Source organism: Meriones unguiculatus, chromosome 6 (assembly GCF_030254825.1).
Source record: "Meriones unguiculatus strain TT.TT164.6M chromosome 6, Bangor_MerUng_6.1, whole genome shotgun sequence".
Lineage (NCBI taxonomy): Eukaryota > Metazoa > Chordata > Mammalia > Rodentia > Muridae > Meriones > Meriones unguiculatus.
Genome location: NC_083354.1, coordinates 116926573 through 117045898, shown reverse-complemented (window position 1 = coordinate 117045898; position 119326 = coordinate 116926573). Strand labels below are relative to the sequence as shown.

At 42.6% G+C, this 119326-nt stretch overlaps 1 protein-coding gene, 1 long non-coding RNA gene, 1 other non-coding gene and 1 pseudogene across 4 annotated transcripts; 1 reads left to right on the top strand and 3 right to left on the bottom strand.

Moving 5' to 3' along the window:
- Positions 1-9474: 9474 nt before the first annotated feature.
- Positions 9475-113633, bottom strand: Rgs20 (regulator of G protein signaling 20). 2 transcript variants are annotated; one of them, XM_060385919.1, is made up of 6 exons: positions 113451-113633; positions 83751-84059; positions 26457-26605; positions 19336-19419; positions 12783-13017; positions 9475-10416 (listed from the first exon to the last, which is right to left on the bottom strand). In XM_060385919.1, the coding sequence occupies exons 1-6, from the start codon at positions 113616-113618 to the stop codon at positions 10228-10230; spliced, it is 1134 nt and encodes a 377-aa protein (XP_060241902.1). In that variant the 5' UTR covers positions 113619-113633; the 3' UTR covers positions 9475-10227. The 2 variants fall into 2 exon arrangements, with proteins under 2 accessions (XP_060241902.1, XP_060241901.1); XM_060385918.1 differs by lacking the exons at positions 83751-84059; positions 113451-113633 and adding an exon at positions 82240-82516 and having other exon boundaries at positions 9483-10416.
- LOC110564477 (keratinocyte-associated protein 2-like) lies at positions 31354-31683 on the bottom strand (annotated as a pseudogene).
- LOC132654755 (uncharacterized) lies at positions 82636-104920 on the top strand. The gene is made up of 3 exons (XR_009592470.1): positions 82636-82752; positions 94526-94619; positions 100456-104920. It is a non-coding gene; the product is annotated as an uncharacterized LOC132654755 (long non-coding RNA).
- On the bottom strand, positions 90629-90735 carry LOC132655041 (U6 spliceosomal RNA). Its single transcript, XR_009592623.1, has one exon. It is a non-coding gene; the product is annotated as a U6 spliceosomal RNA (small nuclear RNA).
- Positions 113634-119326: the final 5693 nt, after the last annotated feature.

Genomic DNA, 119326 nt, shown 5'->3' with positions numbered 1-119326 from the left:
TGCAAATAACCCTCGTGCAAAGAAAAAGTAACAGCTGTGAGTGACCTTCTTGCCTCTCAGAGTGCTGGTGAACATGGATTTATAAAATTTGCTAGGCCATGAAAGAAATTCTCAAACATCCGAATCTGTATATAATTTACAAATGAAAAATATTTGAAGTATTAACAAAACACCAGATGTGATGACTCATGCCTTCAATCCCAGCATAATCCCAACACCAATCGGTCATAGTTTAAGACCAGTCTGGTCTACACAGCAAGTTCCAAGCCTCCAAAGGCTATGGAGAGAAAGCCTGCTTCAGAGAGAGGGAGAGGGAAGATGGGGATAAAAGAGGAAAACTCAAAGTGTGATTTGGGGATTTTAATTCCAAAATAAAAACTGATTAAAGAGTTGTCACTTGAGAAGTGTTTTGCTTTTCCTTCAAGACAGTGTCTCACTCTTAGCTCTGGCTGTCCTGGAACTCACTATCTAATCCAGGCTGGTCTCAAACTCAGAAGGTCTGCCCATCTCTGTCTCCCAAGTGCTGGGTTTAAAGGTATGTGCCATTATTCCTGGCTTCATTTTGAGAAGTTTTAATCAAATATCCTCTGCCTTCTACCCTCATTTAGCTAAGGAAAACCAGTCATTTGAAAGGAATTGAGATGCATGCTTTTAATCCCAGCGTTTAAGAGGTAGAGGCAGCAGGTCAGGTATTCATTCATTTGTTACATGAGTCTAAAGCGAACCTGGGCTACATGAGACCCTGTCTCTGAAAAAGGCTAAAGACACTTCCCACTTAGAAATGTGATGGGCTAATCAGTGGTAGGGAACTAACAATTGAACACTAGATATAAAAGTACCACCCACATTGGAAATTGTCTTTGAAAGTACTACCTCAGAGAGCTATCAATAAGTTCCTAGATAGTAATGAGAGAATAATTAATGTATGCTAACCAGAGCTTTGAAAGAAATCTCAAGACTGTCCAATTACCAGTAGCTGCAGCTTTTTAAAGATGAACAGATTTGTTTTCTGTATCTTTTGCAGCTAGGAGAATGCCTGGTCACATAGTAGGAGCTCCTAGAATTATTTTATTAGTCAACATGGTGCAGCAGTATTATTTCCAAGTTTTGGGGTTTTTCCAAATCACCTCTGTACTGGTGTCCAACTACTGGACAAAATGAAAGCACAGGAAGTTGCCTTGAATGAGTCACCTGGTTTGGTGACCTCTAAGAGAAGTATGTAAGTGATAGAGTCTGGTAAAATTAGCCTGTATTTATTCCTTAACTAGATACTTGAAACTACTTTTTTTTTTTTTAAATTATGTGAATGCATGGACTGGACCTAGCCTTCCTGCACATATGTAGCAGATGTACAACATGTTCTTAATGTGGGTCCTCTGACCATTGGAGCGGAGCTGTCTCAGACTCTGTTGCCTGCCTTTGGATCCCTTTCCCTAGGTGGGCAGCCTTGTTTGGCCTCAGTGGGAGAAGATGCATTTAGTCCTGTGTGACTTGATATGCTAGAGTGGATTGGTACCCCTTGGGAGCCTACCTTTCTCTGGGAAGAAAGAAAAGGTGTGGGGAACGGATGTGAGGTTGAGACTGGGAGGAGAGAAAGGTGGGGGCTGGGATTGGACTGTAGAGTGATTAAATAAGGAAAAGGAAAAAAATATTCCTGAAATTGAAATTTACAGCAATTATGTAATAAAAGGAATTTGTTGACATGTTCCTATGTGTGTATGTGCACATTTGTAAATACACATGGAGCCAGAGGTCAACCTTAAGTACTGTTCCTAAGGCCATTTTTATTTTTCACATAGAATGTCTCACTGGCCTGGTGCTTACTGATTTAGCAATCTTGCTGGCCAGCAAACCTTAGGTATTCTCCTGTCTTCCTTTTTGGCACTGGGATTCCAAGCACACACCCACACCTACCTTTTTTGTTTGTTTTTTAACATGGGCTCTGGAGATTAAACTCAAAGCCCTTACGTTTACTTTACTAAGTGAGTTGTCACCCCAGTCTAGTAAGAGGTTTTAAATTTTACATTATTTAGGTGTTTTTTTTTTTTCTTTTAATACAAAGGAGTTTTGTGGGTTTTTTAATTTTATTTTTTTCTTATCAGTTACATTTTATTAACTCTGTATCCCAGCCGTGTCCCACTCCCTCATTCCCTCCCAGTCCCTCCCTCCCTCCCTCCCTCATCTCCAACGTGCCCCTTTCCAAGTCCACTGATAGGGGGGACCTCCTCCCCATTCATCTGATCCTGTTTTATCAGGTATCTTCAGGACTGGCTGCAAAGCCCTCCTCTGTGGCCTAACAGGACTGCTCCTCCCTTGCGGGGTAGGGAGGCCAAAGAACCAGTCATTGAGTTCCTGTTAGTAATAGTCCTTGTTCCCCTCACTTTGGGAAACCAATTGGTTACTGATACGGAAAGGATAGGAGCTCCACAAGGACCAAATATATCTGGGCACAGGGTCTTTTCTGAGACTGACATTCAACCAAGGACCATGTATGGATATAACCTAGAACCTCTGCTCAGATGTAGCCTGTGGTAGCTCAATACAAAGGAGTTTTATATCCTTTTGTTTTTGTGACCCTTGCCTCTTAAAAAATATTTTTGGAGATAGTCTCACTATTTGTGTATTATTAGTTTCTCTGTTCCTGTGATAAAACACTAGAACCAAAACAAACTATGGAAGATTTTATTTTGTTTCAGAAGGAGAGTCCTTAGATGGCAGGGGAGTATGGCATTCAGTGGCGGGAACAGGAGGTTATTCCATCACAAGCTTGAAGCTGGAAGAGCCAACTGTGACTGGGGCAAGGGTGTAAACTCTCCAACGCTGCCCCCAGTGCCATACTTCTAGCAAGCTGCACTACCACCCAAAACAATGCCAAGTGTTAAAATACCTGAGCATATAGGGAATGTTTCTCATGAAAACCATCTGGCCAGGCTGGAACTCAATAAATAGTTCAGGTTGTCCTCAGACTCAAAAATACCTGCCTGGGCCTTCCAAGTACTGGAATTAAAAATGTGTACCACCATGCCTAGTGCATCCACCCCCATTTTGAAAAAAAAAATCTGAAACCTGTTTTGGAAGAATTTTTTTTTAACCAAACTCAGTGTGTTCTACATTAAACTTCATAGCTTGATGAAATGTTTATGATTCCAATGAAAACTGTTTTATGTAAACCAGTACCATTTTAAGATCTTATGGTTTAATTGCAGCACCTGGGAGGCAGAAGCAGATGGATCTCTGTGATGAGTTCTAGGCCAGGCTTGTCTACAGAGCAAGTCAAGGACAACCAAGGATACCCAGAGAAATCCTGTCTCGAAAAACAAAACAAAAATGTTTAAGATCTTGTGAAATATATTTAATAGATACCAAAATGCCATTTTAATAGTTTTTTAAAATTAATAGTACTTAACGTTTGTAAGAGTGCATTTATCAGGGCTTTTAATACATCCTCAAGATATTCTCACAACACGTTTTAAATTAGGCATATAAAAAATTTAGCAATAAAGGCTTATGTGAAATGTGAAAACTGGCTACAAGTTTTGTTATCAGTTATTTTGGAGAATTCTGGGGGAATTAAGTTTGTCTCAGGTCATAGACACATTGATAATTACATGAAAATTTTTATGAACACATGGTACATCAAAGTAAATCATCTGTTGAAGGAGGAGATAAGGTTAACTACTGAGGCATCTATAAAGATATCTTTTACTGTCTCTCAGCCTCTTTGAGTTTTCAATTCTGTAACAGTCATGTCTGAAGATGAGCCATTCATTTTCTTGGAACAGAGACATCACCTTTGATAGGCATCTGGATCCTTAGATATCAGAGATGACAATGGGAGAGCAAGGAATACTGTTCATGTGCTTTGTGGCCTGGGTCTTTGTTTTTGAAGCAGGCCTGGCTTTTTTGATCTCAGTTTTATCAGAGATTCCCTTGGATAGGCCTGGCCAATACTGCCTACAAGGACAAGTGTAATCATCTGAATCCCTTCTCATTTTTCTTGTTTCTTTTCATTTCCCTTCACTCTAAAAAATCAATGTCTCACAGCTGAGTCTGTGGGGTTTGGGATTCCATCTGTACCTGCTGAAGTTCTGTAGATGTTGAGGGCTGTCCGGCTGATGAAATGGTGGCCACAAAATGTTTTCCTTTGGGAGGTGAGGGATCCAGGTTGGTAAATCTGAAAGCTTCAGCCTGTTGAAAAATAAGGTGGGATTTTCTTTCCTTCTTTTAGTATCTATCTGATCTTGTCATGAACATGTTTAATGCAAGTTTCATTCCTGTGATGAGCCTGTCATTATTACGTCTTATATCCCTTCTGGTGTGTGGGTCTCAGGCAGTGGGTTTTTGGTCTAGAAGAATTTAACACCTCCCTGGCAAATAGCCATTAATTATTTTAAGATTTATTTATTTATTTATATGGGAGATTTGCCTGCATGTACAATACATTTGCATACTAGAAGAGAGCATTGGATCCCGTGAAACTCTAATTATAGATGGTTGTGAGCCACAATGTGGATGTTGGGAATTGAACTCAAGACCTCTGAAAGAGCAGCCAGTGCTCTTAACCACTGAGCCATCTCTCTGTCGCCCTAGCCAGTAAGCTTTTAAGCAAATAGTTTATTTATCTGTTATTTATTCTGCTCAGAATTAAACAGAACCCCTCTGTTTCCTCCCAGGGGTTATAGCAAGTAGAACCCAGTGCAAATGGTACTGTGTAAAATCATAAGCCAAAGTTAAGGTCTGAAAGCCACATGTAAGTTAAGATGTATTTTCAGCAAAGCTCTTTTCCTTCTTTCTTCCTTGCATTGTTGAATGTCCATGATTGAAAAAGGGACATGAACTCTTTCCATGTACTTCTGCTAAAGTGGAGCATTGAGGGAATAGTGGTGGACATATGACAGAAGTTCCATTTATTGTATGTCCCATAAGTCTGAGTACCCTTTTTTTCTGGTAACTTGGGTAAGTAAGGAGAGGGGTGGAACTCTGTAGAGTCAGGGAAGGTATATTTGAGACCCACTGTCCAGTATTTTCCATTTGGAAAGGAGGATTTGGAAACAAATGGGGCTCATCAAAGATACCAGATGTGTCCTCTTGTGGTTTTTCAGAGTTCCTTATCCCAGAAGAGGGTCATGAAGGCTTGAATATAAGGCACTTCAGACTATTTTCCTTGATTAAAAACACACACACAAAAAAAAAAATAGGTAGGGCTACAGGATGGTGTGGTAATTTAAACTTCCCCATCACCTGGCTCATATTTAGGCCATTTGGGTCTTATTCTTTAGATTCTCAGGATCCATTCCCTTTTTTTATTTTTATTTTTTCTATCAATATAAGCATTTTGCCTCCATGATTGTCTGTGCACCATATGTGTGTCTAGTACCCATGAGGACAGAAGAGGGTGACAGGTCCCCTGGAACTGGAGTTACAGATGGTTGTTAGCTATCATGTGAGTGCTGGGAATTGAGCCTGAGTCCTCTGCAAAAGCAGCTAGTGTTCTTAACTGCTGAGCCACCTTGTCAGCCACAAGGTTCCTTTCTTGAGGATGTGTGACAGTAAGTGGTACAAGTGTTTTTATAACATTTATAAGGAGAAAGAAATAACAGCCTTTAGAATGAAGGGTGCAACCCTCTCACCCATTTGTAGAGTTCTCAAGTTGATCTGCAGCATTGTAGCCAGTAGGCTGCCCATCCTCTAGTGAGCCTTCATATGGCCACAAGACATACAAATACAAATTCTGGTTTGATCACCTTTCTCACCATTGTTTGAACCCATTGTTTGCCTTTTCTCTCTTCCAGAACTGTCAGGTAATATGATGGACACTCTTGTTTTGAGTGTCTATGATGTTATTTATTTGCTCAGCCTCTTTTCTAAGCAGCACAGGGTGGAGGCTGAAAGTCAAGGTGATGTGAACTTTTGCCCTGTCTGCTTTATGGAAGGATTCTGTCTTTTCTGAGCATGCCTTAAAGAGTGTCTATGCTGGCTGGGCATGGTGGCACATACCTGTAATCCCAGTACTTGGGGAGGCAGGGGCAGATGGATCTCTGTGAGTTCAAGGCCAGCCTGGTCTACAAAGGGACAAAACGAGTATAGGACCCACAGCTAAACAGAAAAACCCTGTCTTGGAAAAAAAAAGTGTTCATGCTGTTAAGCCAAAATCATTTTCCAACCCTCTACTATGTCCTAACACAAAGATGTGTGTCTAGTGCCTTTTTCTACAGTGTATATTTCACTGCAGATTAGAAACAATGGTGATGCTAATGTGTTTAAACCTTCTTTGTAAACTTGAAAAGGATTCTTGTAAGCTACAGGAAATCCACCTGAATTCACTTCTCAGGTCAAATGGACCCCAGATCAGTATTGCCAAACAACAACCTTAGTCTCCCACGTATTTCTTATTTCAGAGGGTGAAATCCCCCTTCCCGAGTTTTGGGATTCTTCTTCCCCAGCTACTAAAGCCATGGGTCCAAAAGTTTCTGCCCATATATATGTTCCAATATCCTTTCAAGTCCAGGTGTTTCCTACATCCAAGACAGCACCAAAGCAGCTACCCATACATTCTCCAGTCTAACCTTGCAGACTGTGTCACCTGGACCTACATTTTCCTTCCTAGCCACAGATATTCTCACATCCTGGAAAGCAGTAAAACAGGCAGCTCTCTGGACTTTGTGTCACTAGCATACAACATGAGAATTTTTCCTGCGCTGCAAATCTGTCTAAACAATTGTCGAGCTATATTTTAGGTAATTGGACTGGAGAATTCGATACTACGATGGAGCAGCTGAGAGTGGCCATTATCACAGTAAATTCTACCGGAGTGGACGCAGGACTAGCCACAGGATTATCAACATGGATTGCTGCAGCCATGAATCATCTGAAGGAATGGGCGGGCATGGGAGTGTTAGCAGGCCTTCTGGTGTCGGTCTCCTTGGTTTGCCTGTGGTATATATGCAAGATTAGAGTCTCACAACAGTGTGATGCAGCCATGATCATTCAGGCCTTTATAGCCATTGAAGCAGGACATTCTCCCCAAGCATGGTTGGATACCATAAAAAGCTAAAATGCTACGCTCAGGATGCGAGGCTAAGCACTGCACTCAGGGTCAGCCGCTTTGGACCCAGAGAAGAGCATGTCTGATTGCATGCGGGTTGATGCCCCAGGTCCCGCCTCTGAGAAAAAGGTATCAGACGGGTCTGATGCTCTTTGGGTGGATGACACCTAAATGAACATCTGTACAAAGTCCCAATTTATTTCTAATATCAGAGATCAGACCTCTACTCTTGCCTGATGCGTCTAAAACAAAAAGGGGGAACTGTAGAGAGCTGCAGAATGCTATGCCTTAAAGATGGAGCTGGTTTCCGCCTTCCACCTTCCCGATGGTGAGTGCTCTCTGTCACGAACAACTCCACATTTGGCTAAGGCCGAGGATCTGGCTTGCTTCCATGTATGTGGACCTATCTGCATTGCCCCCGTGGCACGCCTGGGTTGGCTACCCAGAGGCTATTTAAGCTGTGGGCTGGCTTTCCCCGGGGTCCGAGGATTGTTCAATGTTCCTGAATAAACTGCATTGAAAAAAAAAAAAAAAAAACAGGCAGCTCTCACAGGACTTTGCCGGCAGCTCCCCACACCCCCCTTCTCTTAGGGTCACCAAAGATGTCATTGCCCTCAAGTCAGCAGGAAGCAACCTTTCTGAATATCCTCATTCCTACCTCCCCGCCACTTCCTAAGTTTGCCATTGTTTTTTAATTAAACAAAAAGGGAGCAATGTTAGTGTACAGGTGGAACCACTGGCTGCTCTTCAGGGTCCTGGCAAGCTCTGAAGTCATCTGCTGCCACTGCCACACCAGGTGGGCTGCCAGGTGTGTGCCTGATAAAAGGACGCCAACTAGCTTCTTATTCTCTGTGTGAGTGTCTCTGTCTCTCAGTATCTTTTTTCTCTCTGTCATGGGCGCCCCCCTTCCCACAATAAACCTCCTTTATACCAGATCTGTTGTGGTGGCATTAATTATTATTATAACACTCAAAAGGGTGTGCCCTCTTAGAACAGTCAGAGCACCCTCCTAAGTGAGTATGAATGGGGGGATGAGGTGGGAACAGCAGGCAACTGCTGTGAAAGCCTAGTGAGGGAGGAGTGCCAACTGTGCTAATGGACACAGGTTTGTTCAGACATGGGAAATGGAGCAAAACTACAGTGTGGGAAGAATCCACGCAAGGAGGATGATGTGGGACAGTGGATAAAGCTTAGATAGGTCAACTTTGGCTTAACCCTAGGAAATGCTGCTTTCCGTCTGCTTGAAACATCTATCCTATGTCATATCTGCACTCCTCTCTTCCTTCTTACCTATATCAAGGCAAATCCTTCCAAGCCTTTTATGCTACTCACCTCTCAGCCCATCCACACAAAAGCTTGTCAGTAGTCTTCATGCTTTACCTCCCCAGGGATTCCCAAATGTCTGTGAGCTGAAAAATGCCTAAGAATCCCTCCAGCCTAGAATCTGTATTGTAATTGTTAATGCAGAGTCCGTCCCTCCTCCAGGCTTCAAACTCAAAATCTGCTCCAGCCTCCTGTGTGCTAGGATTGCAGATATGTGCCACCACACTCAGCTCCAAGCCTAGACTCTTGACTACACAGGTCCTTCTGTACAAATGATCTCTTCTAGTGCCCTTTATATGCCATACAGTAACCTCATACTTCACATGTCCTTAACCATATGCATTTGGAGTCACTCAAATAGCTTCTTCATCGGTAGTAACTTGTCAATAACAAGTACACACTCTTGTTCTATAGGGTTAAATTCTGGTGGAACTTCTGCCAAAATCTTTATATAACTTTCAAAATACTTTGATCTGGATTTGCTCCTTTCTAAGACTTACAACAATGCATTGTAGGTGCCATTGCATGTCCCATTGGAGAATCACAGTTACAACCTCTGTTCAGTGAGAATAATGGCTGGATGAAATGGGATCAGAAGGGTATGCAAGGGATTGTCACTATGAAAAGTACAAGATAGTACAATATTCTCTGAGATGGTCTGTAGATATTCATGGCTTCATAGACAGTGAAAGGGGTAAGGGAAAATCTTCATGAAAATTTAAAGGTGAGATGCCTTCTTGAGAATGAGGGAGACAGAGTTCTATTTGAAGTTCGGCTGGGTAATGAAGGCACTCAGGCTGTTGGAAGATCAGGCAAAGGGGAGACCAAGACTCTTGTATGAGGGTTGATCTGGTGTGGTCTTTGTAGATTAAATGGCTAACCTGCTCTTGAAATTGTCCAGTTTGTTATATTTCCTATTGATCGCAGACAAGGGATTCTTTAGGTCTACAATACTACTTTTACCTGTAAACTATGAAGTCATTCTATTTGCTGTGATTAAAAAAAAAAAAATCCTGGGATCTAAAGACAGAACACTCATCTGGGAAGTGATATATTGCATGCATCCTTACATGATCCATGTTCCCCAGTAATTCTGCATGAAATAATACAAGATTGAGAGAAAACTCATGTTTTATTTTTCAGAGTGAAAATAACCACATTTCTTTCAATAAAAATTCAAATATGCCTATTTGAGGATTTGTGACTATGACAAACTATACACTTCAATTCATTCTTCATGGTGATAGATTTTGATAATATCTTCACTCTTTGACTGAAGAATCATTTAAGCATTGCTTCCCTTAGCAAACACTTGAGAGTGACCCACCAAGAGCATGGTGTATCCTATCAACCACAATAGATGTGCACACACACACACACACACACACACACACACGGTGGGCTACCATTTTTACCATAGTCACATCTTCATGAAATGTGACCCAGTCCTGGCATGGTCCTAAGTGAAGTATTCAAACTGAAGGAAGAGATAGTTGAGAAAGACTTGAATGTCTTTTCTTTGGAGGGTAATACGGTACTGAAGTCATGCAAAACAAAGTGTTTCCATTTGCTCTTTGTGTGTCTATGCTGCAGGCAGAACAGAGGCTAGTACATGCCCTGCCCTTAAGAACATGCTACTGTTACTGTAAATGTGAGTGCTATCTTTCTAAGGCAGTCATACACCTTTTCTCTGACAGTTTCCACTGTGAATCTACAGCTCTCTGGGGAGGAAGAATCTGTTATCACAACAGTCCACGAATGACTCTAGCACAAGACATCCTATCTCTAAATTCCCTGTGCTAGATGTAGTCCATGAATTATGTTCTTGTTTTGTTAATAATAAATAGATTTGAAGCCACCTATGCTTCTACTGCTTTCTCAGCTAAGGACTTCAGCAAATCCTTATAGACTGCGGAGTTCATAAACCGGGGATAGGAGTCTCTGTGCATTAGGGTGTAAATCTGCAGCTGAGCGTCATCGAATATGTGTTGGGATGGATCCACCATGTTTCTGTTGATGACCTCTCGCACTCGGGAGTCCAAGCTGACCTGTGGAGAGATGGATGGAGCAGCTGTCACTTGTGTTTGTAAATCCATCCAAACTTCCAGAACTGTTTTATCTTTCAAAAGAGCCCAGACCAAAAGTCTGAACTGATGAGAGAGAGAGACTAACAGGTGAATGAACAGGAACTCTGGAACTTCCCCTGTGTCCCCTGGATGGCCTGTGAAGCAGAAGGCTGGCCCAATGGCCCAGAGCACCCTGAAGGTCATATTGAGGGGTTGGCATTGTATTTCTCACAGGTTGTGAGGAGTGCTGGCTCTTTATAAAACTGCACACTGCTCTGCTTTTTAAAAAATGATTGTAGGATGGTCTTTGAAGATAAACCCAGACATCCCTGCTAATGAAGGTGAAAACATGGGTGCTGTAGGCTCTTGCCCTGCTAGAAACTGGGTGTAGGGTTCTGATGCCAGTCCAGGTCAACAAGAAGGTCTCTGTAAAGTGAAGTGCTCAAATCACAGGGCCTGAGAGTCAGTGCCATCCAGGGGTCATGGCTGTATCTACAGTAAGTGTGCATTCCTATTAATGAACTTTTATTGTTGAAAATGAAATGATGGTTATTTTTAGGCTTGTTTGTTTATAAGCATTTCTATTAGTAACAAAGTGCTTGAAAACTAGCAAGCTCTTTCAATGGAACCATCCATTCTCCCAATTTAGTGCCTTATGTATCTCTCATTTTCTTTCTCTTTCTAGCAAGCCACTCTTCCTTCTCCCTCTATTTCTCTCTTTCCCGCTCCTCTCTCCCCTTCTTTCTGAAAAGTTTCACTATATAACCTTGAACTCAGTGTCCCATGTGCTCAGACTGCAGGCATGCACCACCAACTGTCCCACTTCTTTAACACATTTGTCTACTTCCTTCCCCTCTGCCGTGTCCCGTGTTGCTGGATGTGCGTCATATAGCCTTCTAACTGGCCTTTTGGAGTCTTCCCACTACCTCTCCCAACACATTCTGTGACTTGGGTTCTTTCTAAAGTGCAGACTTTATCCACACACTCGACTGTGCCTGGTCCTGGTTTGTCGACTCTCTCAGGATGAAGGGAGAGTGTACCAGTCCCTAAGTTATGCTTTTGAGCCCACGATCATTTGCTCCCTGTAATTTCCAGCTCCATTTCACTCTTCAACTCAAAAGGTGTCTGAACCACTTGGGATTTAAAGAAGGAAGGAGCTAGGATTGGTCTTGTTTTGTTTCTTCTTTCTGGGACAGCCTGTTCCTCTGCTCTGCCTGATGAAGTCCGCTAGAAGATCCTCATCAGAAGCCAGGACACTGTCCAGTGGGGAGTCTGCCATAGGGCCAAAATGGCAGTTTTCACTGTAGAAACCTTAAAAATTGCTAGTTCTCCACAAGGCACACACAGAACCTCATTTTGTATTACTCTGCCATGAAGAATCTCGCTTTTCTAAGTCTGCTGCTACCCACCACAGCTCTGATAATTTGCTGGCTCCCTGCACTGTAGGAGCACCAGCTCCGGCCATGCTCACTGCTCATGTACCACACTTCCCCTTTGGCTTCTCTAGTCCTAGCCCCAGGATGTTCTCATTTCCATGTGCTTCTGGTAACTTCCTTTTCATTATCCTTCGCCCATGCTCTCTTTATGACTTACTCTACTATCCCGCATTGAGTATCACACCAGGGACTCTCATGGGTCCTCCATGAGGTCCTTGACCTCAGAAGAGAAACTGCTTTATTAACCATGAGTCTTAGCAGGAGACACAGCAGGAGAGAACAATGATTGTGAAATTGGTGATACAAGGTACCCAAATTAAAAAAACAACCTAACTTACAGGACTGCAGGCAGATTTGAAGAAGCAAATGCTAAGAGGTGGGAACCTGCTTACTCTCACTTCTTATGCATCTTCTGTGATATTAAGAAGACACCATGGGGAAAACCTTCAAAGTTCCAGTTCTCCATCAGCAATGCTGTGACTAGAAAGACACCTGAGGGAAAAAACTTTACTCAAAATAGTGGGATAATTTTATTTAAACAAGTGTTTATAGGGCGCTGTGCCCTATAAAGTTATTCAGCATGAGGGCAGCCCTGGATTTATCCTTAGAAACACAAAACTGAAGAGCAGAGCAAAGCAAAGGAAACCCAGTATCAGTGTGAGAGTGCCTGGACTCCACTGTGAAAAATCTGTGTGAATTATTGATGCCTTTTCTAGGAAAAAAAATAAAATAAAACCTGAAAAAAAAAATGCTTCCTACTTTTTTAGGCTCTGCTGGATCTGGATGCCATTGAGTGGGCAGGACCCATGACTAGGCTTTGGAATATCCCTACCTGTGCAAGCAGCATGTGACCAAACACAGGCCCAGGCAATTTAGCAGTGGCTCTAATGAGACATTTTTGCAGACACTCACCTCCTTAGGCGAGAGAATGGAAATGTAGTCTTCATATATTATCCTTGCTTTCTCCTCAATAGTGCTTTTATTAGCTTCCCTTTTCAGTTCTTCACAGGCCATCCAGAAAAGCATGTTTTCTTCACTGAATTCTGTTCGAAGGAATTCCCGGAATGCATTTCTTCCAGCTGGAGTGACCATTAGGTTGTCAAATGACTGGGCCCAGGCGCAGACTTCTTCCAGGGTGGGTGCGGGGCTGAGCCATGGTCAAAAGAAAGGGACAAGAGGAAGATGTTACTGGTGGGTGAACGCAGCTTTTCTTACATAGCTTTCAACCTCTGATATAAAATAAACAAATGTTTGGCCCCTTTAAGAAGGGGGAGCACCATTCTCCTTTCCTTAAGATTTGAGGGCCTCTGAAAGACTCTACCCAGCAGGATAACAAAGCAGATGCTGAGACCTATAGCCAAACTTTGGGCAAAGTGCAGGGAATCTTATGAAAGAAGGGGAGATAGTAAGACCTGGAGAGGACAGGAGCTCCACAAGGAGAGCAACAAAACCAAAAAATCTGGCCTCAGGGTTATTTTCTGAGACTGATAGTCCAACCAAGGACCATGAATAGAGATAACCTAGAACCCCTGCACAGATGTAGCCCATGGCAGCTCAGTATCCAAGTGGGATACTAGTAATGGGAACAGGGACTGTTTCTGAAATGAACTCAGTGGCTGGCTCTTTGATCACCTCCCCCTTAGCAGGAGTAGCCTTGCCAGGCCACAGAGGACAATGTAGCCAGTCCTGATGAGACCTGATAGGCTAGGGTCAGATGGAAGGGGAGGAGGACCTCCCCTATCAATGTACTGGGGAAGGGGCATGGGAGGAGAGGACAGAGGGAGAGCAGAATTGGTAGGGAAGGAGAAAGGGGGTTACAGTTGGGATACAAAGTGAATAAACTGTAATTAATAAAAACTAAATAAAAAATATTTTTGGCATTATAAAACTAATAAAAACTAATTACAAAAACAACAGGATGGATGTCTGCAAATGGCGTTGTTGCAAATGGCTGTGCTGGGATTAAAGACATGTGCCACCACACCCAGCACACTGTAACTTTTTGACCAACCTTATGGCCATAGTTTCTGGGCACATCTAACAATACTTTTAAATTACAGAAAGGAAGAAAAATTGTGCAACTGTCTGACCCCAAACTTCTCTCAATTATCCCTGACAGAACTTCACACTGGCCCAACAGAACATGAATGGGCAATGTCCACAAAATATTCATTAAGATACATGTAACATTTGGGAAGAAAAAATAACATACATGAAATAAATCCAAGTTATGAGGGTTGGCTACAGAATGATCAGCTAGGAATATGCCCTTGACCTGAAGAGCCAGAAAATCATTCACTAAGGGAGGGCACTCATCCTGAGAGAGCGGCTGGACTTGACTTTGGCCTTACAATCTTTGAGTTTATTTGAAGCCTAATTAACAGTGATTATTCCATATTTGACTGTTTCCCTGAAGAATATATTCTGTGGCTTTAAACGACGTTTGTAAAACGTCAAATCCATTGTCTTCCTACTTGCTATTCCCACTTCATTTGGTCTTTGAGACTTAGCCATAGTGTTCTGTGAATAGGACTGGAATCTCACTTTCTGTTTTTGCACAGATTTTGAAGTCACTGGTAATGGCAGCCTCTTCAATATCATAAAGATGAGGAGGTTTTGTGGATACAATATTGATTCTGGATACAATGTTACTGGTTGAATTATGTCACCCAAAGGCAGTCCAAATGCCCCAAATCTCGGAATATAACCTTATTTAGAAATAGTTTGCTGGGCTGGAGCTGGTTTAGGGGTTAAGAGCACTGGCTTCTCTCCCAGGTAGATCTGGGTTTTATTTCCAGTATGGACATGGTGGTCTATAAACATCCATAATTCCAAGGGGATCCAACACTTGCTCCAGCCTGCTGTGATGCAGGCAAAACATCTACCTATACATCTAAAAATAAATCACTAAGAAAAAACAAATGGGTTTTTGCACACTTGACCATGCTAAGATAAGGTCACTAGTTGAGTCTTAATCTGGAATGAAACAGAAAACCTTATTAACAGAGGAAATTTGGTACAGACATGAACATAGGAAGAAGCTCTGAAGACACAGAGAATATGGCCATATGACTATATGGCCAGGGCTGGAGAGATGGCTCAGCAGTTAAGAGCACTGGCTGCTTTTCCAAAAGGACCCCAGGTTCAATTCAGTTCAGAAGACCTTGGTTCAATTCCCAGCACCCACATGGCAGCTCACATATGTCCAGTTCCAGGGGATCTAACAGCCTCACACACACATAAAAGCAGGCAGAATATCAATGTACATAAAACAAGAAAAAAATCGTTAAAAAAGAATATGGCCATATGACCAGAGCAATATGTGTACAAGCCAATGGACACCAGACGTGCAGGCAGCTGCCCACTGCCAGAGGAAATGAGAGGAGTCTCCTCCAGGACCTCAAGAAGCAGCACAAAGAAATCCTGGCCCTGGTGACACTCCAGATCTTGGATTTCTGGTCTTGAAACTATGATATAAAAGATTTTCTGGTGTTTTAAGCTACCCAGGTTTGGGTACTTTTTAATGGCGAATTAATTTAGAAAGTTATTAGTTGCTCATACAGTTTAACAGTTGGGAAATATTTTTTGTATGTCTAAATTTGGGACCCCTTTGGTATGCCCACATTCCTGTGCTATATGTTAATATTTCCCTCTGTGTGCATAAGTTGGACTTAGCTTGCTAATGATTAGTTTCTTTTAACTATTAAGATCTTGCCAGGTGAAGTGGTGCACACCTTTTATCTCAGCTGTTAGTGTACAGGCAGCCTACTTCTTGGTTGCCTAGTAACCTATGAGGCCATCACGTGTCGCCCACCAGGTGTGTGGCAGGCTCAGTTCAGCTGTGCATGCACAGGCTACAAAAGGACCAACCCGCCACTTTATATCTCTCTTACTCTCCGCTCTTACCCTCCTCTCCTGCTATTTCCACCTCGCTTTCTTTCCTGGGGGCCCCAACCATGTCTCTCTCTTTTACCTCTCCAGCTCCACCCAATAAATCTCTTTCATATAGCATCTGTTGTGTGTGTGGCATCATTTAAAAATAAACACTAACACTGTCTCTTTCTCTCTGGTCTCCCTCTCCAAGCTGCTTAACCATCTTGCCTGTAAGTTGCAGCAGGTCAGGGCGGTGTAGGATCAGGGACTGCAACCACATACACCTGCTCCTGCCAACAAGCTGCTCTGAATCATGCCTCTGATCTAACCGCTTCTGAGGCATGTGCAGATCATTTGTCTGTGAATTTGATCCCAAACTGTAGATCGAGTTAGATTCCTCCATGTGGCTCCAGCTCTCTGCCTGCCTATCACATGGACCGCATGCCTCCCGCTCCCCACTTCCCCTGGCTTCCCAGCTCCAGCCTGAACTAGTCAGTTGTGCTTCTTCATGGACCCAGGTTTTATTACAAAAACCGGGCCCCATTCAAAGGCCAGAAATTGGCACACCTGATTTCCAACTTCTCACTGCCACAGACACATGATCCCCAAATATTTTATATGTGAACTTGCTTTGCTCTGCTCTAGGCTCACAAAATCCCTTATCCTTAAGGCTCTACTTCCCAACTCTTAAAAAAAATCTTTTATCTCTGATTTCTTTGCGTTCTGCTCTCAAAAGAAAACAAAAACATCTTAAGGTTATATTGTAAAATCTTATCTGAGGATTTATGTAATTTGCTCACTGGGTATATCTACAAATCTATATCATCTACAGCAATAGTTGACTTCAAATTTATAACAAAAGGACTCTGGCTTAGCACTGTGAGCACCTAGACCAAAAGGCAGACATTTTTGTCACTTCGTGATTTATTAATTGTACGTGACTTAGCACAAAGCCATCAAGTGCTCTGTGACAAGTGCCTCACTTCCCTATGCAGTATTCACAACTACCCTTGACTGGCTTAGCTACAGCAAACTATTGTAGAGGTGACCTTCATTCACATTGTATTAAGGTGTGTCTCTGTGCATTCAAAATTGTTAATTGCTAAACTGGCAGTGAGCTTAATGCTCACAGATTCTAGTATTGCCACTGCTATTGAGGAATCTCCTGTCTCAATGTTGTGCAAAAATTACTCCTCAATTATCTCTATCTTGGTTAGTAAAGAGGCTGAAGAGTTTAGCTTTGAGGAGGACAGTAGGCAGGATTTCTGTTCCCGGTCAGTGTGTGTGTGGAGATGTCCCAGATAGAGAGGAGGGGAGAGAGAGAGAGAGAGAGGAAGAGAAGAAGAGGAGGAAGATCATCATGCAATGACGAAGGAGGTCACCATGGAGGGGTCATCATGGGGACAAGGATGGAACTGAGGTGCCAGGGCGAGACTGGCACATGGCTGGGAAGTAGGCCAGGCTAGCACAGTCAGGTTAGAATAGATTAGAATCTGACCAGTCATGGTGCCCTAGGCTTGTTAATAAGTGTAACAAGTCCCTGTCTCATTATCTGGAAGCTAGAGCAAGCCTAGAACAAGAACCTTAATTCCAACAAACTATTGTCATCCCTGCTTTACACACACACACACACACACACACACACACACACACACACACACACACGGAGGCAGAATGTGGCCGTTATTAAGCCAAGGCTGAAGGTTGAGATACAACTTTCTGTGCCCCGTCCTAATTCTTGGAAGCTGCGGTACAGAATATAGTGTCCCGGGGTCTGTGAGACGCCTGCTGCTTCCCACAACCTGACACACGGGGGAAGTGGGCCAGGGGTGTCGCTGTATCTCCCAGACTTGGAAAACCTGGGCAGATATATGTAAGGTATAGATGAAAGGAAATTTCCAGAACCTTGATGAGCTATTCTATCTGCAAAAATAAATATAAACCTATTTGATGTCAGGTTCGGTAGTGCATGCCTGTAATCCCAGCACTCTGGGAGGCAGAGGCGGGTGGCTCCCTGTGAGTTTGAGGCCCGCCTGGTCTACAAAAGTGAGTCCAGGACAGCCAAGGCTACACAGAGAAACCCTGTCTCGAAAAACAAGACAAAACAAACAAAAATGTAAAACAAAACAAAACAAACAAACAAACCTATTTAACAATGCTACTAAGATATTTGTCTAATGTCTGCAGTGATAAAGGCATAATATTGAGAACAGGGATAAAGGTGCTGGAGAGCTGACTGAGCATTTAGTGGCACTGGCTGCTCTCGCAGAACACTAGAGATTGACTCCAAGGACCCACATGGTGGCTTCACAGCTTTCTGTAACTCCAGTCCAAGGACACAACACCCATCTCTGGGGTCCACAAACACCAGGCGTGTACCTGGTGTACATACATATATGCAAGTAAAACACTCATTTACATAAAATAAATACTTAAAAAAGACCAAAGTGAAGAATAGATGTAAAAATAGTTACAGGAAGGTAAATCAATAGGAGATTTGATAAGAGAAATAAAAAGAGTCAAGGGAAGAAATGTAAAAAGGAAAGCAATACAAAACTGATGTGGTTGGTGCCCACCAGAACTCAGTGCTCAGAAAAAGGAGGAGGAGGAGGAGGAGGAGGAGGAGGAGGAGGAGGAGGAGGAGGGCTGTAAGATCCATCCAGCCTGGGCCTCCAAGCTCACTCCTGCATCAAATACCCCCAAAATTAAACATTAAAAATTGAAACAAAATTAAAAGCAAAACATTACAATTATCAATTTTTTTTTCTTCAAAGTATTTAGATTTTCAGCAGCAGATTGGTGGTGGTTTCCACTGAAACCACTCTTCTTCAAGGAGGAGGGAGGCTCGAAAGACCCAGGAATTAAATGAAACACCGCATCCAGAATGCAGAAGCGTGGGATATCCACAAGGCACTGTCGTGCCTGTTTGGCAGGGGACTCTTAGACCCCCCAATGCCTGTGAGCTGTGCGAAGAGCTCCAGAAGCGCTGCCTTTGTGAGCTGTCACATGTTGAGCATGCCTTTGGAGATGCATCTACCTTGGAGTCACCCGTGTAAATGACCCTTTGTCTATTTTTTGAGTGACCCCAATACACTCACTGGTTTGTTAAGCTCTTTCTCTGATATGTCATCAGTGCCCAGTCTGACGTGAGTAGACTTTAGTTCCAGGAAAAGTCACGCAACAATACTGCAGCCATTTAGAATTAATTTGGAATTCTAATGGAATCCTAATTCCATTAGAATGGAAGTCTTCAATTTTCCTGAAGACCAAATACAATGCATCGCTATGGTTTTTACTTTTAAAAACGTATTATACAAAAATAAAATTATATCATTATGGGTTGTCAGGAGGGATCAACTTCGACTTCTGAGTCAGCATTGGAACCAAAAGAGTGGGTTGACTTTTTCCCCGTTATGAAATGAATTAGAAGGAATTCTTCAGGAGACGCTCAAAGCCGCACGGAGATCTGGTGTTACTAAATGGTGGTTGTGGAAAAATGCCCACGTTTTGTTTAAACTTACAGGGCAAAAAGCAAAAGGGAGACACTGGCATCTCCAGCAGTACTGCGAGTGAGTAAAATTCAAGAGTTCACCTTTCTTCCCACGCCGGGATGTCTGATCTGAGTTCGTGGGGGGCTCTTTGGGGTCCCTGGTCTTCTTGGCCCCTGACAGCGAGGCTGTAAGAGAGAAGACAGCTGACATGTCTGAAGGAACATAATTTCTAAAATAATTTTAAAGACAACTTCAGATACTCAAGTAGAATTCCTTAAAAAAAGACGTGACCCTGATTATTATTTTTAAGAAAGTAAGAGTAGCTGGAGAGATGGCTGAGTGGTTAAAACACTTTTGGTAGAGAACTCAGGATCAGTTTCCAGCACTCACTTGGTGGTTTATTTATGTTCTGGGAGATTAGATATCTTCTTCTTGGGCCTTTGGGGATACCAGTAACACACGTCATACAACAACATATATGCAGGCAGGACACACACATGAAAATATATATTTTTTCCGAGACAGTGTTTCTCTGTGTAGCCTTGGCTGTCCTAGATTCACTCTGTAGACCAGGCTGGCCTCAAATTCACAGAGAACCACCAGCCTCTGCCTCCGGAGTACTGGGATTACAGCAGTGTGCCACTGTGCCTAGCTAAATAAAGACATCTTAAAAAGCAAAACAAGCCAGGTGTTATGACACATACCTTTGTTTTTTATTTTATATTTTTAAATTTTATTTTATTTATGTATTTATTTATTACAATTTATTCACTTTGTATCTCCGCTGCAGCCTCCTCTCTCATCTCCTCCCAGTCTCACCCAGCCTTCCTCTTCTCCCCCTATGCCCTTTCCCTAGTCCCCTGATAGGGGAGGACTTCCTCCCCTTCTATCTGACCCTACCTTATCAGGTCTCATCAAGCCTGGCTGCATCATCTTCCTCTGTGGCCTGGCAAGGCTGTACCGCCCAGGGGGAGGTGATTAAGGAGTCAGCCACTGAGTTTATGTCAGAGACAGCCCCTGATCCCCTTACTAGGAAACCTACTTGGAAACTGAGCAGCCAATGGGCTTCCTTTGAACAGGGGTGTCTAGGTCCTCTCCATGCATGGTCCTTAGTTGGAGTATCAGTCTCTGCAGACTACCCTAGGCCCAGGTTGTTTGTTTTCTTTTTTTGGCTCTATTGGTCTCCTTGTGGAGGTTCTGACCCCCTCCAGGTTTTTCTATCTCCCTCTTCTTCCATAAGGATTCCTGCACTCTGCCCAAAGTTTGGTTATGAGTCTCAGCATCTCCTGGTGGGGATACCCTGGTGGGTAAAGTCTTTCAGAGGTCCTCTGTGAAAGGTTCCTTTCCTGTTCCTTGTCTACTTCCGATGTCTATCCTGTTTGCCCTTCTGAATGAGGATTGATCATCTTCCCTAGGGTCCTCCTTGTTGTTTAGCTTCTTTAGGACTATACATTTTAGTATGTTTATCCTATATTATATGTCTAATATCCACTTATAAGTGAGTATATACCATGTGTGTCTTTCTGCTTCTGGGATACCTTACTCAGGATGATCTTTTCTAGTTCCCACCATTTGCCTGCAAATTTCATGATTTCTTTGTTTTAATTGCTGAGTAGTATTCCATTGTGTACATGTACCACAATTTCTGTATCCATTCCTCTGTTGATGGACATCTGGGTTGTTTACAGATTCTGGCTATTATGAATAAAGTTGCTACAAACATGTTTGAGCAAATATCCTTGTTGAATGGTGGGGCATCTTTTGGGTATATGCCTAGAAATGGTATAGCTGGATCCTGAAGTAGTACTATTCCTAATTTTCTGAGGAAGCAGCAGATTGAGTTCCAAAGGAGATCAAAGAGATACAAATCAGAAAGGAAGATACATGCCCTTATAATCCCAGCATTTGGAAGGCAGAGCATTTGGGAGGCATAGAGGCATGTCTATCTTTATGAGTTCCAGATCAGCCAGGGATACATAGTGAGACTCTGTCTCAAAATGAAAACAAAGAGAAAGAAAATCAGTTGTTTTTACTGAGGTGGGCGTAAGGTGGGTGGTGAGATGGCTTAGAGGGTGAAAGGTTCCCCTGTCAAAATGCTCTATATTCAGCATCATGAAGCCGGTGATCCACACCTAACATCTGAGGAACTCCCAATCTGTTTTCCTGGGCAGCTTCACCAGTGCAAGCTCCTTCTGGAATGTCGGAGGGGGTCTCAAGTCTCGGATCCTTTCTCAGCAGTTGTTAGCTCGGTGGGTGTGAAATGTCACTGATTTTTGATTTGCATTTTGTTAATGAGCCTCTTCCTATGCATTAGCTGTCACACATTTTCTCTGAAGACCTGTGTTTTTCTGTTCCTTGATACTTAAATATCACTTTATTTTTTTACTTTTGAGATGTATGGCTTTATATATCGTAAAATTTTTATTTGTATGTGCACGGGTGTTTTACCTGCATTTGTGTCTGTGCACCACATGCAAGCGTGCTTGGTGTCTGCAGAGGGCAGAAGAGGGCATTGGATGGATCCCTTGGAACTGGTTCTGCAGGTGCTTGTGAGCCACTACGTGAGCCCATGCGTGCTGCAAGAGCAGCCAGTGCTCTTAGCTGCAGTGGCTTTATACATTTTAGACACAAGCACTAATGATAGTTATTTTCATGGACTCTATACTCTTCTTATCTACTCATCTCTTCTAATGGTTATTTTGGACCTTTTGCTTTGCATTTTTGTTTGTTTGTTTTTGATTTTTCAAGACAGGGTTTCTATGTGTAGCCCTGGATGTCCTGGACTTGCTTTTTAGACCAGGCTGGCCTGGAACTCACAGAGATCTGCTTGCTTCTGCCTCCTTGAGTGCTGGGGTTACAGGTGTGTGCTACCCCCCACCCCGCTTCTTTTGGTCTTTTGAGATGTTTTTGTATCATCTACAAATAGGAAGGATTTTCTCTCTTCTTTTCTAAGTTCTAGGTTCTGTCTATATGCTTCCTTTTGTCTGATGCCTGTAACACAACGTTAAGCAGTGGTAGAGTCTGTGATGTCCTCGGCATATTTTTGACTTTAGCAGAAAGTTTCAGCACCCCAACAGCTTAAAATAATGCTTTGTTTTGGTACAAAATGCCAAACCTAGTGCATCACGTGCTGAGCACGTGTTTTATCACTGAACAGCCCCACCAACCTCTGAAAATGGATCTTTACCATTCATGATTGAGGCTTCTTGTTTCGCTATGGTATCATTTAGTGTTTCTATTCATTTTCCTATGCTTTTCCCTAATACTGTATTTTATGAAAGTCTTTCGGCCTGCTTTTAGCAATCAGCTTTTTAAGTTTTTAGCATGTGTGCACACCCACATTCGTGTGTGTGTGTGTGTGTGTGTGTGTGTGTGTGTGTGAAAGAGAGAGACAGACATAGAGAGAGATACAGAGAGGAGAGAGGAAAGAGAGAGAAAGAGAGAGAGAGATCTATTTTCTTATAAAGGCAAAACCATTAAAATGCAGGAAGCCTTTTGACTTCTTTCTTTTATGATGCTAAGGCTAAACATTTCAATAAATAATGATTTTTAAAAATGAAGCAAAACACTACAAAAAAATCTTTGAGAGACACTGGGGGGCATCCTGTCTGGGTAACATTTATCTTCCTGACTTCCTGGCTTCTTTGTAAGCAGAACACGTGACTGCACAGTGGGTATGAAAAAGCAAAAGGAAAAAGGAATTATGAATTTGACACAGACTGCAAAGAGAATTGGAAGCCATATTGTGAACTGAATAATGCAAAATTTACTTGAGCTTTGATGTTTTTCCATCTTATTTTGCTAAAGCAGAAATAGTTTAAAGGAACAGTGTACTCTAGAGAAAAAAAGCACAGAAGATACTCTTCTGGTTCACTTTGTTTACCAGGGTCTACTGTGGCTGCTACTCCAGAGGAGGCAGATAGACACAGCCAAGGCAGGGCTGGCCATACTTTAGCAATGTTCTGTAAGACTTGGGGGCTTCCCTTTTCAGTGAGAAAGAAAGTGGACCTCCTCCAGCATTACAGAAAAAAAAATAAGTTTACTGATTTTACATGTGAAATGCTATTTACAGGAGCAATTCAAGGTGGCTAAAAAGTTCATATTTTAGAAAATAAAAATCAGAGAGCTTCCTTTTATATTGGACTAGAGTTCTGAGAGAAATGTCATTAGGGCTTAGGAAAACATCACTAGTTGCCTTTCTAGAAAACTCATGCTACTGTGTACACCGACACATACGTATCTGAAAAGAATGCTGAGGGAGAAAAATGTTAAGGAAATTGAGTTGTTTTCCATCGATGTGAAAACAATACATATTTTTGGAATAATTATGAGTCCATTAATTTTGGATAAAGTTTTCTCAGCTCACACTAACTTTGTTGTGGACTCTCCGTATTTTCTACCCCAGAGATAGCTATTAAGCTTAATTTGCCCATCCTTCTCATCCACTCTTATGATACTATGCACGCATATGCATTTTAGACATTATATAGTTATTATTTTACACTATCCGCTGCTTTGTAATTGCTTCCCCCACCCCCACTCCCATAGCACATGAGTTGAAATGACAATGGCGTGAAGCCATTGTGAGGCATGGATCCATCTGTTTCCTGTTTGTGGACTAGGGAGCTACTTTCCATTTTTTCTCATGGAGACTGATCCCATGGCAAAGTTTCACAGATGTACTCTTTCCGCATGGGCTTCACCGTTAATCTTAGGTGGATTTCTACGTACACATTTAGAAGGGAGTGGAGTACCCTTATGAGCAGGTATGTGTGTGGCAGTATCCACACATGTGTGAGGGGGCATGTATGTGTGTGTGATACCCATGCAGCTGTGTATGGGCACGTGGATGGCAGAGGACAAAATCAAGTGGCATTTCTCAGGAGCTGCCTACCTTGGTTTTTTGTTTGTTTGTTTTTGAAAAAAGGTCTCTCATTGGCTAGAGCTAGGCTTGCTGGCCACTGAGTCCCAAGGATCTGCCTGCCTCAGTCTCCAAGATGTTGGGACACAGGTCTGGAATTATAGCCACCACGCCAAATTTAGGATTTTGTTTTTGTTTTTCTTTTGTTTTTTAAACATCTTTATAGAGCATATATCTATCCAGTTATTTTTATTTTATGTGCACTGGTGTTTTGCCTGCATGTATGTCTGTGTGAGGGTGATGGATCACCTGGAATGAGAGTTACAGATATTTGTAGGCTCCCATACAGATCCTGGGAATTAAACCTGGATCCTTTGGAAGAGCAGCTAGTCCTCTTAACCGAGAAGCCACCTCTCCAGTCCCAGGAAATTTTTTTCTTTATAGCCGTTGTTTTTATTTTTAAAAAGTAACCCCTTTCACTAATGGAGCCAGAGGAAACAAGGACACCACAAGGACAGCCATAGAATCAACTAACGAGGGCCAATAGGGGTTCATAGAGATTAAATCCACAATCAGGGAACCTCCGTGGTCCTGACCTAGGTCCTCTGCAAACATGTTACGGTTGTGCAGCTTGGTCTTCTTATAGGATTCCTTACAGTGAGAGCGGGGACTGTCTCTGGCTCTTCCCCTGCTCTTGGGACCCTTTTCCTCCCACTGAGCTGCTTCATCCAGCCCTTAATAGGAAGGGAGGTGCCTAGTCTTATAGCAACTTGATATGCCGTGTTTGGTTGACATTCCTGGGAGGCCTGCTCTTTTCTGAAAGGAAATGGACATGAGGGCAGGGAGGGACTGGGAAGAGAGAAGGGAGGGGAAACTGTGGTTTTAATATCAGTGTCATAAAGATGGTATATTACATTTTCTTCTTGGCCTTTAAGCCACTTAGAATTTATCTTGGGTCTCACGTTATTTTGTTTTCAAGCTGAGAACTTGATATGTTGCCCAAGGCTGGCCTCAGTCTCCTATACTCTGAGCCTTGGTAAAACCTCCTGCCTCAGCCTCCCAGGGAGCAGGCATTTCAATGTTTATACAACCCTGCTTGGCCTTGCTTTTCATTTCAAGGTAGATTTGTATGTAACGCATATATAAATCTTCTTTCCTATATTTGGATACCAGTGGGTAAAGGCTGTTAGAGCTGGGAACCTGAATTTGATCCCTGGAACCCATGTAAAGGTAGAAGAAGAGAACCCACTCCAAAGTTACACTCTGACTTCTACACATGGGCTGTGGCACACAAGCCCACATACACACATCACGTGTGAGCACACACATGCACAATAATGATCATGATAGACTTGACATTTCTAAATGATGCCAAGTTTTGCTGGCACTCAGCCTAACCTTGTGTGCCAATGACACAGACACTTGACACTCAAGCTTCTGAGCATCTCACTAACATACATCCTTCCAGATTTCTCTTTAATGAGCAATGTGGTCTAGATATTTTTAAAAATTTTCTGTTTCTATTTTAAGTATATAGTTTTATGTTATAAAAAAAAAAAAAGAAAAAACAGGGGCTGGAGAGATGGCTCAGAGGTTAAGAACACTCACTGTTCTTCCAAAGGTCCTGAGTTCAATTCCCAGCAACCACATGGTGGCTCACAACCATCTATAGTAAGATCTAGTGTGCAGGCAGGATGTTGTATAAATAATAAATAAATCTTAAAACAAAAACAAAAACAAAAACAAAAAAACAAAGTTAACAACATGAAAGCAAAAGGTGATAAAGATCCAGGTTTCATAACTCTAGTTTTACAGACACACGTCCAATTCTAACTCTTCCACAGGGCCATTAAATAAAAGAAAAGGCCCTTTTAGCTGTCTATGTAGTTTCTACCCAAACGTTAGCATGTGCTCCTACTGTTTTTCATGTTCTCTGGTTTGTTAATCTATGCTAGCCTAAGCTGAAGTGTGTATAACTTTCTCAACAGTTAGACAGATATAGACATATAGACATATATATGTACTATATATATTGTATACATATGTATATATGCATATATATTGTATACATATGTATATATATGCATATATATATGTATATATATGTCTTTCACAGGCACATAGTAGCTTTTAAAAACATTCACAGGACAAACATGGCACATGCTGGTAATCCTAGCATGTGGGGAATGGAGACAGGGGGATCAGGAGTTTAAGGTCCTTCCTGATCATAGACAAAGGTTCTGAGGGCAGCTTGGGCTACAGGCAAGCCAAACCAAACCCCAGGTACAATATGTCTCATAAATGGGTTGTCCTCAAAGGCCCCCTCCCAATCAGCACCTTAGTAAAAAGCCCCTAATTTACCAAGAGCAGCTGCAACAGCAGCACCAGCAAAAGCAGCAAGCATTGGAGCCCCGGCTGCCCACGCCCTGCTGGCTCGGGGTGGAACCCTGGGTCTCACTTCCGCTGCACATCTGTCGCATCCGCATCTCGGTCTGCTCGGATCCCACAGGCTGTGAAAGAAAAGGACCGGTTAGACTAGGATGTGGTGCTCCTATGACTTAGATCCAGGCAGTCATCTGTTCGGCGCACAGAGGACATGTCACGTGACAATACCCAGGCCATTTTCGGAAACTGGTGAGATGTGCTTAGGCTTGGATGGAACATGGTGGGAAGCTGCAGGAGTAAAATGGAGAACAGGCTTTCCCTTCGGTAGTTTACCAAGGGAGGCATATTTAGGTCTCTGTTAAGTCAGGACCACAGAAGCACTTCCCAGCTTCGGGTTCCCTCTGGACTAAATCATAGGAGAGCGACAAGAAACTGTACAACCACTGCCCGGGAGTCCGAGCACAGAGATGGGTGGATACGATCTATGCCAAAAAGATCAGCCACACTCCCCCGCCCCTGAAGAGGAGGAGGTGGTGGTGTGCGGCTCAGGTCTAAAGCCAGATCCATGCACACTATGAATACTTTCCCTAGCTTTGCGGCATTTTACAAGAATCCTAACTCCCCATAAGCAAGACAGCACCACGAACACTGCTTACTGTACAGCAATTGCTTACTATTTCTGAGGAAGCCAGGCCTAGAGCCAGCCTGGGGCCTGCCCAGTCCCTGGGAAGGCGCTCTTTCCCACCTTCATGGGTTCAAAGCCGTCTAACAGATCTATGACCTTCAACCTGGTTTTTGTCGTTGTTGAAGATTAGCAGACTGAGTGACAGGTGGGCATAAAGCAGCACAAGAGATTGTTATATCCAACTTTGCTTTTGATAACTATCATTCAGTACTTGATGGGGCTAATTGAAAGCTAAAATCACACACACACAGAACCTTAAATAGGACTTTAGAAATAAGTATTAGAATTGTTTATTCCCATTGACTGTGATATAATCCTATGCGTAACTGGATTCATACTCATTCATTCATTCATTCATTCATTCATTCATTCATTCATTCATAAATGAGGGCTTGGTATGTTGTTCAAGCTGTCCTTGAACTCATGCTTTCCTCCTGCTTAAGCCTTATTTACGAAGAATGGCATCTGGGTTTCTTTCAGTTAGCCTGGCATGTAAGCTTTAGGATAGCAAAAAAGAACCAGCAAAGGCCTTTCCCGCCCCCTTTTTATGCTCACAATACCCAGATGCTGCTCCATAATACCTCAGACTGGACTGAGCAGGCCACAAGCCTGTGTAGCCTTCTTGGTCAGAAGGGGGAGGCTGAGATATCTGCCAAATTCTCTCTCATGTTCTACGGGTACCACTGGGAGACCGTTTCAAGCCAGAAAGACTCTCAGTTCTCCCCAGGGTAGAGACACCACGCATTGGGTTCTCGCTTCCTCTGTGGCGTCGCAACAGAAACACGGGCTCACAATGGCTATTTCACTCCAGGACACCGAGGCAAGAGGACAAGCCAGCAGATCTCCCAGAGATGTTCAGAGCTGTTAGGCTCTGAACAAACAGCTGTCGGGCAGTAAGGGATCTTGAAACGGCTTTTGGAGACAATGAAGAGAATCCACTTTTCTCTGGGACGCCTGGCAGGTGATCAACATTGGCTGAAACAGTGGAGCACACGGTTCAAATCAAAATCAACGTTGATATGTTCTTGTTTTAAACATTCTTTCTATATTTGTTTTTCTGTAAATCAACCGAAAGTGTCGTCGGATGGGACAATGTGACTCTCCGATAAATGTAGCGCTGGAGACCAGCTCCAGCACACACACAGCTGACTTCCAGGGGCTGCTGGCCACAAGAGCCTCTAAAGGAAAAGAGAGGTAGCAGGGAGCTGAACCCTAAACTTTCGGATTCAGAGTCTGAAGCTGTATCATTGAGCTAGGCAGGCCTTCCGGTTTGTTCTGCCACCGAAAAAGCTCTCTGGCTAAAAACTTTGTTCTTTTTTTTTAATAATAATTTTTATTTTTTATATTAATCACAGGCTATTTACTTTGTATCCCAGCTGTAGCCCCCTCCCTCATCTCCTCCCTGGCCCTCCTCCCCTTCCATCTGACCCTAGCTTATCTAGATATAACCTAGAACCCCTGCTCGGATATAGCCCATGGCAGCTCAGTATCCAAGTGGGTTCTCTAGTAAGGGGAACAGGGACTATTTTTGACTTGAACTCAATGGCTTGCTCTTCGATTCTCCCTGCCCCCCTGAGGGAGGAGCAGCCTTGCTAGGCCACAGAAGAGGATATTGCAGCCAGTCCTGAAGAGACCTGATAAAAACTTTTGTTCTTTAACAGCAGAAGTTCTTATCAATTAAGCCAGGTGGCTCCTTTAACTCAGAGGAGAGGCTGCGGCCGCCCTGACAGTTTCTTGCTATACATACAAGAAAAACCTTAGCTCCTTTTAACTGAATGGCTCAGCAGCGAACAGTGGCTTGCTGGAAGCTAGAGTCCTAATAACACTCTGGACTGCTTATCACTTACTAAACTTAGAAGCATGCAAAAACATACACACACTTGGCAGACAAAGCAAGCAGATCTTTATGAACCTCATACATACATGCACACGTACAAACAAGAGACAAAAGAAGGATGCTCCCAAAGACACCATTCATCCACATATATGTAAACATTCAGATATAAATATACAAATATGTACATACAGACAGACAATCTATACAGACACTTAGGCAGACACATTTTTGGGTGAAGCAGGCAGCCTCAACAACTGTTTGATTCTGTCTTGGGTTTTTGTACTATTTAATACAAAGGTTCTCTATGTATGAAAAAAAATACATCATTTAAAAATAGATACAATCATTAGATAAAAGGGGATCACAATAAGACTATTGATTCTAATATCTAACTAGCTACTTTGTTTATTGTACGTTTAAAGCAGTGGTTTTATCTATATATCATTATGAGTTCAAAGCAGAAGTTTTATCTTTTTCTTATTTCAAATGTACATTATGTGTTCAAAGCAAGTTTTTTTTCTTATGTCAAGGTTTTTCTAAGAAATAGGTGTCTGTATTGTCTTGTATAGCATTTATTCTTTGTTTCAATATTCATATGGTCTTTTTTATAGTGGTGTACACCTCAGCCTTACCCTTGGATGAAACCTAGAATGAATGTATCTCCTTGATTATTAATTTGTTTCAATCTTCTTTCCTTTCTTGGTGTAAATCAAGTGACATAGGGAGGTCCACAATGCTCCTTAGCAGTTTTTGCTTTACTGCAGGAGGGTTTTGAAAGTACTTGAATCAAGTCAGAAATTCTTTAAAATTGTCATCAGGGGTTACAAAATCATCAGTTCATTTAAACAGTACTGCCATGAAGGCACATCTTCAAAATGATCTGCAGGAAATCTGCCTAGCAGAGAGAAGCAATAAGCAGTGAGGGTCTCTGCCGTGCATGGTATATGAGACAAGCATGGAAAGGCTGTACAGCAACAAGGAGCAGTCTTGAGACAAAATCCTTGGGGCCTTGTCCACACCAGGGATACACCCATTTGCCAGCCATGCAAAAACGAGTGGGCTGCCTCCCGGAAGGTCGCTTGCTTGCTTCTGCCAATCCAGCACGCAATTGCTCCCATCAATGTAAACTCTCTCCTCAGCCCTGCGTGCTTCGGCCAAAGACCGTCAATCAAGCAGCCAGCTAAGTCACCCTTAGACTAACACTAGCAATTGTGAAGACACTGCTTGATGAAATAAATGCCTAGGAAACAACTTCAACTTGTTGCTCCTTCTCCTGAAGGGCCAGCCCCAACCATAACCGTTTCTAGCAGTTGGCACTGCGCTGTTTGCAACCACATACCTCAGCAAATTCTCGCAGGATCTGAATCCATTTCTACTCATGTTCCTGGTGGCCAAGCAAGGGACGATTGTGACTGTTGCAAAAGGGACAATGTTATGATTGGTGGAAACAGAGACCTTTGTGTGCATGAAGGATTTGATAGGACCGGTGCACACAACTATTCAGCGGCTATTTAACCCTGCAGTTCAGCTCACCAAGTGAGCCAGAGGAGACACTCCTGTGTCAACAAAGGCCTGTGATTTCTTCTTGCCCACGTTTTGGGAGACCAAGGCTGAGCTGGTAACACAAAGAAGCCAGCAGGGGCAACAGAAACAGTCGTGCTACTTGAGGCAGAGGCACAGGAACACCACCCTGATAAGCGGGAGATGTGGAGCTGAGCAAGGAGAACTCAAGTGCCGGCCGTGCCGACCAGCTGCAAGACCAGCTGCAGATTGAAGCGGAAGCAGCAAAGGGTGGCAACTGTGGGCAGTGGAAAGAAGAAGAGGAGGTGAGAGGAGGGTGAGAAGGAGGAAGGAAGGGAAGGAAGAAGAAGAAAAGAGAGTAGAAGAGAATTGCAGACTAAAGGATAGAGGCTATAAAGAACCAGGGAAGAAAATCTATAGGCTGCAACTGGAAAAGCGCAAGAGATAGGTCAGGTTTTTAGAACCAAGGGTCCTTGACACCCCACGCTTGGGTGTTGTAACACTAGAACTACCAACAGCTGAGGAATCTTGAGGAGCCAGACCTGCACACATGCTGTCACAGCAGAGGGCACTGTCCACTGCTGCCTCTGCCTGTCTGCTTCGCTGTCTACTGTTAAACATGGAAAGTTACCAAGACTACCCAAGCCCCGTCCATGAAGAGTTCCCCCTCTGCCCTTGATTTCGAGTTAGGTAAACAAGAGGATTCTCGTCAGCTGTTTGATAGTATCTCCTCATTAAAAAAAAAAAAAAGCCTTAGTTGCATCCCACAAAGAGGAAGGATTCTCACACATAATTTTCAAGAAAGGTGGGTTTTGTTTGTTTGCTTGTTTTTAACGAAGAATCACTTTGGCCAGTGTGAGGACTGAAGTGATTGCCTGGTACAGAGTGGAGGACATCTTGTTGATTTAGTCCAGAGCAACCGTGGAGAAGATGGAGTAGGTGGTGACAGAGCTTTGGGGGACTAGGCTGGATGCAAAGAGTACCAACAGCAAGCACAGGAGACTCTCAGGCAAGAGCTTTGCTTGAAGGCCTTTAACAAAGACCAGATTCTTCATACTATTGAAGGCCGCCAGCTAGAAGATGAAAAGGCCAGAGCCCATTAGGTATCTCTGAATGAGGAGCCACTTGCCACAGGCCAGGTGGCAACTTTGTACCTGCATCCTATGGAAGAATGGCAAGGACAGGAGGCAGGGATTCTGCCAAGAACATCATCATGCCCCACCATGGATCTAGTTCATGACTCCAGCAGAGAAAGGGTGCCTGAGAGTTTCCAGGCCATCATACTTAGTCTCCACAACACCAGGTCTACCGAATTAGTGCATGAAATACCAATTCACTAAAAGGCCCTTTTATGTCTAATCTTAGTTTTCTTTTCACAGTTCTTGCACATTTTTAATAGACTTACTCTTGAATGATTTTCAGACAATGCTGCTATTGCTGTAAGCCACTTCTGCTGCATCCACTACCTCTCTGTGTTTTCTTGTTTTGGTAGTTTAAGAAAATGAACAATACTGTACTGATCTAACTGATCTAATGGCTTTAGAAATCCTTCCAGACACTCTTAGTTTGCTACATGATTATACCATGTAAAAATCATTACATTTGTCTCTCCTGATTCTTTCAAAGGTATGAACATATGTCTTATTTCACTGGTTAAGAAATAAGAAAGTACCATATATAAAATTTAAATTTTTTATTTTTATGTGTATGTGCCAGCATGTATGTTGTGCATCATCTATGTTCCTGGTGCCCAAGGAGGTCAGAGAAGCCATCAGATCTCCTGGAACTGGAGATGCAGATGGCTGTGAACCACCATATGAGTGCTGAGAATCCAACCCACGTCATCTGGAAGAACAGCAAGTGCTCTTAACTACTGAGCGAGCTCTCCAGCCCTTTCATGGTTCTCTTTAATGAGAACACTGGAATGCTTTCCAGAACATCTAAGTTATACTGGAGGCTTCGAAGATAACTTTGTAAGTTAAGCAACCATTCTCCTACTTACATAGCAGGGAGTAAATTGGGTTCCTATTGTGTGTGTGTGTGTGTGTGTGTGTGTGTGTGTGTGTGTGTGTACAGATGTTCACTGTATGTGGTGCTAGGGCCTTTCACATAGCAAACATACAGTCTATGATAGAGTTACACCCCTGGTCACAAGTTATAATATTCTATTTATTCACACCTATTTCTTATAAAACCTGAAAGAATCTTGACTTCATGAGCACACATTAGAGAATATCCCAAGGTAGGCAAGATTAAATATAACGTTCATCAGTCAAATGTTAAAGCCATTAAAATTTGCTCTTACACATTAAAAAAAACCCTGCTTATTCAAGATTTTTCTAATAGTTCAATTAAATGCACATGTTTAAAGCACATAATTTGATGAATCTGACATGCGTAATATACTTGTGAAGTCACTGTCACAATCAAGATGGTATTGTGTCCTGATCCTCTGTTCTTGTCTTCCTCTCTCATCCCTGGCTGGACCCCAGCAGGGACCCCTGAAAGGTGGGCCACTTGGTGCAGGCCAGGTCGTAGCTTTTTACCCGCATGTTGTTGCAGAAGAGCAGGGGCACAAGGCAAGGCAGTTCTACGGAGGTGCCAGTACTGACCACCATCCTGCCCTGCCATGGGTCTTCTCTCATGACTCATTGATAAGCATTTTTTTTTTAAATTTGTATAAAGAGAAGCATGCAATGTCTATTACTTTTTACTCATGAGATGACTGTATATTAACCTGGGAGGCACCCCCCTCTAGGCAGGTAGCACAATTTGTTCATCTACTAATAAACTGATGCTTTTTGGATGGTTGTTGAAAAATGAAATATATAGACAATGTTTTATTATGAACATGAAAGCCTTCTGTTCAAATAGGTGTCAACAGAGGTATGTTGGCAGATCTTCTCTTCCTCTTCTCTTCCCCTAGATCCCATCCCCCATCTCACCCCCAGCTCTGCAGCAGAACACCTATGACAAACCTTCTTGCCCTTCCCATCTCTGTGCATACCACAGATCTCCCTTTTCTAGCCTTCCTCCCCTGACTCATTTCACAATAGCTCTAATAAAATAAAATATCTTGGGGATAACTCTAAGCAAACAAGTGAAAGATCTGTATGAACCAACTGAGAACAGATCATATGAGACTGAAGCAGCAAGCACAGGGTCTACACAGGTCTGCACCAGGTCCTCTGTGTATGTATTATAGCTTTCAGCTTAGTGTTTTTCTGGGACTCCTGGGTGTGTGAACAACTGGTCTCTGATTCTTGTGCTTGCTCTTAGGGGGCTCTTTTCCTTTTGTTGAATAAAAATCATTCAATTTTACTAATAAAGATTTGGGAGCCAGATGCTGGGATGAAAGCCTTCTAGGCAGAGAAAGGCTTCCTGTCTCTGACCCAGCTGACCTTCCCCCTAAACTGACATCCCAGGAGCAATGCCCCCTTTCCTAACTCTTCCATCTCAAACAAACTCCTCAAACTGAATGTCCCTCCCTTCTACTTCCTGTGTGTCTCTCTATCTTGTTTTCAAATTTATTGGAATTCATTATGACTATCTGTAATTGGCAGAACAAGGTGTCTTACATTATTGCACAAAAGACAAACCTATATAGTAGAAGCTTCCTACAAAATATATGTATATGAGTATGACCTAAACAAAACTGCCAAATTATGGGGGAGACAAAAATGCCAACTGGATATTTCTTGACACCAAATGATGCTTCTAGTACTGGGAATGGACGATTTCTAATTAACATAGTTGGACCAAAGGGATTTAAAGGGAACCCCAAACAACACAGGGTATTGTCAAGGCTATAGATTGCTCTCCACAAACTCATGGTAAGGTGCTATTGCTGAAGAGAACACCTATAGAACTCACTGAACACAGAGAAGGTGAGCTGCCACAGGCTAATATTCATGGTAGTGGAATGTGCTCTGCATGCTGACAAAGGGAGAAAGGTAAATACCAACTTAATTACAAACACTTCAATCTACGAATATGATCTACCTCTATGACACTCTGGTACAATAGGTGGCACAAGCTTGTGGGGGTAATCAACTGACATCTGATCTTATTTCAGGTCCTCTTAAAGGCACCCATACCCAACACTGCTTGGGTGGTCAAGAACCTGAAACTATATAGGCCAGAGACTTAGGGGTAAAACCTAAAAACTGTTTACTAAGAATGTAGCAGTACTTGACTTCTAATGACATTCTTCTATACTCATAGATCAGCGCCTTGCTCCCCCATCGTCAGAGCTGCTTCCTCCTACAGCAGATGGGGAGAAATACAGAAACTTACAGCCAGACATTGTGTGAAGAGTAAGATACCATAGGGCACTGATCTCTAAAAGGGATATCCCTCCCCTCAGGGCTCATGGAATCCTGTGGAAAGGAGGCAGAAAGAGTGTAAGAGCCAGAGGGCACAGAGGACATCAAGGAAAACAGGCTCTCTAAATCAACACTGTCTATTTCCATATGAAGGCAGAGACTGAGGCAGCATGTACAGGGTTTGTGAAGGTCTGAGCCAGATGGGGTCCGAGCGCTGAAAGAAGTAGACACACATCCCCATCCCTAACCCAGAAGCTATCTCTGATTAATAACCAATTGCAACTGAAAAATTTGTTTTCTCCAAAGGCGTCTCACTGGAAAAACAAACTGCTCTTAAAGACTGGTCCCAATGAATAAATAAATAAATAAATAAATAAATAAATAAATAAAGATTGGTCCCAGGCCCAGGAGATAACAACACAAAATGTACTGAATGGCATCTCTGGAGGTTCTGTGACTCATAATATTAAATCAGAGTGTTTTTTGGTTTTTTTTTTTTTTCTAATGTACAGGTCCTTTGTGTATATATTATGGCTTATGGTTTTGGGTTTATATGAGAATCCTGAGTGTGCAAACATGTGTGTCTCTGCATCTCTAAGCATTTCCTAGGGCTTTCCTTTGGCTCTTTTGCTTGTGTGGTTGTGTGGTTATATTCCAATTTGTTTGGTTTTGATTTATATTATCTTAATTTTTTATTTCTTAGATGCTTGTTTGTCTTCTAACAAGATACAGAAAAAGTGTGGATTTGGATGGAGGAGTGGTTGGGGAAAACAGGAAGGAGTAGAAGAAGGGAAAACTGTAATCAGAAAAAATTTGAAAAATATATCTTCTTTTTCTCTTTTTTTTAGGTTTCTCTGCGGAGCCCTGGCTGTCCTAGAACTCACTCTGTAGATCAGGCTGGCTTCTAAGCCAGATCCGCCTGCCTCTGCCTCCAGAGTGCTGGGGGTAAAGGTGTGCGCTGAAATGCCCAGCTGAAAAAAGAATCTATTTTCAATAAAAGAAAAAAAAGACAAATATGTAGTGGTATAGGTAAGAAGTGCCTCTCTTTTAAAATCATAGCTTTTTATTGGTTCAGGCTGGCCTTGAACACTAGATCCTTCCACCTCAGCTTTCCGAGTGCACAAATCATAGGTATGTGATACCATTATCAGCTGAGATAAAGAATAAATACTTTAAATGAGTTAGTAGTGAATATGAAGTTTAATATTATATATTAAAATTTTACATATTTATAAACTATCCACAACATGCTATTGGGTATATATCTTAACATAGCTTGTTGTTTTGGGTACTACTATATGCTATGATTAACTGTCTTAGTTACTGTTCTACTGTTGTCAAGAGACATCATCACCAAGGCAACTCTTATAAAGGAAAGCATTTAATTGGGGGCTTGCTTACAGTTTCAGGGGTTTAGTCCATTAGCATCGTGGAAGCAGGAAGAAAGAGACACTGGGCTTGGTGGCTCAAAGCCAGTGACACACCTCCTCCAACAAGGCCACGCCTCCCAATCTTTCTAATCCTTTCAAAAGAGCTCTATTCTCTAACGACTAAGCATTAAAATATGTGAGCCTGTGGAGGCATTCTTATTCAAACCACCACATTAACCAAATGAACTTTGTATGCCTTTTCATGTGGCTTCCTCATATCTGCAAGAATGCTCTATTTATGCTTCATTACTACTGCTGCTCTCTCAGTCACAAGGAAGCCATGCTACTTGCCCCTGTTACTCTAGTTCTCTTTCACTGTGTGCCTGGTGCCATTCTGCTGTCTACTGGGAAGATACTGCATGTCACACAAAGCATCCCTCACATACTCACAACAAGTCCAAGAGTCTAGAGTCTGAGTAGTTGGATGAATGTAAAATCCATGTTGACAGTCTCAGATGCTTTACTTATGATTATGGCATTTCAAAATGGCAGAGGGCACAAGATCCTTGTGCTCAGATAGCACTAGGGAACCAGAAGTGTTAAGCCGGAGCCTTTCTCTTCAACAGGATGGCTTTACACCTATTTTCTGCTCCGAAAGCTGGGATTTGATGTAGTAACCTAGAGATCTCGAGCCAGGACCCACCCAAATCCCCCAGGCTCCCAAGCATTGTTTCTCAGTCAGTACAACCCATTCTTAGGGTAGAGGTCACAGGTACTTTGCAAAAGACATGCACTTTGCAAAGGAGTCTCAATGTAGTCATGCCTTCAGCTTTGCTGTCATGAGAAAACTTTTTTTTTCCAAAGTTGTACTGCGCTTCAATATGTCAAAAATAAACTGCTCAGCATCAGGTTCCAGAAGCTTGAGCCAGTGCCTCCTAACAAAGTCTTGCCTCACATGGATCTTTTCTCTGCCAGCTGTAATGTTTGCAGGGACCCCTACATAAAACTGGCCCGAGGAAAGGGGGCTAAGACTAATGGTATCTTATTATTTCAGATCTCAATTAAGATCTAAGGCTAACAGAGTCTGAAAATTCCTAGGAACCTGACATTTAAGAAAATCTTTCAAAAGTTCATCTAAATGTCAGGGCAAACTCTTAATTAAAAAAATATTTATTATTTATCTTCTGTAGGTGAGGCAGTGTGTGTGTGTGTGTGTGTGTGTGTGTGTGTATGGTATGGGGGGGCGAGTACCTTTACCTGCTGAGCCATCTCATCAGTCCATACTCTTAGTTTTGATTGCAGTCTTTTATTAATTTGGATTAAAAGTGGTATCACTAGTCAGAAGAATATTCAGCTATAATTAGCTCAGTAAAATTACTTTGAATTTTCTTCAGTATTTAAGGATGACTGTATTTCATTAGCAGCTGTTTATTTTTATTACAGCTATATGGTTTCCAGTTTTTGAAAATAGCCATTATTGAATCATATACTTACAATATAATCAATATAATTAACATAAAGTATACAGAGGGGAAAAAAATTTCTTGTCTTTATGGCCAAGACATAGGTTCTTGTTTCATGAGGATGTTGAACCATAGATGAGGTTCCAGTGAAGGGAAACAAAGAAATTGGAAGGGTAGAGATTAAAAGACTCTCAGAAACAGGATCCTACCTCCATGGGATGCTTGTAGCTCTCCAGAGTTAGACCAGAATGTGAAGGCATTTGAAAGGACACATCCCAGGAAGATCCAAACCACAGACCCATTTATAGCTCTTCTCAGTTTCATTTGCTTTGCTGTACCATGGCTCCGGAAGTATTTCCCTGTATGCAGTCTGGTAGTCTGTAGCTACTCTGCATGGCAGAGTCTCAGCTAAATATGTGCTCCTCATTGTGCGAGCTGGTATTCTGTCTGTGACGAGCATCAGACACAGACCTCTGACATTTGTCCCCTGGTTTGGACTGAGCTCTGAAAACAGGCTGAGCAGGTCTCGCTTCGCTCATGCTGATGCCCTGTGCTACCATGCTACAGCCTGGCTACTCTTGAAACCTTCAGACAGGCCAGGAGACAGAGAAATGGTTGCCACGTTTCCAGTTAGGTCAGTTTTAGCCAGATAAGAAGATCCCTCTGGGTTTGCCTTCAAAGGAAAAGGCACTTTGAAAGAGCCAATTTATTATTATTTTCTTTTTGTTTTTCTCAGCTCTTCCTATCTTTAAAGCCTCATTACTTTGGCTGATGGGAATGCTGATTCCATTTCACAGAATGAGTAGAATCACAAATACAGATCACCAAAAAAGATCTTCACACCAAATTGTTGTGACTTTGTCTTTTGACACACACATCTCACTTGGTTTTAACATACTGCCCAGAACCCAAGTCTGATTTGTTATTCTTCTATCATAGGATTTACTATTACTTTGATCAAATTCTGTTCCTAGATCTTTTACTCTTGGCTCCTGTTGATATATCACTATCTATCCAGAAAACTATTGAGAAATAATATAGGTAGACACATGGAAGACTACCAGTCTGAAGTTTCTAAATCCACATTTCAGGTGGGCTGAGGAGTCTAAGCAAGCTGAGGGACTGGGTTCCTACTGTTCTCCCTCATTGTTTCCAGCCAAAATCTAGACATATGCCTGAGTTAAAAAGTAAGGTAAATGTATGTCCAAACCAGAAAGGCAAAGGAAATTTTAATCATTAGCTGGAATAGCAGTGGGCCTCCTTGGCTTTCAGCCCAAGTAAAGGTATAGATAATGTTGCTCTAGCCAGCAACAGGGATTAAAGTGAGTGTAGGCTAAATGGGGTCTAGAGGCGGATTCACTGTTTTTAAATGCAAAGAGGGGGTTTGGGAGTGTATGCTGGTTTGTGGAGTGTTTAGTTAACATGCAAGAAGCCTGGGTTCAATTCAGTTTCCAGTCCCATGTAAAATCCAGGCTTGGTGGGGCACTGTAATTCCAGCCTTAAGGAAATGAAGGCAGGAAGGTCAGAACTTCAGGGTTACCCTTGGCTACACAGTGGGTTCAATGCCAGTGTGGGCTACATGAGCCCCTGCTTCAAACAGCCACAATGACAACAACAAACAGCAAGAAAAGATTGGTCAGAGACAGGAAGGAAGGTTAAGAGCACTTACATTTAAGATATAAAGGTGCATTTGTACTGCATACTGTAAGAAGGAACTTGGACACCTACACTGTAAACAGCTCAGTAGACACTGCTAATATCCTGTCTGTTCTGAGTCACCCTTGACCTAGGCTGCATTTGGGGCTGGGGGGCGGGGGGAGGAATGGGTGTGATAACCCCATACCACAGAAACTGTCAGAAGTGAAGGGAGAGAAACGAAGCTTCCCGCTGTCACCCTCAGCAGCCCAAGAAATTCCCATTGGCCTTTATAGACTTCCAACTCAGAACCCTGATTCATTGCTTCAGTACTGAAATAATGGCAGTTTATAAAGCAGAGCTGGAGATTGTATTAAAATATTTCAATACAGGCTGAAGTGTGAGGGTTAGGAGAAAGAGAGGACACAGAGCGAGTATGAATGTGGGCCTCTCAAAGAATGAGTTGCAGAAAAAAAGGCATTCATGTGTGCTCTAGTTCTCAGGAAGAACACAATTCATCATCTTAGTGTCAGATATATATAACAATTTTATTTTTTTTCAAGACAGGGTTTCTCTGTGCAGCCCTGGCTCTCCTGGACTCACTTTGTAGACCAGACTGGCCTCAAACTCATGGTGATTCGCTTGCCTCTAGGATGACTTAGAATCAGAATCAGATAAGGTGAAGTCAGAAGTCACCAGCCTTACAGGGGTCAGGGGTAGTACGTGCTCTCTGTGCATAAATAGGTTGCAGGTGAGATTCCTGGAGACTTCAAGCAGTTGGTAACTGTGCCTCTGGAATTCCTGCTCTGCAGCAGGCAAAGGCTTCAACTGGATTCCAGGGCTAGGATGCTTGCTCCTTTTTCTTCTCACGTCCCTTGAATTTCCTCTTCATTTCTAACCTTCCTCATTTTCCTTCCTGAAATTTTGATCCCTTAAGTGTGTGAAGGCAGGACTGGTATGTCATAAGGAGACATACCAATCCCAGGGATCTCTGCCAAGAGGCTGACCCCTGACCAGAGAAGAGCAACCACTGAAATGGGTAGCTGCCCCTTTCCAATTCCTATGAGTGTTCTAGATGGAGAAAGGAGAAAGGCGAATATTTTCCCCCCTGGGATGATAATTCTGTTTTCTCAGATTACCACCTCTCTGAACACTGTATGGCTTAATGATTCAATTGCCTTTTCTGCTTCATTGGTGTTTGAGGTGACAGACAGCATAAACCTTGCTGCCATTGCAGCTACAAAAATCTCTTGTGTATGGACAAAGCATATTGGAAACAAGCATGGCTGATCTCCACTGTCCCTACATCTGAGATGTGGAAAAGAATGAGCTGTTTCTGAGACCAAATCATCCATACCCCAGAATCGCATGAGCCAGAATTCTGAATAGGTCTTGTTACCTTGCTGGCAGGAATGAGATATTCTAGAATGACGCCTGTGTCCCTCCCTTTGGCTATCAGACGATTGAGACAATACAGCCAGAGGAATTAGAATTTCTCCCATTCTGGGAGAAGAGAAAGGCTGATTGGCTCTTTCTCTGGCAGAGAAAGAGAGCTTGTCTCCCAGGAGGACATTCCACACAGTGCTGATGACTTGTCAGTCCACCTTGATGGAAAGTCTGGACCCCAGACAGCTATGGTGACAGTGTGCCTTGAGCAGGACTTAGGGACAAAGCTAGACAGATCTGTGACAGGCAGACAGACAGGGAGAAGGGCCACAGCAAGTAGTAAAGATGGCTAGTGTCCAAAATGGCAAGCTTCTGCCTTCTTCCTCACTCTCCCGACCTGGGACAGAAGCTCGGCGGCTTAAAACGAAGTCCTGGCAGGCTTTTCCTCCTGCTATTATGGCCCGCTTGCTGATGAACTGGCCCTATAAATTCAAGGCCTGATGAGGACATGTTTATCCCCAAATCAAAGGCCTATCCCCCTTTTCTTTGTTCAAACTGACAAACCCTAAATTAGGGAGGAAGATCCCCTGTGGACTCTTAATCCACTCTCCTCCCAGCCCCCTCCCCCAGGAGAGGCTAGGCTTCAGTCTCCAGGGTCCCACATCTACTTCCAGTATTTTCTATGTGTACCTTGCTGTGTATGTGTGTGCATGTGTGCATATGTGTGTGTGTGTGTGTGTGTGTGTTCCCTTACCTCAGGCATTATTTAGCTAAAGTCCCTTTCACTGGCTGACTGTTCACTACTGGCTGCAGGGTCTGAGAATTCCCTGACTTCTGCCTGTGTTACTCTAGATTTTTTTTTTTTCCTGCCTTTTAATTCTTTGGCTAGCAGAAAAAGAGAGTCCCATCAAGACCCTAATCTGGTAACAGTACTGCTGAGTTATGGAGACCTCTTGCTTCTATTTAAACAGAAACCTTATGTTTGTACCCTGAAATAGACTTGGGGGATGTGGTTTGCCAGACCTCTTTGCTCACTGTATCCACAACAAATAAATCTTTTAATGATTTGTACTACTACTCTGTCTCTTTAACTGGCCAATTCAGACTGTGTAGTTGAACTCGGCTTCTTATGGCTGCCAGGTCCCTGGGTCTGACTCTAACAAGCTCTGGTAATATCACCAGGCTCTGAGTGGAATATTCCTGTGTACAGCAGGAAACTAGTGGAACTATGGCAGATAGAAAGTGACTATCAACAAAGAAATAAAGTGAGAAATAGCTAATTCATTGAAATGAACTTGCAACCCCAAAGTGCGAAGTATGTTGAAATTGCCACTTAGAACTGCCTCAGTCCAGTCCTTTGAGATTTTTGTCCTTCCTGCACTGTGCTTTGGAGCCCAGGCCTCCTGGAAAGGCCTGAATACTGGACCCTCTTTACTGTGCCCATGCCAAGGTAGAGAAGGGGTAGAGGTAGACACTCAAGCACATTTTTTGCAACCATAGAATAAGGCACCAGTTTGTACCCAACTTTTAGGTACCTGGTGGCTGCCATGAACCAAAGCCAAGAGAAACCTAAAGTCATGAGGATCCATAGCAAAGGACATTTCCCCAAGTGGAAGACAAGACAAAGATCTGACAGAAAAGGACTTTGGATACCAATAAATATGCCAAAAGAACACAGGTGAAGCTTAAAATTCATCCTGAGTCCTCAGAAACCAAATGAATGTGATATTAAGCATACACATAATTTGCCTTTGAAAAAAACCCATTTTTAGGGTAAAATAAAAAATATCTGGAACCAAATTCTAAATTCAATAAAAAAAAGGGAAGAAAGAAAAAAAAGGAAAAAGAAAAGAAAAAAGAAAAATGGCATTTCTTACTGTGTAAGGAGAAAAAATGTTTAGTTCACCAGTGCAATCTCTACTGGACTTATTTCAGACAAATGGGGACAAACTTGGATTTTAAGATTTAACAAGCTACATCGACAGCAGTGATATATGTAACAATGTTTTAGACATTTGGGAGGATGAAAATTCAAGTAGTCTGTCAGAAAAATGTCTGAACATTTGTCTTTCCCTTGAATCTTCATCTTTAGAATAATATATTTTTCAGAAATGATAAGGATTATATTCATGAATTTTTCATAACTATAGATATGATTAAGAGGATTGTTTTGACAACTTTGTTTATGGAACCAAATGTAAAATGTTAATAAAGGTGGTGTCTGTGATTTTTTTTCCCCCTGCATAGAATTGAATAGTTGTTAACAAACTGCAGAACAGCCAGGCCCTGTAGGTATAATCTCTTGAATACTGTATGCACTATTCACCTGTCAATAAACAGCTGATTAGCTTATAGCTGAGGCAAGAAGTAGGAGGGAAGAGTTCTGGTAAAGAGAGTGAATGTTGGGATAAAGTGAATCATGGGAGAATTCACCCCAGGGCACAGAGGAGGATAGACGCATGAAACCTGAGAAGAGGTAACCAGCCACATAACAGAATTTAGAATAGAATAAATGGGATTATCAGTTAGGAGCAAGTCAGGGAATTAACCTATAGTGGCCCAAGCTTTTGTAAATATATTTAAGTTTTAGAGTTATTATTTCTGGGAACAAGGGTGTGGGTGAAAAGCATGGGCTACAGAAAACCCCATTCTTTTTGTGGGGGGAGGGTGTTTTGTTTTCTTTTGGTTTGAGACATGGTTTCTCTGTGTGTATCCCTGGCTGTCCTGGAACTTGCTGTGTAGTCCAGGCTGGCCTCCAACCCACAGAGATCCACGTGCTTCTGCCTCTCAAGTGCTAGGATTAGAGGCACTTGCCGCCATGCCTAGCTGAAAAATCCCAATCTCTAAAGCCCAGGTGCACATACCTTTAATTCTAGCACTAGGGAGGCAGAGGCAGGCAAAACTCTGTGAGTTTGAGGCCAGCCCGGTCTAGTGAGTTCCAGGTCAGCTTGGGATGTATTTTAAGACCCTGCACCAAAAAAATAAAATAAAAATCAAGCCCCTCCCTCTAAAAACCCCACAAATTATAGAATAAATATTTTAAAAAGAAAATGAAAAATACATCCCCAATTAGGGGCCAGGAGCAGTAGGCACACTTTTGATCCCAACATGTAGAAGGCAGAGGCAGGAAGATTCAATGTCTGACACCAACCTGAGCTATATACAGTAAGAGTCTGTCTTAAAAAAAAAATTTAACTGGGACTTAGGTATACGAACTCCAGTCTCCCTATACTCCAAATGGAATGAGAAGACAGAAGCTGGGAGGGTGAAATGAATTTATTTACAACTTGGTCAGAACTAGGGGGAAACAAGTTCTTAGATTCTCACAGCCTTTCATTGTGTGAAGTTACAATTCAAAAGAAAATATGAGCCTGTGTTGAACGAGTGAAACAAGCTGTCAGGACTATGTGAAATCTCTTCCTGGAAGCAAGTTCCTCCACTGGCCTCAGGATTTAGCCAATTCTTTTCCCAGCCTGAGATTGCTGGGGTCCATTGTTTTACCTCTACCTAACTCTGAGTGTTAGAAGCTTCCAGAATACCAAACCAAGAAGCCAGGAGTGCTTGCTCTTCTCCACCTCTTTCTAATATGTGCAGCTGGTTTTACCCAGTATCTTTCATCCACCATCAGCTCAGTATTGCAGAAAGTCTATTCTTGGTGACTGTGGTGGTCTGAATGAGAATGGCTTTCATAAATTCACAGAGTGTTTGGTTCCCAGTTGGTGTGACTTTTGGGGGAAGAATTAGGAGATACGGCCATCCACCAAAGGCCATGTACATGTCTGTGGTTGTTGCTGCTGCTGGAATTCATGATGATGTCTGTGGACTGGACTCTGCCAGGGGCCATATTATCTTGAGTGGCCTGTACTGCCACCGCAGGCCATGTCTGGGTCTGTGGTCCTCCTGCAGCTGGGAGCTATGTTTGTTCGTATGCTGTCACCAGAAACCTCGTGGTGGTCTATGATCTATGCTTCTGATGATTGTGAAGAGGTAGAGGGTACTTCTCTGTGATATTGATAACAATTGAGAGGAAGAGACAATGAAGGCTTCTGTGACAAGCCCTTATCCTCAAGTAGCAACCTGGACGGAGGCCACTGAAGAGACCTCTTAAAAAGTATGATGAGAATACTGAAGTATAGTTCTCCATAACTGATGGCTTTTTGTGGGGGTGCAGTTCTCAGTTTTATTTAAGGGGCAGGTCACTGAGAGTTTGACCATGCTCCAGTGAGTACACAGATAATACAAAATTGAACTTGTTTTTTTTTTTTTTTTCTTATTTTTATTTTTACTTTTTTTTGTGGGGGAGATCACAAAGGTGGGAATACAGACATGGAAAGACTGGGAACTGAGTGTGATGGGGTGCATCATGTGAAAATCCCAGAGAATCAACAAAAATATTATGTTGAAAAAATAAAAAAGAGAGATGATCTTGTTGAAGAAGGTGTGTCATTGGGGTGGGCTTTGGGGTTCCAAAAGGCCACACCATTCCCAGCTGGCTCCCTCTCTGCCTCTTGCATGTTGACCAGATTTAAGCTCTCGGCAGACACTCCAGCACCATGCCTGCCTGCCTGCCTGCCGCCATGTTTGCTAGCATTGATGGTCATGGACTCTGACCTTCTGGAATGGTGAGTCTCAAATTAAGTGCTTTATTTTGTAAGTTGCCTTGGGAATGGTGTTTTGTCACAACATTTGAAAAGTAATTCAGACAGTGACTGTGGCCAGGACAACATGGGCTCCCTTTCTGTTCTAGTCCCCACACTTAGGACAGCCGCTCTCGATTGCTAATAAAGATTCTACGGAAGAGCACTTTCTGCTTTTATAGAGGACTCAGGTTCTGTTCCCAGGACTCATATGGTGGCTCACAACCACACAGATCCTCATTTCATGGGATCTGATGCCTTGTTCTCATCTCAGTGGGCACTGTACACCTTTGGTGGACAGGCACACACACACAGGCCAAGCAAAGCAAACAAACAATCTCAAAGAGTTCTACAGTGAGAGGAGCTATCTGGGAAGACTAGGCTGTCCATCCATATTCTCAGTGTAGAGATGTAGCTACAGGAAAGTGTGCAGTGTGTATTGTACCTTCTTGCTGAGGAGTTCCAGGCTTTCAAGACAAAAAATTTTGCAGTTCTACCTGAGGGAACTACACCTTTGATGAAAGAATAAATACCTAAGAAAACTGACAGAAGGTGCTTATTTTAGTGCTAATCATTTAAGACAGGACTAGCACTGATTGACACTAGCAGCAAAAGGCAGATGGGGTCATGTTCGATAGGATCTGCAAGCGTGAAAGACATGACTGAGCAATCTGTGTGGAGGACTTCCTAGGCCTTTCCATGTCATGACTAATCACAGAGAACATACTTCCCCGGCAACACATATGTAGTGTCTCTGCCCAGGAAACCCAGTGGAGTCTTGGTGCCCAAGATTTTGGTTGAGCTCCAAGGACATTGGCATTCTGGCTAACCAAAAACAAAATTCCAGACTCCTCAAGTGAAAGCAGGTGTTAGGCATACATCACATTGTTTGTACAACACTCTAGGGAAGAACCACCATCATGTGACCGTTGACTGAAAACACTGAAAGCCAAGTCCCCAGATGCCAGCCAGGAGCCAGTATTGCAAGCAGAACTGGAAAAACTCTAAAGATAGCAACCTGCAGCTTGCTGTGTTAATTAACATGAGTACTGGGACAGAGGAAAGTATTTGGCTGGGCATGGTGGCACACACCAGCACTCAGGAGGCAGAGGCAGGTGGATCTATGTGACTTCAAAGATAGCGTACTGTGTTGTGGTACATGCATGCATACACACAATTCAAAAAATGCAGAAAAATTTAAATAATAAGTTTTAAAATGATCAAAGCAATTCATTTTGTGACATAACTAAATCTTGAAACAGTTTTAAATGAAACTGTTTAAATGAAAGGATAAAACCCCAAAAGGCACACATTGTGTAATACCAATTACATGAAGTATCGATAAGTAAATCTAGATAGACAGAGAGCAGGTTGGTGGTTGTGTAGGAAGGACCACTAATGGATATAAAGTTAATCTGATAAAAGCGCTCTATTCATGTATGGCTGCACAAAGTGAACTTCATAGTGTGAATTATAGTTTCAATATGAAATGTAACCCCAGGCTAATGTGTTTGAACACTTGGTCTCCCACTGGTGGTGCTGTTTTGGGAGGTGTGGAAGCTTCTGAGCTGTGCCTAGCATGGAGAGTAGGGCCTTAGAGGTGAGGTTTTTGACTGACGATCTGGCCTTGTTCTGGCACCTGCTTGTTGATTCTGTCATCCCTGACAGTCTCAACCATCACCCTTCCCTGTCCCCCATGAGACCATGAGCTCAAGTAAATTAATTCTGTGCAACTTGCTTCTTGTTAGGTATTCAGTTAGAATGAGAAGAAAAGTAATGTTGTATACACATTTCCCAGGGCTGGAAATGTAGTTCTGTTGGTAGCACCTCTGAGCTCGTGCACGCAGAATGGATGAGTTTTCTATGAGATAGTATGTGACAATATAAATACAACCTTTGCTTCCTTTTCTATATAGGGTCTCTCCACACCCACCTCTCTGTATCCTTCAAACTATATTTTCTTACAAGAAAAATAGTTGTTGGATAATTAGGCCCACCATCACCTAGTATGGCCTCATTTTATTTTATACTTGATCCTATTTCCAAAATGATGACATTCAGTTACTAGGGCCAGAACATACAGTAAAATATGTCCCAAGATCCCAGATGTCCTAATTTGAGTTCTGTTTCTTTGACAAAACATTGACCCAAACCAACTTGGGTAGAAGGGGGTTTATTTTACTGTTTAGAGCACATCAGGGAGGGAAGTAAGTGCAGGATCTTGGCCAGAAACCTAGAAGCAGGAACTGAAATGAAGAACATGGCTTGCTTCTTGGCTTGCTTCTCATGAATTGCTCATCTTATGTTTGTTTTGCTCTTATCCGCTGAGCCATCTTTCCAACACCCCCAGTCGTTTTGTATCTCAGAAATAACAAACATATAATCAAAATGTCAGTGTACATAGATTTTGTTACTGTGGTGGTTTGAATGAGAATGGCCTCCATATGTGCAATTTGTTCGAATACTTGGTTCCTTGTTGGTGGACCTGCTTGGAAAGTGTTAGAAGACATGGCCTTGTTGGAAGAGGTGTGTCACCAGAAGTTGGCTTTGAGGATTGGAAAAACCTTCTTCTGTTCCCACTGGGCTCTCTTGGCCTTCTGCTTATGAGTCAAGATGGGAACTCTCAGACATACCTGCCTTTGCTCAACCATCATGGACTGTAACCTGTAGTGATAAGAATGTTTTCCAAACATCAGTTTCCTATGAAACCCCAAGTTCTTATAAACATTAAAATGCATGGTTATCCTTTGATATGCATATGTCAAGTTTTGACATACGTTTTGTTTCAAATATGAAAACTAAATGAAATTAGTAGATATAAGGTTTATTCAAAGGAAAGCAAATTTAAACTTGAGTTTGGGGCTGGTGAGAAGGCTTGGCCAGTGAGGGCACTTGATGATCTGAGTTTAATCTCAGGCCTCATGTTGTGATGAAGAGAACTGAGCCCTGCAAGTTCTCCTCTGACCACCCCTTTCCACCAAGAATGCACACACAATAAATACATGCTGGAATAAGTTCGAGTTTAAAAAAAGAACACTATCCCAAATACAAAAGGAATGTCCCATTCACTAATGCTTTTCTTTAGCCCAGAAGTAGTGATAAAAGTTTTATCAGAGCCATTTCTATAAATTTAAAAATATAAATGGCTTTAGTTTAAAAGAAGATTTAGGGCATATATCTAAATGTCATTAGAATAACTGATATCCCCATCTCTGGCTGTGTGCCACAACTCATTCCTAATGCTTTACAGACCTTCATTTACCACAGATCTGCCCTTAAGTTTTATGGATCAGCCTTACTTTTTGTCAAGTGAAACTTTTGCTGCTTGCAGCTTTGCTTCTCACCATTCCATGCGTGTCTGTTTTTTTTTTTTAAAGCCACTCACTTCCCAGCTGGCCCGTGGTGGGGAGAGCAGAGGTAGGAGGCTCACAAACTCAAGACCTCCCCCAACCCCCATCTCAAAGGAGCAAAACCAAACAATACTCTGATTTTTATAGCTATGTTTTTCAGTTATTGCTGTTCTCTAATAAAATCCCTCACGGCTAGGTACAAACCGACAGGCTCCTTCCATCTCGAGGGTGGGCAACTTCATTGAACCAGGACAGGATGCTATCTATCATTTTACCTTATTTCCTCAGTGCTGCTGGGTTTTGAGTGGGTTCCAATTATCAGTCTCTGTTGCTGTTCCCTATTAGGAAGAAAAGCCTCATTCCTCCTGGGTCCCATTCTAGTTAATTTTCCTGCTCAGAGAGGCCCTAGGGACTGAGGTACCTCACTGTGTGACAAGCACGCGCATATTCCAGGAATATCCTCATCCTGTAGCCTTCAGAGACACCCTCATTTCTTGTTCTCTGAAGCCACGTTTCTGAGTAATTTAGCACAATATGTTCCAATTTGCTCCTAATTTTTTTCCTCTTGTTGGTTTTCCTGCCCTCTAGGTTTGCTTTCTGTATCCTGGAAAGCTTTTCCTGTACCCAGGAAAGCTTTTCCTGTTGTGTTTTGCCCTGGTTACAGCATGCTGTTTCATAGACTGACAATTTCCAGTACATACTGATGTGAATGAAAGGTAAGAATGCAGACAAGTATGGATGGGCAAAGTGGCAGAGGGTTGGGTATGGGCATCATGCATCTTTCTAAAACTGAGTGCTCAGTTGTGCTTAAAGAAGGATACTACCACCCCACCTCTTTTAGCCCACCTCTCTCACTTTGGGTAGAACTTCAAGGATCAGATGAATTAGAGTATGAAAAGGAAGGAAACGCTGACTTGCCAGGGACAGGAGACTGAAGTGTGCTGGGGGGGGGGAGGTACGTCAGATATATGGCCATTAGCTTCTAGAGAGCAAGGAAAAGTCCAAGAAGAGGTTGGCTTCCAGGCTGTTTTTTAATAGGCTGCTCATTTTGTCTCTTTCAAGAATCCACATGATCGGGTTAGAAAACATCCACCGCCAACAGCATCGCAGACGGCACGCTAAGCTCAATCTGGGATTAGCTGCCTCCTCCGAAAATAGCAACAGGTGAAAGCAGATTCTGTGAATCACATCCTCCTAGCATAACGCTGGATCACCCGATGCTAATTAAGTCACAAGCAGGCACTCTGCCAGCCCAAGGTCGCCACCTGTCATTATTAGCTTCTGGAAAATAAGCAACCCCTGAACAACAGTGGCTTCTATGTTGTGTGGTAGGATGCCGAAGCGAACTGATTTTTAACTTTGACAGGATGCTGGGACATTACCCTGCAGCAGAGCCACCACTGTTAAGAAGCTCGCTTAGCTCCAGCTCATGAATAGTAACGAAGACCTAGAATGAAATAGACTTCAGAATAAGTAGACCCAAACCTAATAAGAGCTTTGTCTTTTACTACATATGTGCCTGCAAGACAGACAGCGTTTGATAATGAGTGGGTACCAGTGGCCCTTCTACATGCAATAACACTACAATGAGTTTCAAAAAGGGCTGCCTTTTGGATTTATTGTCTGGGTAATTCGGAGTCAATGTGAAGAAAAGGAAGGCTGTTTGACTGCTTAGTAACAAAAGACTGCTTTAAGCACTAGTCACTTCCAGATGGCTTTTGAAAAGCCAGTTAAGCATGCTACTGTATTGCAGCGACTTAGATGGAAATTTTTACAATTTTGTTTAGATAGCTATTGCCAAATTTGTACATCACTGCAGGTGTGAAGCCACAGAAGGCTCTAAGTCTGTAACAGTTGCTTCTTCTTTTCTTCTCTTACTAATTAAACACTGAATAAGACGATGCTTACTGCTATTGGGAGAAATACCAGGAGTAAGAATATTATCTGGAGGAAATTAATAAATCATGCTGGGCTTCAACTCCTGATCTTCCTCTTTCCACTTCCTTCCTGAGCTCTTGGTATCCAGCATGAGCTATCACCTGGCTACTTGTTAGCAGCAACAACTGACCAAGGAGCTTGCCAACACTGAATGAACCCTGCCTGGCTTTCTGTATCCCAGAAAGCAATGGGAACTTCTTGGGATGAATGCAGTCAGGTTGCATCTCCAACGATGAGCTAGCCCTGGGAACTTCTGAAAGCATTTATTACTTACTAAACCTTCTGTCTGAGGGAGAGCCTCGGGGGCTCTTCAGCTGTCTGAAGAAGACTGTGACAGGCATTCCTTAATGGTTTGTGTGACAATGTCTGCCAGCTTTTTAGGTTCCCAGTAAGAAAAGGACTCTCCTTTGACAAATATAGATAAACCACTGCAAAGTACACACACACACACACACACACACACACACACACACACACACACACACAAAAAAAAAAGACAGGCTACCTTAGGTTGACTTGCCTAGATTCTGAACTCAGGGAAGAAGCTTCCAGATGGTTGGGTGATCTAACCAGGGTCCCAAAGTTGGAAGGGGCTGGCAAGATTATGGGCAGAAAGCAGTTGTTTTTTTTTTTCCTTGTAATATTTCTGGTACTTCCCCCGAGGGACTTCACTGCTGGGGAAAGTGCCTACCTGGAGAAGATAGATGTAGCCACAGTAGGATGAGAACAAACTCTGGGACAAGGCTCCTAGTACTCTAGATTAGTCAATCTGATATATTTCTCCGTTTGAATTTCTCCTGTAACAACTGGATGAAAATCTCAGTATTTATTCAACAGAATAAGAAGAAATCTACATGAAAACACTGGTACAGTGCTGTCTTTTCTGGCAGTAGGTCAGTACTTAGCATATAGCAGTCACTTGGGATATTGTGTGAAGTGAGCTGTGTATGCGTGCAAACGTGCATATTCATATAAGTATAGGCATCCACATACATGCATTGATACATGGATGCTTAATAAGCCAGTCTGTTCATTCTGATTTAGAGGAAAGAGATTTAGCTATTAAAATATATCATTTGATACCTAGAAGAAAACACATCAAAGTCAGTTCTTTTTTTTTTTTCACAGTTAAAGTCTTTTCTTCTTCTTAATTTCCGTAGCAGTAACTATAGACTAACAGTTTACTGCAATGGTGTAAAGACAGAACCATCAATACACAGCAAAGGACACCCAGCCACACCCATTCCACAACAGGTAAACTCCAGTGGCAACAAGAACAGTAGGAAACCAGAGCTTTTACTTTTCTAGTAGAAATATATTATGAATTGGTGCAATGACTTTGTCACATTTTAAGAATATATTAAAGCTGATCATATACGCATCTTATAATGCGGCCATTGCAGTTTCTGGAATAAAGAAGGAAGGTTGCACCAAAAAAAACAACAAAACAAAAACAAAACAAAAACAAAAATGCTCAAATGCCTATAATTTTTTTAACTGCTCATCAACAAGAGAATGGCAAGGTAAAATTGTGGTATAGCCTTACAGTGGAATATTATTTGGCAGTGACAGTGAGAGAGCTACAGTCTTCTTAATATGTAGATTAATCGCATCAACAATGCTGAGTGGAAGAAAATGCACAGGCTCCTCGGGCATAGCTCAGTTGAAGGGTCCATAATAAGGATACGTAGTGCTCTGACTTCATTCTCCTGCATCCAACAATGGAAATGACAACAAAGTGCTTACCACTCCATTTAAAGAGAACATGCAACCTGGAAAAAACTCTTTTTGCTTTTGATGTTTCTTTTGCTGTGATTAATGTCACGACCATGGCACCTTGGAGCTGGGAGGATTTACTTCAGTTTACATGTCTCAATTATAGTCCATCATGAAGGAAAGTCATGGAAGAAACTCAAGGAAGGAACCTAGAGGCAGGAACTGATGTAGAAGCCATAACTTAGTCCTGCTTAATCCCCATGGCTTGTTCTGCCTGCTCTCTTATAGAAACCAGGGCTACCAGCCTAGGGGTGACGGGACTCACAAGGGGCTCTGCCCACTCCCATCAATCATGCCATACAGATTTGCCTATAGGCCAAACTTATACAGGCATTTTCTCAACTCTGAACCCTTCTTCCCAAATGACTAATTTGTGTCAAGATACCGTCAAATTAACCAACACACTGAAGAAAGAGGATTCTGGGTACTTGGTTGGGTGCTTTTATGTAGATGTTTTCATTTATTTATTTTTTTAATTTGTTTATTTTTATTTTGTGTACATTGGTGTTTGATTGCGTGCAAGTCTACGTGATGGTGTCGGATCCCCTGGAACAGGAGTTACAGACAGTTGTGAGCTGCCATGTGGGTGGGAATTGAACCCGGGTCCATCTGGAATAGCAGTCAGTGATCTTAACCGCTGAACCATCTCTTTGGCCCCGTTTTCTTTTATAAAAAGGTGTCAACCCATATGTACAGTTCTCTGCCACATGCCATGCACATTCTTTCAAAAGCTCAATGTAAGTGGCAAGGCTGGAATAAGATGTGCTACCATGGTGGAACCAGCTTAACAAAGGTCAGGTTGTTTTGGCTTGCCAGGTCATCTGTGCTGTTCACAAAAACAGTAAGGCAGATGAACATTCTGGCCTGGGAGCAGATCCCGGCTCTAACTGCCTACCCACCCATCACAATGCAGACACATGTTTGCTTCCTGTTCTGCATTTAAATATCTTCTCATGATTTCACTCTGCTACAACTTGTTTACTGTATCCTATTAATGGCTTTGACCCTGGGGTCTAAAAACTAGGAAGCGTGATGGAAGAACTGTTTAGAAAAAAACTGATAATGACAGAGACTGTATCTGTTTAAGTTAAAATTTCCATGTGCGTCTTTCATGACTCTGGAGTCCAATCTCTTGCCTCCACATGTGCCTGTACTAGCAATTACACCCAAAAACACACACGCACACACACACATATCACATAGCTCTCTGTCTCTGTCTGTCTGTCTCTCTCACACACACATACACAATGATGGGAGTAAACTAAATCTATGTGCTGTTCCAATACTGTTACTTTAACTTAGTTCGTACTGTGGTTTGACGTGAAAGATGACTGAAAAATACAAAAAGGTCAAGCATTTTCATCCAAAAATCTGAGAACTAAGAAAAATGCTTCAGAATCTGAGCTCAAGAACCAGTATGCATCATAACTAGAAATTTCCACAACTGACTTCATGTGGTGGATTATGATTTTTAAAAAAGCAGATGATGAGCTAGGAAGATGGCTTGGTGGGCAGAACCTTGGGGATCTAGAAAAAAAAATCTAAAACCCAAACATTTTTACTTGAAGCTTTTCTGTTCAAAAATACTCAAACCCCACTATTTAAGATGACCAACACGTTGGTACTCTGTCTCTATGTCTATTGCCAGCAGAGTGAAGCATCGGGGAAACCACTCAGACAGCTGCACCCGTACAATTCACAGACCCAGAATGCCACTGTATGCGTGCAAGCAGTGACAGCAATAGCACTGCAAAGCTGAGAAAGGAAACGAGAAGAGGAATGTCGCTTTGCCGGTTTGCTGAACAGCATTTTCTCACACCCCAGAAGCTTGAGGAAATCTGCCAGGAGGAATTAGCTCGGAAGGCTCAAGTTTGGTGCCCTTGTCCACTGCCAGATTTTGCGACTTTTGGCAGTGGGCCCAGATTTATCTGGTCTGCAAATCAGAGGAGCATAATGATCAAGTCCCCCCCGATCCCTGCCTTCTAAGATGCTGTGTTCATAGGCTGCCGCATGATTTAACTACAAACACATGAGAAGCCAGTTACTGCAGGCCACACACTACATCAACTCATTGATATGGAACACATGGTCCAGTTAAGTCTCTAGAAACAGGCTGGGGATCGCAGGAAACTCTATGTGGGTGATGGCTAATGGGAGCCAGGTTTCTTTTTGGGATGCTGCAACATGTTCTAAAGTAGGTTGTGGTGACGGTTATACCAATTTGGGACTCTGTTTAGGGGGTATCATATTGCATGTTAGTCATATGCTAGTAACATAGCTTTCAAATGCCTGTGTTTTAATTCACTGACAGATGACAGTTTGGAAGAAAGCACCCATGAGTATACAGGTTACAAGTTCGATTCTTCCACTAGTTAGATGGTCTTATGGGATATCTGCTGGCTCTGGACTGCTGGTACCTGAGTCATTCCTCAATTCTGTTCCCTGAGGTGAAGATTCTGTGACTACATGCTGAGAGATGGCGAAAACATCCAAGGGGGAAAATAAGGAGGTAATGAAAGACAGAGGCTGTGTGCTGGGGAACAGACTGTGATAAACTGCAGTGGCCTCCACAGGTATGTCCTGGTGGTGAAGGGACCCAGAAGCATCACAGCCAGACATAGTGTCTCGCTGCATCAGCCCCGGAGAGCGTCCTCTGCTCATCTCAGGCGGGGAGGAGAGGCCCAACTCAGAAAGAAGCGCAACTCAAGTCCAGAACAGTGCAGTCCTTAATATTTAGCAGATACTTAAATTTGTATACTTGACAAGAAATGTGCTGGGAAATATTCTTGCTGAGCAAACACAGTGACATTTTAGCACTTTCTTTTACAGACATCAGTCTGCAAAGGTGAGGAACTGTGAACTTTTTTCTGAGAGAAAAGCACTTGACTTGCTTGGCAGTCTAGAGAGTGATGTCATTCAGCCTTCCCTACAACATACCTAGAGAGACAACACATAACACTGAATGAATTACACTTCAGGCTTCGATAAAGAAGATCATGAATATGTGCAATTAATGCCACAGGAGTTTATTGCTGTGCTCAGTCTTGTGCGTATTACATTTCCATCTCTGGTTTTGAAGTTTAAGTAAGTCTAGAGCTCAAAGGGTATTATGTATTATGCATACTTTCATATAAACCAAAGAATACAAATTGAAATTTGATGTGAATTTAAATCCTCCACAAATCCCCACTTCTAATAAAGTGCTGTGAGGGATGATGAAGACAATGAAGCCAGGGTCTTCTCCAGTTCTGAAATGCTAGAAGGAGCAAGACAATTCCAAGACAATATAGAGAAAGAGCTTCTGGGCTCTGTAATTGCGATGCAAGTTCCAATGCACATTAGGTATCCAGGGCAAGGGACCAGGCAACATCTGCAACTCACAGGAATATTTCTAAGATGACACACTTTCCTTATGAGTACCCTTTCCAAATTTAATGGTGTAGAGGTATCATCGTCACCATCACCACCCCCACCCTCTTTGTCATCCTCATGCCTGCAGGGAGTTACAGGGACAGGGAGCAATGTTTTATGGAGAAACAAAGGGAGGGTATGGAACCCATCCCCCAGGCCTACTGAGGGTCAGGGCTCCCAAGGGCCGCTTGGAAGGCCATTGCCAATATCTTGACAGCATGTCTTACACCTGTTGGCTTCTCCATCACCGCTGAATTGGTGTGCCCAGCTCTTGGGAACTGAGTTCCATATGCAAGAGCCGATCATGAAGCCACTATGTTTCTCTTGTTGATACAGCTGAAAAACAAGCACACTCAGTGTGGCATCTCAGCCAGTTGCTGATCCCAAATTCCCTGAAACATTTGGATCTAACATCTAGTTTGCAGGAATTCAGGGAACAGAGAAAACAAATCAGTGCCACAAGGAAGCAGCAAATAGATGGAAAGTGAGAAATAACTCTCTGGGGCAAAGCTGCTATGTGAAAAAGAAGACGAGGAGATAGAAAAAAAACAGACTGAGAAGCAGTGTGGCATGGTTAGCAATTAAATTAAAGTAACTGGTGATTAATTTTGCTGGATATGACAAAATATTGTAGCTCCTATATGGATATTCTTACTTAAAATGTGCATATCATAGAATATCTCTTTTTTTAAACATCTTATTAGATTTGTTCTTTGACAATTTTATACATGTAAAAATGTATCCTGATTTCTGTGATCCCCCACCCCTAGTATTCTTCCCATCCTAATTACATACTCTTTTTCCCCACATTCATGTCTTCATTGAATTTAACTAGAATCTATTTTGTTAACCTGGGTTTAGAACTATCTATTGGAGTCTGGTGGCCTCCTCAGCAGGAAGACAAAGATTGCTTCCTTAAATCTATCAGTAGCCAACAGCTCAGCAAGAATGGTTTAGAGCCTTTCTGATTCATGATTGACTATTACAGGCCCAGTTTTGTGCATGACTAGTGCAGGCAGCCACAGGTTTGTTTGATCCTGGGACTCACATACCCCAGGCTGGCCTTGAACTTGATAGGTAGCCAAGGATAATGACCTGAACCTTCTGTTCCTCCTGTTTTCACCCCCACCCCCACCCCCTAAGTGCTGGGATTACAGGTATATACCATTCACAATTTATGAAGTGCCAGGCATTAAGCCCAGGGCTTTGTACATGGTAGACAAGCAGACTGTCAATGGTCATGATATTTCTTAACAGTTACATTTATATAATCTTGCCTTTAAGAGTAACATTTGTAATGACAATTCTGCCAGTATTTTAAATTACATCAAAAAGCAAAGACAAAACAAAACAAAACAAAAACAAACAAACAAACAAAAAAAAAAAAACAAGAAGAAGGCCCTCTTATTTCGCCACAGTGGAAGAAGTTCTGCTTGTCCTACAGGAAGACAACTTTTTGGTTCACTCTGTTGGTTCCCTTGTGTCTATGTTGCAGAAGAACTGCATAACTCATGGCAGATGGAGTGTGAAATTTGTTACATTATGTAACAAATTCATCATATTAAAATTTACACAAAGTTGTGGTATAGGTAACCTGCTTTCTTTATATTTGTTTTACCACAAATTATAGCAATCACAGAAACTTCTTTGTGATCTCTGTGGAGAGTAGCTTGGCTCCACTAACTCGGCATTACATCCACTGTTAGAATGTTCCAACACCAAATGTGATTGTTATAGGTGGTAAGAAATCATAAACTAACGTCCTATTTAGAGCTCTCGGGCTGCAATGGGTTCCTCTGAAAGCTGTTTGAGCTCTTCTGTGCAAAACCTCTGTGCATATTATTTCCCTGTGGTCCTTCTTCATTAGTACATTTGGGGATTGTTAATTGCCATTAAGTTTTCCTGCTAATATGAAAATCTTGAGTGTTGAAACTGTGGCTTCTCACAGGAAAGTTTGTGTATCTTTGACTTTATTTCCAGTCCTTAATTGGAATTTTGATATTTTTTGATGTTGTTTGTTTTGTTTTCTGTTATTAAAGTAAAACAATTTGACCAAAATGTACCTCTAGAAAGAAAAGCTTTATCTGTAATACAAATCCAGACATGATACCATCATTGAAGAATTTAGGACAGGGCCTCAAGCAGGAATCAAGGCAGAAACCACTGCTTGGTGGCTCCCTTCGTGGCTGGTTCCCAGGCTTATGCTTGGCTAGCTTTCTTATCAGCTCAGTACCATCTGCCTTGGGATGGTACTGCCCACAGTGAGCTGGACCCTCCTGCATCAATTAATCATCAAGACAATCCCCCACAGACATGTGTATAGGCCAACTTGATCTAGGCAGTTTCTCAATCATGGCTTTCCTCTCACATAACTCAAGACTGTGTCAAGCTTCTTTTTGTAGCCCTGACTGGCCTCCAATTCATAGAGAGTTGTCTACCTCTGCCTCTTGAGTGCTAGGAGTAAAGGCATGTACCACCATGCCTTATGGGCATCCCCAGCAAAAGGCCATTAGGACTCACGACCTGGGGAAGCTTCTGCTGATATGACCACGGAAGCAGTTGGGCAGAGAGTGCATGACCTTACATTGGAGAGTCTGCCCAGAGATGAACAACCAATGGCAGGCTCAGAGATGATATGGAGAAACCTGATAGGTCACCCCAAACTATATAACGTGCTCTCTATTCTGGAATAAATGAGTCTGCATCTGCTCACCCTCAGATTGCATTCACCTGGTGTCTGTGTGATGATGACTCTGCATCTCTCAACCCCTGGCCTGAACCCCCTGCCATCACCCATGGGTTGGACCCTTGGGAGGAGGACCAGCATTACCTGGCTTGGGAAAACAATTTGTTTGAAAGTAAACCATCTCTGTAAGAAAAAATATTATTACTTGAACTACATATTCACTTTCACATTGACTATTTAGGATGCTTGTGAATTCTGCAAGTTTATTTGTGTGACAGATCAGGGTTAATAAAATTTTCTCTTTGAGGGACAGGAGAGCACTAAATCTTTGAGGATTGTTCAAAACTTACAGCTGCCTACTTGATGCCAGAATTGGAGCTTTAGTGGGGATCACTGACATTAGGATCTAAAATAGACTCTTGAATCATCATCATCATCATCATCATCATCATCATCTTCTTCTTCTTCTTCTTCTTCTTCTTCTTCTGCTGCTGCTGCTGCTGCTGCTGCTGCTTCTGCTGCTGTCATCTTCATGGCTAGACACACAGTGTTAGTCTACCCACACCAAAGGAGATGCAATGATTCTCTCTTTTGTGTCTCATCCATTGATCAGCTGGCATTTCAAGAGTATATATAAGGACATACATTGCATCCATCATATCCCGTCCTTAGCTTAGGTGAGTCCTGTCTCTTGCCTACACAATTATAATGAAAACTTAATACACTCACTTGCCTCTGTTCTCCATAGATTTCCAGCTACTGTGGAATAGTTAAATAATCACCTTATGAAGTCACTAGGTTTAGACAGTGTTTTCTCCAAGAGACAAGTGTTTATAGTTTGACCCCAGGATACAGCATTGTGAGGTAACTAGTTCTTTAAGAAATGGAACACTTGATCCAAGATGGCAGTGCTAAGAGGCCACTGTGTCTGCCCAGCAGGACAGCAGTGACTGAACAGCAACCAAAAGACCGAACTCTGGGCCCTAAAACACCAGCGACTGTGTTTCCCAAGTGAGAGGAAACTCCATCATGTGGGAAGCAAATGGGTCCATTCTCAGGTCACCCAGCTAAACCCCGGAAGAGTTCCCAGATCTGGCAGGCACTTTGTAGCCAGCCCAGAGCCACATGCCTGCGTGCTCTGATCACCAGACTGAACTATTGGCCCCTCAACAGTTGATTTTCCAATTGAGAGAAAACCCCATGGCAAAGGAGGCAATCGGGACTGAACTCAGGTCATCCATACAATCCCTGGAAAAGAACCGGGGCTCTGGCAGGTGCTCAGTTGCCAGCCTGGAGATGCACCTGACTGATTGTCCCAGATAGAACTGTGGGCCCCAAAACATCAGAGGCTGGGTTTCTCTGTTGGAAGGACACCCAAAGGTGAAGGAAGCATTACGTCTGACCTCAGGACAGTCAGCCAAACACCGCCCCCACCCAAAAAGTTTTTTGGGAAAAGTTCCCTTGTTCCTGCAGGCACCCAATCACCAGCACTGTGTGCTCTACTAACCATCCCAGACTGTGGACCCCCAAACACCACAGGCTGGGTCTCCCTCTTGGGAGGAAACCCCATGGTGGGGGAAACATCAGGTCTGACCTCAGGAAACCCAGCTAATCAATCACCGGAAAAGTCCCTGGGTTACCACAGGCTCTGGGCTCTAGCCTTCAGCCACATGCCTGTGTGCTGTGCTCACAGTAATCACCTGCCACTGATTACTGCTTGGGTACTGGGGCACAGAGCTCCAACCTCAGACCTACAGAAACCTGGGATCCACGAGTTCAGCCCCCAGACACTGCTCCTAGGTGTAGCCTGTCTCCCTAGCTAAACTGACAAAACTGCGGGGCTCCCTGGTTCTTCAAGAGGGCTGCAAACACAGTGTAAGAGCAGCAGCAGCAGCTGACTAAATTCAGAGCAAGAAACCCAGTGGCAGGGCAGTTGTCTCCAGAACTTCTCCTGGTGAGAGGTGAGGCCCCCTGACTAACAATGACCACAGTTACCACACAGGTCCATACACCTGAGGTGAGCTGTGGTAATTCCTGAGAAGCACCGGCCATTCAGTGACCATACCCAAAAAGCTGAGAAGGCCTCTTTCAGGAAAAACCATCTTCCTGCCAAGGGGATTCTCCCCACCCCAGATTTCCATCAGGCACCAGAAACTACGAGCTGACACCTGAGATAGCCAGATGGGTAGAGGCCAGGGTAAAAGCACAACCAACAAAAGCTAAAGCAACATGGCATCACCAGAACCCAGTTATCCAGGGGCAAGTAGGCTTGGACACCCTAACATAAGTGAAATTCAAGAAGATGACCTAACATCTGTGCTTATGAAGAAGATAATGGAGGAAACAAATAAAATGCATAAAGAAATAAAAGAAGATAAAGCCAAAGAGGATGGATATCAGAAGAGGGAGAAAACAGGGAACAGGACAGGAGCCTACCACAGAGGGCCTCTGAAAGATTCTACCCAGCATGGTATCAAAGCAGATGCTGAGACTTATAGCCAAACTTTGGGCAGCACACAGGGAATCTTATGAAAGACATGGATAATATTAAGACCTGGAGGAAACAGGAGCTCCACAAGGAGAGCAACAGAACCTAAAAATCTGAACACAGGGATCTTTTCTGAGACTGACAGTCCAAACAAGGACCATTCATGGAGAAAACCTAGAACCCCTGCACAGACATAGCCCATGCAGTTCAGTGTCCAAGTGGGTTCCATAGTAATGGGAACAAGGACTGTTGCTGACATGAACTGATTGGCCTGCTCTTTGATCACCTTCCCCTGAATGGGGAGCAGCCTTACCAGGCCATAGAGGAAGACAAAGCAGCCACTCCTGATGAGACCTGATAGACTAGGATCAGAAGGAAGAGGAGGAAGACCTCCCCTATCAGTGGACTGGTAGAGGGGCATGGCTAGAGAAGAGGAAGGGAGGGTGGGATTGGGAAGGGAGCAGGAGGGAGCTACAGTTGGAATACAAAGTGAATAAAATGTAATTAATAACAATATAAAAAAAGAGATAGAGGAAGATAAAGTTAATTAGAGTATGGCCATCTGTAAAGAAATAGGAAGATACAGCCCAAGAGTTAGTGGCCTTCAGAGCAGAAATAATTAAATCACTGAAAGAAATAAAAGAAACAGATAAATGTTCAAATAAACAGGTGAAAGAATTGAAGGAAAAGCAGGAAAATACAGTCAGGTGAAGAAAATCAACAAAAACAGTTCAAGATCTGAAGATAGAATTGGAAAAATTAAAGAAAACAGAAACAGAAGAAATCATGGAGAGGAAGAACTTAGGGAAGAAAACAAGAACTACAGAGGTAAGACTACAAGAGATAAAAGAAAGAATCTCAGGTGTGGAAGATACAATGGAAAAAATCGATGTATCCATCAAAGAAAATATTAAATCTAAAAAATTCCTGATACAAACCATCAAAGAAATCCAGAAGAACAAGAAAAGACAAAGCTAAGAATAATAGGAATAGAGGAAAAAGAAGATTCCTGTCTCCAAGATCCAGAAAATATTTTCAACAAAATCTCAGAAGAAAATTTCCCCAATTTAAAGGAGAGGCCTATAAGCATACAAGAGGCCTATAGAACACCCAATAAATTAGACCAGAAAAGAAAATCCTCCTGCCACATAATAATCAAAACAGTAAGTATACAGAACAAAGAAAAAAAGTATTAAAAGCTGCAAGGAAAAAAAGTCAATCAGAATCACACCTGACTTCTCAACAGAATATGAAAGCCTGGACAGATATCATGCAGATATCTAAAAGATATCTCATCATCTCCTTAGATGCTGAAAAAGCATTTGATAAAATCCAACTCTCGCTCATGTTTATAGGCCTGGAGAGATGAGGGATACGAGGCAATTACCTAAACATAGTAAAGGCAATATACAGCAAGCTTATAGCCAACATCAAACTCAATGGGGAGAAACTTAAATCAAGTCCACTGTAATCAGAGACCAGGCAAGGCTGCCCACTCTCTCCATAGGTCTTCAACATAGTTCTTGATGTCCTTGCTAGAGCAATAAGACAATTAAAAGAGATCAAGGGGATTCAATTCAGAAAGAAAGAAGTCAAAGTATCACTATTGAAACTGTATGATATGGTAGTATATATGAGTGACCCCAAAAATTCTACCAGGGAACTCCTACAGCTGATAAACACCTTCAGCAAAGTGGCTGGATACAAAATTAAGTTAAAAAAATTCAGTAGCCCTCTGTATACAAAAGACAAAGGGGTTGAAAAGGAAATTAGGGAAACAACACCTTTTACAAAAGACATAAAGTAACGTGGTATAACGCTAGCCAAGAAAGTCAAAGACTTGTATGAAAAAAAATTTCCAGTCCCCGAAGAAAGAAATTGAAGAAGATATCAGAAGATGGAAAGATCTCCCATGCTCATGGCTTGGCATCATTAATATAGTAAAAATGGCCATCTTACCAAAAGCAATCTACAGATTCAATGCAATTGCCATCAAACGACAAAAACAATTCTTTACAGACCTTGAAAGAAAAATTCTCAACTTCATATGGAATAACAAGAAACTGAGAATAGCTAAAACAATTCTCTACAATAAAAGATCTTTTGGGGGTATCGCCATCCATGACCTCAAGGTACTACAGAGCAACAGTAATAAAAACTACATGGTACTGGCATAGAAACAGAATGGTGGATCAATGGAACCAAACAGAAGACCCAGAAATAAACCCACACACTTATGGACACCTAATTTTTGACAAAGATGACAAAACCATACAATGGAAAAAAGATAGCATCTTCAACAAATGGTGCTGGTCTCACATGGATGTCTCCATGTAGAAAAATGCAAATAGATCCATACTTATTACCCTGCACAAAACTAAAGTCCAAGTGGATCAAAGACATCAACATAAAACCAGACATACTAAACCTGTTAGAAGAAAAAGTAGGGAAGGGCCTTGAACTCATTGGCACAGGAGACAACTTCCTGAACAGAACACCAACAGCACAGGCTCTAAGAGCAACAATCAATAAATGGGACCCCATGAAACTGAAAAGCTTCTAAAAAGCAAAGGACACTGTCATCAGAACAAAATGATAGCCTACAGATTGGGAAAGGATCTTCACCAACCCTTTGTCTGACAGAGGGCTAATACCCAGAATATATAAAGAACTCAAGAAGTTAAACAGCAACAAATCAAGTAATTCAATTAAAAAATGAGGTACAGAGCTAAACAGAGAATTCTCAATAGAGGAACATCAAATGGCAGACAAACACTTAAAGACATACTCATCATCATTAGTCATCAGGGAAATGCAAATAAAAATGATCCTGAGATTTCACCTTAACACCCATCAGAATGGCAAAGATCAAAAACTCAAGTGAAAATATATGCTGGAGAGGATGTGGAGAAAGGGGAACCCTCCTCCATTGCTGGTGGGAGTGTAAACTTGTACAGCCACTTTTCTAAATCAATCTGGCATTTTCTCAGACAATTAAGAATAGTGCCACCTCAAGATCCAGCTATACCACTCCTAGGCATATATCCAAAAGATGTTCAAATATACAACAAGAACATTTGCTCTACCATGTTTGTAGCAGTTTTATGTGTAATAGCTAGAATCTGGAAACAACCCAGATATCCCTCAGTTGAGAAATGGATACAGAAATTGTGGTACATTTACACAATGGAATACTACTCAGCAGTTAAAAATAAGGAAATCATGAAATTTGCAGGCAAATGGTGGAACTATAAAAGATCATCCTGATGAGGTAACCCAGAAGCAGAAAGACACACATGGTATATACTCACTTATAAGTGTATATTATACATTTAATATATGATAATCATACTAAAATCTGTACACCTAAAAAAGCTAAGCAAGAAGGAGGACTTTGGGTAAGATGCTCAATCCCCATTCAGAAAGGCAAATGGGATAGACATCAGAAGAGGGAGAAAACAGGGAACAGGACAGGAGCCTACCACAGAGGGCCTCTGAAAGACTCTACCCAGCAGGGTATTAAATCAGATGCTGAGATACCCAAACTTTGGGCTGACAGCAGGGAATCTTATGAAAGAAGGTGGAGACAAAAAGACCTGGAGGGAACAGGAGCGCCACAAGGACAGCAACAGAACCAAATAATCTCAACACAGGGGTCTTTTCTGAGACTGATACTCCAACCAAGGACTATTCATGGAGATAACTTAAAATCCCTGCACAGATGTAGCCCATTGCACTTTAGTGCCCAAGTGGGTACCCTAGTAAGGGGAACAGGGGCTGTCTCTGACATGAATTTAGTGGCTGTCTCTTTGATCAGCTCCCCCAGCCTTACCATGCCACAGAGGAAGACAATGTAGCCAGTCCTGATGAGACCTGATAGGCTAGGGTCAGATGGAAGGGAAGGAGGACCTACCCCATCAGTGGACTCGAGAAAGGGCATGATGGGAGATGAGGGAGGGAGAGCAGGATTGGGAGGGGACAAAGGAGGAGGCTACAGCTGGGGTACAAAGTGAATAAATTGTACTAAATAAAAAATAAATGGAATACTTAAAAATGAAGAAGGTATCAGAATATGGCAACCCATTCCCTATACTGGAAGCTTCATTTGGTGACGAGACATGTTCAGTTGGGGTTCTGTCTCCCCCCATTATTTTGTGATTTTGTTTAGTTTTTCTTTATATATGTATGTATTCTAGGAAGCTCTGCACAATCACGAGTTTCTGTATTGGTAGGATCAACATAGAAAAAATGGCCATCTACCAAAATCAATCTACAGATTCGATGCAATCGCCATCAAAATTTCTACATAAATCAGATCTTGAAATGTCAATTTTTAGTTTCATGTGATAACACGTGTTCATGGGCGTGCGAGCATACACACACACACACACACACACACACACACACACAAACAGGATACCTAAAACGTTTTTGAGTAATAAAATAACTGCTGGAGGTATCACCATCCCTGATTTCAAGTAGTACTACAGAGATATAGTAATAAAAACAGTACGACATTGGCACGAAACAGACATGTTGATCAATGGAATCCAACTGAAGACCCAGACATAAATCTACACACTTAGGGACACTTGATTTTTTTTTAAATAAAGAAACCAGAAATACACATTGGAAAAGAGATAGCATCTTCAACAAATGGTGTTGGTCTAGCTGGATGGCTGCATGTAGAAGAATCCATATCACCCTGGACAAAACTCAACTCGAAATGGATCAAAGACCTCCACATAAAATGAGATACACCAAACCTGAGAGAAAAGAAAACAGGAAATAGCCTTGAATTCATTGGCACAGGAAAAGACTTTCTGGACAGAACATCATCATCATCACAGACACTAGAAACAATGAATAAATATGACCTCATGAAACTAAGCAGCTTTTGCATGGCACAGGACACCATCATTTGAACAAAGTGGCAGGCTGTAGAATGGACCAGGTTTTTACCAAGAAAACACTTAACCCAATTAAAAAGTTGTATACAGATTTAAACAAAGAATTCTCAAAAGAGAAAACTCATGTGGCTAAGAAACACTTAAAGAAATATTCAGCTTCCTTAGTCATCAAAAAATGCCAATCAAAACTACTTTGAGATTTCAGTATGGCTAACCTCAGTGACGCGAATGACAGAGCATGCTTGTGAAGATGTGGGATGAGGTGAACACTGCTGATGGGAGTGCAAACTTGTATCAACCCCATGGAAATCTATAAAAATCAAAACTGCAGTCCCTCAGAAAGCTGGGAATAGATCTACCTCAAGTTCCAGCTATACCACTCTTGGACATACAGTCAAAGGACTCCACATTCCTACTACAGAGAAACATGTTCAACCATGTTAATTAGAGCATTATTTATAACAGATAGAAACTGCAAAAAAAAAAAAAAAAACTACCACAGATGCTCTAACAGATGAATAAATTATGGACTATTTACACAGTGGAGTATCATTCAGTTGTTAAAAAATTAAATCATGAAATTCATAGACAAATGGATAGAACTAGAAAAAAATTACCCCGAGGGATATAAGGGAGCTCCAGAAAGATAAATATAATATGTATTCTCTTATATTTGGAAATTACCCATTAAACAATTGTCAACAAAGCTCAATCCATAGGACACAAGGGACTAGGAGGGACAAATAGATGTCTGTAGGAAAGGCAAGTAGAATATATAGTTATAGATGGGGAGTAGCTAGAGTGGGAGGCTCAAGTGGGGAGGGGAAAGAGAGAGGGGCATGAGGTTGGTTATACAGGGAGAGACAAGTAAAATTAAGGGCCATTTGAGAGAGAATATGGAAGCCTAATACAGTAGGAGCTTCCTAGAATACAAACATATATAAAGAAAAACTAAACGAAATCGCAAAATAATGGGGGGAGGCAGAACCCCAACTGAACATCTCTCGTCACCAAATGAAGCTTCCAGTATAGGGAATGGGTTACAGCAAAATTGAGTTGCTGGCCAAAAGGGTCCCATTGGAACTCCCAGACCACCAGACTGTTGCCAAGACTATAAGTTTCTCTTCACAAACTGACAGGCGGGGCTCCATTGTTGAAGATGACACCTATTCAATTCAATGAACATAGAGAAGTTGAGCTGCCCACATAGAGCCTTCATCGCTCTGCTAGCACAGGAAGACGCTCCGCAGGCTACCAAAGGAGAAACATAAACAAGCTAGCTACAAAATTTTTGGTTTACACTGGTGTCCTGCCTGCAAGATTGGTTAGTGCAATGGTGGCACGAAGCTTGTGAGAGGGACTGAAGAGACTCTGCCCAGCTCAAGCATGCTGAAAATGCCTCCGGCAGGTCTTGCCTTTCTCTTAGGTTTTCTCTGCCTTGCTAAAAGCCATTAGATTATATTCCTAAAGCTAGCCACCAAGGTCTAGTCCCTTATTTGGCCACTTCATCCTCCTAAAGTGACTATAAAGGTCCAGCTAACAAAGTATCGAAGTCCAGCAACCAAAATCCTCCTTTGGGTCACCTGCTTAACACGCCCAATTAAAATTAAACAACTCACCCTAACACAGGGTTTCCCTTTGTACTAATAAACTGCCATTTTCCTATGTACCACACCCCTCTCTTCTATCCAGATGCAGTCCTTTGTCCCTCCAGAACAAATACCCCTCCTTCTTCTCTCTTATTCCCTTCCCCTTCTCCTTTATCCTCTATCTCCTGTCTTTTGTCTCTTACTCCCTGCTCTCTATCCCTCTGGGGCAAAAAAAAAAAAAAAAAGAAAAAAAATTCCTTTGTGCTGACAACTTGGTCTTGGTCTTGGGGGTCCTGAGCTGATACTTTTACTTTCAAGAACTAACCTATATCTATTTTGTCTTAAGGCTCACCCCAGAGATGGAACCATTCCTTACACTGCTACTTGCATGAATAAGAATATGAGACTAGATAGCCCAGGGACCTAAGGGAAGAGCAAATACTAGTGTTCTACTAAATAATGTAGCAATAAAATGATCCCTAATGACAATATTCTATATTCATAGATCAGTACCTTGCTCAGATATCATTAGAAAAGTTTCTTCCTGCAGATGATGAGAACAAATACAGAGACAATGAGACAATACCAGTTTAGTGTTTTTATAGGATCTGAGTATGAAAATTAGTGAGTTTCCTTATATCTGTTTCTTCTTGGGCTTCTTTCCTTCTGTTTGTTTGTTTTGTCCTATTCTGATGTGTTAGCTTTTGTCTTACTTTATTTTACTTTGCTTTATTTTATCTCTTAGAAGGCTGTTTGTTTTCTAATGCAAGGCAGAAAGGAGGCTCAAATAGGGGCTGGGGTGGGGAGGAACTGGGAAGAGCAGAACCCGAAACTGTAATCGGAATATATTACGTAAGGTAAAAAAAAAATCTATTTTCCAGAAAGAAAAGAAATATGCATACACACATGTACACACACACACACACACACACACACACAAACACAAACGAAAACAAATGTGACACAGAAGGGTCCCATAGTTCAATTAGGCAAGTGTCCTTAAAGGAAATAATGGGACTCGAGTTTTTTTTTTTTCTTGCTTTCTGTTTCAGGTTGTTGTAGCTTTCTTTCTGCTTCTGTAATAATACTACTCTAACAAAAATCAATTTGGAATATAAAGAGTTTATTTCACTATACAACTCCCAGGTCACTGTCCACCACTGCAGGAAATCCGGGCAGGAACACAAGGCAGGACCCTGAGTCAGGAAGTGAAGCAGAGATCATGAAAGAACACTTTTATTGTTCACTTTCCATAGGTTGCTCTGTTTGCTTCTCTTCCACAACATAGGATCACCTACCTAGGCAGGGATGGCACCACCCACAATGAGCTGGGCCCTCCTGCATCAATCACTAAGCAAGAAAATGCTCCCAGGGACCCATCCACAGGCCAATCTAATGCAGGCAATTACTCAGTAAAGGTTCCTTCTTCCCAGGTGACATAGGTGACAAAATCTAACCAGTACACAGGATGCAGTTTCTTCTACACAAGTGTGTCTACTATGACATGATGCAACCAAGAAAGCCTCTCCAGACCTCAACCAATGACAGCCTGTGCCATGCTCTTGAACCTTCAAAAACTGTGAGCTAAATAAACCTTTTTTCTTCATGGTTATCTGCCTCGGATATTTTGTAGCATGACATGAACTAATGAAAGATGAATACCCTGCAAAGCATAATAAAAACTTACTGACTTAAGATGTGGGCTATAACATAAATATTATGTTAATCTTTCCTTGGGACCTTCAGTGGCAATCCATGACACTAGAATAAACCTACATTTCTTACCAGAGCCTCCTTTTCCCACTAGCAATTGCCAATTAATTCACAACCCTCAAAACACACACTTCCTTGTTCGAAAGAGCAAACGTATTATACTGCTCTGGGTAGATTTTGTCAATGTAACACAAGAGAGAACCCCAGTTTGGAAAATGCCATCTATAGATTGGCCTGTAGACAAGTCTTTTGGTTATATTCTTTTTTTTCTTCTTTCTTCCTTCCTTTCTTCCTTCCTTCCTTCCTTCCTTTCTTTCTTTCTTTCTTTCTTTCTTTCTTGAGACAGGGTCTCTCTGGCTATCCTAGAACTCACTATGTAGATCAGGCTGGCCTTGAACTCACAGAGATCTACCTGCCTCTGCCTCCCAAGTATGGGGATTAAAGGTGTGTGGCACCACAACCGGCAAAGAAAGATGTAGCTGGTTGTGATCAGTTAGATGTAAAATCCAGTGCTCTAGCACTAACTGCATATTCTTGATTAATGAATGATTTGGGGGTGTGGGGCACTCAGCACTGAAGGTGGTGCCATCTCTGGGCAGTTGCGTGGTTGTATAAGAAAGCAGGCTAAGCAAGCCTCGGGGAATAAGCAAGCAGTGTTCCTCTGGCTTCTGCTTCAGTTCCTGCCTCGAGGTTCCTGCCTCGGCTTCCCTCAATGAACTGTGACTTAGGATATGTGAGCAGCATGAACCCTTCCTCTCCAGGCTGCTTTAGGTCAGTGTTTTCTCACAGCAATGGAGACACACCTCTTACTTACATCTTATTTTTTAGTTAAATTCATGGAGATTTCAAAAGCTCCCCCCACCCCCGCTCCCTTTAATCACTGGAGAAACTGGACCGACAGAACTCCACAAGGCTCCTGATGTCTATAAGTCAGCCCACAAGCAAACATGAATGCAGGTATTTCAGCCTCAAGTTTGGAAATACATCACCACCTCACAAGGCTATGCTGGTTATAATGCAGGCGTACACTGGCCACAGTCAGATAGATTTGGGTTATTTTTTGGATGGCTATCAGTGAGTTTCCATAGAGTCCTTTTCTCAGCAGATGTGCAGTTGATTAGAACTGGAGAATGGAAACCCCAGGGTATTACCTTATTCCCCAATAGCTTTATTGTTCCCGAGACAATCTCTGTGGACTGAGCTGATGGAATGTTCTGGTTTGATGTGCCAAGAGAGTACATGAAATAGTCTTTATTCCCTGACACTTTCGTTTTCTACACATCGTACCAAAATATGCACCAAGTTTTAGTGCCTTACACCCTAGTTATAAAGTATTAAACAGGTATAATAAAATCTTAAATAAGTTGCATAAAAATGGAAATGGAAAAAGTTTGAAAAAATTGAAATGGTTATTCATTTTAGATCTCCCTTTTAAGAGGACCACATCAGCTTAGAACTTTATTTGTGTGTGTGTGTGTGTGTGTGTGTGTGTGTGTGTGTGCACTCACAAGAAAGAGAAAGAAAGTACAAGACATTTATATAGACATGAAATTCAGGGAGAAAATTCTGTCATTGCTTTCGTATTGTTATAGTGAAATACTTGAGAAGCAGCTTAAAGAGAAAGGCTTATTTTGCTGGTCTTTGTGGACACTGACTCTAGGTACAAAGTGAGGAAGACCATCACGGTGGCCAAAGGGTGTGGCACTCACCTCATGACAGACAGTAAGCCAACTGAGATTGAGAGGACCTGCTGGAAGATACATCCCCCAGAGACCCATCCCCAGGGGCTTATCTGTAGGTAGGTAAGTTCCACTTAATATTTCAAATACCTCCCAAAATAGAACCACCAGCTGGGCCCTAAGAGTCGAACACAAGAGCTATACCAAAGGGTACGTAAAAAGACTCATGGCCAGTTTCAATACAAAGAGAAACAAAACTGCAATCCGAATGTAATTGGTGGACTGTGGCCACCAACAGCCCCTTGAGCTAAAACAATGCTAGTAGGCACGTGGACACTTGTTCAATACTGGCTCAGCACCTGCAAAAGCCTGGAAAGAGTCCATAGTTCAGCTGCCCCCTCCTACCATATTCCAGTCAGTTTCTAATTTTCCAGAACCTAGAAAAGATGTTACAACACTTTACAGTCTTTTCCATTTCCCCTTATTCTTTCTTTTTTTGTATCACATGTTTATTCTTGTTTTTACCACACTATCAGTTTTACTTTGCCATAATTTAAAAGGATGTTTTATTATCTTTTATTCTCCTTCATTTCATTTAAATGTTCCCATCCTTCTTTCATTATTGGGCAATATTCTTTTTTTTAAGATTTATTTTATTTTATGTGTGGTGGTTTGAGTGAGAATGGCCCCCACAGGCTCATATATTCGTATGTTTAATCCTCAATTGAACTCTTTGGAAGGACCAGGAGGTGCAACCTTGTTGGAGTAGGTGTGTCCTTGTTGGAGGGGGCTTGTCACTGTGAGCGGGCTTTGAGGTTTCAAAAGCCCATGCCAGGGCCAGTCTCTCTTGCTCTTCCTGCTGTCTCTGGATCAGGATGTAAAGCTCCTAGCTGTTATTGCAGCATCATACCGACCCGAATTCCTTCATGCTTTCCATGATGATAATGGTCTAACCCTCTGAAAATGTAAGCAAGTTTTCAATTAAAGGTTTTCTTTTCCTAAAGATGTCTTGCTCTCGGTGTTTCATCACCTCAATGAAACAGTGACTAAGATAATGAGTGTTTTGCCTGTCTGTCTGTCTGTCTGTATGTGCATCATGTATGTGCCCCAGGCCCAGGAAAGTAAGAAAAGGACATTTAATTCCATGGAACTGGATTTGTAGATGATTGCAAACCACTGTGGGAACCCATCCCAGGTCCTTTGCAAGCACAACAAATCCTCTTACCTGCCAGCATGAAAAATGTCACAGTGAAACACTTTCTTAGTATAGCAACCAAAAATTATATTTAAAATGTAATATTTTGGTGCTTGGGAGTAGATTTCATATAAATTAAACAAATATATTCTCTAAACTGAAATTGACAGTATTCAAGCATTCACAGATTTGAAAACAGATACTAGAAAATGACAGACATTTACTCAACAAATCCAAACTGGATTTTTAATTTTTAAAAATTTTGTACAATTTTATCCTATTCACACTTAAAAAAAGATTGATTTATTTATTATGTATATAGCATTCTGCCTGCATGTGTGCTTACACACCAGCAGAGGCATCATATCTCACTACAGATGTTTATGAGCCTCCATGTGGTGGTAGGAATTGAATTCAGGGCCTTTGGAAGAACAGCCAGTGCTCTTAACCTCTGAGCCTTCCTCCAAACTCCTTTCATACCTTTTTACTTTTTGTTTGTTTGTTTTTGTTTTTTGAGACACGGTTTCTCTGTGTAGCCTTGGTTGTCCTGGACTCATTTTGTAGACCAGGCTGGCCTTGAACTCACATCAATGTGCCTCTCCAAGTGCTGGGATTACAGGCATGTGCCACTGTGCCCAACTCACTTTTTTTATTTTTTATCCCAAATTTATTTGTAGGTTGAGTTGTGGTGCCATGTTTTTGTTTTGTTTGTTTTTTATGTTGTTTCCCCCCCAAGGAACAGCATAGCTTCACAATTTATTCAAAGGACTAGAAGTAAATTATTTGCGAAACTTGGCTCTAGTGAGAATCTGTTCTATCCCAGGTTGATGTCTAATAGGACACTTTGACATCTGCCCATAGTTGTCTGGAGTTCAGACCACCTTGAATGTGACAGAGCAATAAAGCCAGTACTCAGGCTCCAGGGACAGAGGAGAAGCCATTGTCCTTGCTCCAACTGGGGCAGCCCTGCCTACTGTCTGCCTCCTATTTCTTAGGATTGTTTTCTTTTAATCACCCCATTGGCGATAACAAGAAGCAGTAGTAACAAGTAGGTTTTGCTGATGTTATATAACAAGTCTCCTCTGAGGCTGAAACATTTCATGGTGCTGAGAAGCTCCTTAAGCATCAACATAAGCAAATCGAAAGAGCTTCAGGAAGTTCCTGAAACTGACCAACTTCATTAGGTCCCTCCCTGTCAGATTTAGCAATAAAAGCTGCAAAGATTTCTTTGTCAAGCCTAGCTGCAAGGAAGCTGCAGAGGCCAGACCAGCTGTCTGAAAGAAGCAAAAAATCAACTCAGCTGTCTAAAACAGGTTTAGACCAACTGAGGAACTCGAAAAGGACCTCCAACTTGAGCTGCCTGTGGGCTGTGCTCTTGGTTCCCAGCTTTGTGAGCTGTCATCACCGTGGGCCTTAGTGATGCAGATGTCTCTGAGTCCTTTCTGCTCCTGTAAGGAACTCCTCACCTATATCCCTGGAAGCAACCCCAATAAAACTCATGGTTCACCAAACTGAACTTTGGGGGTTCCATGGGTGGTCTATTGTTAGCTCAGCATCTGGGGTGGGGAGACATATGCAACTCTCCAGGACAAGTTCTGTCATACAACCACAGAGAGTGACTAGTATCAATGTAATTCCCCACAACTAAATTTTATCTGAATTATTCAGTCTCAGGGTATAATTTTAAAAATTTATAAACAACCAATTATGTGGCAAAATATAAAGTCATGAATTTATTCAGTAACAGTTTCCTAAATATCAGGTCATGTGTACAGACTTTTATATTTGAAAAACTTGTCTTAGAACCATGTTTAAATGGTACACAGTTTAAATTTTTCGTCAAACAGAATTATGACAAAACACAAAGGCATGCATGGTCCAACACCAAAACAGTGATGGATACATGCTGGAGAACTAATGAGTCCTTAACTGCTTTCTTGAACCACAGACTGTATACTAACTATGACAAAATGTTAAGAGCATTATATACGCTCAAATTCAGAGGTTTGCCTGAAAATAAGTAGAACCAAATTTGAAACCCAATTTTCTTTCTTTCCATGCTCTTATTTTTAATCACAGAACTATAAATCCAAAGCCCCTCAGCTGTCAATATTATGTTTCTCTAACATTTAAAAAAATCACAGACATCTTCACATTTTTTAAACAGTTATAAATACTACCAATATGTAGCATGCGTTTTCTGAGTTCCACAAAAACAAATAATATAGTAGAAAGACAATAATGTAATGTAACCCTTAGACAGAAGAAAAAGAAACTTAATTAAAAAGCATCAGTAAGTCAAAGGTGACTGCTTTTACTTACACAAAGACATGGAAAACCAAGTAAATGCCTAACCTTCCATTTCTGAGGAAGCTGAGTGTTCTACAGAAGCAAAGATGTTTAAACAAAATAGAATTTCTGAGAGCGAGGGCACACCCAAGGAGAGTAGTATGTCTTCTTCCCCGCAGCCTTTCTTGCCTCTGAACATGGGTTAAGGCTTTAAACAAGTTCTAGTCTCACTCAGAAGAGCGAGGACCCTTCAATGATAGCAAACCTTCCTCACCCTCTGCTGAGTACTCAGGCATGTGCCAAGTGTATGGAAGCCACGCAGGGGACCTGGAGGGAAAGACCAAGCTGGCAACCTCTGAGGTGAGACCAGGTTTCTTACAAGGCTCTGGATCCACAGCCCAAGGGAAAAAATTAAGGGATAGGAATGAACAGAGGTAAGCCACAGTTTATTAAAACTGAAAGCAGACTCAGCCCACACAAATCTTTCAGGCCTGGAAATATCAATCCCTTATTCTGAAAGTGAATATACCTCTGGGGGAAACACAGCCAATAGTTTTTTTTTTTTTTGACAGTAGAAATAGATGCATAGATAATCTTATTATTAAATTTAGAGACAAGAGTTAAATAGACAGAACTGACGAAGATTATTTTCACCAAGGAATTTTGATTTGTATAAAGGTATCAACAAATAGATGCACTAAATTTCATGTAGAACAAGATGAATTCTGAAATGAACAAGTTGCTGTTTGGTTTTGCAGAAGGTTAGGAATAACAGAAGGTAGGCCTGGTAAACCAAGTCACAGTTAAATAGAACATACTCAAAGGGAGAAGAAGGAGGGAGGGGGATGTCTGGTTTCAGACATCCCTGGTCCCCGCCTGCTGCAGGGCAGGGCTGGCATACCCTGTCCTCGACCCTGAATTCCCCAGCCCAGGGGCGGGCTTTCCCTTCTCCCAGAGTTCCTTCACCATATAACCCAGACATTTTGGTTCTCTCTCTCTCCTTCCTCCCTACCCCTGATGGCAGCTAAGAGCTGCTTCCAATAAACCTGCAATAAACCTGGATTTATATACTATAACTTCTATAACTTTGTCTTGCCTTTAGCTCCTTCCATTATTTCAAGCAGGTGGGACCGGGAGTAAATCTCAAAAACACAACACAAAGCTAGGAAGCAGTTGCAGAGATCATAACCTTTTAGTAGATGATTATCTTGAATTTTCAAATGAAGTTCAGAATTCAGCACAACTGGCATAAGAAGCCATGAAAGTGGCTAGCTGTAGGAATGCAGACTTGGAGAACGCAAGATGGCTTCTTAACAGGGGGCGGGCTGAAAGATAGTCTACAACATGATCTTGAGAAGGAGTGATTTCTCGTCTACCCGCAGAGAAGTTTGGTAGTTCATACAGACTTTTTTGATTGCCACGTCTAGGGAGAGCTCTAATGGTCACCCAGGGGTAGAGGTTGGGAATGAGAAAATAGATAAAAGTCAGGCATAGTGTTATGGGCCTGTAATCCCAATACTTAGGACACCAAAGCAAGAGGACCATAGACTTTAGATTCTGCTCAAATATAATGAATAAAGAAAATATATATGCATGTTCCTATTTTTTCTGTGTTGGGAATCAAACCCAGAGCCTTGCACTTGCTAGGTGAGTGCCCCTTACACACACTTTTTTTAAATTTATTATTTATTATTTATTTATTTATTTTTCTTTTTAGTTACATTTTGTTAACTCTGTGTCCCAGCTGTATCCCGCTCCCTCATTCCCTCCCCAACCCCACACTCCCTCCCAGGTCTCCTCCCTGCCCCTTTCCAAGTCCACTGATAGGGGAGGACCTCCTCCCCTTTCATTTGACCCTGTTTTATCAGGTATCTTCAGGGCTGGCTGCAAAGTCCGCCTCTGTGGCCTAAAAGGACTGCTCCTACCCTGGGGGGGGGGGGAGTCAAAAAGCCTGCCCTTGAGATCCTGTTAGAAATAGTCCTTGTTCCCCTTACTTTGGAAAACTACTTGGTTACTAAGCTACCATGGGCCACATCCGAGCAGAAGTTCTAGGTTATATCCATAGATGGTCCTTGGTTAAGTGTCAGTCTCAGAAAAGACCCTGTGCCTGGACATATTTGGTCCTTGTAGAGCAGGGAATCACACTTTTTTAATAATTTTTATTTTTTATATTAATCACAGGTTATTTACTTTGTATCCCAGCTGTAGCCCCGTCCCTCATTCCCTCCCAATCCCACCCTCCCTCCCTCATCTTCTCCCTACCCCTTTCCAAGTCCACTGATAGGGGAGGTACCCTTCCATCTGACTCTAGCTTATCAGGTCTCTTCAGGACTGGCTGCAGTGTCCTCCACTGTGGCCTAGCAAGGCTGCTCCTCCCTCGGGGGAGGGGGGAGGTCAAAGAGTCAGCCATTGAATTCATGTCAGAAATAGTCCCTGTTCCTTTAATAGGGTACCCACTTTGATGCTGAGCTACCATGGGCTACATTCGAGCAGGGGTTATATCCATACATGGTCCTTGGTTGGAGAAAGAATCTCATAAAAGACCCCTGTGCCCAGATATTTTTGGTCCTTGTAGAGCTCTTGTCTTCTCCAGGTCATACTAACTCCCCCCTTCTTTCACACGATTCCCTGCACTCTGCCGAAGGTTTGGTTATGGGTCTCAGCATCTGCTTTGATACACTGCTAGGTAGAGTCTCTCAGAGGCCCTCTGTGGTAGGCTCCTGTCCTGTTACATGTTTTCTCCTACTTCCAACGTCCATCCCATTTGTCTTTCTACGTGAGGACTGATCATCTTACCCTGGGTTTACACGCACTTTTAAACAATAGTCTAATCTTGTTTCCTTCATCACTAATATCAGCAAACCTTTTATAGAAATAAAGAAATCGTCAAGTTCATCAAATCTCATCACCCCACTATCAGTCTCCAGTCATTTATAACGTCAGAATGGAATGTGATCATTCCTATTGTCTTTGTATCGGGCCATAGAGCCCTTAAGGAGTTACAAGTGTTGCCTATTTGGGGTAGAGTTTAGTGGTAATCGAAGCTGAATATGTTTGAGGCCTAAGTGTTCATTCCAAGCAGGAAAGTACACGTGTGCATGTCACTCACACACACACACACACTGCCCACTAGGTGTTGTTATCCTTGATGTGGCAGAGTAAGTCGAATGATCTAGCTCTGAGTTGTTTACTCTAGGGCATAAGGAAAGTCTAGCCAGTTCCCAGGCCTTTGCTTGCTCACTGTTAGAGAAGCACATGACACCACCCAGCTCATCATCAAGGTAAATTAATTTTTGCATCAGATGTCTTGGTCTTAACTGCATATAGTAACATGGATTTCAAAGGACTTTGCAGTTCAGGGTTAAATTAATAACTACAAATCAGAATGGCTAGCAGGCTTTATAACTTGGTAGATAACTCAGGCGAAATAGCCCTGATGGGACAATGTTGTACTTACTCATGTTTCAGAAATGACCCCCAGTACAGATAGAATCAAATCAGCAGACCAGAATCAAGGTAATATATTTTGTGAATTCCTAATAATGGAACATCACCTTGAGCATTCCAACTGGAAGGCCATCTAAGTTGATTGTGAATGGCCTCTGCTAGAGCCCATTCAATTGTGCTAGGGCCTCTGTAGCCATGTCTAAAACCGTCAGGCTCTCAGCTCAAGGTAACAGTCAGGGAACATCTCAGACAGTGCTGGTAGTCAGTGACTCACACTTATTGTCCTAAATGCTAAACTGTGACTCAGAGTGAATTTATTAGCTGCTCAATGACACTGCGCTTATTTGAAAGAAGCTCACACTGTGAGTCACCTGGTAGTGCCCCAAAAACCATCCTCCAGATTTCCAGTTGGACAGTGATTCACATGGGAATCGCACTGCAACCCCACTTGACTGACACATGTCATTTCAAAATTCATTTCTGTGGAATTGGCTCAGGATTAAGCTACAAAGTCGCTCCCTGCTTAACACCCCGGTATTTCTAAGAACATTTTGGCCTCCTAAGATACAAAGTCAAGGGTAACAGAGCCATTCGGTTTACGCATCAGAGAGAACCATGGCCTCCCTCGTCAAGGATGTAGCTCAATTCCTAGAAATAACTTCCCCAGAAAGACGCCCTGTTCTTTCAAATACCTTTGTAGGAGAAGACACCGCCTCCTGCCATATAGTTGCTCAGCTGTTCCTTTGCGGGCTGCTCCTGTATGCTGTTCTCCACATCCCCCTCATAGATGGTGACTATGGCTCCACAGAAAGACAGACACGAATACACAAGTAGGAAAACGCAGTAGGATTTTAAGAACTAAAATTCGACATCCCTTGCTAAGCTACTACATTCAAATAGGCAAGTTTTTTTTTCTTTTTACTTGCTAGTCCAAAATATCTGAAAGAATAAAGATTTCCTGTGTGATTTTAAAGGCTTTGCTAACAGGCTTTCTCATGGAAATGACCTTCAGACAAGCAGGAAACAGATTTTTAATATGTAAGAAAAACTTGAAATGATTTCTAATATAAAACTGCTCAAGAGATTAGTAGACTATTCAACTGAATGCATCCCCAAGTAGGACTTTAATTCTGAAGCCAGCTTGGCCTCTGCTTGTCCTGTGACCTTTGAGGTCATGTCTTTATAATACCAAGTACCATGATGGCAAAGCCTTGTCTTTCTTGCTGTTGAAGCTGACATGTACTTGTACATTCTATCCTTTTATGGACATCCTAGTCTCCTCAGGAGTGTTTGTCAGAGCTATGAGGAAAGAGTCAGAATTCTAATCTTCATTAAGACTCTCAGTAGCTGAAATCCTAAACTCTCTGAATGTTTCCTAGTTTGTAAAATGAAGAAGGCAGAATAAGTAACTGGGTTATCATCAACCTATATTTTTGTATGATAAATAGCTTTGGGGCAAAATTATTTAGTATTCTCAAAAAAGTTAGCCTGTCTATTTCCTACAGTAAGTCTCCAAAGTTTCTTAAATAAAAAAAGCAAGTGCCTCACTTCAGTGATAATATTGACTGTTTTGTAAATACCGAGATTTAATGTTTAATTCTTTAAATGTATCATTGTTTAACAAAGGAAGCTCTTTTTCTGTTTGTTTGAGGCAAGGTCTCACGTAGCATAGGCTGGCTCTGAACTTGCTATGTAGCTGAGCATGGCTTGAGCTTCTGATCCTCCTGCCTTCATCTCCTAGGTGCTGGGATTACCTGCGTGGACAACACCACAGGGGTTTCCATGGTGCTGGGGGCGGCACACAGGGCTTTGTGCCTTTAGGTAAGTGCTCTATCAACTGAGATATAGCTCTAGACCCCATAAACCTAACTCTTTATTTATTCATTACTTTTTTTTTCCCATGTGGTGTCTTGGAGGGGAGCCATGGAAGACATGGCTCAGTGGAGGTCAGAGAAGTCTGTGCAATCAGTTCTCTTCTTCTGCCTTTATGTGTGTTGTTGGGTTCCTGGGGTTAAACTCAGGACCTCAGGCTTGCATACTAAGTGCCTTTGCAGAGTGGCAATATGCAGCTCTCTTGGCCTCCAGGTCTATGTTTTTCTTCCTTAGCCTCAGGAGAGCTGGGGCTAGTAAAGCACACATACTCATACACTCAGATGTCTTTAGATTTTGAACTCTGCTCAGCTGATGTAACAACACTGTGATAACACTATGAATAGCTTTTTAAAAAGATTTATTTTTTTATTTTATGTCTGTGTATGAGTGCCCACATAACAGGAGTGCCAAACGCTTGCTGAGGCAAGTAGAGGCTGCTGGATCCCCTAGAGCTAAGGCCACAGGTTGTTGGGAGCAGCCAGCATGGGTGCTGGAGGCTGAACTAAGGTCCCCTACAAGAGCTGTCGATTGTCTTAACCTATGATCCATCTCTCCAGCACTATGACTAGTTTTTGCACAGCATAAGTCTGGAAGTTGTACTGTATTAATTTATCAAAGTAGGCCACTCCTCTTTCTACAGATGATACACTAATGTATAAAGAGGTTCTGTAGCCTCTAAAAGTCACAGCCTGGTTGGGATTGGAGACCACATTTAACAGACTGAAGAAAGGACTCTCCATCTCTTAGACATTACCTTTTGCTCTTACATGCTTTGCTTATTTTAGATACAAAAGATGCACATTACCGAACAGAAGATAAACAGGATGAAACCTATAAAACATAGGCTTGGGGCAAATAGAAACAAAAATCAGTAAATAGTGGACATTAGAATTGTTCCAAAGCACGTAAAATAAGTGTCATGTTAGCACACGTTTTTGAGAAGTCAGGATGTGGACCTTTGTTTGGTAACAGAATCAGATGAAAGTAAGTCTTAGAGGGGCCATTTCGCCAGTGCCGCTGAGGACAGGTAGGGACTGACCAAGCAGGGTTGAGAAGTGATTGCTAGAGGTCAATAACCCAGTACCATTGCTGCTAGCTTGTGGGTGAGAGGCCATCGCCAGCACTGAGAGTGCTGACTGCATTGACCTTTGGCAGCCAAGCCCATCAGGCCAGCTATCTGGCTGTGAAGTCTTGGAAACCCCACGGGAGTGGTAGGCCTTCACCACAGTCTCAGGAAAGGATGAGGGATTTCCCTTCCATCACTACCCTTCAGGACAGAAACTCTCCTGCACCACCACGTTCTTCGCGCTGTGGCGCTGTCCTCCGCTTGGGGGCGCAGAGGCAGCAGGTGCTTCCTCCGGGATCTCCTGAGATGGTCTCAGCCCGGCCCCAAACACGCTTTCACCCCAAGTCTACCAGCGGCTGCGTGTGTTTGTGTGTTTGTGAGTGCGCAGGCGGTGGCCCAGGTTTTCCTTTCTGCTTATGGAATCCAGGAAGCTCCTGACCCACCCCAGCCCCAGAGAGCCACCTTTCCCAACGCCCCACCTCCAGACCTGCGTGGGGTGGGTAGTTGTCAGCGCCTACACACCCTTCCCCAACGCCCACCTCCCGGTGGCCCACTCCCTGTGTGTGGAAATCCTGCGGCGCATTCAAACCCCTCCCCAAACACCCACTCGTTCCCCGCGCACTGCCTCCTCCGAGGCCTCTCGCCTACTCTCCTGAAGCGGTGGGCGGGGACAGCCCAAAGCACCCAGGTCTCCGAAAGAGCACACCCTTGTCCCGAGGAGCTGTCTCCCTTAAGGCCTCTAGCCAACCCAGTTCCCCCAAAGCTGAGGGCACCAGCGCACAAAGACCCGGCTCCCCATCGCTCCCCACCCGTTCCTTCGGTCGCCGCAGCCTGGGCACCCGGCAGGTTCCGACATCCCGAGCGCCCCTCCGAGTGTGGGAAATCTAGTGCCTGGGCCTGGAAAGACCCCCCCCCCCCCGCCCCGAGCATGTCCCTTAAGCGACTGTTCTGTCTGCTCAGTTGTCCAGTGCTCGCCGACCCCAGGTCTGAGCTCCCAGTTCCAGCTCAGCACCGCCAGCCAGCCCACGGTGCGCTCCTCTGAAGGGGAGGTCGTGCGTTCCTGGAGGGTCACCTCCTTCCCACCAGCACTCAGACCCTCCTCGGTCCCTCAGCCCGGGCCGCGTCCTTTCCCCGAACTCAGTGAGAGCTCGGACTCTTCCACTCGCTTGGGCTTTCCTAAAATGCTCGGCATGGTAGTAGCACACTTCAGACCTTAACCACATTCCTCGTCCCGCATTGGGTCTCAGACCCGGCACCACCTGCTGATGGGTCAGATAATAATGGATCACGAGGGTTCGGAGCCCTCCTTCAGACACCGACATGCCCCGAACCCACAACCCACTCGCGACAGGAACTGACTAACCCGAAGGGCGATGACCCGCCAGGGCTTCCCTCACGGAGCAAGGTGGGACTGGACATCCCCCACCGCCACCGGGTCCGGGGCTTCAGGGAGAGCCAGAGAGGAAGAGGCGGAGGACACCAGGTACTTACCAGGCTGGGGTCCTCCGGACTAGCTGGAGGGGAAGCTCGGGCCGTCTGGCCTCCATTGGCCGTGCGCATGCGTCCGGAGTGTGCCTTAGTTTTCTAACACCAGTAAGCGCGGTTCCCACTTCGCCGGGGCTGGCTCTCTGCCTCCCGCCCTTTCCTGCGTCTCCGGGTCTAAGCTCGCAAGCTCTCCTGTCTTCCTCCTCCTTCCCCTTCTCTGACTCCTCTCCGCCCCCGCGCTCGCTTTCCCGGGGCTGGGCAAATCCGGAGGCTCGCCTCCTCCCGGCGGCCGCGCGCAGCGCTCGGAGGCTGGGGGACACTCCCCCGTCCCCGTACCGGCGAGGGGAGCCCCGGCCTCGGCTCCTCTCTTCCAGTAGAGACAAAAGAGCGGGTGCGAGGCGCGGCGAGCTCGGAGGGAGCCTGCGAAGCCTTCTTTATTCCCCTGCCTTAGCTAGCGGGGAGCCCGTTCAGAGCGCGTGAATGAGTGCTGGGACTTTGTGAATGAAGAGATGCTGGGAGGTAGGCGTAGGTTGGGGAGAGGTCCGGGAAAGGGGCCGACGCTCCGTACGCCTGGGTGGCGCATGTGACCCTCCTTCCTCTGCAGGACAACCCCCACTGTGACCTCTGCCCCTAGAGCCTCTGACCTCTGCCCCTAACACTCTCAGTACAGCCTCTCTAGACAGCTCTCTCTCTCTCTCTCTCTCTCTCTCTCTCTCTCTCTCTCTCTCTCTCTCTCTCTCTCTCTCTGTCTCTCTCTCTCTCTGTCTCTGTGTGTGTGTGTGTGTCTCTCTCTCTCTGTCTGTCTCTCGTCTGTCTCTCTCTCTAGACAATGGTCCTACCCGGGCCGGGCCAGCCCCGGTCGGACGGCCCCACCTGGCGACTGGGTTGGCAGGGTGGAGTGTGGGGAAAAACCTAAGCTTGCACTCCCGTCTCGCGCAGTCTCCTGGCAGTCACCCTTCTCCCCAGGGGCTCCGTGGAGGTGGGAGGGGAAGCCGGGTGCGGTCCCAGAACCTGGACGCCCAGCGCCTGGGGTCGCCGCGGCCCGCGGAGGAACCCTTGGAGCGGGCCCCTTGGGCAGCGCGCCTGAGCTCGGAGGGCCACGCTAAAGCAGCAAAGTGACCTGACACAAAAATAACATCACGTCATTTCCTCCCTCTCCCTCAAGAGAGGGCAGAGGAGTGGGGGTGCGGGCGGTGGCGGCGCGTGGGGATGCTCGGAGAGCCTGGAGGAGGCAGCTGCAACTACAGTTGGGAGGGATCCTCGGAGGCGGTAGAGGGCTTCCTCCCTCTTCCAGGGCAACTGACGGCTCGGGAGAAAGTGGCTTCTGGTGCCTGCGCGGATGTGGGAGTGTCGGAGAGCCGCAGGTGCCCTGTCCTTCAGCGTGCCCAGCTCTGTGCCGACCTTCCAATATCCGGGTGTCAGCCCGGGGTGGGCTGGGTCAGTGGGGTTAGGGCGAATGGGAAAGGCTGGGCACCCCGGAGGCCGAGGATGGGTTTGGCGGAGTCCCGAGTACTCACGGACTCTGGCGAACTCTTCCCAGCGCAGACGTCTTCTTCTCCGGGCTTTAGACTAGCCAGCTTCAGACGGCGACCCCTCAGAGGCCGGCCTGGCAGTGCCATTGAGGCCGCAAGCAGGAGCAGGAGGTGGCGGGGTGCTGGAGCCAGCCAGGCGGTCAGCCAGGCGGGCAGCGGATAGGAGAAGTCCCAGGGTCGCCGGCGGGCCGCGGGAGGGGGTCGTCGCAGAAGACGCGAGAAGAAGCGCGTTGCGAAGGAGAGCAGGCTAGAAAGGTGGCGGAGCAGCGCAGGCACGGCGGGCGAGTCCGGGAGCTGTGCAGGGTGGACAACGGGAAGGGCGTGGGGCACGGGAGAAACAAAACCAGCACAGCGTTACCATCGTCTTCAGTCACCTACTTGAGAGCTTGCAGAAGTATTCTGAGAATTTGCTTTGGGGGGTGCAAGAGAAGGTGAAGGCAAAAAGAAAAAGCAAGCGCCAGGTTAGAGGTTTTCCTTCCAGTCTCCCCTCCTCTAACACTCCGCTGCTAAATGTTGTGGTCCCTGGACCAGCAGCTGTTGCCAATACCTAATGCCCAGAGGAACGAGACATTTGTGTCCCTATCCTAGAGCCTACTTCAGCAGAATCTGCACATTTACACCCCCGTGGGATCTGTATGCGCGTTAAACCTGGTGTGCCTGTGTGGGAAGGCTTAGTTCCCATCTATTCATTTTTGCGATTCTTCCTCTTGCTTACCAGGTCCCACTGAGGTAGCTGTTACGTGGGACTTGGATGGTAGATGCAGGTGGTCGAAGAATGCCAGACTCACCTTTTGCTGTGGGAGAGGTGCAGGGAGCGGGGATGGGGGTGTGTGGGTGGAGGGTGGGGGAGGTGCAGGGAAGGGACCAATTTGGCCTTAGGATTCAGTGGAGTGGAGGGGACCTGGATTCTGTTTTGTAAGCATTCCTCCTGCAGGCCTCTTTTTTGAACTTCATGTGTACACCTTATTTTCAGAGTTCTTCTGTATTCCTATGAGACTTTGCATTAAAGAGGGCGAAAGTAAATATACTTTTTTTTTTCTTTGAAAGTTAAAAAAAATATCATTCTCGGGCCTATTTAGAGTAGAACTTGTGAGTACTGGGTCCTAGAAACAGCCTTTTCACTAACTACCTGCACCTGTGGAAACGGAACTTTAATTTTCGACTTTATCCACTTTCTTTTTTTAGAAATGAAAGAATGGAATCAGTCCTTTAAAAAGAATCTTTAACAGGGGAGAGAGGGTGGCGCATGCCCTTAATCCCAGCACATGGGCAGGCAGATCTCTGTGAGTTCAAGGCCAGCCTGGTATACACAGCAAATTTCAGGACAGCCAGAGCTATGTAGAGAGTGCAGATAGGCTTGTTTTAAAAAAACAAAAAAGAAAAAAAAAACCTTTAATTATAAACTCTAAGTATTCTTGCCTTAGTGGGAGAATTAAGACGTACTGAGATAAGGCAGGGATGTAGCTCAGACTGTTTACCAGGCATGCTAGAAGCCCTAGGCTCAGCATAGCAAAACTGCCCTCGGACAGTAACCAACCCAGCACTGGGGAGGCAAGTTCATCCTTGACTTAGTGAGTCTGAGGTTAGCATAAGCTAGCTACACAACAACCTGAGAACGTGTCTCAGACAAGGAGCGGCAGAGGAGGAGGAGGTGGTGGTGGAGGAGGAGGTTTTGGAGTAGGATTGCCAAAAGGAATCATGTGTCAAAAAAATATTGCTTTAAAAATATTTGTCTTTGTTTGTTTGTTTGTTTTGCTGAGACAATCCCTTTCTGAGTAGCTCAGGCCGGTCTTAAGCTTTCCATTCTCTGTCTTCAGCTTCCCGAGTGTGAGAATTACAGGAATGTGCCACACTGCGCCTTACTTCTGCTTGAAGGCCAGGGCTTCCATCTTTAAGCCCTTCTTAGCTTCTTGCCTTAACGTTTAGTGTAGTGTACAAACCGGAACCTAACTCTGCCAATCCAAACACCTCCCTCAAACAAAACACAAAAACATTTCAATCTGTCTTTGAAAAAAAAAAAAAAAAAGAGTAGTGGTTGCCAGGAAAAGTGAAGGGAGAGGCGGGAAGCCACGAATAAAAAGTGACAGTGTGTTGGGGCTCCCACGGGGAGAGCGCCAAGGACAGCTGGGCTCAGGTCCCAGGGGCGAGGCGCGGGCGCTCTCCAGGGTCCTGAAGGCGGGAGCGGCCGCGGGCGCTCCTGGGCCTGGCTGGGTTCCCAGACTTCATAGTCACCAGGCCTGCCTGTTTTCTTAAGGCGGTGGAAAACTTGTGGGAAGGGAGTGTGTGTGTGTGTGTGTGTGTGTGTGTGTGTGTGTGTGTGTGTGTGTGTGTGTGTGTGTGTGTGTGTGTGTCAGGGTGGTGGGGGGAAGGGCAGGGCGGCAGGGAAACCTAGCAACCCATTCTCATTCATGAGGCCTTTTTTGGGAAGCAGCAGAGAGAGCTGGCTGATTGTCTCTGTCGTTTGTATGCGCGGGAGAGTTGATCTGGGTTTCGGAGTGAGTACACTCTGTGTTGCTTTCCTTCGCGACCGTCTCTTGGGGGAATGGGATCATTCTAGAACCTTCATTCTCCAGCTTCCCGTGCCTGCCCCTGCCTTCAGCCACGGTGCATTTATTTCAGCAGATGGAGCTGAGAGCCCTGGAGGTTTACCGGGAGCTTCAAACAGCTCATTTGTGGAGGGCAAATGAGCCTTTTGGAGAACTCACCCAGACACTCACCTGGAAGGAGCAGTGGACATAGCCCTCCCCCCCCTCTTTCTCTCTCTCTGCCTCTGTCTCTGTCTGTCTCTCATTCTCTCTGTGTCTGTGTTTCTGTCTGTCTGTCTGTCTGTTTCTCTCTGTGTTAGGAGAGGTGTTCAATGCACAGCAACACACTTGGCTGCACTGAGGGGCGGGACCTGGGCAGTGCTGCTACCACTGGTCTGGGCCACACCTGCTCCTGTCTCCTCAGGTGCAGAGTGGTCCTAGATGATGCTACCAACCTGTGCAGGAAGCCAGCAACTGGGTGAAGCTAGCAACTACAAAATTAAAACAGGGCTGGCTCCTTCCCAGCAACCTACACCCGGACTGTGCCCAGCCTCATTCAGCCTTTGCTACACGCCCACACACAGGGAAGTTAGAACACTGAAAATGCTGACAGTGCCAGGCACACTTCCGAAACTCAAGAGTTTGGACAGCCTCCAAGGGCCAGAAGAAGAAGCAGCAGCTTTGGGCCGTTTGTAGATCGTAGATGGCAGAGTTTGGTATCACCAGCTTCTGTTGAGTAAAGACTTCCTCCCTCTCCCCCTCTCCTCCTCCCCCCCATGGCCCCTGCGCCTGTCAGTCTCCCCGGTCTCTCTCAAGCCCCTTCCTTGGGTATGCTTCATTAGGCATTTCGCTCCGGTCCTCTGCTTCAACACAGAGACTCTTTTGAGGGAGCTGTGAAGTGTTCAGAGAGAATAAAAAAATGTCCTAACAGATCCCAGAGAAGCAAAGTTTATGCTCATTTGCTCAGCTAGAGACCAGTTGGCCCACCAGTTCTAGCCCTAGGCCCTGGGAACCTGGGCAGGACTGCAGGCACAAGTGAGGTCGGCTGGGGTGGTGGTGATCTTTAGGCTCCAGTAGCAAGGACAGAGAGAGCCACGGAGTGTTGATGCAGCCACAAAATTCGATCTAGGAAAAGTTATCTCAGAAAAGACTCTCAGCTGTCTGGTCCTGGCCCCCAACTCCCCACTCCTCTGCACTGTCTGGAGCCCCTTTCAGCCACATAATAAGTGTCAGTCTGAGGTCTCTGTAACATTAGTCACAAGTGCAATCTGTAATCCTGAAAGCCTTTAAGGATCAGATAGAGGCTCTATGCGGACTGAACAGTGACCTTCCTAATTAATCATATTGTCTATTGAAGACAATCACAATGGCTTTCTGCACAGGCGAAGAGACACACTCAAATCAATGTGTACAATACCTCCCGGATTCCCAGGCAAACAGAGGTTCTTATTTTGCATTTAAACAGTAGCGCTTCACAGAGGAAAAGCCCATGGCAAATTAAACTACCCTTTTCCCAAAACAGGCTAAGCATCTGTAGAGTTAAAAATCTCAGTTAAGACAGAGTTTGAAACCCAGCTGGTGGCACATGCCTATAATCCCAGGGAGGCAGAGGCAGGTGACTCTCCCTGAGTTGAGGCCAGCAAGGGCTATAAAGTGAGTTCAGGACAGCCGTGGCTACACAGAGAAACCCTGCCTTGAAAAACCAAAAGACAGAGTTCAAAATTAGTTTTTGTTTTATGAATTAATGTATTTTCTCCAAAATTTTATGTTTAAAATACTCTTTTGCTGTGGTTTAGACATACATTGCATTTTTAATTTTTCTGCTATTGGAAACATGAACATCATTCTTTTTCTGGAACCCAGAGTATCCAGCAGACAGCAATCAAGAAGTAGAAAGCCAGATTTTGCATGTAGTGGTATAAACTGGGCAGATAGGGAGATGATGCCTCAAGCAGAATGTGGCTAAAAGAGCCACAGAGTATTATTAATCCAAGGACCACACAACCATTAACAGCATGCTTATGTTTGCATTTACTTAAAATGTCCATGTTTCTTCTAGAAGCACAATGACTTAAAGCAATATTTCTACAGCTCATAATTAGTTCTGACTTCACATATTATTTAATGACTTTTAAAATGTGTTTATGCCTAAGACCTGTGTGGAGAAGTTGTAGAGACGTTGTATAATGAAAATAATGATGATGAGGAAGGAGGGGCAAAGGATAGAGGAGAGTGGGGCAGAAGTGAGCTACTTAGGGGCCATGTAAGCTGGGACAGACAACACTCAAATCTCCTTCTTCCAATTAACTTCAGAGACAGCTGGACCCATCTGCACCATAATTTACCAAGTACAGGGCTTAGGAGAGAAAGTGGGAGTTAGAGTATTTGTTATGTCCCCATGGTTTCAGTGTGTCCAGGACCTTTAGAAAAAGACTTGATCATGAAGGTCTTAGAATATCTAGACTGAGTTACTAAACTGAGTTCTTTCTAGCTGACTTGCTCTGTCTTGTCGTGTGATACCTTCCGGTATGTTATGGTGCAGCAGGAGTTCTCACTAGATACAGTGCAGAAGCTGGAAATATGTTCCTGGACTTTCCAGTTGCCAAAAAATGTCTATTCTTTATTTTGTTGTAGGAATCAAAATAGAGTAAACTCCTGATCCTCCTCATCTTCTCCTTTTGACATCTTTAATTAGACCAGGAAGTGTCAACCTGTTTATCCTTTTTCTAAAGCAGAGTTGAAGTTTATTACAAAAACATTTTTTGCACTTTTTATTTCTTTTTTTAATAATTATACTTTATTTATTTTGTATCCCCCATAAGGCCCTCCCTCCTCCCCTCCTAATCCCACCCTCCCTCCCTTTTCTGCATGCATGCCCCTCCCCAAGTCCACTGATAGGGGAGGTTCTCCTCTCCTTTCTGATCTTAGTCTATCAGTTCTCATCAAAAGTGGCTGCTTTGTCCTCTTCTGTGGCCTGGTAAGGCTGCTCCCCCCTTAGGGGGAGGTGATCAAAGAGCAGGCCAATCAGATTATGTCAGAGACAGTCCCTCTTCACCTTACTATGTAACCCACTTGGACACTGAACTGCCATGGGCTACATCTGTGCAGGGGTTCTAGGCTATCTCCATGAATAGTCCTTGGTTGGAGTATGAGTCTCTGGGAAGTTCCCTGTGTTCAAATTTTCTTGTTCTGTTGCTCTCCTTGTGGAGACCCTGTCCTCTCCAGATCTTATTATTTCCCACTTCTTACATAAGATTCCATTCACTCTGCCCAACAGTTGGCCACCAGGCTTAGTTGTTAATAGAACGAGAGTCACTTAACCTAGGAAACAGTAAGGCAGGCCTAAGAGCATTAATGTGGGCTTCTCAAGGAGGAGTCTTCACAGCTTGATTGTTTTGTTCAGCTTTTGGCCCCTGCCCCCCCAACCTCCTTGATGATGGAAAATGAACACAAGGCATGTACGTGCTACACAGGTGCCTGCCACTGAGCCCTATTCTAGTCCCCTGGCTGCTGTTTTTCAAAATTCACTGTCTAATAACTCTTTGTATTCCCAGATCACCCCATGTTTCCAGCTGACTTGACCATTCCCAGTTTATGTCTAGCAATTTGAACCCTGAGCACCTCAGGATATGACCTTACTTGTAAGCAGAGTTGTTGCAAATGTTGTTAGTCAAGGTGAGGTCATGCCCGGGGAGAATGGCCTTATTCCACCGAGTGGTCTCTTATAGAAAGGAGAAATCTGGACCTACCCTTTGCACAAGGGAGAATGCTGTGTAGTCATGGAGACAGATCCAGGTGATACGTCTATAACCCCAGCAATGCCAGCGATCCTTAGCAAGACACTAGAGCTCAGAAGAGGCCTAGGACAGGTTCTCCCTCAAAAGGAATTTGACCTCCAGATTGCAACACAGAAACTGAGTTTCCAGCTTGCTTGTCCTGTCCTGCAGATTTCAGAATCAGGACTGAAGCGTCAGTTCTTATTTGAATTTGTAAGCTGTTGTCTTGTTTCCCAGTGTTCCCAACTTCCTGAACCTTAAAATAAATCTTTCCAACACACACACACACACACACACACACACACACACCCCTCATGTATATACACATGTACATGTTTAAGTACTTGTGAAAAAAAGTATTAGGAATCTGAGAAATAGGGTAGAGGAATGGGGGAAAGAGGGAGGGAGGATGGGAGCAAGAGGAGACAAGAAAGGGGGCTACAATTGGGATGCAAAGTGAATAAACTATAAAAAAATAAATTTAAATAAAACTAACTACAGTATAGGAAAAAGAATCTTGCCTTTTGGATTTATTGCTTTTTAAAATACAAATGTATTTTATACAAATATGGAATGCTTCACGAATTTGTGTGTCATCCTTGCATAGGGGCCAAACTAATCTTCTATGCATTGTTCCAATTTTAGTATATGTGTTGCTGAAGGGAGCACATTTATTACTCTCTTGATAGTACTAAAACCAGTGCTTAATCCTCGATAAAAGGCTCAATAAATAGTCAGAGGTCAAATGAACTACAAATAAATAAAAATTATTCAGCCAGAGAGGGCCCAGGATTTTTACATAGGTTACAATTTAGATGAGTCTTGAACATTTTATGCTAAGTGAAAGAGACCAGATACAGAAAGACAAATATTGAAAGATTTACATTCATGTGAGTTACCAAGAACACGAAAATTTTGAGAGGCAGAAAGTAGAATAGAGGTTCAAGGGGATGAAGAGATGGGAGAATGAAGTTACTGCTGGACAGTCGTAGAATTCCTGTTTAGAAGTAGATGGTGGTAATGTGTAGGAAACATGATATATAAGCTAACGCCACTGGATCATATAGCTAACATGGCAAAGACTGTGAAGTGTGTTTTACTTCTCCTTCACTGCAATGAACAAAATCACCTCTAAAATAAGAGGAGAGAGATATAGCTCAGTGGCAGAGCACTTGCTAGGGTGTGCAAAGCCTGAGCCCATTCCTAGACTTGAACATACAAACAAGCAAGGGACCAAGCACATTCTTCCAGGTGTAAGCTTCCAGCCCACCAGGAACAAAGGGAGGGCACAGCAACTTCAGTGCTCCTTCCGTCACCGAGCTTTCGCTCTGTTTGGTTCTCTCATTTTTACGTATGCTGTCATCATTCAGAGTGTTTGTAAGATACACCCTGCCTGGTATTTACTGAAAAGTAGAGTACAGCATGGGCAAGTAGAAAGAAACACCCGAAACAGACAGGCAGAGACTGGGTAAGAAAGGTAGAAGGCTGTGTCATGCTACTACACTTTCATTGCTTTTTTCTTTCTTTCTTTCTTTAAACAACAAGATGAGATGGTTTGAATAAGAATGGCGCCCAAAGGTTCATATATATATGTAGAGATAGATAGATAGATAGATAGATAGATAGATAGATAGATAGATAGATATGAATGCTTAGGAAGTGGCACTATTTTAAAAGTTTAGGAGGTGTGGCTTTGTTGGAGGAAGTGTGTTACTGGGGGTGGGCTTTGAGGTTTCAAAAGCTCAAGCCAGGCTCAATGGCTTTCTTTTCTTGCTGCCTGTGGATCCAATTGTAGAACTCTTAGTTCCTTCTCCAGCACCATGTCTGTCTGTGTATCCACCATGCTTTCTACCATTCTGATAATGAACTGAACCTCTGAACTGTAAGCCAGCCCCAGTTAAATGCTTTCCTTTATAAGAGTTGGCATGGTCATGGTGTCTCTTCACAGCAATAGAACACTGACTAAGACAGAAGTTGGGAACAGGGAGTGGAGTATTGCTATGCCTGGCCTGACTATGCTGCTTGTTGGCAGGATGTGGACTTTGGGCCTCTGGATTAGAAAAGCAGTTGAACTAAGAAGGGATTAATGGGCCATACTAGTAGGATCATGGAACACACTGATGCTGAAAGCACTGCAGAACAACAGGGCCTGACTCAAGAGGTTTCAGTGAAGAATATTAGTAAGTGGCCTAGAGTCTGTTCATTTGATATTATGGTGAAAAACGTGGCTGCTTTCTGCCCTTGTCCAAAAATTCGACCTAAGGCTAAATTGTAGAGTTTTGGGTTAATGGTGTTTGCAGAAGAGATTTCCAGACAGGCTAATACTGACCCTGTCATGTGATTATTAATAGTCACTCTTATGTAGATATATGATGAAAAGAGCAAACCGAGCAAGGAAAAATACAAAATGTACAGTTTGAAGAGAAAAGAAGCATCAGGAGGTCTAACAAAGCTAAATCAAGAGCTCTGGGAGTTACCAGTTTAAAGAAGGGTCTGAAGTGATAGACTAGGATCAGAAGGAAGGAGAGGGGGACCTCCCCTATCAGTGGACTGGGGGAAGGGCATGCATGAAGAAGGGGGAGGGAGGGTCGGATTGGGAGGGGAGGAGGGTGGGGTTTATGGGGGGATACAAAGTGAATAAAGTGTAATTAATAAAAGTTAAAAATAAATAAATAATAAAAATAATAATAAAAATATAAAACATCTAAAAAATAAATAAAACTTTAATTAAAAAAAAAGAAGGGTCTGATGCTAAATGAAATAAAGAGACTGGTAACCTCCCAGCAAGATCCTACCCAGCTAAGCTTCCAAAAAATGACAAGGAATTAAAGAAAAGCTTAAGCAGCGAAGGAAACCATTGACAACAGAATAGTGATGCAGATGTGATTGAACGAGGGTTTCATGTTCCAGTCCCAACATGCAGTAGAACTTGGCAGCTTTCACCATGTAGTTCTGACACTAGAGTCAAGGATACAAGAAAGGGGTTGTGGGTTCTCCCTCCGTGGGCTAAAGAAAACTACTGAGGTCATCTATGTGTCAGGGGCATTTCTACATGGAGCTCCAGAGAAGATCCAGGGGAAGCTGTGAAAGCAAAGTCTGGATTTCATTGGAGACCCAAGATGTTGAAGATGCCAGAGTCCTGGGACACCAAGCAAGATGCGGAACCACAACACAAGTGTGTTGCAGCTAACAAAGCTAAAAGGAGTTGGAGATCTTAAGAGTATGGCGACATCAGATGTGGAGATGGATAACTCTGAGTTTGCACAGCTCGTTTTCGATTTTGCTTTGTCCAGTGTTTCCTCACTCTGTTCCCTCCCCCCATATATTATATTATATGGTATATATTATACCATATATAATATGGTATAATATGGTAATGTATATTAGATGCCATTGTATGCTGTAGGTATCTGATCTGCTTTTCTTTTATAATTTATTTTTTATTTTTTTATGCACATTAGGGTAAAGGTATCAGATCTGTTACAGACAGTTGTGAGCTGCCATGTAAGTGCTGGGAATTGAACCCAGGTCCTTTGGAAGATTAGACAGCACCCTTAACCACTGAGCCATCTCTCCAGTCCCTGCTTTTTATTTTTTAAATAGGGGGTTACAGTTAAGAGATTGTCAGGAGTCTCAGAAAAGACTTTGAACTTTGTATTTTTAGATTTATTTAATTAATTTATTTAATGTATATGAGTACCCTGTTTGCAGGTACACCTACATGCCAGAAGAGGGCCTCAGATCACATTATAGAGCCCCCGTGTGGTCGCCAAGAATTGAACTCAAGACCTCTGGAAGAGCAGACAGTGCTCTTAACCGCTGAGCCATTTCTCCAGCCCTAAGTTTGGACTTTTGAACACCATTGAGACTTTTATAGTATGGGGACTTTTAAAGTTGGACTGAATCCATTTTTCATTATGATATACCTACCAGCCTATGGAAGACAAGAAGTGGAATGTCGTGGTTTGAAGAAGAGTGGCCTCCATAGATCCATATATTTGAATGCTTAGGGAATGGAACTATTTGAAATGGTTAGGAGGTATGGCCCTGTTTGAGGAAGTGTGACACTTGGGGGATGGGCTTTGAGCTCTAGTGGCTCTCTCTTCCTGCTGCCTGCAGATCCAGATGTGGAACTCTCAGCTCCTTCTCCAGCACCATGTCTGCCTGAATGCTGCCATGCTTCCAAACACACTGATAATGAGCTGAACCTCTGAGCTGTAAGCAAGCCCCAGTTAAATGCTTTTCTGTATAAGGGTTGCCATCATCACAGGGTCTCTTCACTGCTGTAGAACACTGACTGAAACACAAGGTCTCCATATGTAACCTAGGGTAGCCTCACACTTAGAACCCTGCAGCATTATCCTTCCAAATGCTAGTATTACAAACATGTATCACCGTACCCTTCTTAGTCATTCTTTCAACACTATTTGTGTTATGTCTTCTATTTTTTTCCCTAAAGGCTTGAATTCCAAGTGAGTAAGAAAGAAAATGGGCATCTTTTGTGACCATATGATCAATTAGAGGGCAGGAACAGTCCATACAGAACAAACCAGGTAAATGGATCAATTTTAAAGATTTTATATTTATTTAAAGAAGTCACTAAAAAGCTGAAAGGAAGCAAATGACACAATCTGATTGCTATTCTGTAAACTAGACTGAACTGGGGGATGAGGCAAAGGTAGGTAAAAAAAAAAAACAATGAGGCTTTAAACTGGTCTACGTGAGAGATGATGATCTAGGCAGGTAAGGGCAGTAAAAATGTGAACAGATAAATTTGGTGCAACGTTTAGAGGTGGAATTAATAGGACTCTAGGTGAATTACATGAACAGGCTAGTCAAAGGGGAATTAAACTTGATTTCCAGTGCTTTCCCTTTCTCTTGAACAGCTGGTTGGCTTGCAGAAATGAAGAAATTGAGAAAGACAGGTTTTTGAGATGCCAATGAGTCACTCAAAGGGAAATGGCGGAAGTTTGCCCCAAGAGAGATTTGAGCTCAAAGCAGAACTCTGGTAGGAAGGAGATATAAATGTGTCACTAGCATAAAACAGTACTGGAATCCATTCCTGTGGAGAGTGCCGATGGGGAGTGAAGGGGACACAAGCACACCGAGTCAGCCTCTGGAGCTGGAAGGGTGTCCAGCTACAATGAGCCACTGACACACTTTAAGCAAGAAGACAATATGATCATGACTGTATTTTAGAAAGATCTCATTCCCTCTGGTGTTGTTTAGAGACAGGCATGGTTGGGGAAAGGGTCACCAGACAGAGCAGTTGAAATGCAATACATTTTTGACATGTGGTCATGACCTGATCCAAAAGTGTTAAAAGGGATGGAAATAGATGAAGAGCTGTTGTGGATTCATTGTGCAGGAAACATAGATGAACATGTTCGCATCTTTCCACAATGTTAGAATTTATTGACTAACAATAATTTCACATGTCACAGTAATTATAATGGCACAATTTGCCAGATAGTCCCACCTATAGTAATCTGGACAAGGTGAATGGAGGTACTTTTAGTCCAATCTTTGTGTGTGTGTGTGTAGAGTGGGGAGAAACATTAGGTGCAAGCAGACTGAATATATAAATTCACATGACTATATTCATATATATTTTCCTGATATATATTAGTATCTGGAAAACTAGGCTCAAGAATTTATTAAACACTACAAATCAAGGAAAGGTCCTTTCTCACCGGGGAGGACTGACCTATCTCTGTGATGACAACAGCTCACACTAACCCATCATCTGGCAGGCATGTACGTCAAGAACTAATAGGTGTTTTAAATGGCCCTTCATGTCTGTTGTCCCTCCACCTACTTCCTCCTTTATTCTTCTCTCAACAACCTTTCCACTTAATACTCCCAGTTGCTCCTTTATCTTTCCATAATACTAAATTATATTTCTTCTTCCTTGGGAGAGTGCTTGCCCGCCCTCTGATCCCTTACTAGGTACCTAGCTTCTATGGCTATCTGAATTGTAGCCACATACCAAAAATGTAAAAGCTAACCTAAAAAATGTAATACTTGTGTTTTGGGGTCTGGATGACTTTTTTATGGCTATATACCCATTTACATGAAAATTTCAATTTTTCCATTTTTTGAATAGCTGATTAATATTTCATTGTGTAAATGTACCACATTTTCCTTACCCACTCATCAGTTGATGGACATCTAGGCTGTTTCTGATTTCTGGCTATGATGAACATAGCAGCAATAAACACAGATGGGCAAGTAGTAAGAGGTAGAATCCTTTGGCTATATGCCAAAGAGCATTATAAAAAGTTTTCCCTAAGGAACCTCCACATTGGTTTCCACAGAGCCTGTACCACCCTGTTCTTCCACCAGCAATGACAGTATCCTTTGTTATACAGAAGATTTTCAGCTTTTTGTTTTGGTTTTGGTTTTTCAAGACAGGGTTTCTCTGTGTAATATTGGCTGTCCTGGACATGGTAGACCAGGCTGGCCTCAAACTCGCAGAGATCTGCCTGCCTCTGCCTCCCCGAGTGCTGGGATTACAGGTGTGCATCACCATGCTGACTGCAGCTTTATTGTTGGTCTGTGCTGTCAGTGTCCTGTTCGGAAAGATCTGAGCCTATGCCCCACTTTCTCTTCTATCACCTTTAGGAATCTGGTCTCAGGTTGAGGTTCTTGGTTCATGTGGAGCTGAGTTTTGCACAGGGTGATAAACATGGATCTATTTGCATTCTTCTACATGCAATTATCCAGTTTGACCAGCACCATTTGTCGTATACGCTGTCTCCAATGTCTTTGTGCTCAAAGAAATCAGGTGATCATAGGTGTTTAGGTCTTTAATTCAAATCCATTGATCAATATGTCTGTTTTTATACCAACACCAAACAGTTTCTATTACTATGGCTCTGTAATAGAAGTTGAAATCTGGGGTGATGATTCTTTTATTATCCAAGATTGTTTTAGCTATCTTGGGTGTTTTTCTGTTTTCTCAAAAGTTGAAGTTTTCTTTTTTCTTTTTTTTCAATTTTTGTGAAAAAAATGGGTTGGGATTTTGGTAGAGATTGCATTGAATTTGTAGATTGCTTTTGGTAGCATGGCCATTTTCACTATATTAATTGAACCCATCCATGAGCATGGGGAATCTTTCTATCCTCTGGTATCTTTCCTTTTTTTCAACATCTTAACGTTTTTAATTATACAAGTCTTTCATTAGATTGTTAGAGTTATCCTAAGGTATTATTTGTGTGTTTGTTTTGTTTTTGAGGCTACTCTGAAAGGTACTGTTTGCCTTATTTCTTTTTCAGTATGCTTGTCATTTGTGTAGGAAGGCTACTGATTTTTGCATGTTAATTTGTATCCTGCTGCTCTACTGAAAAGTACTTATATGTTTCTTGGCATAGTTTTTAAGGACTTGATGTGTAAAATCATATCATATGCAAATAAAGATACTTTGAATTCTTTTTGCCATTTGTATTCCCTTGATCTACTTCAGTTGTCTTATTGCCCTGGGGTTTAGAATGGCACTCATATTCTGTCATGCCAAGCTTCAGAGCTCTCTCTTTGAATACACTCTCATAGCCCAAAGCCTAGGCCTTGCTTTAGAGAAGTAGAATAGAATTCCCAAAGCCAACCTGCCTCCTCAGGCATGGGCTTCAGAACAATTCTGCTGGGCCTTCTGCAGGCCTTTTAATGAAATCACCACAGCCTTCTAGCTTGTCTTTGTTTCTGGCCTAAAAACATTGCTGTTCATCCTTACCCTTCCCACCTGCCACCCATGGGAGATTTGTTACCATCTTCTTTAATCATTTTGTGGCTCCCAATTCTTTACTTCTTGGATGAAGTTAAGTGAGTTCATATGGCATCCAAGAGCTGTGGTGACTTGGAGTTGGACCCATTTTTCTTTCACTGCTCCTTTGAATGCAAAGCTCCAGTCTGGTCGATGCCCCTTCAGTTTCTAGGTTTTGTTTGTTTTCTCTCCTGGGAATTTATCTTCTGTTTCCTCTCGTGGACCTTTCTTGGTCTGCCCCTCTTCTTCATTCTCTGGGTATCTCCTATTTGTTCCTCAAGGCCTAGCTTAGTTAATTTCCTTCAGGAAAGTGCTCCTGAATTGGAGAGCTGTCTGCTGGATTTTTTCTTATCACAGCATTTACTACTGTGTATTAGATCTCTGTTCACAGTTGGATTATAAGCTCTGACAGTGCCAGGATTTTGCCTTATTCAGCCTCTTGTTTTAAAGACTTAAATAATAGCACAATGAACTATACATGCATTGAATATTTATTAACTGATTAGAAATGATATGACATGGATTATATAATTGTTGGCCAGGATAATGAGCAGATTAAATTCCATTATTCTAAAAAGCATTTGACTTTTCTTCTGTGTGTTTGTGTGTATGCATTGAGTGTCTTCCTCGATTGCTTCTCTGCCTTATTCTTTTGTTTTTTGTTTTTTTTTTTTAGGATTTTTATTTATTTATTTATTTTTTATCAGTTACATTTTATTAACTCTGTATCCCAGCCGTGTCCGGATCCCTCATTCCCTCCCAGTCCCTCCCTCCCTCCCTCATCTCCACCGTGCCCCTTTCCAAGTCCACTGATGGGGGGACCTCCTCCCCATTCATCTGATCCTGTTTTATCAGGTATCTTCAGGACTGGCTGCAAAGCCCTCCTCTGTGGCCTAACAGGACTGCTCCTCCCTTCGGGGGTGGGGAGGCCAAAGAGCCAGTCATTGAGTTCCTGTTAGAAATAGTCCTTGTTCCCCTCACTTTGGGAAACCAATTGGTTACTGAGCTACCACAGGCTACATCTGAGTGGAGGTTCTAGGTTATATCCATACATGGTCCTTGGTTGAATGTCAGTCTCAGAAAAGACCCTGTGCCCAGATATATTTGGTCCTTGTGGAGCTCCTATTCTTTCCCCATCAGACTAACTCCCCTTCTTTCTTATGATTCCCTGTACTCTGCCAAAGGTTTGGTCATGAGTCTTTGCTTTGAAAACACTGCTAGTTAGAGTCTTTCAGATGCGCTCAGTAGACTCCTGTCATACGTTCAATGCACATCCCATCAGTCTTTCTAAATGAGGATTGATCATCTTACCCCATGTCCGCTCAACTGATTATCTTTTTTAGGTGTATAGATTTCATTATGTTTATCATATCTTATAGGTCTATATAAGTGAGTATATCCCATGTTTGTCTTTCTCCTTCTGGGATATTTCACTCAGAATGATCTTTTCTAGATCCCACCATTTGCCTGCAAATTTCATGATTTCCTCCTTTTTGATTGCTGAGTAGTATTCCATTGTATAAAAATACCACAATTTCTGTACCCATTCCACCGTTGATGGACATCTGGGTTGTTTCCAGGTTCTGGCTATTACAAATAGAGCTGCTATAAACATGGTTGAGCAAGTGTCCTTTTTGTGTAATTGAACAAACTTTGGGTATATACCTAGCAGTGGCATAGCTGGGTCTGGAGGAAGCACTATTCCTATTTGTCTTAGAAAGCGCCAGATAGCTTTCCAGAGTGGTTGTACCAGTTTACATTCCCACCAGCAGTGGAGGACGGTTCCCCTTTCTCCACAACCTCTCCAGCATGTGTTATCGCTTGAGTTTTTCATCTTGGCCATTCTGATGGGTTGTCTTACTCTTTTGAAACAGAGTCTCTCCCTGAATCTGGAGCTCACCAACTGGTTAGCTAGAACAACAAGTGAGTCTTAGGGATCCTCCTGTCTTCACTTCCTCAACACTGAGATTACAGGAGTGCTGTGAGAGGGCCTAGTTTGTCTTTCCTTTACATGGGTTTTGACGATGCAAGCTCAGGTCCTTCTGTTTGTGTAGCAAACACTTTAGTAATTGAGCCATCTTACCAACCCCATTTGAGTAACATACACACACACACACACACACACACAAGAGTGTGAGAGAGAGAGAAAGAGAAAGAGAGAGAGGGTGGGGGAGGGGAAGGGGACAGGGAGGGGGAGAGAGAGCCTGTAAAAAGGGAAAGGTCCAAAGTGGAGCTTCTTGGAGCTGGGAGATGGCCCGGCAGTTAAGAGCACTGAATGCTCTTGCCAGAGGACCCAAGTTCAAGTCCCAGCACCCACATGGCAGCTCACAACTGTTTGTAACCAGGGGATCTGACACCCTCACACAGACATGCAATCAAAACACCAATTTACATAAAATAAAAATAAATAAATGAATAAATAAAAACCCAAAACCCAAAGTGAAGCTTCTTATTTAGATAGAATTAGAGCATTTGAGACAGTTTTACCATGTGGCCTAGTATGGTCTCATACTTGGTGTCTTGTACTTCAATATCAAGAGAACTTGGATTATAGGCATGACCCACCATGCCTATAACCATCAGCAGACATATTTAGTAGATATATTTCATCTTTTCTTTTTTTTTTTCAGTTGCAGATTTGGGTGGATGCTGCCACAGTTCCATGAGCACGCCTCACAAGTTAAGAGGTTTATCATAATGGGTATTCAGAAAAGGCCTGATGCCAAAGGGAACACTTCTTTGTCCCTGTGTGGCTTCAGGCTGCATCTCCCAATCACGTGCCGGTGGATCCAGAAAATCAACAAACAGGATGGCGAGAACAAGGGCAGCTTTCAGCAGGGCTCAAAAAAGGCTGTCTGGGCTTTGTGGCTTCTCCAGTAGGTTCTAATGAGTGCGCTTTGCGAAGTTTTACTTGGCCCGTTGTTCTCTGATTCTCTTCCTCTTCTGGCCTGGCTGCTGGAAAAATTTGTAAGCAGTCATTGATGTCTTTGAGTTGGATGTGACTGAATTAGACTGCGAAGCTTAGCATTTTGAAAGGGTTTTTTGTTTTGTTTTGTTTTGTTTTTGTTTTTGTTTTTCCTGACAAAACTGGAGGTTGACACTGTTTTGAAATGACACATTTTGGGAGTCAGTCAGGATTCATAATTTACATCAACTTCTTTTAGAGCACATGAGTGTATGAAAGAAGTTTCTTAAAAAAACAATTTTAATTTAAAGAAGTCAGTAAATAAAAAAAAAAAAACCCTACATATTATGGTGGGAATGAAGCAGGGAAACAATTCTTTTGCCTACTAATATATTTATTAATCGGTATTTATGGGGTTCCTACCATGTGCCTAGTAAGCAAGAGAGCCACTTGTAGGCAGAGATAACAAAGTCTGCAGCTTCTGGAGAGGAGCTGGCGCCGAACCAAGCACGTTGGCTTCCAGGTGTTCCCAGGAATTCATGGGAACCTGTACACACAGTTGCCGGTTCTTTAAAAACACTGAAATAGCTCATTTGAAGATATTTCATTTCTGCGTCTTTAAAGTTTATTATATTGCTTTTCTTCCAATGCTGGGGATTTTATCCAGGGCCATAGGCATGCTAGGCAAGCATTATGCAACTGAGCCACACCCCAACTTCAACATTTTGATATACTTAGCTCGTTTGATTACTTTTCAAGGCAACATATTAAAATTTATATGTGGGTGTTATTATTGCCTTAATTTTATAGATGACAAAACCAAGACTCAGAGAATGAAACCCAACTAAGACCTGAATAAAACACCCAGTTCTGGCACTTCCAAAGACATTATTTTTTTTATTTAATACCTTTGTTGCAGTTTATAGCAAAAGGATTCTTATCACACAACTTTTTAGCTGCTTAAAAAAAAGGAATTCTCAAGTAATCTAACTTCAGTGAGGACAATCGCATTTTGAGTTTTACTGGCTGGGAGTAACACAATATTTGAACTTCCACGAGGTGTCGCCATTTGCTATTCTTTTTTCCTATGCTTTAGAAAAGAGCCCAGGTGGTGCTGGCTCCTGGAAGCCATTATTGCAATGGAATGGAGTGCAGAGCCAAAAAGCAGCAAATGAGGTTGCTTCTTGATTCCGGGAGAAGGAATTTGAAAGTGCGCTGAGGCCTCTGCCCCGCCCTCAATTTCCTAACATCCGAAAGCATTCACTTCCTATTTTCCCTTGTGATTTCATCGGCTCATTTCTGATGGATGAGGCAGGCAGACTTGCAACTTGGCTTTTGGCCAAGACTGCTTAGAAAATGAGGACCTTGCGAAGTAGAGAGGGGCCATAGGATCATCAAACTTTCTCTTTGACCAACAGAAGAAGCCAACGGCAGACACTGTGATAATAAAGCCTGAAGACCATGAAGTTGTATAAAAATAGTTAAGCAATATGACTGATGAAATAAGAGATAGCTTGAAAGAAAGGATCACAGTGTTTGATACCAACTTCACACTTTTCTGAAAGGTGCAACTGAGATTTGGACTAAAATAGAGTATGGTTCTGAGGAAGGGCTGAAAATAGCTCCCAACTCCAAGTTCCTATATATACATCTGTGTATTTGTGTCTTTAGGTATCCTGTTGGATCTATCTGACCTTCCATAAGAAAACAGAAAACTTAGAACAAAAACCACAAACCCCATCTGTGCCCTAAGGAGTGTGTGTTCTATGGACTCTAGACCTCGGCTGGAGAAGGCCCATCCATGCAGTCTTTGCCAAATACAGGGTAGACAAGGAAGCCATAGGCTTCTCTTTTAGTTATGATTATAAAACTTATGAATAATGGATTAGAAATACAAGAAACCAATTATCCAGGACTTGGTGTTATACAAACAAGATAATTTTAAGGTTTTCAAAATGTGTAGAGTGGGCAGGAATAATTTACCCAGGACTAGAAACCACTTCCCTCTGGGCCTGGTTTTTATCTGGGAGTGTGAGATGGGAACATGAAGCTGGAACAGTTGGGGCCTTTTTTGGTGTCAAGTTATCTTCTGAGGTATATGTACCTTCTATATACTCATGAGTTCAGGCCTGGAGCCATCAGCCTATGGTGTGCTTGTTGATTATTTTTATCTCCTAGTCATAGGAACTCTTTTTCTTTTTCTTTTTTTTTTCTTCTTTGAGACAAGGTGTCTTTCTTGAAACCCACTAATATGGATCAGGGTGGCCATGAAAGCCTACCTCTGCAGGATTGAGGGTGTGTACAACCATGCCTTGCCAGTCATATGCACGTTAAATAAGTAACTAAAAATTATGTCTAGGTTATATATCTATGAGTTGAGTTCATTTGCAGTTTGATACTGAATAAATGTCCTTAGATTAGTCTGTCACTTGAAAATGAATCCTGGAAATCTTTATTGTTGCAAATTGAAAAGTCATATAAGCAAAATATATTCTCAAGAAAAACATGGTTTGGTACATAAGCAATGTCAAATTAAATCAATGATATTGTCTATGATTTGGGTTCTATTATGTACATGATTTGACAATGTATTTGCTTCGCTTTAAAAATTTATCTTCTAGTCATTTTTACTAAAGTTGCTATAAAAATCACCTCAGTGCTAGAATATGGCATATATCTGGCATTCCAGTACTTGGGAAGTAGAGGGAAGAGGATCAGGAGTTCAGGGCTATTTTTAGAGAGAATTTGACGCTGGCCTATGCTACACAAAACCCTGACTTACTCCTCCCAGAAATGAACTATTCTGTGGAACTTTTGAAAATAAAATCCCAAGTGGCTTAAGTTTGATCTGAATTATATTTATTCACAGAATGAAAGAAAGTGGTTTCTCTGTAACCTATTTTAAGTTTACTCATAAAGATACCAGTAAAAATTCATCTATATCACACTGCAGCTTTCTGAGGTGTTTGTAATGATTTTTTTATTGTAATTGAATCTAAGGGCTTCTAGACAAGCACTCTACGAGGAGTTTTTGTTTGGCTTCATAATTTTACAGTGCTGTCTGCTACAGTGGGGGAAGGCATGACAGAAACCTCCTCTAGCTGCAGCAGCAGCAAGGACATGAAGCTGCTTGCTTATATTTGAGTGGATCAGGATGCAGAGAAGAGAGCAGCTGCCATTCAGCTGGCTTTTCCTTTCCATTCTTGCTTTTTTGTTTTCCTTGTGTTTGGGAACTCGGCCCACAGAATAATATCACTCCCTATCAGTTACTCTATTTTGACAACCTCCTCAGACAAGCACAAAGATGTGTCTCTGGTGAGTCTCAGTCCAGTCAAACTGATGTGGAGATTAACTGTAAGTGTTCCAATTAGAATTTCAAATGGGGTTTACTGATGCTCAGCGGTGGTTTCATTGGAGGGTGTGATACACTGTCTATGTGTGTGTTTATGTCACTGGTACCTTGGGCTTCTCGCCATGTCCAGCCACTTCTGCAATTCGATTGGCTATGGACCTAGTTCTGAACGTGAAGTACAGATGAGTGAAGCTATGGGATTCACCTCACTGTGATAACTTAGGTCTTGTTCGTCATTCTAGCACAAGATAGCCTCCCTGGCAGATACAGACAGGCTGTGTGAGTTGTGATGCAACCTTACTACATTTTCTGCTTCTACCACAGAATATTATAGACCAGACAATTTTAAAAGAAAGAAAGTCTGTTTGGCTCACGATCTCAGAGGCTAGCAAATTCAAGGACATGGCACTGGCACCTGCTGTGCCATGCTGTATTATGGTAAAACGTGGAAAGGTGAGAGCAAGCTGGCAAGAGAGGGTGGAAGGTATCCAAAGGTATTGCTGTAACAAACTTCTGCTGTGATAATTAACTCCCTCCTGTGACAAGGACATTAATTTGTGATGGCTACACCCTCATGACCAGTCATTTCCTGTTAAGCCCCATGTCCTAACACTGTCACCCTATGGATCAAGCCTCCACCACATAGTTTGGGGAACACACCCAAACCGTAGCAGCTAGCCATTTGTCTTTATTTCTGTTTAATTTGTTTTGTTCTTAAAACCGCTTTCTATTTTTATTTTAAACTAAAATATAGCAATTTTGTGTAATTATAAGGTGGTGCAGTACGATGTTTTGATATATAAACACATGTTAAATGATTAAATCATTAAACTTATTAACATGCTTTATCTCACCTATTTGTGGTTTTGGGAGGTATAGAGAATGTTCAAAATTCTTTAGTATCTTTGAAATAAACAATTTATTATTACTAACTGTAGTTACCATACTATGTAAGGAAACAAAAGCCATATATATTTTGTTACATAATGTCCTTCGGCCCTTCCACCAACACTTGCCCTCTTCCCTCGCCTTTTTTTTTTTTTCTTTTTCTTCATAATTTGTCCTGGGTTCTGTGGGCCATAGCTGAATCACTGAAGGCCATCTTTTTTGTTCTCAAGCTTTGGTTTATGCTGCCCATCTGAGGAAAACAATGTAAGCGTGGTTGTGGACGGCTCAAGGCCCTGGATCTGCAGCCTGTTGAGTACATCCACTTCTGCTTCAGTGGGAAAGACCTTACAATAAGTCCTGGACTATCGGAAACTATGCAGGCCACAGACAGAATGCAGACAGAATCCGACAAACTCAAGACGAGCCTTTCCAAAATAGGTTAAAGAATGTCAGAAGACTTAATTGCTATGAAGTTATTTTCAGAGGACTTTCAGAAAGAAAAGACACACTTTGTGCTAAGCAATTTACCCTTTCTCAAGTAGAATGGAATATTATTGCCCTCAGAACACATTAATGGTGAGTTCCTGGATGCCACGAGGGTAATTGCTTTCTTGCTAAGGTATTTTTCCTGTCTTTTTTCTTCAGTATCTTCAGTATACAAAGCACTGTGGTTTTAGTAGTTGCTTTGGAGTCCTTGGAATTTACTTTTCTCCACTCACTGTTTAAGATCTCAAAGTAAGTGTTTCATCAGCTGTTCAAGGAATCACACAGGCCTGTAAGAAGAGAGCATTTAGGACCAGTGTCCTGAAAACGCATTGGCATTGGAATGAGGTAAAAACCACTGTTAAGGAAACAGCTCTCCTGTCTCATCCCTGACCGTATTTATCACTGGGCAAGACTGCGCACATGGTGGACATCTATATTCAGATATGGAGGTCTCACTAGACTGGGTGTAATGCTGTCTCTTTCTCTCCCATGTCTTATACCTTGGAAAGCTGCTGACCCAGGGTATATCTGGCCTCCCATCGGTACTCTTTGCCATGTAAGGAAGCAAAAATCTTAAGTAAGAAAAAAAATCTGATGGAGATAAGGAAATGAGGGTGCATGTCTCTACACCGTGTGGAGGAGCAGTACGGTGCCATGTTAGGAAATTGGTAATTAATTTATGGAGAAAGACTCATTAAGAATGCTGTATTTAAAAACATCAGATCACATTTCGCTTTTCTTCTTTTGAGTCAGGGTATCAAATTTGTTATGTAGTGTTAATCTCTTGCCCCCTCCACCACCGGTGAGAATAAGACCACTATTACAATTTTGAGCCAAATTTGGAGCAAGCTTTAACTAAATACTGGACAGGAAGATGAACTCTGGCCAGGTCTATTCCTGGCTTCCCAGAAAATGGTCATGAGTCACGTTTTGCAAAGGCTTAAAAAGGCAACCCCATAAGGCCGAGTATTTCCCATCAGGTCCAATCAGGTGCAAGCACATATCTGACATGCTTGCTGCCAACACACCCTCTGCCTACATGTGACCAAGCAAGCCCGGTACAGTTGGTGAAACAAGCTTGGATAGGAGCCTGAAAACATGTGGCTTATTATCTCCCATAGACAACAGACACTTCTGTCCTTGGACAAGCGGTTTAAAGGTTGGAGGTACTTTTGCTTCATGGATCTCTTTGGCACAGTAATTAAAACTTAAAATGTAACCCTGGCTCACACAGTAGCCAAGGCTGGCCTTGAACTCCTGCCTCCACCTCTACCAAGTGCTGGTTTCACAGTTGTTTAGCATTTTTTTTTCCTCTGAGTCTCTAAAGTCTTGGCATTTGGATAGGTAGTATCCCACACCTTTGATTATAGTACTCAGGAGGCAGAAGCAGGCAAGTTTCTATGAGATCAAGGCCAGCCTGGTCCACACAGTGAGTTTCAGGCCAGCCAGGGCTGCAGAGTAAAGTCCTGTTTAAGAAGAAAAGGAGAAGGAAGTGGAGGAGGAGGAGAAAAGAAAAGAGAAGAGGAGAAAAGGACCCTGGGAATTCTGAAGGGAGCCTCATTAAAATTTTGGAAGGAAGAACTCAGAAGTCTTAGAAAAGACCTGAAATTTACTGGTTGTACAAGGGCCCTCCCTCATAAGGATATATAAATAGTGAAGGCTACATAGATAGTCAGACCAGCTAAGCTGTCTGAAGGAGACAGCCTCCAATGTGTTCAGCTGCCTGCAAGTCCTGCAGTAAGCTGGAGGGGGTCCAGATTTCATGAGCTGTCACTCACGCTGGAGTGGGCTTTTGATGCTGCTGCTCTGTTTGAGTTGTTCATACTCCTGTGAGTAACCCCTCGCCAATAATTCTGTAACTCACCCCAATAGACTCATTGGTTCATCTATTTGGAATTTGGTGGTCTCATGACTTTGGTGTGTTTCTTATTAGGGATGAATCGATGTTGCCATTGTGTTTTTCTAGAAATAGTGTCACATATCAGGTATATCGCTTACTTTGTTTTTTTCTTTTATGTGTGTTGCATGTCCATGAGCATGTTGGTTCATGTGACCTGAAAACCAGAGGAGGATATTGCTTGCCCTCTACTTCATTCCCTTGAGACAGGGTCTATCTCTGAACAAGAAGTTCATCTGTTTCAGCTAGGCTGTCTGGCTGGTGAGTTTCAGGACTCTGCCTATCTCTGCCATTTTATGATGAGGTTACAGAAAAATGGAACCATGTTCAGCTTTTATGTGTATGCTAGAGTTTCAAATGCAAGGCTTCGTGTGCTCCCATCAAGGTCTTTTACCCACTGAGCCATCTTCCCAGCCCACAGTGTATCTTCTACAATTCCAGTTCAGCATGGGAATCAATTAGAAAACCCAGAATTCATGTCATCACTCGTCTGATTTCCAACTTCCCATATGTAACCAACAGTATTTCCAAACTTGTTTTTTACTTCTAAACCTGGTCTGACAGCTTCAGTCTACTGACTTAATGAAGTTGGGCAAGGATCCATATAAAAGGAAGAACTAGAAAAGCCACAAGAATAAATGTAAGCAATTAGGATGCCAGGAACATTAATCTAACCCTCCTGTGGGATTTTTTTTAAAACCTTTTATTCTGCAATCAGTGTAAATTCACAGGAAATTGCTAAAAAATAGTGCATTATGGACATACAATTTATTCCTATGAAGATTGCATAACTACGGTTCAATATCAAGACCAGGAGATTAGCATTGGCACAATACAGAATGGTTACTGAGATTTCCCAGGTATTACGTGCACTTGTGTGTTTGTGAATGTATGCATGGAGCTGTGGGAGATTTTATCACATGGCTAGATTTATGGACTAGCCACTACAGTTAAGATGGGTTGCCCCAGGTCTGCTTTTCCCCTCAGGGTATCCAAGCAGCAGGCTGCACTGGAGGGAGTGAAGGTTAGTCAGGGTGGTGGGTTAGGCAGGATCTTAGTTTTTGTGAGTGTGGGAGAAACAGCTTTTTTCGGAGACAGTTTTTAGTAAAACAGCTCTCTTTATTGGGGGAGGGAGATGGGAAACATGAGCCATATAAACCTTGGGGAGTCAGTTGGGGTATTCTGGTTGAGTGTACATGCCAACTGGAAGCCTAGAAGCTCCAAGTACGGTGCATTTGAACAGGCTAAAAGTTGGTCTCCAGGTTGCAGCAGCCAAAAGTCACGGCTTGGGGAGAATAACAAGAACCAACCTAAAGATGTGGCTGTTGCTACTGGTAGTGCAATATTTGAAGAAGAGGGGTGGAACCTAGATTCTACAGATGTCCAAGCCCATGACTTAGGAGAAGTTAGAGAGGGTGTTTCCAAAGATGACACTGACTTAGGAGAAGTTAGAGAGGGTGTTTCCAAAGATGACACTGTGCTTTTGGAAAAAAAAAAAAAAAAAAAAAAAAAAGGCGGCAAAGCTCAAAATCAAAACTTCGTTCAAGAAATCACCGAGCAGTTAGGCACCGCAACCAGTGAGTATGAAAAGAAAAAGCTGAAAGGGTGACTTTGTAAAGCCCCCAGTGGAGAAGTTTGGAGGGACAAGTGGTGCGGAAGTGATTGAGAAGAAAGACAGTTACGGGTATTCTCAGTGCTACAAGAGCGGCTGTTGAAGAAGGCGCTGCTCTAGGAGGGGGTAAGAAAGGAAACAGCAATAGGCTGGTATGTCCTGGGAGTCTCGTAGACACCCTTAGCCAACAACTTCAAAGAGGATGTCTCAGGTCTGCTATTGGGGGTTTTATTAGGTGATCTTTGACTTTTGGAGGGAGTACCATCATCCCAGGTAAGGAAAGTTCATTATACCTATATTCCATCTATATATGCAAATATTTACTGAATTTGTACATTACAGGTTTGGGGGGTTCATTTTGTTTTTTTTTTTTTTTTGTAAATGGCTAATAGTTTGGCTCCTTTTGGCTTTTTCAGGCATTCTTTTTGTCTACTAGTAGCACTTATGCTAGGTATATAGTATTTTTCCCCCCACTGTGGTTTTGATTTACTATTATCTGTGGCTGATACTGTTGAATATCCCCTGTGTTTATCTATCCTCTTTAGATGCTAGTTGATGAATTATCACTTTATAACTTTGCCCATATGTTAGTTAGATTGTTTTCTTTTTCTGAGTTTCTTTCTTTCTTTCTTTCTTTCTTTCTTTCTTTCTTTCTTTTTTTCTTTCTTTCTTCCTTAATCTACTTGATTCAAGGGCTTTTATAGATTCAGGGTAGCGGTTTGTGAAATGTCCCTCATAGGCTAATGTGTTTGAATACTTGGTCTCCACATGACAGTACTGTTTTGGAAGGGTGTTGAATATTTAGGAGATGAAGGCTTATTAGAATAAGTGGGTAACTAGGGGTGGGTCTTGATGTTCTACAGTGTGACTTCACTTTCTGTCTCTGTTCTGCCAAGATGTGAGGCTGCCAAAAGTTTTGCACAGTTCTGCCACCTTGGGGTCGCCTGCTAATATGCATGCCTTCCCTTCAATTACAGACTGTATCCCCTCAAACTATCGGACAAATAAGTCCTTATTAATTGCTTTTGTCAGGCTTTTTTCTTTTTTTGCCATCACAAGAAGAAAAATAACGAATTCATGAGGTTTGCAGATTTCTCTTGCCATTTAAAAGCTAATTTTCATACTCTTTGTTTTCCCCCAAGACAGAGTTTCTCTGTGTAACTTCTGTGCTCACTTTGTAGACCAGGGTGGCCTCAAACTCACAGAGATCTGCCTGCTTCTGCCTCTCAGAGTGCTGTGATTACAGGCATGTACCACTGTGCCCAGCTTCATCTTTCATATTCTTAATAGGGGGTTTTGCAAAGTAAGTTTAAAAGATTCTGATAAGGCACAGCTTATTGATTTTTTTCATTTTATAAACTGCTTTTGAGGTCTGTGTATTCTTTGTGCAATGCTCTATTTTCTCTTCTTTTCCTTCTAAGTGTGTTGTAGTCTTCTATGAAGTTGTTTGTGGTACATTTTTGATCAGTTTTCCTGAGGCGTGAGCCTGAGCCTGAGGAATTTTGAAGGTTTTATCGCTAACCCCAGCCCTGAGCCACATGTTAGCCTATGTCCCTTTTACTCTTTGTGTGAGTTCTTACTATTTTCTCTCAATTTTTAGAGATTATTTCATGGCCACTTTAAATTTTACTACTTCCTCTTTTTCTTTAGAGCTTTTGCAGTCATTTTACCATGATTGATAGTTTGGCATGGTGGTTTGAATAAAATGGCTCCCATAGGCCCATAGGGAGTGGCCACATTAGGTGGTGTGTTGAAGTAGGTGTGGCCTTGTTGGAGGCAGTGTGTCACTGTGGAGGTGGGACTTTGAGGTCTCATATGCTCAAGCTACACCTGATGTGGCTCGCAGTCACCTTCTGCTGCCTGTGGATCAAGATGCAAAACTCTCAGCAATTTCTCCTGCACACTGCTATGCTTCCCACATGATGATAATGGACTAAGCCTCTGAAGCTATAAGCCAGACCCAATTAAATGTTTTTCTTTATAAGAGTTGCCACGGTCATGGTGTCTCTTCATAGCAACAGAACCTAACTAAGACAGATAATATCCTATCTCTCATTGTTTTACTATCTTATTGGTTTGAAGGAATGTAATCACATATGTATTCTATGCTAGTCTTGAGCAATACTGATAATATGACAGTATATTTGTCCTTCCAATCAACAGAGAAGAGGTGGCAGGTTTTTCTCTACCTTTTTTTTTATTCTCTATAACAGCTAGTCCAAGGTTTTGCAGATAACAACTCTTCATTGATTTGTTCAATCCAAACAAGTGAATACTAACAAACTTTCACTTTCTAGGAAGAGACATGTATCATTTGTATATTCAAATGCAATATGAAAGTTTTCTTTAAAGGCAAAATGAGGCTAAAGGGACAGTAGCACTGAAAACGGACCACTGCCTGCTACTGTCAATGGTTACTGTACAGGCTGGAACCTGATTATTTGGGGTCAAGGTCAATATGACAGATTGGACTGTCTAGGACCAACAGTATGTAGTGGGTTACAGAATGCTGTTGGAAGGTATCCTGGTGATCCTTGATATTCTATTTTAGTGTGATATCAAGTAAAGTATACCCTTCATACATCTAAAACTCTGATAGCACACATACATATAAAACACCTATCTGTGTTGTATAGCTATGTAAAGATGTATATGTATCCATCTGCATACACAGTTGGCTTTCTTTATCTAAGGGTTCCATATTTTTCGGATCTGCATACTTGAATTCAACCAACCACAGATACTTTTAGATACTTCCTAATAAATAACTAGTTGGTGGGTTATTAAGTAAAGAAAAGAAGACACAAGAGACACAAAATTCAGGTTGGCAAGTGGATCTGGGAAGAGTTAAGGGGAGGAATTGATGATAAATATGATTAAAACACATAGTATAACATTCACAAAGAACTGATAAAATATCTATTAAAAATAAACAACTCAGGCACAGTGGCGTGTGCTGTGATTCCAGCACTCAAGGAGGCAGAGGTAGGCGGATCTCTGTGAGTTTGATACTAACCTGGTCTACAAATTGAGTCCAGGACAGCCCAGGCTACACAGAGAAACCCTATCTTGAAAAACAAACAAACAAACGAACAAACAAACAAATAAGTAAATGACTATTACCCATGACATCCTTTCATTTTAGTTTCAATTTAGCGACTTAATGCTTAGCTAGTTTTGTAGTACATATTGTTAATTACAGTACTCAGGAGACTTTGGGGTACAAATTTTTAATTACAGTACTCGGGAGACCATGGGGTGCACATTTTTAGTTACAGTTCTCAGGAGCCTAAGGCGGAAGGATTCTGAGTTTGAGGCCAATTTTAGCTATATAGTGAAACTCTATCTGAAGACATCAAAAGCATCGAGCTAATCAAATCAACCCTGTATTTAGTTGATGACAATGAGAGCAGTGTCAGAAATTCATAATCTGCTGGCATACATCAGAAAAATAAAAGCCTCCCATAAATTTATTTTTCTTTTCTTTTAACCCTTTTTCTGCTTGGGTCAATTAGTTAAAATGACATCAGAGGAAAGGTCTAGAGAGTTAAGTACAGAGTTGGCAATGTAATGATCACTGCCAGGGTACAAGTCGTGGCCGAGGGGCAGCTGAGTTTTCAAGTGCTCACTATTTGGACAGGTTTTTTTTGTGGTCTGGTTTTGCATCATTCATTTCTGAGCTCTGTCAATCATTTCTTCAACACTGACACAAGCCTATTCCTCTCTATGCCAGTAGCTTTTAAAAGATACTTCTATTAATAGTTAAGAGGATTTGCTGTCTTACACTATACACATTCTATAAATAAACACACAACACTGAATAGGAGAAATGTCTCTCTAGAAAGTAAAATGGACTAATGGCAGAAACTCACACTTAGAAAATCACCTTAGGGAAGCTATACAGTTAAAAACAGTACCCTTTAGTTCATTAATATTCATGTTCCTATAGAAGTTTATCATTCTGTAGCACTATTGTTAGAAGGCAGACCATTTTTTCTTGCCCAATTATCTAGCATATAATATTTATAATAGAGAAAACCATCCAAGAGCTAATAGCTATAGCTAAAGAAACTGAGTATAGGTTTTCTGCTTTTAAAGACAGCATCTCTTAAAAATGAACAAACAGCCCAAACAATGAAGACGTAGCTCAGTGGTTGCAGACCTGTTTAGCATGCCTGAGGCCAGGGCTCCAGTCTCTAGCACAAAATCACAACAATTAAACAAACAACTGCAAATCATTAAACAAAACAAAAACTTTAAAAAAAAAAAGCAATGGCAAAGGAAAGCTATTTAGGATGGAGAAAACTGGACACCAGGTAATTTTCAAGTTTTTAGATTTCTTAACGATTGTCTCAAAAATTTTTTTGATAAATCTTCAATAATCAGCTGTGACCAATGATAATAAAACTGGCTACTGGCTTTGTATTCTTTACAGATTAACCATTTCCCCACCCAAGACAGTGGGTATTATGAAGATCGTCTTACCTTGGCACCAGCCACAGCCTGAGGGTCCGCTTTATTTTCTGTGTCTTGGTGAATACTGGAATTATAACCTCTCCCTGCCCTGAACAGGCGCAGCAGTTGTGCCCAGATAGCTTGCCCGAAAAGATGCTCCTTACGGTCCTGTTGGTTTTCTTGGGAAAGGCTGGGCATGTTTTCCTAAAAATTGCCCCACTGGAATCCTGTCATCTGGTTTTACTAACGCCGGTGGATTTTCTCTGCTCTTTGGTTGGCTAACTCTGGGCCATGTCTGAGTCTGCTGGGGGACCTTCTCGCAAAGTTATACGACGCAGAGCATAAGGCCGATGGGTTCTGTGGATCAGCAGTGGCTTATCCACCTGTCTTAGCTTTCTAGTCCAACTAGAGCTGTTCGTGAAGCGTGTATGCCATGACTGCCCCCTGTAGGTGAGTAAAGAGATTTTCTTCTTTAGAAGTCACTTGGCTGTGACACTGTTTTGAAGTGAACAAGTGGCAAGTGCTGTGAATGCCATCTGGGGGTGGGTACCTGGTAGGCAGCTCCCCATCTGCTCATGGTAGTCTTCTGATTATGCCGCCTTTGTGTCTTTATGAACGCAGAGCCCCCCAAAACTCCATGACAGCAGTGCTGCTGCTGTACTGTGGTTGTCAGTCCAGACGGGCAACTGCTTGGCGGCTATCGTGACACGTCATTACAGAGACTTACCATGAAGTGAAACCTGACTACATCTGCAAGCGGCTCAAGGGTAGAAAGAAAAAAAAAAGTTTATTTATTTATTATTTTCAGTTATGACTATGTATTTTGGTTTGTGCTTTGGTGTGCCCATTGTGGCCATAGGCATCTGATCCCCCTGAAGCTGGAGTTATCGGTAGCTGTGAGCCACCCGGGGGGTGCTGGGAATTGAACCTGCATTGTTTAGAAGAGCAGCATACACTTCTAACCATTGAGCCATCTCTCTAGCCACAAAGCACATAATTTTCAAGAAAAAAAATTCAGTTTGTAGTTGATTAAAACCATAGCTACAGGGCCCATGAAGCACAAGAATATATACATTGTGTATTTGCTCATGACATATGTCTTTGGGACCGCAGTCATGTCTTTTAGGTTTTTATTGATAGGAAATGTTCACAAAACATGAGCTCGTGGGCAATCAGGTACTTTCCTCTCCCTCTCACTATAGATTAGTTTGAGCAGGTGGCATAATTTTGTTTCTGTTCATGGACTTTATAGACAAGGTGCAATTAATGAAAAGCCTTTGATGTTTTATGTGCAAACACACAATAAAATTTCCTTTTTTGAAACAGGAAAGCCTTGGGCCTATAAGCTCTGAGAACTGACCGGAGAACATGATTTGTGATCTTTGGCTTCAACTTCTCTGTCTACAGATGTTGAGGAATACTGCCACTGTGCTCTGCACAGAGGAGTCCTCCCACCAGACCTAGGCAAGGCAGTAACTTCTGGAGCCTCTAACCTGAAGTGCACAGAAGTGCTATGACTTTCCTGTGCTTACTTCCCAGGATTTTGGAGTGTGCTCCAACGAGAGTCCTGTGGCTTATAGATCACTGTTTGACCTGTCTCTCTTGGCCCATTTTCTTTCCTTCTGTTGCAGAAGTTGTATCTTGCCTTATGGAATAAGACACAGACAAATTCTTAAATAGTGTTCAAGTGTCAGTAGCAACATGAGAGTATAGAGAAACATTGATGGTTTATACTAGGAGGCAACTAGGCCCGAATACTGCCTGAGAATATTCTTGGAGATCAGCAAGGAAAGAATTGACTGTATGCTGCCTGTGTCCAAAGAACTTGAATGAGGCTGAATAATAACGAGTCCCCTACTCCAGGCCATGGTGCTGTGTCACTCAAACTGAGGGTGAGTCTTTCTATCTCAATTAACCTAATTTAGAAATTCCATCCCAGATACACCAAGAGGTTCATCTTCTATGTGATTCTAAATCGTCTCAAACTGATAATAGTACCATCATATTTCTGGTTTTGAACTTTTCTTGCCCACAACTCTAAAGTCACTCAAGCCTCCCTTCCTCACAAAACTACATGTCTTTCATATCTTTCTGCTCCACTTGTTTTCTCTTTCACTGTAGATTTAAGTAAGATCAGTGAACAGCAATTCAGTTTTTGCTCAAATACACAACATTACATATAAAATGCTTTTATGTTATAGCCATATAACAGACTAAGGTCTGAATTCAAACTGACTTATGAAAGAAACTTCTTGTGGGTGGTACAGAGGAACATTTGAGAACATAAGAACATCTCTTCCAATCTCAGCCTATTTCGGTTTCACTCACATTCAACCCACAGGCAATAGCTGCTAAGTTATTAATGGAAGTTGTAGGAAGAAATGATTTCCATATTTGGCTTCTCAGGTGTTTGCTTCAAATATCCATCCTATCCTCAGATAATGTTGACATCTCATGATGCAAGGGACCCTTCTACTGTGGGGAGAGACTCAACTCTTGACCTAGGATTAGGCACAGACCACACCCAAACAGCAATTTCCAAGCACAAACCAAATTTGAAGACATACTTTATTAAGCAAAGCAAAGAGACAAGGTGGATGAATCTGAATCAGGCAGAAACATCAGCAAATAGCTTTTCACGTGTCAATTTTAAGAGGAAAAAGGGTGAGGTGTGTGTTAGAATGATCTAGGGTGTGTTGGTAAGTTCTTATTGGATATTTTAATTAAAATAAAAAAACTTTGGTTCCTAGACCTTCATGTTTTGATAGTTGGCCCTTAGTAATCAGTCTTAGGAATGTTCAAACAAGGGAACGGACCTTGGGAGACAGCTTCAGGAATGTAATCTAGCAGTTTAGCAAGGGGGAGAAAGGTAAAAGCAAAATCTGTTGGTGCTATGTTTGCTGTGCTCAGGCCTGTGCTTGCCATGGACCAGGCTGCTAGAGCCCTTCAGTGATTTTTATTAGGATGCACACATTTTGGCCATCTGCATCTATTCTTTGTTGTCAAGACACCCACTATGACTTGGACCCTGATTGGAGAAACATCCAGACATCCAGACTATTAAAATAGCAGTAATAGAGATTAGTATTCTTGTTAAACACAGGGTACAAATGATGCTGCAAAATGCACAAAGCTGGTTGAGGACGGCAAGAAGCTGTTCTGAAAACAAAGATCCTGAATATACTTAGATGAAAATCTAATTTGTCAATTGACTTTTGGACTGGAAATAAAGCGGGATTTTTTTTTTTGACAGGGCCTCATACCCAAGGTGGCCTTGAATTTACTATGTAACCAAGGTTAACTTTGGACTCTGGCTCCTCCTGCCTCCTGCCTCCACATCGGGAGCACTGAGATTATAAGTAAGTACCCATACAACAGGCTTATTTTCTTGACTCTTGAAAACATTAAAGTTACTGTTTCAGTTTTTTTTTTTTTTTTGGAGTTTGTTACTAGCACTTATAATCACTTTCTGCTTCTCCTATACAAAAACTCCCCCTTAGACATGTTTTCCATATCTAGATTTCTACTGGTCAAGACAGAATGACAGTGGCCCAATTTACTTTACCACAGGAGCAAGCAAAAAGCTTGATGATACTTATAAAAACAAAAAATACAGCACCTAAATATTGGGCATTAGCCCTGGGTTTTGTCATTAGCTTTGGAGACACAGAGATATAGACAAAGACAGGCAGACAGGCAAAGAGGCAGACAGACAGATGGATAGACATGCCCACCCCTGAAACAGAGAGATAGAAAAAAAGAGGTGGAAGGAATATAGTACTAATTGCTAATGCCTGGAATAAAAAAGGCAATCTCAGTACTAATGTCATAGATATCAGATTAATAATAGGTAAATATTATGGATAACTTTGTAATAACCAATTAGGTAATTAGGTGAAATGATAAATTCCTCTAAAGATGCAAACTAGCAAAGTTTAGTTAAGGGGAATAAATTTCCTGAAAAACCTTATATCTATATAGGAAATGGAAAATGAAAATACATGCTCACAAAGCAAACTTCAGGTCCAAATGTCTTCATTAGTGAATCCCAACCTCAGTTTTTGACGGTTAGAAGGAACACATGGGTCTGAGGAAATAGTTAAGTCAATAATGTGCTTGCCACTGAAGAGTAAGGACCTGAGTTTGGTTTCCAGCACTCAGGTAAAGAGCTGGATGTATTGGTACATGCCTGTAATTCTAGCACTGGGGAGGCAGAGATAGGAGGACCTTTGGGGCTCACTGATCAAGCTAGTCTAGCATAATCAGGGGGCCCCAGGTCATAGTGAAACACACACACACACACACACACACACACACGAGGGATATCTCCTGAGGAATGATACCTAAGTCTGACCTCTGGCCTCCACATGTACATACACCCAAACACACATATGCACACACTGATATGTAACCCTCCTACACTCCCACACACCATGTATGCTAGTGAAGTAATGGCATGGATGACACAGTAATAATTACTTTTTGATTGGACTTTAGGGTCAACTCATAGCAGTGAAATTATATCAGACTGGCCAAAAGCCAATGGCTGAGGAAGTCATATGATTTTGCTAAGTGGACATGTTGTCAAACTGTCTTCTAAATATTATGTTTATCGCATAGATTAGTGCTACTCTCAGCCTTGGCCAGAGAAGCTTTTGTGGAAGTAATGCAGAGACCAACAACTAGTCTAAGTATTGAGAATAAGTGGCTGTTGAGTGTTCAGTCCTAAATGGGACATATAGCAATACTCCCTTCTCATCCACGGCTTAGAGTATATTATGGAAGAGGAGGTCATCCTCTGTAGGGGCCAGAGGATAGATCTAAGTGCTTTGAGAAGCTAGTTTCTATACAGGACATGGTTTTTGGATTAATGAAATCATAGCAATCATGGTTACTTGCATAAGACCTACATGAGACGAGGTCTTTCAATATTCTAGCATGGATGGGGATGGACACATGAGCCACTTCCGTCCCTACTCCATCTTGGAAGCTAATGGCAGTTAATGGCTACTGGGGGTGTAGAGTATATTTTTCAGGGGTATAGCCACTGGTAAGTTGCCTATGAGCCATAAATAACCCCCACACACATGTACATGCAAGCAACACTAATTAAACTCGTGGGTTCTGTGGCCAGTGAGGTCATGGCTCTCAGAGCAGAGCTTACTGCTATCATTTTCCTAAACCAGTATAACTCTTAATTGTGTTATAAATACTTACCCTTATACCCACAGATAAGTGTAGTCTCACTCTTCATCAAAAAAACTTCCTTTGCAGCATATGAAGTCCATTACAGAAAGCCACAATCGGTCCCGGTGGAGAAAACTGCTGGCCTAGGGAGGCTAGATCCAGTTGATACAAAAAGACATCTTGGAAGAAAGATTTTAAGAGTTGGAGGACAAGGCAGTTCGCTACAAGATTGTGACTTCTGGATATGATGGGGAAGCTAGACCCATGAACTTGCAACAATCTGGCTGCTTAAACATGAAGATCTGAACAATGACAGCAAAAGCTGACTCCAAGCAATTAAAAGCTGCAGAGAGGGAGAGTCCGCCAGGGATGAGCTCTCTAACTGATAATCCAATACCAAGCAGTCAGCCATAAAACCACACACATACAAACAATACTATGTCAACCCAACAGGTTGTATTTGTGTAATAATAATAATCACATCCAGGAATATATAAACATAAATATATGTAACCATATAGAGTAAATAGAGACCATGAATTTAAGAGGAAGCTGAGGAACATCGGAAAGAGAAAGTATGCAGTCATATTTTACTTAAAAATACAATAAAATTAAAGAAGAAGAAAAAAGTGGGGCGTGGTGGTTTTAATACCAGCACTCAGAGAGGGAGAGGCCGGCAGATTGCTGTGAGTTTAAGGCCAGCCTGGTCTACAAAGTGA

Bases quoted from the DNA above. Each gene is read 5' to 3' on its own strand.
- Rgs20 (XM_060385919.1), bottom strand. From the start codon at position 113,618: ATGCCCAGCCTTTCCCAAGAAAACCAACAGGACCGTAAGGAGCATCTT. The intron at 84,060-113,450 runs GTAAGACGATCT...CACCCTGCACAG, and splicing joins AGGCTGTGGCTGGTGCCAAG to CTCCCGGACTCGCCCGCCGT. The intron at 13,018-19,335 runs GTGAACTCTTGA...ACCATGGCTCAG, and splicing joins ATCCCGGCGTGGGAAGAAAG to CCCCGCACCCACCCTGGAAG.